Below are 144,179 nucleotides of genomic sequence, written 5' to 3'. Positions count from 1 at the left end.
GAAGCCCTGGGAAATATGTTTTACCCATGGCTGAGTCAAAAGCATAATAAATCACGAGATTTTTCCTTTTCAACACACTCCATTAGGTGTGGGAAATAATCCATGTTTTAATGCATCGTAATTCGGACATGGGGTGATCCTAAAATGGATTAGTAAACGTCAATAATTAGGGGTGTATTTGTATTGAACCGTTTCGGTACGGGAGTTTGTAAGCCAAAGTCTTCACAAGCTGCTCTGCTTTCTGCCTCTGTCTCAGCAGCAAGCATTGTACCACCCACACAACCATCTGATTGGTTACATACAAAGCAGGGTTTCACACACATTCATTTTATTTGTGCCGGCCCGCCAAGAAAGAATTACGGCCGCCACAAATAAAAATAAAAACTTTTTTTTTTTTTTTTGGCTCTTGACTCGCTCGACCGCTCATAAAAGCAATGGGACTCTGTCTGTGAATGGAGCTTGTAGTTACATATTATATAAATATGTAAATAATTTATAATTATTAGGGATGCACCGATTAATCGGTAACCGAATATATTCGCCCGAATATGGCCAAAAAAAGCCACATTCGGCCTTGGGTGGAATGAGTTCAAAGCAAGGCCGAATAGTGGCGTGTGACGCAATTTTTTGACGCGGTGACACAATCAACCAACGTGCAGTGTTAAATTTAAATTGTTTTGTACATAGTTAGTTTCCTTCTTTTTATTCTGAAGCTGAAGTACTGTTATTGACAGATCTGTTCTGGCCTGGGATATGTTGTGTACCTGTATAAGTGTATGAGGTTACAAGCACACACTTATTGAGATTTAGTGGGGCCTCTGTTTACATTATTAGCCTGTTGTGTAGGCTACCTGTATAAGTGTAAGAGGTTACAAGCACACACTTTATTGAGATTTAGTGGGGCCTCTGTTTACATTATTAGCCTGTTGTGTAGGCTACCTGTATAAGTGTAGGAGGTTACAAGCACACACTTAATTGAGATTTACTTGAGCCTTCTGTTTACATTATTAGCCTGTTGTGTAGGCTACCTGTATAAGTGTATGAGGTTACAAGCAAACACTTAATTGAGATTTACTTGAGCCTTCTGTTTACATTATTAGCATATCTACTGTGGCTAAGCAGACTTTTGCCAAAAGGACAATAATTCATTTGTTGTGGGTTTATCCACTTTAATGCACTTTATTTTTTTTTTGGAATGCATGTTTTATTTGAAGGCCTAATATAAATGAAAAACTGTGCTTTTTTTTAAAAGCAAAGGCTACTGGAATATTAAAAAATGTCAATATGCAATAAAAATGTACTTTATTTGAAAAACATGTCTAAAAATGTATTCTAGGCTATTTATGCAATATAAAAAAGTTGTGAAAAACTGCATTTATTATTCGGTATTTGGTATTCGGCCTTCGACCAAGCGCTCAAATTTTATTCGGTTTCGGCTTCGGCCACAAATTTTCATTTCGGTGCATCCCTAATAAACATGTACATAAAATGTTGTAATTATATTCCAACTCCGCGTTCTTCTTGGTCATCGCCGCCGCCACCCCTCCCCCCCTTCCATTTTCTGATAATTGCTCCCACAGTTGATTTTTAACACCAAGCTGCTTGCCTATTGTAGATTCACTTTTCCCAGTCTGGTGCAAGTCTACAATTATTTTCCTGGTGTCCTTTGACAGCTCTTTGGTCTTGGTCATAGTGGAGTTTGGAGTCTGACTGTTTGAGGCTGTGGACAGGTGTTTTTTTTATACGGATAACAAGCTCAAACAGGTTCCATTAATACAGGTAACAAGTGGAGGACAGAAGAGCTTCTTAAAGAAGAAGTTACAGGTCTGCGAGAGCCAGAGATCTCCCTTGTTTGAATTACAAATAAATTCTTTAAAATTTCTACAATGTGAATTCCTGGATTTTTTTTCCACATTCTTTCTCTCACAGTTGAAGTGTACCTATGATGAAAATTACAGACCTCTGTCATCATTTTAAGTGGGAGAACTTGCACAATCCGTGGCTGACTAAATACTTATTTTGCCCCACTGTATATATTTTGCCAGTCAGCAAAAACTGCATTTCGCAGTAGACAAAAAATCACTGATGTACAGAATATTATAAGACAAAAGTTATTTTGATAGTAAAATAAATATCGATCTAGCCACTGTGGTACGGACTACTTGGTATCATTACTGTTGATATTTGTTTCAATTTGTCCACCTTTGTTTACATTCAAGAGGTCTAGCTTGCGGTTAGCACATCCTGCTATAATGTGTAGTGTAGCATATTTAGCTATTTCTTGTCCTCCGGGGATGATACTTGCAAAAAAGGTAGTGGACTAACCTTAGGCCATTAATGCATTATCACTAGGGCTGCGAATCTTTGGGTGTCCCACGATTCGATTCAATATCGATTCCTGGGGTCGCGATTCGATTACATATCGATTTTTTCGATTCAACGCGATTCTCGATTCAAAAACGATAATTTTCCGATTCAAAAGGATTCTGTATTCATTCAATACCTAGGATTTCAGCAGGATCTACCCCAGTCTGCTGACATGCTAGCAGAGTAGTAGATTTTTAAAAAGAAGGTTTTATAATTGTAAAAGATAATGTTTTATCAACTGATTACAATAATGTAGGGGTGTAACGGTAGGTGTATTTGTATTGAACCGTTTCGGTACGGGGGTTTCGGTTCGGTTTGCAGGTGAACAGAACGACACGGACATATAAGTAGCGCACCGCACGTTCTGTAAACAATGCACACCGAGGCACCATGAATTGATTTACGTGGATCCCGACTTAAACAAGTTGAAAAACTTATTGGGGTGTTACCATTTAGTGGTCAATTGTACGGAATATGTACTGAACTGTGCAATCTACTAATAAAAGTGTCAATCAATCAAAAAAACAACAACACACGGCATGCTAGCAACGACTGGGCTATGATAGACTGAGCACACCTCCTCTTTTTACGGGATATGTCCAGGTGGAGTTTCTTAAATGCCTCAAATGTCCGGCATTTTAAGTTATGGTTGTGTGTATTTTCAATGTACGTTCAGGGTTAAGAAGGGGCAGAGACAGAGAGAGCGAGAGAGTTATGATCAACGCGCATTCGTCGCCAGGCTTTGCTTTTATCCTTTGATTATTCAGATTTAATTTTTTATTATCTATAGCACAAAAGTGTGCCCGGAGGACATTTGCGGCACACAGCTAATGTTTTAAAGGCCCACGGCACATTCTAAAAATGCTATTAAAATAAACAAAAACAAAGTGAAATAAAAAATCTTAAAGGCGAAATGTAATTTAGAAAAACTTGCAACGTTTACTAATAAAACAAACCTGTTTTTTTTTTTTTTCAAACTGTCATTGTTTAAAACATAATATTGGATCAAAATCAATGTTATTATGAATTATTGACCTATCCAAGTTTCCGATTACTTCACATCAAATATTCCACTAAGAAAATTATTTTTGGTGGAAGATTTAGCAAATTTGTTAAATAAGTAATATAAAAAATGTATATGGCCTGTACCGAAAATGAAACGAAACGTGACCTTTAAACCGAGGTACGTACCGAACCGAAATTTTTGTGTACCGTTACACCCCTACAAAAATGTAAATTTGTTTTCAACTATTAAACGAACCAAAAATATGACTTAATTTAGCTTGGTGAAAACATTGGACACAGTGTGTTGTCAAGCTTATGAGATGCGATGCAAGTGTAAGCCACTGTGAGTCCTGGTTCAATTCCCACCTAGTACCAACCTCGTCACGTCCGTTGTGTCCTGAGCAAGACACTTCACCCTTGCTCCTGATGGGTCCAGGTTGGCGCCTTGCATGGCAGCTCCCTCCATCAGTGTGTGAATGTGTGTGTGAATGGGTGAATGTGGAAGTAGTGTCAAAGCGCTTTGAGTACCTTGAAGGTAGAAAAGCGCTATACAAGTACAACCCATTTATTTATTTATTTTTATTTATTTTATTTTATTTTGATAAATGTCTAATGATAATGTCAATTAGGGATTTTTAATGACTGTTATGCTGAAATTATAACTAATATTGATAATATTCATTTTTGTTTCACTACTTTTGGTTTGTTCTGTGTAGTGTTTGTGTCTTCTCTCAATTGCTCACAGTTCTGAGTGTTGCTGGGTCAGGTGCGGTTTTGGAATTGGATTGCATTGTTATGGTATTGCTGTGTATTAGTTTGTTGGATTGATTAAAAAAAAATTAAAAAATTACAAATTTAAATAGATTTAAAAAAAAATGAGAATCCATTCTGAATCGCACAACATGAGAATCGCGATTCGTATTCGAATCGATTTTTTCCCACAGTTCATCAATATATTGCCCAACCCTACTAAACTGCATACTCAAAGGGGTCATATTGTGATTTTTGTTCTACACTTAAAACACTTCCATGTGGTCCACGTTACATGCAATGGTGGTTCTTTGTTGAAAAATGTGCATAGAATTTTTTTTTCAGCCCTACTTCCAAGTCATTTATTGCTCCCTTTCAAGACTGTTGATTTTGAGCGGTTTTACACGCAGATGAAGCTCACCTCACCACACCCTCTCATTCTGAGTGAGCATTCACCACTGACTTGTCACATTTTGTTGCTTTCTTGCCTTCATTGTGACTATGGATAATTGTTTGAGAGACTTTCACATCCTGGATGAAGTAGCCAGATCAACAGGCTCACCCTGGTTTTATTGACGGCACCAAGGAAGTAGAACCAGACCTTGCGGGCTGACGTACAGGTCTGAAACTGGCTAAGGTTGAAGTTCTACCCAGTCGGTGACTTTCTAATGCTAGACCCTGGGTGTGTAGATGTATATGGACAAGTATATCACCTAAATAACTGCGCTCCACAGCTGCTTTGAGTTGTAAACAACAGAGACTCAAGCCTATAAACTAAACAATGAGCTACATTGCAAACATAATATATAACTTACTCGTCCATTGCCAACACAGTAGGCCAGGGGTCGGGAACCTTTTTGGCTGAGAGAGCCAAGAACCCAAGTATTTTAAAAATGTATTTCCGTAAGAGCCATATAATGTTTTTTTTCAACACTGAACACAACTAAACGTGTGCATTTTTAAGTAAGACCAACATTTCTAGAGTATAATAGGTCTCTTATTCTTTGTAGTAACATTGGTATTCTGAAGCTAACTGTGGAGGGCGGCGTGGCCTGCGGGCCTGCAGCGAAGCGGGGTGTTGCCAGGACCGGCCTCGAAATCAGCGACAGATGCGTAAATGGCCCACCTGGGCCTTGTTATCTAATCACCTGTCGCACTGTTTAGAAGCAGCAGCCAGCAGGGGAGAGAGACGGGGGATGGGGCTGGAGCCAGAGTGCGAGCGAGAACGGAAGAGAAAAAGAAAATTGCTGGAAAGCAACTGAGAGACTTATTGAAAAAATAAAAATATTGTAACCTAAAACCGGCTCTCAAGTTGGTCTGAAGAACCCCCAGGAGGGCAAGCCCTAAACTAACCAATAATAAATAAATCACTTCTTACCCTTATTGCAACTTCTTGAACAAAGTGCGGTAGAAAAAAGGATGGATGGAGTCATGTTTTATATTTTGAACGTTATTTTTAACACTTTGATTACAAGTGGAATTATTCATTACTTATTGTGTTAAGCAGTGTCAGCTCAGATTTATCCGAGAGCCAGAGGCAGTCATCAAAAGAGCCGCATCTGGCTCTCGAGCCATAGGTTCCCTACCCCTGCAGTAGGCACTGATCCAAGTAAAAAGTTATGTTTAGGAAAATACTTATTTATTATGCAGCAGGACAGTGATGTGATTGTCTTACAGTGGAAGGCTAAGCTAGCTACACAACAATTTGAGCTAAATATCATTCACACATGTCTGTTATTTCTTACTATTTCATTGTCTCCTCCCTTACCATAAACAAGTAGGCACCAAGCCCGACATTTAGTGGCCTAGGGGTTAGAGTGGCCGCCCTGAGATCGGTAGGTTGTGAGTTCAAACCCCGGCCGAGTCATACCAAAGACTATAAAAAAATGTGAACCATTGCCTCCCTGCTTGGCACTCAGCATCAAGGGTTGGAATTGGGGGTTAAATCCCCATAAATGATTCCCGGGCGCGGCACCCCTCACCTCCAAGGGGGAGATCAAGGGTATGGGTCATATGCAGACAACAAATTTCACTACACCTATCATGTTGTACTGCATTTTAATCTTTTGTTTTGTGATTGTGTGATCTTTTTTGCCTGGACCCCAGGAAGAATAGTCTCCACTGCAGTGTAGACTAATGGGGATTCTTAAAGGGGAACATTATCACAATTTCAAAAGGGTTAAAAACAATAAAAATCAGTTCCCAGTGGCATGTTGTATTTTTTGAAGTTTTTTTCAAAATTTTACCGGTCTCCGAATATCCCTAAAAAAAGCTTTAAAGTGCTTGATTTTCGCTATTTGCGATGCCACTATCCATTTCCCTGTGACGTCACACAGTGCTGCCAATGTAAACAAACAATGGCAGATACCACAGCAAGATATAGCGACATTAGCTCGGATTCAGACTCTGATTTCAGCGACTTAAGCGATTCAACAGATTACGCATGTATTGAAACAGATGGTTGGAGTATGAAAGTATTGAAGAAGAAACTGAAGATATTGAGCGAATAGCTATTGACGCTATTCATTGCCATAGCATGGCCGAATAGCTGCGTTAGCATCGCCGGTAAAATGTGCGGACCAAACGATCAGGACTTTCGCATCTTTTGACACTGGAGCAACTTAAATCTGTCGATTGGTAAGTGTTTGTTTCGCATTAAATGTGGGTGGAAAGAAACGTAATATAGTTGCAAATGCATCTGCAGGTTATCCATACATCTCTGTGCCATGTCTGCTTTAGCACCGCTGGTAAATAGCATGTTAGCATCGATTAGCGTAGCACGTTAGCATCGATTAGCTGGCAGTCAACATCAACAAAACTCACCTTTGTTATTTCTGTCACTATCATTACAAATGCATCTGCAGGTTATCCATACATCTCTGTGCCATGTCTGCTTTAGCACCGCCGGTAAATAGCATGTTAATGTCGATTAGCGTAGCATGTTAGCATCGATTAGCTGACAGTCACGCCGCGACCAAATATGTCTGATTAGCACATAAGTCAACATCAACAAAACTCTCCTTTGTGATTTCGTTGACTTTATCATTGCAAATGCATCTGCAGGTTATCCATACATCTCTGTGCCATGTCTGCTTTAGCACCGCCGGTAAATAACATGTTAGCGTCGATTAGCATAGCATGTTAGCATCGATTAGCTGACAGTCAGGCCGCGACCAAATATGTCTGATTAGCACATAAGTCAACAACATCAACAAAATTCACCTTTTTGATTTCGTTAACTTTATCGTTGCAAATGCATCTGCAGGTTATCCATACATCTCTGTGCCATGTCTGTCTTAGCATCGCCGGTCAAATGTGGAGACACTCTGTTACATTCAATTAGGGTCTGGCGGCAGACACTTTCGCATCTTCGGGCCAGTGGTGCAACTTGAATCCCTCCCTGTCAGTGTTGTTACAACACACCGACGAGGCATGATGTCTCCAAGGTTCCAAAAAATAGTCAAAAAAACGGAAAATAACAGAGCTGAGACCCAATTTTTACAATGGGTTGAAAATGAAAATGGCGGCTGTATTACCTCGGCGACGTCACATTCTGACGTCATCGCCTCCAGAGCGATAAACAGAAAGGCGTTTAATTTGCCAAAATTCACCCATTTAGAGTTCGGAAATCGGTTAAAAAAATGTATGGTCTTTTTTCTGCACCATCAAGGTATATATTGACGCTTACATAGGTCTGCTGATAATGTTCCCCTTTAATAAACTTAACCAAACCTATTGTGTGTGTGACAATCATTGATACTTTAACTAACTTTAACTTGTTCAAAGTTAAAGGCACATTGCCGCGAATCATAACAGTTACAAGTAAGACGCTTTTTACTAGGGATGCACCGATTAATCGGTAACCGAATATATTCGGCCGAATATGGCAAAAAAAGCCACATTCGGCCTTCGGTGGAATGAGTTAAAAACAAGGCCAAATAGTGGCGTGTGACGCAATTTTTTGACGCGGTGACGCAATCAACCAACGTGCAGTGACGAGGTGACGTTGTAACCAGGCGCCTTCGGAAAAATGTCGGCAGTGTGGAGATATTTTTAAGTGTTGGAAAGTGACAAAAGTATTGCAGTTTGCAACGAATGTTCAGCCAAACTGTCTCGAGGAGGTGCCTCGTGGCCGACGTCTTCGGGAGGACGAATAAGTTTGCGACTGACAGTGCCAAAGCAAACGGGATTTCAAAGAAGGTAATGGAGTTTATGGCTTTGGATGATCAACCTTTTAGTGTTGTGGAGGACATTGGCTTTCGGAGACTCATGGAGCACATTGAGCCCCGTTACACGATACCGAGCAGAAAGTATTTCTCTGATGTGTGCTGTTTACATTGTGTGTGTGCTGTTTACATTATTAGCCTGGTGTGTAGGCTACCTGTATAAGTGTATGAGGTTACAAGCACACACTTAATTGAGATTTACTTGAGTCTTCTGTTTACATTATTAGCCTGTTGTGTAGGCTACCTGTATAAGTGAATGACGATACAAGCACACACTTAATTGAGATTTACTTGAGTCTTCTGTTTACATTATTACAGTGAATCCAAATCTGGTCCTTACGGCTGCAGTTGGACACCGCCGTCATACACCAGTTGGGATGTAACCGTAAACAGTATAAATGATAAACCGCAATAAAATTCCTGACGGTTAATAATACCATCTAGTTTTTTAAATATCGAAAACTGTCATTTATTAATGAATTTAAGGCAACACTGCTGACTTCCTGAAAACAAAGTCAGGCGCATGCGCAGTAGCGTTGTCCGGCTTGATAATCACGGCGAACTAACGACACGGACTTTGCTCTGGAGATTTCCCCTCGGAGTAAACAGAGCCAAGCGCTTGCTTTAATGACAGTTTCCCTCGCTTCCCGCCGTGGGTTTAAGAACGCACTGCTGTGTTTAGATGGAGACAGGTGTGGACCATATTGTTCCCACAATAAAAGTATACAACCAAGGCGAAAACTATTTGACGTTGCTTTTATTTTCTCAATACAGAATTAATCAGCTGCTGTGACTGAGAGTTAATGATGTGAGGAAACATGCAGATGTGTCGTGAACGTTGTCGCAACTTGTTTACAAAGTCTTCAGTTTGTTACTTTCGTCCTTTATTTAACTGCAAACTGTACCAGTGTTCAAATAACATCAATACTAGCTAAAATGTTTTGTCATCTCATCGAATTGAACGCAGACTGTGATGATTATGTATTTGATGTGAGAGGTGCCACTCTGGTTTATTTCCTGTTGGCCAAACTGTTGTACTGCAACACCCGTAAGAGTTGGAGAAGATTGTTTATTAGACTTCATTTTCATTTAGCAAATATGCTTTGAGTTTTATTTTGATGTCGAAAAGTAAACACCAGGTTTTATTACATTACTTGGGCTTTTTTCATGTCACAAATGTATTACTTCAAAAACCATTAATATGACATAGCACATTGTTAATGTGTTATTGTGTATAGTTCATTCCTAGGGGTGTAACGGTACACAAAAATTTCGGTTCGGTATGTACCTCGGTTTAGAGGTCATGGTTCGGTTCATTTTCGGTACAGTAAGAAAACAACAAAATATTCATTTTTTGGGTTATTTATTTTCCAAATTTGTAAACAATGGCTTTATCCTTTTAACATTGGGAACACTATAATAATTCTGCTAATCCACATTAAACTGCCTCAAGTTGTTGCTTTGATTAAATAAAATTACACAACTTTTCTTCTACATATAAAAAGTGCAAAATTAAACAGCTTCAAGTCAACTCATCATGCTTAATTTATTACAGCATTTGTTGACTTTTATTATGTAAATGTTTTATTTTTGTCGACATGTGATAGCAGGGACCCTGCCATTCAAAACTAGGCTGCTACATTACTAATGATTAATGCAACTATAGCTGAAAAAAATAGCACAACAGCAATAGGAGAGACTATTCATCACTGAAACAAGTGAAATAACAGACAGAGAGGGCTTTGCTGCCCCTAACACACGCACACACACACTTAGCAAAATGAGCTAACGTTACGCTAAAAGCTAATTAGCCTTCACTTCAAGCCAGAACTGCGAGCGAGCTGAGCTGCAGTTTAAGTTTCTAGAACGCCAACGGGATCATAGTGATGTTAGCAGCTGTGACTGGGAGGTGTTTTTTTATAATTTGGGGAGAGTACGCCGTCCGCTGCTAAACGCCTATCTGCTCGACGCTGAAGCATTGACTCCATGCGCTCTGAATACGCACCGCTGATTGGCTTTGTATGTAACCAATCAGATGGTTGTGTGGATGGGACAATGCTGGGTGCTCAGACAGAGGCAGAAAGCAGTGCAACTTGTTAAGACTTTAGCTTACAAATTCGTTCGATACACCTCCGAACAGTAGCGAAACGGTTCAATACAAATACACGTACCATTACACCCCTAATTCCTATACGACATATTTCTGCTCAAACTCTTAATGGATCTGTCCGGATACAGCATCTACATGTACTGTACATATAAATGTACATAACTTTAATAACTTATAATATCTATCAAAATGCAAAAATAGAGATAAAGGCATCATGTAAGGACAAAAAGCTTACAAGTTGATATTATTAAAGAATACAAAACTAATACTTTTCTTTCGATATATGGATAATGTTTATATGGTCTTTTTTTAGACATGATGGTATAAAGTTCACACCCCAAAACTGCTTTACCTAACAATCAGTAATTATGATATGATGTCATGATTTGATAACAATAATCTTAATTATCACTTTGGCCATAATTGGCGGCCCTAGATCTCGTACATCAGGGGTGTCCAAACTTTTTCCACTGAGGGCCGCAGACTGAAAAATCAAAGTATGCGGGGGCCATTTTGATATGTTTCTTTTTTAAAAGCAATACAATAGTTGTTGTTTTTTTACCTTAAAGGGGAACATTATCAGCAGACCTATGTAAGCGTCAATATATACCTTGATCGTGCAGAAAAAAGACCATCTATTTTTTTAACCGATTTCCGAACTCTAAATGGGTGAATTTTGGCGAATTAAACGCCTTTCTGTTTATCGCGCTGGAAGCGATGACGTCAGAATGTGACGTCGCCGAGGTAACACACCCACCATTTTAATTTTCAACACATTACAAACACCGGGTCTCAGCTCTGTTATTTTCCGTTTTTTTGACTATTTTTTGGAACCTTGGAGACATCATGCCTCGTCGGTGTGTTGTCGGAGGGTGTAACAACACTAACAGGGAGGGATTCAAGTTGCACCCCTGGCCCGAAGATGCCAAAGTGTCTGCCGCCAGACCCCCATTGAATGTACCAGAGTGTCTCCACATTTGACCGGCGATGCTAAGACAGACATGGCACAGAGATGTATGGATAACCTGCAGATGCATTTGCAACGATAGTCAACGAAATCACAAAGGTGAGTTTTGTTGATGTTGACTGCCAGCTAATCGATGCTAACATGCTACGCTAATCGATACTAACATGCTATTTACTGGCGGTGCTAAAGCAGACATGGCACAGAGATGTATGGATAACCTGCAGATGCATTTGCAACGATAGTCAACGAAATCACAAAGGTGAGTTTTGTTGATGTTGACTGCCAGCTAATCGATGCTAACATGCTACGCTAATCGATGCTAACATGCTATTTACCGGCGGTGCTAAAGCAGACATGGCACAGAGATGTATGGATAACCTGCAGATGCATTTGCAACTATATTACGTTTCCTTCCACCCACATTTAATGCGAGACAAACACTTACCAATCGACAGATTTAAGTTGCTCCAGCGTCAAAAGATGCGAAAGTCCTGATCGTTTGGTCCGCACATTTTACCGGCGATGCTAACGCAGCTATTTGGTCATGCTATGGCTATGAATAGCGTCAATAGCTATTCGCTCAATAGCTTCAGTTTCTTCTTCAATATTTTCATACTCCAACAATCTGTTTCAATACATGCGTAATCTGTTGAATCGCTTAAGTCGCTGAAATCCGAGTTTGAATCCGAACTAATGTCGCTATATCTTGCTGTGGTATTCCCATTGTTTGTGTTTACATTGGCAGCACTGTGTGACGTCACAGGGAAATGGACAGTGTCTTCGCAGAGAGCGAAAATAAGGCACTTTACAGCTTTATTTAGGGATATTCCGAGACCGGTAAAATTTTTAGAAAAAATTCAAAAAATCCAACAAGCCACTGGGAACTGATTTTTATTGTTTTTAACCCTTTTGAAATTGTGATAATGTTCCCCTTTCATGGCTTTCCTCAAGTTTGGTCCCCCCGGTCTCTGGAAGGGTCTCAATCATAAAAATGTTACAAATAAGTCATAAATTATTATTTTCTTCATTTAACACTTGAATGTCGAGATCAACTTCAGGTCTGTCTGTCGTTATAAACATTTTTTAAATTTAGTTTTTTATGTTTATGGCCTTTATGTCAAAACCTTTATTCATATGGCAAACACACAAACTATGCAACATTTACCCCCAAAACATTTCAAAGTGGAATATTTGACGTGAAGTACTTGGAACCCTAAATAGGTCAATAATTCATAACAATAAAAAAACAATAAGTGTTGAAAATAAGCCAAATGTATATTTATATTTTTTTTACGTTTAACGCTTAAGTCTGTAGATCTCTTGATTATAAGATTTTATCGTTTTGTTCATACTTTTTTCTTTGTTTGATGCCGTTTTGTGAAAGAAAACTTTGTTTCGCACAAAATATGCAATTTTATCCTCCCAAAATATTTGAAAGTGAAATAGTTCCAGTGAAGTAATTGGAGCCTTCAGCAGGTCAGCAACAGTCTGCATGGCAGCTTTGTGTTATTAGTGTCAACACTGCAACTTTTTCTTGTTACATGTCAATGTTTACTATTTTATTACACTCTTCTATGTTTTGAAGTGAAGTGAATTATATTTATATAGCGCTTTTCTCAAGTGACTCAAAGCGCTTTACATAGTGACACCCAATATCTAAGTTACATTTAAACCAGTGTGGGTGGCACTGGGAGCAGGTGGGTAAAGTGTCTTGCCCAAGGACACAACGGCAGTGACTAGGATGGCACAAGCGGGAATCGAACCTGCAACCCTCAAGTTGCTGACACAGCCACTCTACCAACCGAGCTATACCGCCCCTGTTTTAAATTTTTATTGTAGTATTTTTTTAGAATGGGCCGGGGGCCATTAACTAATTAGCTGGGGGCCACAAATGGCCCTCGGGCTGCACTTTGAACACGCCTGTCATATATGAACACTATTTTTATCTATATGGACAAAAAGTGCAGTTACAACTTATGGCCATCAGGTGCCATCTTTCAACATTCGTACATTCGTTGTTATTTTGGAATCTATTATGTCCATGAAGTGACATCTTGCACAATTTTCACATTCATTTTAGTGATTTCTGTTGTTATTTTTTCTGCCATATTACTTTGTTTATAATGCTTTTGCTGCACATTAAATTTCTACTGAAACGGTGTTTGTATTTACATTAATGTTTCTCCTACAAAGGAAGTCATTTTGAATGTTATATGTTGGGGTTTTATTTTTAATGAAACTTGGTTGAAAGATTTTAGTGTAACTCTTTTTAGAAAATGTTGAGCACATTAAAAATACGGCGATAATAATGATGATGATAATCTTACTCACAATAACCGTGTTGAAAAATGTTCATACGTGACGTCACTATTCAACATACACTTCAGTAAGTAAATGTAGGCATAAAATAACATTAAAAGCCTACTGAAATGAGATGTTCTTATTTAAACGGGGATAGCAGGTCCATTCTATGTGTCATACTTGATCATTTTGCCATATTGCCATATTTTTGCTGAAAGGATTTAGTAGAGAACATCGACAATAAAGTTTGCAACTTCTGGTCGCTAATAAAAAAGCCTTGCCTGTACCGGAAGTAGCAGACGATGTGCGCGTGACGTCACGGGTTGTGGAGCTCCTCACATCTGAACGTTGTTTACAATCATGGCCACCAGCAGCGAGAGCGATTCGGACCGAGAAAGCGACAATTTCCCCATTAATTTGAGGGAGGATGAAAGATTTGTGGATGAGGAAAGTGAGAGTGAAGGACTATGAAAAAAAAAAAGGACGAGGGCAGTGGGATGTTATTAGACGCATTTACTAGGATAATGGCTTCACGGTGGCAGAGGGGTTAGTGCGTCTGCCTCACAATACGAAGGTCCTGCAGTCCTGGGTTCAAATCCAGGCTCGGGATCTTTCTGTGTGGAGTTTGCATGTTCTCCCCGTGAATGCGTGGGTTCCCTCCGGGTACTCCGGCTTCCTCCCACTTCCAAAGACATGCACCTGGGGATAGGTTGATTGGCAACACTAAATTGGCCCTAGTGTGTGAATGTGAGTGTGAATGTTGTCTGTCTATCTGTGTTGGCCCTGCGATGGGGTGGCGACTTGTCCAGGGTGTACCCCGCCTTTCGCCCGATTGTAGCTAAGATAGGCGCCAGCGCCCCCCGCGACCCCAAAAGGGAATAAGCGGTAGAAATGGATGGAATTCTGGAAAATCCCTTATCTGCTTATTGTGTTACTAGTGTTGTAGTGAGATTATATGGTACCTGAAAGTCGGAGGGGTGTGGCCACGGGTGTGGTGACCGCCAGTATCTCCGGTGGTTGGAGATACTGGCGGTCACCTCTATTTTTACATTTTGATAGATATTCTAATTAATTTAAGTTATGTACATCCTCCCACCTCCAAAGACATGCACCTGGGGATAGGTTGATTGGCAACACTAAATTGGCCCTAGTGTGTGAATGTGAGTGTGAATGTTGTCTGTCTATCTGTGTTGGCCCTGTGATGAGGTGGCGACTTGTCCAGGGTGTAACCCGCCTTCCGCCCGATTGTAGCTGAGATAGGCGCCAGCGCCCCCTGCGACCCCAAAAGGGAATAAGCGGTAGAAAAATGGATGGATGGATGGATACATTTATATGTACAGTACATGTAGACGCTGTATCGGGACAGATCCATTAAGAGTTTGAGCAGAAATATGTCGTATAGGAGGACGCAAGCTCCGCTCATGTCTACGGTAAGAGCCGACTTATTACCACCATTTTCTCAGCGAAACCTGCCGGTTGACATGTGGTCAGGAACCATGTTCGCTTGACCGCTCTGTTCCATAGTAAAGCTTCACCTTCGGGAATGTAAACACTGAAACACCGGCTGTGTTTGTGTTGCTAAAGGCGGCCGCAATACACCACTTCCCACCTACATCTTTCTTCTTTGACGTCTCCATTATTAATAGAACAAATTGTAAAAGATTCAGCAACACAGATGTCCAGAATACTGGGTAATTATAAGATTAAAGCAGACTACTTATAGCTGGGATCGGTGCTGGATCAAAATGTCTGCTACAATCCGTAACGTCACGTGCACGCGTCATCATACCGCGACGTTTTAAATTTAAAATTGCAATTTAGTAAATTAAATTGCAATTTAGTTTACTAACGCAGTCTGATAGTTTATATATCAATGATGAAATATTAACATTGCAACACATGCCAATACGGCCTTTTTAGTTTACTAAATTGCAATTTTAAATTTCCCGTGAAGTGTCCTGTTGAAAACGCCGCGGTATGATGACGCTTATGTTGACGCGTGCTTGTGACGTTATTGGTTGTAGCGGACATTTTAGCCCAGCACCACTCACGGCTAAAAGTCGTCCGAATTAATCGCATAATTCCACAGTATTCTGGACATCTGTGTTGCTGAATCTTTTGCAATTTGTTCAATTAATAATGGAGACGTCAAAGAAGAATGCTGTTGGTGGAAAGCGGTGTATTGCAGCTGCCTTTAGCAAAACAAACACAGCCGGTGTTTCTTTTGTTTGTTTTGTCTTTAATATGGAACAGAGCGGTCAAGCGAACATGTTTCTCTACCACAGGTTTCGGTGACAAAATTATGGTAATAAGTCGACTCTTACCGTAAACATGAGCGGAGCTTGCGTCGCTCTTCCTGCAGCTGTCAAAGGAGCAGCTGCGACTTTCTTGGCTTCTCCATGGCTTCCCTCAGAGACACTGGCGGTCACCACATCCCTCCGACTTTCAGGTATGACTATATAATCTCACTAAAACACTAGTAACACAATAAGCAGATAAGGGATTTTCCAGAATTATCTTAGTAAATGTGTCTAATAACACCTGAATCGCTCCCACTGCCCTCATCTTTTTTTTCTTCTAGTCCTTCACTCTCACTTTCCTCATCCACGAATCTTTCATCCTCGCTCAAATTAATGGGGAAATCGTCGCTTTCTCGGTCCGAATCGCTCTCGCTGCTGGTGGCCATGATTGTAAACAATGTTCAGATGTGAGGAGCTCCACAACCCGTGACGTCACGTGCACATCGTCTGCTACTTCCGGTACAGGCAAGGCTTTTTTATTAGCGACCAAAAGTGGCAAACTTTATCGTGGATGTTCTCTACTAAATCTTTTCAGCAAAAATATGGCAAAATGATCAAGTATGACACATAGAATGGACCTGCTATCCCCGTTTAAATAAGAACATCTCATTTCAGTAGGCCTGATAGTTTATACATCAATGATGAAATATTAACATTGCAACACATGCCAATACGGCCTTTTTAGTTTACTAAATTGCAATTTTAAATTTCGCGCGAAGTATCCTGTTGAAAATGTCGGTATGATGACGCGTGACGCCTCGGATTGTAGCGGACATTTTTTTCCAGCCCGATCCAAGCTATAAGTAGTCTATTTTAATCGCGTAATTACACAGTATTCTGGACATCTGTGTTGCTGAATCTTTTGCAATTTGTTCAATTAATAATGGAGACGTCAAAGAAGAAAGATGTAGGTGGGAAGCGGTGTATTGCAGCTGCCTTTAGGAACACAAACACAGCCGGTGTTTCCTTGTTTACATTCCCGACGGTGAAGCTTTACTATGGAACAGAGTGCCAAGCGTACATGGTCCCTGAGCACATGTCAACCGACAGGTTTCGGTGAGAAAATGGAGGTAATAAGTCGGCTCTTACCGTAGACATGAGCGCAGCTTGCGTCCTCCTGCAGCTGCGGACTCTCTTACCTCCTCCCACCGGAGACACTGGCGGTCGCCACACCCCTCCGACTTTCAGGTACCATATAATCTCACTAAAACACCAGTAACACAATAAGCAGATAAGGGATTTTCCAGAATTATCCTCGTAAATGTGTCTAATAACATCTGAATCGCTCCCATTGCCCATCCATCCATTTTCTACCGCTTATTCCCTTTCGGGGTCGCGGGGGGCGCTGGCGCCTATCTCAGCTACAATCGGGCGGAAAGCGGGGAACACCCTGGACAAGTCGCCACCTCATCGCAGGGCCAACACAGATAGACAGACAACATTCACACTCACATTCACACACTAGGGCCAATTTAGTGTTGCCAATCAACCTATCCCCAGGTGCATGTCTTTTGAGGTGGGAGGATGTACATAACTTAAATAAATTAGAATACCTATCAAAATGTAAAAATAGAGGTGACCGCCAGTATCTCCAACCACCGGAGATACTGGCGGTCACCACACCCGTGGCCACACCCCTCCGACTTTCAGGTACCATATAATCTCACTACAACACTAGTAACACAATAAGCAGATAAGGGATTTTCCAGAATTATCCTAGTAAATGTGTCTAATAGCATCTGAATCGCTCCCACTGCCCTCGTCTTTTTTTTTTTCCCTAGTCCTTCACTCTCACTTTCCTCATCCACGCATTCACGGGGAGAACATGCAAACTCCACACAGAAAGATCCCGAGCCTGGATTTGAACCCAGGACTGCAGGACCTTTGTATTGTGAGGCAGACGCACTAACCCCTCTGCCACCGTGAAGCCCGCTCCCATTGCCCTCGCCTTTATTTTTTCTCGTCCTTCACCCTCACTTTCCTCATCCACGAATCTTTCATCCTCGCTCAAATTAATGGGGAAATCGTCGCTTTCTCGGTCCGAATCGCTCTCGCTGCTGGTGGCCATGATTGTAAAGAATGTTCAGATGTGAGGAGCTCCACAGCCCGTGACGTCACGCGCACATCGTCTGCTACTTCCGGTACTGGCAAGGCTTTTTTATTAGCGACCAGAAGTTGCGAACTTTATCCTCGAATTTCTCTACTAAATCCTTTCAGCAAAAATATGGCAATATCGCGAAATGATCGAGTATGACACATAGAATGGACCTGCTATCCCCGTTTAAATAAGAAAATCGCATTTCAGTAGGCCTGATAGTTTATATATCAATGATGAAATCTTAACATTGCAACACATGCCAATACGGCCTTTTTAGTTTACTAAATTGCAATTTTAAATTTCGCGTGAAGTATCCTGTTGAAAAGGTCGGTATGATGACGCGTGCGCGTGACGCCTCGGATTGTAGCGGACATTTTTTTCCAGCCCGATCCAAGCTATAAGTAGTCTATTTTAATCGCGTAATTACACAGTATTCTGGACATCTGTGTTGCTGAATCTTTTGCAGTTTGTTCAATTAATAATGGAGACGTCAAAGAAGAAAGATGTAGGTGAGAAGCGGTGTATTGCAGCTGCCTTTAGCAACACAAACACAGCCGGTGTTTCCTTGTTTACATTCCCGACGGTGAAGCTTTACTATGGAACAGAGTGTCAAGCGTACATGGCTCCCGACCACATGTCAACCGGCAGGTTTCGGTGAGAAAATGGGGGTAATAAGTCGGCTCTTACCGTAGACATGAGCGCAGCTTGCGTCCTCCTGCAGCTGCGGACTCTCTTACCTCCTCCCACCGGAGACACTGGCGGTCGCCACACCCCTCCGACTTTCAGGTACCATATAATCTCACAAAAACACCAGTAACACAATAAGCAGATAAGGGATTTTCCAGAATTATCCTTGTAAATGTGTCTAATAACATCTGAATCGCTCCCATTGCCCATCCATCCATTTTCTACCGCTTATTCCCTTTCGGGGTCGCGGGGGGCGCTGGCGCCTATCTCAGCTACAATCGGGCAGAAGGCGGGGTACACCCTGGACAAGTCGCCACCTCATCGCAGGGCCAACACAGATAGACAGACAACATTCACACTCACATTCACACACTAGGGCCAATTTAGTGTTGCCAATCAACCTATCCCCAGGTGCATGTCTTTGGAGGTGGGAGGATGTACATAACTTAAATAAATTAGAATACCTATCAAAATGTAAAAATAGAGGTGACCGCCAGTATCTCCAACCACCGGAGATACTGGCGGTCACCACACCCGTGGCCACACCCCTCCGACTTTCAGGTACCATATAATCTCACTACAACACTAGTAACACAATAAGCAGATAAGGGATTTTCCAGAATTATCCTAGTAAATGTGTCTAATAGCATCTGAATCGCTCCCACTGCCCTCGTCTTTTTTTTTTTCCCTAGTCCTTCACTCTCACTTTCCTCATCCACGCATTCACGGGGAGAACATGCAAACTCCACACAGAAAGATCCCGAGCCTGGATTTGAACCCAGGACTGCAGGACCTTTGTATTGTGAGGCAGACGCACTAACCCCTCTGCCACCGTGAAGCCCGCTCCCATTGCCCTCGCCTTTATTTTTTCTCGTCCTTCACTCTCACTTTCCTCATCCACGAATCTTTCATCCTCGCTCAAATTAACGGGGAAATCGTCGCTTTCTCGGTCCGAATCGCTCTCGCTGCTGGTGGCCATGATTGTAAACAATGTTCAGATGCGAGGAGCGCCACAACCCGTGACATCACGCGCACAACGTCTGCTACTTCCGGTACAGGCAAGGCTTTTTTATTAGCGACCAAAAGTTGCGAACTTTATCCTCGATGTTCTCTACTAAATCCTTTCAGCAAAAATATGGCAATATCGCGAAATGATCAAGTATGACACATAGAAGGGACCTGCTATCCCCGTTTAAATAAGAACATCTCATTTCAGTAGGCCTTTAAAGCAGACGACTTATAGCTGGGATCGGTGCTGGATCAAAATGTCCGCTACAATCTGTGACGTCACGCGCACGCGTCATCATACCGCGACATTTTCAACAGGATACTTCACGTGAAATTTAAAATTGCAATTTAGTAAATTGACCCGGCCGTATTGACATGTGTTGCAATGTTAAGAGCTCATCATTGATATATAAACTATCAGACTGCGTGGTCGGTAGTAGTGGCTTTCAGTAGGCCTTTAATACCACCATTTTGACACCGAAACCTGCCGGTTGACATGAAGTAGGGAACCATGTTCGCTTGACCGCTCTGTTCCATATTAAAGCTTCACCTTCGGGAATGTAAACAAGGAAACACCGGCTGTGTTTGTGTTGCTAAAGGCGGCCGCAATACACCGCTTCCCACCTACATCTTTCTTCTTTGACGTCTCCATTATTAATTGAAAAAAATTGCAAAAGATTTAGCAACACAGATGTCCAGAATACTGTGTAATTATGCGATTAAAGCAGACGACTTATAGCTGGGATCGGTGCTGGATCAAAATGTCCGCTACAATCCGTGACGTCACGCGCACGCGTCATCATACCACGACTTTTTCAACAGGATACTTTGCGCAAAATTTTAAATTGAAATTTAGTAAACTAAACCGGCGTATTGAATTATAGTGAATCATATTTATATAGCGCTTTTCTCTAGTGACTCAAAGCGCTTACATAGTGACACCCAATATCTAAGTTACATTTAAACCAGTGTGGGTGGCACTGGGAGCAGGTGGGTAAAGTGCCTTGCCCGAGGACACAACGGCAGTGACTAGGGTGGCGGAAGCGGGAATCGAACCTGCAACCCTCAAGTTGCTGGCACGGCCGCTCTACCAACCGAGCTATGCCGCCCCATATTGGCATGTGTTGCAATGTTAAGATTTCATCTTTAATATATAAACTATCAGACTGCTTGGTGGGTAGTAGTGGGTATCAGTAGGCCTTTAATACCACCATTTTCTCACCGAAACCTGCCCATTAACATGTGGTCGGGAACCATGTTGGCTTGACTGCTCTGTTCCATAGTAGAGCCTTTAAACGGGACTTTAAAGAACATTTCCACACAGTTAAACGTGTCCCAAAAGGAGTTAAAAGAATCGTCGCTTTCTCGGTCCGAATCGCTCTTGCTGCTGGTGGCCATGATTGTAAACAATGTTTAGATGTGAGGAGCTCCACAGCCCGTGACGTCACGCGCACATCGTCTGCTACTTCCGGTACTGGCAAGGCTTTTTTTAATTAGCGACCAGAAGTTGCGAACTTTATCCTCGATGTTCTCTACTAAATACATTCAGCAAAATTATGGCAATATCGCGAAATGATCGAGTACGACACATAGAATGAACCTGCTATCCCCGTTTAAATAAGAAAGTGTCATGTCAGTAGGCCTTTAAGTTTAGCTTCAGTCAACTTGCTGCTAGCTTGATGCTAGGCTAGGCTAACCGACATGATTGCTTAAGTTTGAACTTCAGACAAACAGTATTGAAGCTTTGAATGTTTGACGAAGGCCGTGACTTGTGTACGCTGTGAGCGACACGAAGGCGGTGGGGAAGGAGAGAAAACAAGAGATAAACGCCACATCACGGAAAAGTCAACTCACCCATTTCTGCCTTCAGCCCGTCCCGCCCTTAATCGACGATCTTTGATCCGCCAGCAGCTACCAGCAGCTAAATATCCGGGAGAGAAGGTCAAGAGAGCCGCGCAGCCATTCGTCCTTCTTGTCTCCTGGCGGCGCTGGAAGAGTATTGTGCAGGAAGTTGGCCAGGAGTCTCCACCTTTCTTGGACGTGGACCTGCCTCCATCGGGCTGCCCCGCCACCTAACAACTACACAACAAACACCGGCAAACTTCGCGAGGTTTCGCGCTGGGCGCGACAAAGTCTCGCGAGAGGAGCGTCGGCCATGAGTCTCCACCCATAGGCGTCTTTTTTTTTACTTTTTTTTTTTTTTAAAGGTTTATTTATAAATTTCAACAATTACAAACAGTAAGACAAACAACAATATACAACATTATAAAACATTATGAAAACAGTACAAAACAGCACCAGGGGGTTGTAAGTTCAAAATAATAAAAAAATCAATCAATCAATCAATCAATGTTTACTTATATAGCCCTAAATCACTAGTGTCTCAAAGGGCTGCACAAACCACCACGATATCCTCGGTAGGCCCACATAAGGGCAAGGAAAACTCACACCCAGTGGGACATTGGTGACAATAATGACCCAGTGGGACGTCAGTGACAATGATGACTATGAGAACCTTAGAGAGGAGGAAAGCAATGGATGTCGAGCGGGTCTAACATGATACTGTGAAAGTTCAATCCACAATGGATACAACACAGTCGCGAGAGTCCAGTCCAAAGAGGATCCAAGACACAGCAGCGAGAGTCCCGTTCACAGCGGAGCCAGCAGGAAACCATCCCAAGCGTAGGCGGACCAGCAGCGCAGAGATGTCCCCAGCCGATACACAGGCGAGCAGTACATGGCCGCCGGATCGGACCGGACCCCCTCCACACGGGAGAGTGGGACATAGAAGAAAAAGAAAAGAAACGGCAGATCAACTGGTCTAAAAAGGGAGTCTATTTAAAGGCTAGAGTATACAAATGAGTTTTAAGGTGAGACTTAAATGCTTCTACTGAGGTGGCATCGCGAACTGTTACCGGGAGGGCATTCCAGAGTACTGGAGCCCGAACGGAAAATGCTCTATAGCCCGCAGACTTTTTTTGGGCTTTGGGGATCACTAATAAGCCGGAGAAAAAAAAGAATACAAACATATATATATAAATAATAACAAAATGCAAAGCCGTAGGCTCATTCAGATTCATCAAACAACTTAAATTTGGAACACAGCATCATCGTTTTCACAGCTTTTTTGTTGTTAGAGGTGGAGAGCGTTTTAATGTAAAGTTCCAGATCTTTTTTAAAGGCACAAAAGATAGGACGGGTATTAAGAAACTTACATTTATGAATATAAAACTTAGCCAATAAAATAATGAGGTTGCAAAGGTAGAATTCCTTTTCAAATTTTTGTTCATACAGTGTAAAACCAAAAACCCATAGGCGTCTTCTCATTTTGCGCAGCAACGACCGCTACTGCGTACTGGCGCCGACGAGACGCGGGGCCGCCATCTTGGAGTGGTGATCCGCTCCACTCAGTGCAACACATTCGGCAGGAGCAATGAAGTGTCAGCGCCATACTTGCGGTTTAGGCGGGGGGCGTGGTTAAGAGATGAGGAGCATAATTCACCAACTCGAGTATTTAATATCTGTGATGATGTGGCGACTTGTCCAGGGTGTAATCCGCCTTCCTCCAGATTGTAGCTGAGTTAGGCACCAACGCCCCCGGCGACCCTAAAGTGGAATAAGCGGTAGGAATGGATGGATGGATGTTGTATTTCATATACCGTATTTCCTTCAATTGCCGCCGGGCATATAGTATGCGCCCGCCTTGAATTACTGCCGGGTCAAACTCGCTTCGCAAAATAATTAGCGCATGCTTAGTATTACCGCCGGGTCAGACTCGTGACGTCACGAGTGACACTTCCCCTGTCATCATTTTCAAAATGGAGGAGGCTGATTTCAATACCGGTAATTTGAAATCGCATAAAGGGGAAGAAGATTAAGAGCTATTCAGTAGGATTTAAGGTCCATGCTTACATCACACTCAAATTTTTACTGCATGCCTTTAGTAAGTGCCGGAGTGAGAAGAGGTTCCAAAATAATTAGCGCATGCTTACTTTTACCGCATGCCTTTGGTAAGCGCAGGAGTGAGAAGAGGTTTTAAATTAATTAGCGCCCCGGCGGCAATTCAAGGAAATACGGTATATTTCCTATATATATAAATATATATATATATATGAAATACTTGACTTTCAGTGAATTCTAGCTATATGTATTTGTTTTATTATATGTATAAATAAGAGAAATAGTTGAATTTCCGACAGCGCCTATCAAATAGATAGTAATAAAAACACAGTTGTTCTACTAACTGTACTGTGCTTGCTGGTTACTAAAAAAAATCCAACAACACTTACCTTTCCCTATTTGAGTAACCTTTGTTCTGCTATTTGCGTATTGGCTAGCGAGCTCCGAATCCGGGAACATATCCTTCACGGATTTGTTGTAGACACCCGCAAATGAGAACGGGAATAAGCGGTAGGAAATGGATGGATGGATGGATGATATTGTCATGACTGCCACAAGTGGTGGACATTGGTATTACAGCTGAGTACTGCGAAACAGATGTTTGACCTTGTAACCAACATTTACATCAGGGGTCACCAACCTTTTTGAAAGCAAGAGCTACTTCTTGGGTACTGATTAATGTGAAGGGCTACCAGTTTGATACACACTTAAATAAATTGCCAGAAATAGACACTTTGCTCAATTTACCTTTAATAAATAAATCTATATATATATAAATAAAATGGGTATTTCTGTTTGTCATTCCGTCGTACATTTTTTTTTCCTTTTACGGAAGGTTTTTTGGAGAGAATAAATGATGAAAAAAACACTTAATTGAACGGTTTAAAAGAGGAGAAAACCCGAAAAAAAAGAAAATTAAATTCTGAAACATAGTTGCAGGGTTGTTTGTGTTCAAAAACAACATCACTGGTAAATGTGACTTAGAGCATGTTTATGTCCATGGTCAATCTTCATTATGGCCCCCCTAGATGTCAAGAGTCTATGAATAAGGAATTTTACCCACTGAGAGATTGCATTTCTTTCAATAGTTGGTTGTTTGGGGCCACAATCACTGGAGGGGCCACCGGACATTGACTGGGCTTATGGAATGATTTTTTTTTTCTCTCATTTAAATCTATCAGTTTTGAAATATGAGGCCAGAAAAGTTCAGGTAAAATAAATGTTTCCATCAAGGTTGAATAATACAAACCCCGTTTCCATATGAGTTGGGAAATTGTGTTAGATGTAAATATAAACAGAATACAATGATTTGCAAATCCTTTTCAACCCATATTCAGTTGAATATGCTACAAAGACAACATATTTGATGTTCAAACTGATAAATTGTATTTTTTATTTTTTGCAAATAATAATTAACTTAGAATCTCATGGCTGCAACACGTGCCAAAGTAGTTGGGAAAGGGCATGTTCACCACTGTGTTACATTACCTTTTCTTTTAACAACACTCAATAAACGTTTGGGAACTGAGGAAACTAATTGTTGAAGCTTTGAAAGTGGAATTCTTTCCCATTCTTGTTTTATGTAGAGCTTCAGTCCTTCAACAGTTCGGGGTCTCCGCTGTCCTATTTTACGCTTCATAATGCGCCACACATTTTTGATAGGAGACAGGTCTGGCCTGCAGGCGGGCCAGGAAAGTATCCGCACTCTTTTACTATAAAGCCACGCTGTTGTAATACGTAGCTTGGCATTGTCTTGCTGAAATAAGCAGGGGCGTCCATGATAACGTTGCTTGGATGACAACATATGTTGCTCCAAAACCTGTATGTACCTTTCAGCATTAATGGTGCCTTCACAGATGTGTAAGTTACCCATGCCTTGGGCACTAATACACCCCCATACCATCACACATGCTGGCTTTTGAACTGTGCGCCTATAACAATCCAGATGGTTATTTACCTCTTTGTTCCGGGCGACACCACGTCCTCTGTTTCCAAATATAATTTGAAATGTGGACTCGTCAGACCACAGAACACTTTTCCACTTTGCATCAGTCCATCTTAGATGATCTCGGGCCCAGCCAAGCTGGCAGTGTTCCTGGGTGATGTTCATACCATTAATTGATTAACGTGGACCCCGACTTAAACAAGTTGAAAAACTTATAGGGGTGTTAACATTTAGCGGTCAATTGTACGGAATATGTACTGTACTGTGCAATCTACTAATAAAAGTATCAATCAATCAATCAATCAATAAATGGCTTTCGCTTTGCATCGTAGAGTTTTAACTTGCACTTACAGATGTAGCGACCAACTGTAGTTACTGACAGTGGTTTTATGAAGTGTTCCTGAGCCCATGTGGTGATATCCTTTACACACTTATGTCAGGTTTTGATGCAGAACCCCCTGCGGGAAAAAGGGTCCGTAATATCATCGCTTACGTGCAGTGATTTCTCCAAACTCTATGAACCTTTTGATGATATTACAGACCGTAGATGGTAAAATCCCTAAATTCCTTGCAATAGCTCGTTGAGAAATGTTGTTCTAAAACTGTTCAACAATTTGTTTACAAAGTGGTGACCCTCACCCCATCCTTGTTTGTGAATTTCTTAGCATTTCATGGAAGCTGCTTTTATACCCAATCATGGCACCCACCTGTTCCCAATGAGCCTGCACACCTGTGGGATGTTCCAAATAAGTGTTTGATGAGCATTCCTCAACTTTATCAGTATTTATTGCCACCTTTCCCAACTTCTTTGTCACGTGTTGCTGGCATAAAATTCTAAAGTTAATGATTATTTGCAAAAAAAAAAAAAAAAAATGTATATGAGTTTGAACATCAAATATGTTGTCTTTGTAGCATATTCAACTGAATATGGGTTGAAAAGGATTTGCAAATCATTGTATTCTGTTTATATTTACATCTAACACAATTTCCCAACTCATATGGAAACGGGGTTTGTAAGTTTGTTGGAGTGACATGAGGAATGTGTGGCACAAGGTGCACATGTGAACATGCACCACGGTTCATTCATAAAACACATTCATGCACAGCAGCAACAGGAAGAGGTGACACACTTTTTGGTGTGAAAATATAGATAGTTGTGGTGCGTTCAAGCAACCTTGAATAACATTTGAAACCGAGGTGTCCGTTTTTTTTTTTAAGACACGGGAAGCTGAACCGCAATAGAAATACAATAACAACAGAAAATCCACGCATTCATCCTTTTTTCTACCGCTTGTCCCTAATACAAAGGACAAGTAAGTGAATGTGCATAGCGGGACACTTTCCAGCGGGTAAAGGACGACACTGCTATCTTGTGGCTAGAAGGTGGAATTGCATGTACTCTATAACAGGGGTCACCAACCTTTTTGAAAGCAAGAGCTACTTCTTGGGTACTGATTAATGCCAAGGGCTACCAGTTTGATACACACTTCAATAAATTGCCAGAAATAGCCAATTTGCTCAATTTACCTTTAATAAATAAATCTATATGTATAAAAAAAAATGGGTATTTCTGTCTGTCATTCCGTCGTACATTTTTTTCCTTTACGGAAGGTTTTTTGTAGAGAATGAATGATGAAAAAAACACTTAATTGAACGGTTTAAAAGAGGAGAAAACGTGAAAAAAATGAAAATTAAATTTTGAAACATAGTTTATCTTCAATTTCGACTCTTTGAAATTCAAAATTCAACCGAAAAAATTAAGAGAAAAACTAGATGATTCGAATATTTTTTAATTTTTTTTGAATTTTTCATGATTAAGATTAATTTTAAAATTTTGATGACATGTTTCAAAAAGGTTAAAATCCAATCTGCACTTTGTTAGAATGTATAACAAATTGGACCAAGCTATATTTTTAACAAAGACAAGTCATTATTTCTTCTAGATTTTCCAGAACAAACATTTTAAAAGAAATTCAAAAGACTTTGAAATAAGATTTAAATTTGATTCTACAGATTTTCTAGATTTTCCAAAATATTTTTGGGGAATTTTAGTCATAATAAGTTTGAAGAAATATTTCACAAATATTATTTGTCGAAAAAACAGAAGCTATATTTATTATTCTTTACAATAAAAAAATAAATACTTGAACATTGATTTAAATTATCAGGAAAGAAGACGAAGGAATTTAAAAGGTAAAAAGGTATATGTGTTTAAAAATCCTAAAATCCTTTTTAAAGTTGTATTTTTTCTCTAAAATTGTCTTTCTGAAAGTTATAAGAAGCAAAGTAAAAAAATAAATGAATTTATTTAAACAAGTGAGGACCAAGTCTTTAAAGGATTTTCTTGGATTTTCAAATTCTATTTGAGTTTTGTCTCTCTTAGAATTAAAAATGTCCAGCAAAGCGAGACCAGCTTGCTAGTAAATAAATACAAATTAAAAAATAGAGGCAGCTCACTGGTAAGTGCTGCTATTTGAGCTATTTTTAGAACAGGCCAGCGGGCGACTCATCTGGTCCTTACGGGCGACCTGGTGCCCGCGGGCCCCGCGTTGGTGACCCCTGCTCTATAACATTGATTGATTGATTGATACATTTATTAGTAGATTGCAAAGTACAGTACATATTCCATACAATTGACCACTAAATAGTAACACCCGAATACGTTTTTCAACTTGTTTAAGTCGGGGTCCACGTTAATCAATTCATGGTAAAACCATAAAGATCAACATTCATATACAGTAGCCTAGTAGGCCTATGTATTCATCAAAAACAAGGCAGAGGTTTAATTTAACAGTACATTTAATGTTACATGACACAGTTTGAAAAGTAGCATTAAATGAAGTGATTCTTTGTCTTACCAGTAGATGGAGCTCACAGTTTATAATCACTGTACTAAAACATCAAAGGTTGATCACAACCAATGCAGTTTTGGTGACTTTTTATAATCCAAGTCTGCAAATATGCATACTGCAAATTTTAGTATCAGTTCAATAACACAAATTCATGACCTGACCAACTACACTAGAGGAACACTTCAAAGGCCAGACCACTATTTCTTCTCTTATGAATCATTTTGCCAACGTTTGTGTTGTAAAATATCGGTTGGAAAATGACCAAAATTCAACGTCAAATCAACGTCAGTGTCAGGTTTGTTTGTGTTTTAGTTTTTCCTCTGTGTGTGTTTAGTATTTCCTGTCTTTAGTTCCTGTCAGCACTCTTGTTTTGGTTCAGCCTCCTGTTTGTCTCCCTGTGTACTGTTTTCCCTCATTGTGGCTGATTAGAACCTGACCACACCTGGTGTCAATCAGCCCGGTAATATTTCACCTGCTTTGTTCCTCCAGTCAGTGCTGGGTTATTGCATTGCATGTCGCTTCTGTATTGTCGCTCCTGACGTGTCGTTGCAGCGTAACGGTAAGCTATATTTGGTCACTTTGCGTAGCTTATTGTTTTTTGTTCCCTGCTTCCAGTTTTTGCTTGTTCATAGCCTAGTTTGTTATCCGCCCACGTGCGTGCTTTAGCAGCTTCACAGCCACGTCCATTGTAAGGCACATAGAAAGAATTGCTAATATAATAAACAGGAGTCACTGTAAAAGATTTACCGATGTACTTGTAAAACGACCATACTGTTGAAGTTTATATTGTAGCCAAACTGTATCAAAAACCGGCATTAATCTCTAAAGGATATCATCACATGGGCTCAGGAATACTTCAGAAAACCACTGTCACTAAATACAGTTGTTCGCTACATCTGTAAGTGCAAGTTAAAGCTCTACTATGCACACCAAAAGCCATTTATCAACAACATCCAGAAACGCCGCCGGCTTTTTCTGGGCCCGAGATCATCTAAGATGGACTAATGCAAAGTGGAAAAGTGTTCTGTGGTCTGACGAGTCCACATTTGAAATTACATTTGGAAACTGTGGACGTGGTGTCCTCCAGAACAAAGAGGAAAATAACCATCCGGATTGTTATAGGCGCAAAGTTGAAAAGCCAGCATGTGTGATGGTATGGGGGTGTATTAGTGCCCAAGGCATGGGTAACTTACACATCTGTGAAGGCACCATTAATGCTGAAAGGTCCATACAGGTTTTGGGGCAACATATGTTGTCATCCAGGCAATGTTATCATGGACGCCCCTGCTTATTTCAGCAAGTCAAGTGTTTCAACAGCGTGGCTTCGTATAAAAAGAGTGCGGGTACTTTCCTGGCCCGCCTGCAGTCCAGATCTGTCTCCCATCAAAAATGTGTGGCGCATTATGAAGCGTAAAATACGACAGCGGAGACCCCGGACTGTTGAAGGACTGAAGCTCTACATAAAACAAGAATGGGAAAGAATTCCACTTTCAAAGCTTCAACAATTAGTTTCCTCAGTTCCCAAACGTTTATTGAGTGTTGTTAAATCAATCGTCCTGTCCCCTTAGCAGAAAAACAGCCCCAAAGCATGATGTTTCCACCCCCATGCTTCACAGTAGGTATGGTGTTCTTGGGATGCAACTCAGTATTCTTCTTCCTCCAAACACCACCAGTTGAGTTTATACCAAAAAGTTCATCTGACCACATGACATCCTCCCAATCCTCTGCTGTATCATCCATGTATCCACTTTGGTATCAACTCATGCTCCTGGATGTTTAGCACAGGTGTTATTGACCTGACAGGTGTGTGATCAGACCATGTAAAGTGTCATGTAGCTGTCATTCTTTACTGAGGGTGGCTTTGACCTACTTCACTACCAGTTTTTATCTCAACAGGGTTGGCTTCATCTCTGACCCCCCCCCCCTCCCCCCCTCCCACCACCCCCCACATGCGTCCACTCACTGGCTTCCCTTCCACTCGTATGCCAGATGGTGCTGGAATCCCTTATCAGATGCTGCTATTTGCTGTCACGCCTGAAGGTTTTAAGCATTTGAGCTTGTGTGTATGCTGACTGCTGCCACACATGCGGCACGAGTCATGACTAGAAGTGTGTGTATGCTGACTGCTGCCCAACATGCTGCACGAGTCATGACTAGATATGTGTGTATGCTGACTGTTGCCCCACATGCGGCACGAGTCATGACTAGATATGTGTGTATGCTGACTGTTGCCCCACATGCGGCACGAGTCATGACTAGAAGTGTGTGTATGCTGACTGCTGCCCAACATGCTGCACGAGTCATGACTAGATATGTGTGTATGCTGACTGTTGCCCCACATGCGGCACGAGTCATGACTAGATATGTGTGTATGCTGACTGTTGCCCCACATGCGGCACGAGTCATGACTAGAAGTGTGTGTATGCTGACTGCTGCCCAACATGCTGCACGAGTCATGACTAGAAGTGTGTGTATGCTGACTGCTGCCCCACATGCTGCACGAGTCATGACTAGATATGTGTGTATGCTGACTGTTGACCCACATGCTGCACGAGTCATGACTAGATATGTGTGTATGCTGACTGCTGCCCCACATGCTGCACGAGTCATGACTAGATATGTGTGTATGCTGAGTGCTGCACGAGTCATGACTAGATATGTGTGTATGCTGACTGCTGCACGAGTCATGACTAGATATGTGTGTATGCTGACTGCTGCACGAGTCATGACTAGATATGTGTGTATGCTGACTGCTGCACGAGTCATGACTAAATATGTGTTTATGCTGACTGCTGCCCCACATGCTGCACGAGTCATCACTAGATATGTGTGTATGCCGACTGCTGCACGAGTCATGACGAGATATGTGTGTATGCTGACTGCTGCACGAGTCATGACTAGATATGTGTGTATGCTGACTGCTGCCCCACATGCTGCACGAGTCATCACTAGATATGTGTGTATGCCGACTGCTGTACGAGTCATGACGAGATATGTGTGTATGCTGACTGCTGCACGAGTCATGACTAGATATGTGTGTATGCTGACTGCTGCCCCACATGCTGCACGAGTCATCACTAGATATGTGTGTATGCCGACTGCTGCACGAGTCATGACTAGATATGTGTGTATGCTGACTGCTGCACGAGTCATGACTAGATATGTGTGTATGCTGACTGCTGCACGAGTCATGACTAGATATGTGTGTATGCTGACTGCTGCACGAGTCATGACTAGATATGTGTGTATGCTGACTGCTGCACGAGTCATGACTAAATATGTGTTTATGCTGACTGCTGCCCCACATGCTGCACGAGTCATCACTAGATATGTGTGTATGCCGACTGCTGCACGAGTCATGACGAGATATGTGTGTATGCTGACTGCTGCACGAGTCATGACTAGATATGTGTGTATGCTGACTGCTGCCCCACATGCTGCACGAGTCATGACTAGATATGTGTTTACTGACTGCTGCCCCACATGCTGCACGAGTCATGACTAGATATGTGTGTATGGTGACTGCTGCCCCACATGCTGCACGAGTCATCACTAGATATGTGTGTATGCTGACTCCTGCACGAGTCATGACTAGATATGTGTGTGTGGGGTTGTGTGCCCCCGAGTTAGTGCCAGGCCCCTGGATAGGTTTGTGTGAGATTAGGGGCCCCCAAATTAGTGCTAGGCCCCCTGGATAGATTTGTGTGAGATTGGGGCCTCCCGAATTAGTGCCAGGCCCCTGGATAGGTTTGTGTGGGATTAGGGGCCCCCCAAATTAGTGCTAAACCCCTGGATACATTTGTGTGGGATTAGGGTCCCCCAAGTTAGTGCCAGACCCCTGGATAGGTTTGTGTGGGATTAAGGGCCCCCAAAATTAGTGCTAGGCCCCTGAATAGATTTGTGTGGGATTGTGGGGCCCCTGAGTTAGTGCCAGGCCCCTGGATAGGTTTGTGTGGGATTAGGGCCCCCCAAATTAATGCTAGGCCCCTGGATAGGTTCATGTGGGATTAGGGCCCCCCCAAATTAGTGCCAGGCACCTGGATAGATTTGTGTGAGATTAAGGGCCCCCGAGTTAGTGCCAGGCCCCTGCATAGGTTTGTGTGGGATTAGGGGCCCACAAGTTAGTGCCAGGCCCCTGGATAGGTTTTTGTGGGATTAGGACCCCCCAAATTAATGCTAAACCCCTGGATGGGTTTGTGTGGGATTAGGGTCCCCCAAATTAGTGCCAGGCCTCTGGATAGGTTTGAGTGGGATTACGGACCCCCAAATTAATGGTGGGGTCCTGCATAGATTTGTGTGAGATTGGGGGCCCCCGAGTTAGTGCTAGGCCCCTGGATTGGTTTGTGTGGGATTAGGGCCCCCCAAATTAATGCTAAACCCCTGGATGGGTTTGTGTGGGATTAGGGTTCCCCAAATTAGTGCCAGGCCTCTAGATAGGTTTGAGTGGGATTACGGCCCCCCAAATTAATGGTGGGCTCCTGGATAGATTTGTGTGAGATTGGGGGCCCCCGAGTTAGTGCTAGGCCCCTGGATAGGTTTGTGTGGGATTGTGGGCCCCCGAGTTAGTGCCAGGCACCTGGATAGATTTGTGTGAGATTAAGGGCCCCCGAGTTAGTGCCAGGCCCCTGCATAGGTTTGTGTGGGATTAGGGGCCCACGAGTTTGTGATAGGCTCTTGGATAGATTTGTGTGATATTGTGGGCCCCCGAGTTAGTGCCAGGCCCCTGGATAGGTTTTTGTAGGATTGTGTGCCCCCAAGTTAGTGCCAGGCACCTCGAAAGGTTTGTGTGGGATTGGGGGCCCTCGAGTTAGTGCCAGGGCCCTGGATAGATTTGTGTGAGGTTGGGGCCCCTAAATTAGTGCCAGATCCCTGGATAGGTTTGTGTGGGATCAGGGCCCCCCAAATTAATGCTAGGCCCCTGGATAGATTTGTGTGAGGTTGGGGCCCCTAAATTAGTGCCAGGCCCCTGGATAGGTTTATGTGGGATCAGGGCCCCCCAAATTAGTGCTAGGTCCCTGGATGGATTTGTGTAAGATTAGGGGCCCCTGAGTTAGTGCCAGGCCCCTGGATAGATTTGTGTGAGATTGTGGGCCCCCAAATTAGTGCCAGGCCCCTGGATAGGTTTGTGTGGGATTAGGGGCCCCCCAAATTAGTGCCAGACCCCTGGATAGGTTTGTGTGGGATTAGGGGCCCCCCAAATTAGTGCCAGACCCCTGGATAGGTTTGTGTGGGATTAGGGGCCCCCCAAATTAGTGCTAAACCCCTGGATAAATTTGTTTGGAATTAGGGGCCCCCAAGTTAGTGCTAGATCCCTGGATAGGTTTGTGTGGGATCAGGCCCCCCCCCCCCCCCCCCCCCCCCCCCAAATTAATGCTAAACCCCTGGGTAGATTTGTGTGAGGTTGGGGCCCCTAAATTAGTGCCAGGCCCCTGGATATGAGGATGAACTATCACGGAGGTATTCACACCGCACGTGCGTTGCTCCAAACTGTGCAGCGATTGGCTGCTGCTCCACCTCCGCCCCGCCCTTCCTGTGACGTCATCGTCGTCCCCGCCTATCTCCGGGTCTCCGCAGCGTCCACCGCACTGCTCACTCCCAGCGTGCCCGGGGACGAGGCGCTAGTCCCGGCGTGCCCGCGATGGCAACTCCCGTCAGACATCCGCACTGCCTTAAGGTGCTCCATCCGGGCTCCCCCACCTCAGACCTCCAGTAGAACCCGGACAGGACGAGGATGAGGCGGATGCACAGAAGACGTGGCGGCGGTGGTCCTGTCAACTTGGACCAGGACTTTTCTCCTCACTCATTCATCTTCACGCCATCTTCATCCGCCATGTTTGTTCCGTCCCTGGTGAGTGCTGGCTTTTATTATTATTTCTTTGTCTTTTCAAGGATTCCTGCAGCACATCGGAAGGAGCAGCGCCACCTTTTGTTGACACCCACGCCCTGCACACTGCGTCCCACTCTCAACTCTTTATGCACACCGCGGCTTCCTATTCATATTTTATTTTTATTTTATTTCTACAACATCCACTTGTTCATATTTGCTGAGCATGATGTTGCCAAGTCAGTCTGATCACTAGATGGACAACACTTACATCAGGGGTGTCCAAAGTGCGGCCCCGGGGGCCATTTGCGGCCCGCAGCTAATTGTTTACAGAAGTGTTTTTCAACCACTGTGCCGCGGCACGTGAGATATTGTCTGGTGTGCGGTGGGAAATTATGCAACTTCACCTAATTTATGCCAAATATTATTTTTTTTGCAATTCAATAATTATAATCCGCCAATAATGTGCCCTTGCTTAGTGTCTGTGCCGTGCAAAACTCGGCAGGGGGACCACGTAATCCTCCATGTCAGGAGGGGGCAGCATTGCTTTGTAAAAGTCGGAATGTGTCGGGTGAGACAAGGAAGTTTGTGGTGAACGTGGACCCCGACTTAAAGGGGAACATTATCAGCAGACCTATGTAAGCGTCAATATATACCTTGATGTTGCAGAAAAAAGACCATATGTTTTTTTAACCGATTTCCGAACTCTAAAAGGGTGAATTTGGCGATCTAAACCTTTCAATTGTTCGCTGTCGGAGCGAATATCTTTCACCCGTGACGTCACAATGGGAAGCAATCCACCATTTTCTCAAACACATTTCACACACGAGTCAAATCAGCTCTGTTATTTTCCGTTTTTTCGACTGTTTTCCGTACCTCGGAGACATCATGCCTCTTCGGTGTGTTGTCGGAGGGTGTAACAACACGATCAGGGATGGATTCAAGATGATTTACATACTATTTAGGCTAGCTGTATGTACATTTGTAGCTATATTTGCATCCACCCACATTTAATGCCAAACAAACACATACCAATCGACAGATTTAAGTTGCACCAGTTGTCAAAAGATGCGAAAGTCCCTCGTTTGGTCTGCACATTTTACCGGCGATGCTACGACAGACATGGCACAGAGATGTGTGGATATCCTGCGACACTCAAAGCAGATGCATTTCCAACGATAAAGTCAACGAAATCACAAAGGGTGAGTTTTGTTGATGTTATTGACTTATGTGCTAATCAGACATATTTAGTCGTGGCATGACTGCCAGCTAATTGATGCTAACATGCTATTTAGGCTAGCTGTATGTACATTTGTAGCTATATTTGCATCCAGCCTTTCCATCCACCCACATTTAATGCCAAACAAACACATACCAATCGACGGATTTAAGTTGCACCAGTTGTCAAAAGATGCGAAAGTCCCTCGTTTGGTCTGCACATTTTACCGGCGATGCTACGACAGACATGGCACAGAGATGTGTGGATATCCTGCGACACTCAAAGCAGATGCATTTCCAACGATAAAGTCAACGAAATCACAAAGGGTGAGTTTTGTTGATGTTATTGACTTATGTGCTAATCAGACATATTTAGTCGTGGCATGACTGCCAGCTAATCGATGCTAATGTGCTATTTAGGCTAGCTGTATGTACATTTGTAGCTATATTTGCGTCCAGCCTTTCCCTCCACCCACATTTAATGCCAAACAAACACATACCAATCGACGGATTTAAGTTGCACCAGTTGTCAAAAGATGCGAAAGTCCCTCGTTTGGTCTGCACATTTTACCGGCGATGCTACGACAGACATGGCACAGAGATGTGTGTATATCCTGCGACACTCAAAGCAGATGCATTTCCAACGATAAAGTCAACGAAATCACAAAGGGTGAGTTTTGTTGATGTTATTGACTTATGTGCTAATCAGACATATTTGGTCGCGGCATGACTGCCAGCTAATCGATGCTAATGTGCTATTTAGGCTAGCTGTACGTACATTTGTAGCTATATTTGCGTCCAGCCTTTCCCTCCACCCACATTTAATGCCAAACAAACACATACCAATCGACATATTTAAGTTGCACCAGTTGTCAAAAGATGCGAAAGTCCCTCGTTTGGTCTGCACATTTTACCGGCGATGCTACGACAGACATGGCACAGAGATGTGTGGATATCCTGCGACACTCAAAGCAGATGCATTTCCAACGATAAAGTCAACGAAATCACAAAGGTGAGTTTTGTTGATGTTATTGACTTATGTGCTAATCAGACATATTTAGTCGTGGCATGACTGCCAGCTAATCGATGCTAACATGCTATTTAGGCTAGCTGTATGTACATTTGTAGCTATATTTGCATCCAGCCTTTCCATCCACCCACATTTAATGCCAAACAAACACTTACCAATCGACGGATTTAAGTTGCACCAGTTGTCAAAAGATGCGAAAGTCCCTCGTCTGGTCCGCGCATTTTACCGGCTTGGTTGAAAAACATTGGTTTGCTGGACCGCCACACATTCTGTTAAAATTGCAAAATTGATAGTATTGCAAAAATTGAAAAAAAAAAAAACATTTTAAAAAGGTGGAATGAGGTGAAATCTAATGAGGAAAAAATGGCAATGTTGACACAAAGCTGGCAGTTTTTTTTTTTCCTTTTGTCTTTATTTTCTTTTTTTCCATTGCTCCAAAAAAAAAAGGGACCAAAAAAATGTATGGTATAATGAATTATTACTTTAAAAATGATCACTTTGAAATGTTTTATGTGGAAAAAATATTGCATATGTTGTAGGGGTGTGGGGAAAAATCGATTCGAATACATTGTGCGATTCAGAATCGATTATCATTTTTTTAAAAATCTATTTTTTTTTGGTGATTTTTTTTTGTTATCAATCCAACAAACCACTACACAGCAATACCATAACAATGCAATCCAATTCCAAAACCGAACCTGACCCAGCAACACTCAGAACTGCAATAAAGACACAAACACCACACAGAACAAACCAAAAGTAGTGAAACAAAAATGAATATTATCAACAACAGTATCAATATTAGTTATCATTTCAGCATAGCAGTGATTAAAAATCCCTCATTGACATTATCATTAGACATTTATAAAAATAATAAAAAAGAACAAGTGGCTTACACTTGCATGGCATCTCATAAGCTGGACAACACACTGTGTCCAATGTTTTCACAAAGATAAGATGAATCATATTTTTAGTTAGTTTAATAGTTAAAACAAATTACGTTATTGCAATCAGTTGATAAAACATTGTCCTTTACAATTATAAAAGCTTTTTTACAAAAATCTACTACTCTGCTAGCATGTCAGCAGACTGGGGTAGATCCTGCTGAAATCTATGTATTGAATGAATACAGAATCCTTTTGAATCGGAAAAATATCGTTTTTGAATCGCGTTGAATCGAAAAAAAATCAATATATTATCGAATCGCGACCCCAAGAATCGATATTGAATCGAATCGTGGGACACTCAAAGATTCGCAGCCCTGATATGTTGTGGGGTTGCCATATAAAAACATTAAAGTTTTGACAAAAGAGCATAAAACAAACAAAATAATAGTTAAAACTTAAAATCGACGGATATATCGGAAGTTGATCTTGAAATTTAAGTGTTAAAAGTAAAAAAATAATAATAAAAATGCATCGCTTTATGAGTGGGGAACCTTTCTGATCTCAAATATATTTAGTAGGATTTTATTTAACTTTTCACTGTGATTACTCAAAAATATTAAATAATTAAAATCAATGGTGTCCTGCTTTATTGATCTTTGAGGACTTTAATTGCTAAATAAAGGAACTCTCCTGAAGGAATAAATAAAGTACTATCTATCTATCTATCTATCTATCTATCTATCTATCTATCTATCTATCTATCTATCTATCTATCTATCTATCTATCTATCTATCTATCTATCCATCTATCCATCTATCCATCCATCCATCCATCCATCCATCCATCCATCCATCCATCCATCCATCCATCCATCCATCCATCCATCCATCCATCCATCCATCCATCCATCCATCCATCCATCCATCCATCCATCCATCCATCCATCCATCCATCCATCCATCCATCCATCCATCCATCCATCCATCCATCCATCTATCTATCTATCTATCTATCTATCTATCTATCTATCTATCTATCTATCTATCTATCTATCTATCTATCTATCTATCTATCTATCTATCTATCTATCTATCTATCTATCTATCTATCTATCTATCTATCTATCTATCTATCTATCTATCTATCTATCTATCTATCTATCTATCTATCTATCTATCTATCTATCTATCTATCCATCCATCCATCTATCTATCTATCTATCTATCTAAATACTATATATTTCAGTTTTACTATAAAAACAAAGTTTTCTTTGACAGAAAAGGCATAAAACCTTATTTGGTTTTCTTTATGTCATGGGTCACCAACCTTTTTGAAACCAAGAGCTACTTCTTGGGTACTGATTAAATTGAAGGGCTACCAGTTTGATACACACTTAAATAAATTGCCAGAAATAGCCAATTTGCTCAATTTACCCTTAACTCTTATGTTATCATTAATAATTAATGATATTTACTTTGTGGAAACACTGTGACGTCTTGCCGGCATCGTGGCGGTGTGTTTGCGTTCTCCCGTGGCTGCAGCGAAGATAGGTAGGAACAATGATTTATTTCTACATACTAGGAACCAAAAACACTTGCTCGAAGGCACTAACAACAAAACAAACAGAACTGGCGTAGGAGCTAAAAGGAACAAAGTGCTAGCATGTGAACTAGGGATAAATAAAGAAAATAGCATGGAAGCTAATCGAGTATACGAAAGGTAGTTAGCACAATGCGGGAAGAGCAATGTCAACTGTATTGTGAAGCAAACAAGAGTCCAAGTCTGAATGTCAAACAAAGGCGGGCATATATAGGGACATAAATCAGGAGGCAGGTGTGCGTGATCACACGGAAGGCAGGTGACACAAGTGCGTTGCTAGGACAACAGATATAAACCAGGAAGTGCCACAAAGAACTGAGGAAGACAAATACTAGACAGAATGTGATAACAAACAGAACCAAAACCAGAATTTGTCATGATCCAAGATGTGGATCATGACAAACACTGATCATCTTAATGGTTTCTCTCAATAAATATATATTTTTGATGACATGTTTTAAATAGGTTAAAATCCAATCTGGACTTTGTTAGAATATATAACAAATTGGACCAAGTAATATTTCTAACAAAAACAAATCATTATTTCTTCTGGATTATCCAGAACAGAAATTTTAAAAGAAATTCAAAAGACTTTGAAATAAGATTTAAATTTGATTCTACAGATTTTCTAGAATTTTTTTGAATTTTAATCGTAAGTTTGAAGACATATTTCACAAATATTCTTCGTCGAAAAAACAGAAGCTAAAATGACGAATTTAATTAAAAATGTATTTATTATTCTTTACAATAAAAAATAAATAAATTTACTTGAACATTGATTTAAATGGTCAGGAAAGAGGAGGAAAGGAATTTAAAAGGTAAAAAGGTATATGTGTTTAAAAATCCTAAAATCATTTTTAAGTGTCACGTGTGGGTCGCATTTTAATGTGGGATCGTTCCTCCAACGCAAACATAGACGCTCCGGACAACAACGTAAAGGTAAGAATGATTTAATAACAAAAACACCGGTACAAAAACAGACAAAAAGAAAACGCGTGGCGAAAGCACAGAAGCTAATGCTAACACTAGCACAGGATCAGGTAACAAGAAAGCACGGAAGCTAATGCTAACGCTAGCACAGGATCAGGTAACAAGAAAGCACAGAAGCTAATGCTAACACTAGCACAGGATCAGGTAACAAGAAAGCACAGAAGCTAATGCTAACACGAGCACAGGATCAGGTAACAAGAAAGCACAGAAGCTAATGCTAACACTAGCACAGGATCAGGTAACAAGAAAGCACAGAAGCTAATGCCAACACTAGCACAGGATCAGGTAACAAGAAAGCACAGAAGCTAATGCTAACGCTAGCACAGGATCAGGTAACAAGAAAGCACGGAAGCTAATGCTAACACTAGCACAGGATCAGGTAACAAGAAAGCACAGAAGCTAATGCTAACACTAGCACAGGATCAGGTAACAAGAAAGCACAGAAGCTAATGCTAACACTAGCACAGGATCAGGTAACAAGAAAGCACAGAAGCTAATGCTAACGCTAGCACAGGATCAGGTAACAAGAACTGAAGTGAATTATATTTATATAGCGCTTTTCTCTAGTGACTCAAAGCGCTTTACATAGCTAAACCCAATATCTAAGTTACATTTAAAGCAGTGTGGGTGGCACTGGGAGCAGGTGGGTAAAGTGTCTTGCCCAAGGACACAACGGCAGTGTAGTCACGGAAGCGGGAATCGAACTTGCAACCCTCAAGTTGCCGGCACGGCCACTCTACCAACCGAGCTACGCCGCCCCACAAGGGGCGGCGTAGCTCGGTATAACAAGGGACCGAGACCGACTGACGGGAAAAGGCAGGCTTAAATAAGGAAGCGATCAACAAAAACAGGTGTGCCTTTGGAACCCGCAGCAGGTGAAATTAACCCGTTACCATGGTGACCAAACTGACTCACAAGGTACACAAACAACAAAGGGAGTCCAAACTAACAGAAAATAACTCAACTAAACATGATCCAGACTACGGATCATGACCACAAGGTTGTATTTTTTCTCAAAAATTCTCAAAAAAGAAATGAATTTATTTAAACAAGTGAAGACCAAGTCTTTAAAAAATTTTCTCGGATTTTTTAATTCTATTTGAATTTTGTCTCTCTTAGAATTAAAAATGTCCGGCAAAGCGAGACCAGCTTGCTAGTAAATACATAAAATTAAAAAAAATAGAGGCAGCTCACTGGTAAGTGCTGCTATTTGAGCTATTTTTAGCACAGGCCAGCGGGCGACTCATCTGGTCCTTACGGGCCCCGTGTTGGTGACCCCTGGTCTCGCCCACATTGAAAGAGTGTGACGTCTGGTGCTGTTTGCTGGTAGCTGCATCATTTCTGCTGCACTGGCAACCACACCCTCACATCCTTCCTGTTTGCTAACCACACCCTCACATCCTTCCTGTTTGCTAACCACACCCTCACATCCTTCCTGTTTGCTAACCACACCCTCACATCCTTCCTGTTTGCTAACCACACCCTCACATCCTTCCTGTTTGCTAACCACACCCTCACATCCTTCCTGTTTGCTAACCACACCCTCACATCCTTCCTGTTTGCTAACCACACCCTCACATCCTTCCTGTTTGCTAACCACACCCTCACATCCTTCCTGTTTGCTAACCACACCCTCACATCCTTCCTGTTTGCCAACCACACCCTCACATCCTTCCTGTTTGCTAACCACACCCTCACATCCTTCCTGTTTGCTAACCACACCCTCACATCCTTCCTGTTTGCTAACCACACCCTCACATCCTTCCTGTTTGCTAACCACACCCTCACATCCTTCCTGTTTGCTAACCACACCCTCACATCCTTCCTGTTTGCTAACCACACCCTCACATCCTTCCTGTTTGCTAACCACACCCTCACATCCTTCCTGTTTGCTAACCACACCCTCACATCCTTCCTGTTTGCTAACCACACCCTCACATCCTTCCTGTTTGCTAACCACACCCTCACATCCTTCCTGTTTGCTAACCACACCCTCACATCCTTCCTGTTTGCTAACCACACCCTCACATCCTTCCTGTTTGCTAACCACACCCTCACATCCTTCCTGTTTGCTAACCACACCCTCACATCCTTCCTGTTTGCCAACCACACCCTCACATCCTTCCTGTTTGCTAACCACACCCTCACATCCTTCCTGTTTGCTAACCACACCCTCACATCCTTCCTGTTTGCTAACCACACCCTCACATCCTTCCTGTTTGCTAACCACACCCTCACATCCTTCCTGTTTGCCAACCACACCCTCACATCCTTCCTGTTTGCCAACCACACCCTCACATCCTTCCTGTTTGCTAACCACACCCTCACATCCTTCCTGTTTGCTAACCACACCCTCACATCCTTCCTGTTTGCTAACCACACCCTCACATCCTTCCTGTTTGCTAACCACACCCTCACATCCTTCCTGTTTGCTAACCACACCCTCACATCCTTCCTGTTTGCTAACCACACCCTCACATCCTTCCTGTTTGCTAACCACACCCTCACATCCTTCCTGTTTGCTAACCACAACATCACGTCGCCTCTTGCTCGGCGGCTGACTCTGTGACTGCTCTTGTTGTCGTTGAAGGGCAGAGAGATGCTACATGTGACAATAAAAGAGGCAGTAGACCAGACTTGACTGCAGAGACAATGACTGTGTGCAGTATTTGCACTTCCTTCTTCCCTGCTTCACATACTACAACAAACCCCGTTTCCATATGAGTTGAGAATTAGTGTTTGATGTAAATATAAACAGAATACAATGATTTGCAAATCCTTTTCAACCCATATTCAGTTGAATATGCTACAAAGACAACATATTTGATGTTCAAACTCATAAACTTTATTTTTTTTTTTGCAAATAATTAGAATTTCATAGCTGCAACACGTGCCAAAGTAGTTGGGAAAGGGCATGTTCACCACTGTGTTACATCACCTTTTATTTTAACAACACTCAATAAACGTTTGGGAACTGAGGAAACCAATTGTTGAAGCTTTGAAAGTGGAATTCTTTCCCATTCTTGTTTTATGTAGAGCTTCAGTCCTTCAAGTGAAGTGAATTATATTTATATAGCGCTTTTTCTCTAGTGACTCAAAGCGCTTTACATAGTGAAACTCATTATCTAAGTTACATTTAAAGCAGTGTGGGTGGCACTGGGAGCAGGTGGGTAAAGTGTCTTGCCCAAGGACACAACGGCAGGGACTAGGATGGCGGAAGCGGGAATCGAACCTGCAACCCTCAAGTTGCTGGCACGGCCACTCACGACCCAGGATGGACCGCTCGCCTGTATCGGTTGGGGACATCTCGACGCTGCTGATCCGCTTGAGATGGTTTCCTGTGGACGGGACTCTCGCGGCTGTGTTGGAGCCACTATGGATTGAACTTTCACAGTATCATGTTAGACCCGCTCGACATCCATTGCTTTCGGTCCCCTAGAGGCGGCGGGGGTTGCCCACATCTGAGGTCCTCTCCAAGGTTTCTCATAGTCAGCATTGTCACTGGCGTCCCACTGGATGTGAATTCTCTCTGCCCACTGGGTGTGAGTTTTCCTTGCCCTTTTGTGGGTTCTTCCGAGGATGTTGTAGTCGTAATGATTTGTGCAGTCCTTTGAGACATTTGTGATTTGGGGCTATATAAATAAACATTGATTGACTCTACCAACCGAGCTAAACCGCCCTAACAGTCCGGGGTCTCCGCTGTCGTATTTTAGGCTTCATAATGCGCCACACATTTTCCATGGGAGACAGGTCTGGACTGCAGGCGGGCCAGGAAAGTACCCGCACTCTTTTACTTTGAAACCACGCTGTTGTAACACGTGGCTTGGCATTGTTTTGCTGAAATAAGCAGGGGCGTCCATGAAAAAGATGGCAGCATATGTTGTTCCAAAACCTGTTTGTACCTTTCAGCATTAATGGTGCCTTCACAGATGTGTAAGTTACCCATGCCTTGGGCACTAATACACCCCCATACCATCACACATGCTGGCTTTTACACTTTGCGTCAATAACAGTCTGGTTGGTTCTTTTCCTCTTTGTTCCGGAGGACACCACGTCCACAGTTTCCAAATATAATTAGAATTGTGGACTCGTCAGACCACAGAACACTTTTCCACTTTGCATCAGTCCATCTTAGATGAGCTCGGGCCCAGAAAAAGCCGGCGACGTTTCTGGATGTTGTTGATAAATGGCTTTTGCTTTGCATAGTAGAGTTTTAACTTGCATTTACAGATATAGCGACCAACTGTATTTAGTGACAGTGGTTTTCCGAAGTATTCCTGAGCCCATGTGGTGATATCCTTTAGAGATTAATGCAGTGCCGTCTGAGGGATGGAAGGTCACGGTCATTCAATGTTAGTTTCCGGCCATGCCGCTTACGTGGAGTGATTTCTCCAGATTCTCTGAACCTTTTGATGATATTATGGAGCGTAGATGTTGAAATCCCTAAATTTCTTGCAATTGCACTTTGAGAAAGGTTGTTCTTAAACTGTTTGACTATTTGCTCACGCAGTTGTGGACAAAGGGGTGTACCTCGCCCCATCCTTTCTTGTGAAAGACTGAGCATTTTTTGGGAAGCTGTGCACACCTGTGGGATGTTCCATATAAGTGTTTGATGAGCATTCCTCAACTTTATCAGTATTTATTGCCTCCTTTCCCAACTTCTTTGTCATGGGGTTTGTGTATATATGTATATATATATATACATATATATATATATATACCTCACTAAAGTTATGACACATTGATTAAGAATGACCTAGTTTAGCTATTGTAGTCTAGTGTGTTTTGGAGTATTGTAATATGTTTTGGTGTTCTTTGTTTCCTTCCATTATCGCAGGGCTTTCATCCTAGGGACGTATGGTGGTGTGTTTTCATCTTGTTTATTGATGTACTATAACATAGGAGTTGTTATAGTGCTAGCGGGATGTATAATGTAGCCTGGAAGAGTCAGGGTTGCATGGGATTCTGGGTATTTGGTATGTTGTGTTTATGTTGTGTTACAGTGCGGATGTTTTCCAGCAATGTGTTTGTCATTCTTGCTTGGTGTGGGTTCACAGTGTGGCGCATATTAGTCAGAGTGTTTAAGTTGTTTGTATCACAACCCTCAGTGTGACCTGCATGGCTGTTGAACAAGTATGCCTGGAAATCGCTTAAGGAAGGTAATAGCGGTTTTACACAATACGTGACTGGTTGGCACGAACATATTGTTATGTAACAGCGGGCACAACTACATGTATTGGAAGATTTTTAAGGGTATTGCCATCATGGCCCGGCCTCAATGCTGCTGACCGAGTGAAAATCGCAAAATGCAAACCTCAGATAATTTTAGGGAAAGGCACTGAGGTCAGAAATATCCCGGTAAATTCGGGAAGGTGGGCAAGTTTTCAGCTGAGCCACACCAGAGTGATCAAAGAGCCGCGGGTTGCTGACCCCTGGTTTACATGTATAACTTTCTCCGACTTTCTAAGACGTGATTTAGGCCACTTCTTTTTCCGTCTCATTTTGTCCACCAAACTTACAACGTTGGGCATGAATGCACGAAGGTGAGTTTTGTTGATGTTATTGACTTATGCGGAGTGTGCTAATCAGACATATTTGGTAACTGCATGACTGTAAGCTAATCGATGCTAACATGCTATTTAGGCTAGCTACATGTACACATTGCATCACCATGCCTTAGGGGTGTAACGGTACACAAAAATTTCGGTTAGGTATGTACCTCGGTTTAGAGGTCACGGTTCGGTTAATTTTCGGTACAGTAAGAAAACAACAAAATATTAATTTTTTGGGTTATTTATTTACCAAATTTGTAAACAATGGCTTTATCCTTTTAACATTGGGAACACTATAATAATTCTGCCCACGTTAATCCACATTAAACTGCCTCAAGTTGTTGTTTTGATTGCAAGCTAATCGATGCTAACATGCTATTTAGGCTAGCTACATGTACACATTGCATCACTATGCCTTAGGGGTGTAACGGTACACAAAAATTTCGGTTCGGTACGTGCCTCGGTTTAGAGGTCACGGTTCGGTTAATTTTCGGTACAGTAAGAAAACAACAAAATATAAATTTTGGGATTATTTATTTACCAAATTTGTAAACAATGGCTTTTTCCTTTTAACATTGGGAACACTATAATAATTCTGCCCACGTTAATCCACATTAAACTGCCTCAAGTTGTTGTTTTGATTAAATAAAATGACAAAACATTTCTTCTACATATAAAAAGTGCAACATCTACTCATCATGCTTAATCTATTACATCATTTGGGAAGCCTGTAGTTGACTTTTATTATGTAAATGTTATATTTTTGTCAACATGTGATAGATAGCAGGGACCCTGCCATTCAAAACTAGGCTGCTACATTACTAATGATTAATAGAACTATAGCTGGAAAAAATAGTACAACAGCAATAGGAGACTATTCATCCCTGAACACCATGGAGTTCAATGAAATAACAGACAGACAGGGCTTTGCTGCCCCTAACACACACACAGCAAAATGAGCTAACTGCACGCTAAAAGCTAATTAGCCTTCACCTCAAGCCAGAACTGCGAGCGAGCTGAGCTGCAGTTTAAGTTTCTAGAAGGTCAACGGGCTCATAGTGATGCTAGTAGTAGTTCAAACAATCAATCAATGTTTACTTATATAGCCCTAAATCACTAGTGTCTCAAAGGGCTGCACAAACCACAACACAAACCACTACGACATCCTCGGTAGGCCCACATAAGGGCAAGGAAAACTGACTGGGAGGTGTTTTTTATAATTTGGGGACAGTACGCTGTCCGCTGCTCACATGCTAAACGCATATCTGCTTGACGCTGAAGCATTGACTCCATGCGCTATGAATACGCACTGCTGATTGGATTTGTATGTAACCAATCAGATGGTTGTGTGGGTGGAACAATGCTTGGTGCTCGGACAGAGGCAAAAAGCAGAGCAGCTTGTTAAGACTTTAGTTTACAAACTCGTTTGATACACCTCTGAACCGGACCGAAACGGTTCAATAAAAATACACGTACCGTTACACCCCTGATATGTAGTGTTCATCGTGTGAGGCAATGCAAATTAAACAATGAAAAACACAAATAACGGTTTGAATTGGTCCAGGTTTAAGGGGACTGTTATTACAGACGGACAGGTGTCGCGGTGTGACTGCAGCCGGGCCATAAGAAAACCCTCGTCTCCTTGGCAACGTCTCTGTCGCTTTCACTCACTTGCCGCTTTTCCACTAATGCAGGGGTAGGCAGCCCAGAACGTTGAAAAAGCCATTTTGGAGCCAAATAACATGTTTTTAAGCGCCATTCATATAAAACTTGCGGGCCGCACTAACATTAAACTTTCATATTAAGCTGGGGGCCGCAAAATTACATCTTGTGTCTGAGACCCCTGATCTATATCCAATGTACACATTTCCTTTACTAAAGAGAAGTGTTCCAACTCTCTCAGCAGTCCGCATCAATTGAAGGAATGATGGAAGTAACACAATTCTAAATGAAAGCTGGTTTCTAATCCTGTTGAATGGTTAGCGCCGCCTTAGTTTTGAGCACAAATACTGAGGTGACAACACGGCATGCTAACTGGACCATGAATCGTTTCTCTGTTGTTATCAAACAAAAGCATGTTTGTGTTCTTCCCACTCCCTTTCCATGTGAGTGATAGTTCCCTCTCCCCCAGTCCATGGGCAGCAGTGTGAGCCTCAGTGACAACCTCGTGTCCTCATTGTGCTATTTGCTAGCATGCACACTTGCAGACAAACTCATTCATACTTATAGGCTTGCAACAAATAATCCATTAAAGTTTCCATATGAGTTGGGAAATTGTGTTCGATGTAAATATAAACAGAATACAATGATTTGCAAATCCTTTTCAACCCATATTCAATCAATCAATGTTTATTTATATAGCCCTCAATCACAAATGTCTCAAAGGACTGCACAAATCATTACGACTACAACATCCTCGGAAGAACCCACAAAAGGGCAAGGAAAACTCACACCCAGTGGGCAGGGAGAATTCACATCCAGTGGGACGCCAGTGACAATGCTGACTATGAGAAACCTTGGAGAGGACCTCAGAAGTGGGCAACCCCCCCCCCTCTAGGGGACCGAAAGCAATGGATGTCAAGCGGGTCTAACATGATACTGTGAAAGTTCAATCCATAGTGGCTCCAACACAGCCGCGAGAGTTCAGTTCAAAGCGGATCCGAGACAGCAGCGAGAGTCCCGTCCACAGGAAACCATCTCAAGCGGAGTCTTATCAGCAGCGTAGAGATGTCCCCAACCGATACAGGCGAGCGGTCCATCCTGGGTCTCGACTCTGGACAGCCAGTACTTCATCCATGGTCATCGGATAGGACCCCCTCCACAAGGGAGGGGGGGACATGGGAGAAAAAGAAAAGAAGTGGCAGATCAACTGGTCTAAAAAGGAGGTCTATTTAAAGGCTAGAGTATACAGATGAGTTTTAAGGTGAGACTTAAATGCTTCTACTGAGGTAGCATCTCGAACTGTTACCGGGAGGGCATTCCAGAGTACTGGAGCCCGAAATGAAAACGCTCTATAGCCCGCAGACTTTTTTTGGGCTTTAGGAATCACTAATAAGCCGGAGTCTTTTGAATGCAGATTTCTTGCCGGGACATATGGTAAAATACAATCGGCAAGATAGGATGGAGCTAGACCGTGTAGTATTTTATACATAAGTAGTAAAACCTTAAAGTCACATCTTAAGTGCACAGGAAGCCAGTGCAGGTGAGCCAGTATAGGTATATATGTATGTATATATGTATATAAAGGTATATACAGTATAGGTATATATGTATGTATATATGTATATAAAGGTATATACAGTATAGGTATATATGTATGTATATATGTATATAAAGGTATATACAGTATAGGTATATATGTATGTATGTATGTATATAAAGTTATATACAGTACAGGTATATATGTATGTATATATGTATATAAAGGTATATACAGTACAGGCGTAATGTGATCAAACTTTCTTGTTCTTGTCAAAAGTCTAGCAGCCGCATTTTGTACCAACTGTAATCTTTTAATGCTAGACATGGAGAGACCCGAAAATAATACGTTACAGTAATCGAGGCGAGACGTAACAAACGCATGGATAATGATCTCGGCGTCTTTAGTGGACAAAATGGAGCGAATTTTAGCGATATTACGGAGATGAAAGAAGGCCGTTTTAGTAACGCTTTTAATGTGTGCCTCAAAGGAGAGAGTTGGGTCGAAGATAATACCCAGATTTTTTACCAAGTCACCTTGTTTTATTATTTGGTTGTCAAATGTTAAAGTTGTATTATTAAATAGAGTTCGGTGTCTAGCAGGACCGATAATCAGCATTTCCGTTTTTTTGGCGTTAAGTTGCAAAAAATTAGCGGACATCCATTGTTTAATTTCATTAAGACACGCTTCCAACTGACTACAGTCCGGCGTGTTGGTCAGCTTTAGGGGCATGTAGAGTTGGGTGAGTATGCTACAAAGACTCTGTATGAGTTTTTGGTATGACTCGGACGGGTCCGAGTCATACCAAAAGACTATAAAAAAATGGGATCCATTACCTCCCTGCTTGGCACTCAGCATCAAGGGTTGGAATTGGGGGTTAAATCACCATAAATGATTCCCCCACTGCTCCCCTCACCTCCCAGGAGGTGATTAAGGGGATGGGTCAAATGCAGAGAATAATTTCACCACACCTAGTGTGTGTGAGACAATCATTGGTACTTTAAAGGGGAACATTATCACAATTTCAAAAGGGTTAAAATAAAAAATAATCATTTCCCAGTGGCTTGTTGTATTTTTTGAAATTTTTTTCAAAATTTTACCGGTCCCGGAATATCCCTGAATAAAGCTTTAAAGTGCCTTATTTTCGCTATCTTCGAAACCACTATCCATTTCCCTGTGACGTCACACAGGGCTGCCAATACAAACAAACATGGCGGTTACCACAGCAAGATATAGCGACATTAGCTCGGATTCAGACTCGGATTTCAGCGGCTTAAGCGATTCAACAGATTACGCATGCATTGAAACGGATGGTCGGAGTATGGAGGCAGATAGCGAAAGCGAAATTGAAGAAGAAATTGAAGCGAATAGCTATTCGGCTATAGCGTGGGTGTACCTAATGAAGTGGCCCATAGCATGGCTGCCTTATTAGCATCGCCGGTAAAATGTGCGGACCAAACGATCAGGACTTTTGCATCTTGTGACACTGGAGCAACTTAAATCCGTCGATTGGTAAGTGTTTGTTTCGCATTAAATATGGGTATCTAGTTTCAAATGTACATACAGCTAGCGTAAATGGCATGTTAGCATGGATTAGCGTAGCATGTTAGCATCCATTAGCTGGCAGTCATGCCGTGACCAAAGATGTCTGATTAGCACATAAGTCAACAACATCAACAAAACTCACCTTTGTGATTTCGTTGAGTTTATTGTTGCAAATGCATCTGCAGGTTATCCATACATCTCTGTGCCATGTCTGTAAAATGTGGAAACACTTTGGTACATTCAATGGGGGTCTGGCGGCAGATTTCTTGCCGGTGGTGCAACTTGAATCCCTCCCTGTTAGTGTTGTTACACCCTCCGACAACACACCGACGAGGCATGATGTCTCCAAGGTTCCAAAAAATAGTCGAAAAAACGGAAAATAACAGAGCTGAGACCCGGTGTTTGTAATGTGAAAATGAAAATGGCGGCTGTGTTACCTCGGTGACGTCATCGCTAAAAGACCGATAAACAGAAAGGCGTTTAATTCGCCAAAATTCACCCATTTAGAGTTCGGAAATCGGTTAAAAAAATACTTTGTCTTTTTTCTGCACCATCAAGGTATATATTGACGCTTACATAGGTCTGCTGATAATGTTCCCCTTTAACTTTAACCTGACAGAGAAAAATTGCAATTCGGTTTTGTCTCTGAATCTTACAGCCCGAGTTTTATGTGGGAACTCCGTCCGCCTCTGGACCATAGCGAATGTTGCTCAAAAATCTGATGACAAATACACCTCTGATTAAAACCAACTCATTTAGAAATGTTCTCTTCTTCAGGTCCTGTGGACATTGGTGCTTGAGATCTCCTCCCAGGTTTCCACGACATCTAACCGGGCTGACCCGCCCCTCCTGTCCCCTCGCTACTATCAGTACATAGACCCAGACTCGGGCACCCGGCTGGTCTGCGACAAGTGCCCGGCAGGCACTCACGTGTCCGCCCACTGTTCCTCCACGTCCGTGAGGGAGTGCGCCCCCTGCCCTGCGGGTACCTTCACGGGCGGTGAAAACGGTGTGGTCCAATGCCATCGCTGCCAGACTCCATGTCCTGCAGGCCTCGTTGAGGAAGTACCCTGCACTGCCACCCGGGACCGTATGTGCATATGCCCGCCTGGCAGATTCTTATCGGGGGAAGGTGGCACAGAGTGTACCCCCCACTCCATGTGCCCGCCAGGGACAAGGGTGAGAAAGCGGGGTAGTGGCACAGAAGATGTTCTCTGCAAGCCGTGCACCAAAGGAACTTTCTCCCGTGTGGAGTCCAGAGCCCTCAAGTGCCAAGCCCACTCGGACTGCCAAGCCCAGGGGCTGATGCTGCTCACAGTGGGAACCAGAGAGACCGATAACGTCTGCGGACCGCCCACCGCAGCCAACTCATCTTCCCTTCCACTTGGACAGCACTTAGCAACATCGCTGAAAGATCACAAAGGTAAGCGATACTTTGTTTGTGCTGACCTAGGTTCCTAGTAGGGCTGCGAATCTTTGGGTGTCCCACGATTTGATTCAATATCGATTCTTGGGGTCACGATTCGATAATATATCGATTTTTTTCGATTCGATTCCTGATTCAAAAACTATATTTTTCCGATTCAAAAGGATTCTGTATTCATTCAATACTGTCACGCCTATGGTTCATGTTTTGTTTTGGTCATGCTATGTTTAGTTTTTTGGACATTTAGTTTTGTTTTGCCTTACCATGCCAACTGATTTAGTTTTCTGTCATGTCTGATCATGAGTTTTGTACGGCCATACTAACCTGAGCATCCCCAATCTTATCTGTTCTCAAAGCTAAGCAGTGTCTGGCCTGGTTAGTACTTGGATGGGAGACTGCCTAGGAATACCAGGTGCTTTTGACCCTTTGGACTCTTAAGTTCCTTTTTTTTTTCCCACTCCCTGTTTTGTTACCATGACAACCAATCAGTTCACCCGTCCTGTCTCACACCTGTTTTCACTTATGTTCATTATTTAAGCCACCGTTACCAGTTAGTCAGTCTGGCAACATCACCTCATTCACGCACCTTGATTATCTGCTTCATGCCTTGCAATGCTGTCCATTTTGTCCACGTAAGTTTTTTGTTATTCATGCCACCGCGCAAGTGTTTTCGTTTCATGTTTGTAGTTTATAGCCTTTGTGCTAGTCTTTTGTTTCATAGCCCGGTTTTTTTGTACCGCCATTGTGCGCGCTTTTTGTTGGTTCCTGTTTTTAGTTTTAGAGTTAAAATAAAGATGTACCTTCCTTCACGCCGTTTCCACTCCACTCGCTTTGCACCTCGGGAAAACAACCCAAGACCAAGTCCAAGCCTGACAAATACATAGATTTCAGCAGGATCTACCCCAGTCTGCTGACATGCTAGCAGAGTAGTAGATTTAAAAAAAAAAAAAAAAGCTTTTATAATTGTAAAGGACAATGTTTTATCAACTGATTGCAATAATATAAATTTGTTTTAACTATTAAACGAACCAAAAATATGACCTATTTTATCTTTGTGAAAACATTGGACACAGTGTGTTGTCCAGCTTATGAGATGCCATGCAAGTGTAAGCCACTTGTTCTTTTTTATTATTTTTTATAAATGTCTAATGATAATGTCAATGAGGGATTTTTAATCACTGCTATGCTGAAATTATAACTAATATTGATACTGTTGTTGATAATTTCACTACTTTTGGTTTGTTCTGTGTGGTGTCTCCTCTCATTTGCTCTGTTTATTGCAGTTCTGAGTGTTGCTGGGTCAGGTTCGGTTTTGGAATTGGATTGCATTGTTGTGGTATTGCTGTGCGGTTTGTTGGATTGATAAAAAGAAAATCGATTTTTTAAAAATGAGAATCGATTATAAATCGCACAATGTATTCGAATCGATTTTTTCCCACACCCCTATCCATCCATCTTCTTCCGCTTATCCGAGGTTGGGTCGCGGGGGCGACAGCCTAAGCAGGGAAACCCAGACTTCCCTCTCCCCAGCCACTTCGTCTAGCTCTTCCCGGGGGATCCCGAGGCGTTCCCAGGCCAGCCGGGAGACATAGTCTTCCCAACGTGTCCTGGGTCTCCTACCGATTGGACGTGCCCTAAACACCTCCCTAGGGAGGCGTTCGGGTGGCATCCTGACCAGATGCCCGAACCACCTCATCTGGCTCCTCTCCATGTGAAGGAGTAGCGGCTTTACTTTGAGTTCCTCCCGGATGGCAGAGCTTCTCACCCTATCTCTAAGGGAGAGACCCGCCACACGGCGGAGGAAACTCATTTGGGCCGCTTGTACCCGTGATCTTATCCTTTCGGTCATGACCCAAAGCTCATGACCATAGGTGAGGATGGGAACGTAGATCGACCGGTAAATCGAGAGCTTTGCCTTCCGGCTCAGCTCCTTCTTCACCACAACGGATCGATACAACGTCCGCATTACTGAAGACGCCGCACCGATCCGCCTGTCGATCTCACCATCCACTCTTCCCTCACTCGTGAACAAGACTCCTAGGTACTTGAACTCCTCCACTTGGGGCAGGGTCTCCTCCCCAACCCGGAGATGGCATTCCACCCATTTCCGGGCGAGAACCATTGGAGGTGCTGATTCTCATTCCGGTCGCTTCACACCCGGCTGCAAACCGACCCACACCCCTAGTTCCTAGTCATTCCATTCATGAAAGCCCTCCAAGCAAAAAGTAAGCCCATTCTCAGGCCTGGTAACAAACTTGTGGTGTTTCCTCGCTCCAGGAATGCTCCTCTTTGCGGTCAGGGGGAGGTCATCTTCTCCAAGTCCTGTTCCTCACTTGCTATTCTATTGTGAGGGAACATGAGGACTTGTTGTCTCAGTCCGTCGTCACCTCTCTTCTTAGTCAGCGGGGCATTTCTGGGAATCCACCATCCATAGCCGGGATCTGCTCCACCCCCGCGGGCACTCATGCCTGTAATGCTGTCGCCACTGTTTGTTTTGGCGCAGGATCCACGGCTCGGTTACGTCATCAGTCCGTGGGAAAGAGGAAAGAACGTATCCAGCCGCGATAAAAGTCAAACTCTGTTTTGTATTTAATGCAATTCCAAGGGTGTATTGGCATTTTTAAAGGCTTACTGAAAGCCACTACTATCGACCACGCAGTCTGATAGTTTATATATCAATGATGAAATATTAACATTGCAACACATGCCAATACGGCCTTTTTAGTTTACTAAATTGCAATTTTAAGTGTCCTGTTGAAAACGTCGCGGAATGATGACGTATATGGTTGGAGCGGACATTTTATCCCAGCACCACTCACGGCTAAAAGTCGTCCGATTTTAATCGCATTACACAGTATTCTGGACATCTGTGTTGCTGAATCTTTTGCAATTTGTTCAATTAATAATGGAGACGTCAAAGAAGAATGCTGTTGGTGGAAAGAGGTGGATCGCAGCTGCCTTTAGCAACACAAACACAGCCAGTGTTTCTTTGTTTGTTGTGAAGCTTTAAAGGGGAACATTATCACAATTTCAAAAGAGTTAAAAACAATAAAAATCAGTTCCCAGTGGCTTTTTGTATTTTTTGAAGTGTTTTTCAAAATTTTACCGGTCCAGGAATATCCCTACATAAAGCTTTAAAGTGCCTTTTTTTCGCTCTCTCGAAGACACTGTTCATTTCCTTGTGACATCACACAGTGCTGCCAATGTAAACAAACAATGGGAATAGCACAGCAAGATATAGCGACATTAGCTCGGATTCAGACTCGGATTTCAGCGGCTTAAAGGGGAACATTATCACAATTTCGAAAGGGTTAAAAACAATAAAAATCAGTTCCCAGTGGCTTTTTGTATTTTTTGAAATTTTTTTCAAAATTTTACCGGTCCCGGAATATCCCTAAATAAAGCTTTAAAGTGCCTTATTTTCGCTATCTTCGAAACCACTATCCATTTCCCTGTGACGTCATACAGTGCTGCCAATGTAAACAAACAATGGCGAATAGCACAGCAATATATAGCGACATTAGCTGGGATTCAGACTCGAATTTCAGCGGCTTAAGCGATTCAGCAGATTACGCATGTATTGAAACGGACGGTTGGAGTATGAAAGTATTGAAGAAGAAACAGAAGCTATTGAGCGAATAGCTATTGACGCTATTCATAGCCATAGCATGGCCGAATAGCTGCGTTAGCATCGCCAGTAAAATGTGCGGACCAAACAGTCAGGAATTTCGCATCTTGTGACACTGGAGTAACTTAAATCCGTCGATTGGTAAGTGTTTTTTTCGCATTAAATGTGGGTGGAAGGAAACGTAATATAGTTGCAAATGCATCTGCAGGTTATCCATACATCTCTGTGCCATGTCTGCTTTAGCACCGCCGGTAAATGGCATGTTAGCGTCGATTAGCGTAGCATGTTAGCATCGATTAGCTGGCAGTCATGCCGCGACCAAATATGTCTGATTAGCACATAAGTCAACAACATCAACAAAACTCACCTTTTTGATTTCGTTAACTTTATCGTTGCAAATGCATCTGCAGGTTATCCATACATCTCTGTGCCATATCTGCTTTAGCACCGCCGGTAAATAGCATGTTAGCGTCGATTAGCGTAGCATGTTAGCATCAATTAGCTGGCAGTAACGCCGCGACCAAATATGTCTGATTAGCACAACATCAACAAAACTCACCTTTGTGATTTCGTTGACTTTATCGTTGCAAATGCATCTGCAGGTTATCCATACATCTCTGTGCCATGTCTGTCATCGCCGGTAAAATGTGGAGACACTCTGGTACATTCAATGGGGGTCTGGCGGCAGACACTTTGGCATCTTGGGGCCAGTGGTGCAACTTGAATCCCTCCCTGTTAGTGTTGTTACACCCTCCGACAACACACCGACGAGGCATGATGTCTCCAAGGTTCCAAAAAATAGTAAAAAAAAACGGAAAATAACAGAGCTGAGACCCGGTGTTTGCATTGTGTTGAAAATGAAAATGGTGGGTGTGTTACCTCGGTGACGTCAAAAAGAGCCATAAACAGAAAGGCGTTTAATTCGCCAAAATCCACCCATTTAGAGTTCGGAAATCGGTTAAAAAATATATGGTCTTTTTCTGCACCATCAAGGTATATATTGACGCTTACATAGGTCTGCTGATAATGTTCCCCTTTAACATGGAACAGAGCGGTCAAGCAAACATGTTTCTCTACCACATGTCAACCGGCAGGTCCATCCACCCATCACTTACCCTTCATCAATATCCTTTGCTCTTATCCTAGGCTCCAACAGCCGGTCAGCAGCCATTCAACAAATGAAAAACAAAGATGGGAAACCAGAGAGAACACATCCAAGTCCAGACATCCGCACCATTCCCCCAACTCTGCATCCCTCTCCGACTTTGCCTTGCACAGCTGGCACACAACTGGTGGCTGCCACACACCGGTGGGACCAAACAAACGCTGACTCTTTGCTTGGTCCTCGGAAGAAGACGGTGGAAGTCTTAGAGGGTTCAGAAGTCAGGTCCGGCAAGGGGGTCAGTAAGATGGCTGTGCGGTTCAACAGAGACGGCGGAGGCTGGGTTTCCAACTACAACAGGTCCACTCGGAGAGGATCCCCCCGGCCCAGCAGCCAGGACAACTTTGACATCAACGAGCACCTGCCCTGGATGATCGTGCTGCTGCTTCTGCTGGTGCTGGTTCTGATCGTGGCGTGCAGTGTCTCTCAGAGCTCCCGTGTGCTGAAGAAAGGCCCCGTGCAGGACCCCAGCAGTATCATAGAGAAGGGACTTGGCAAGAAAGCGCCAGCGCACCCTGTGCAGGTCAAAGAGAAGTGGATGTACTACTCCAATGGACAAGGTTAGTCTGCTTCTATCTTTGCATCTTCCCATTGTGTCCGGTTTTATGAATCAGCCGGTATTTCAGGGGAGTGAGGACACAACTCTTATTTTCAACAATCCGTGTAACGGTACACAAAAATTTCGGTTCGGTACGTGCCTCGGTTTAGACCACCAGAGTGATCAAAGAGCCGCGGGTTGCTGACCCCTGGTTTACATTTATAACTTTCTCCGACTTTCTAAGACGTGATTTAGGCCACTTCTCTTTCCGTCTCATTTTGTCCACCAAACTTATAACGTTGCGCATGAATGCACGAAGGTGAGTTTTTGTTGATGTTATTGACTTATGCGGAGTGTGCTAATCAGACATATTTGGTCACTGCGTGATTGCAAGCTAATCGATGCTAACATGCTATTTAGGCTAGCTACATGTACACATTGCATCACTATGCCTTAGGGGTGTAACGGTACACAAAAATTTCGGTTAGGTATGTAGCTCGGTTTAGAGGTCACGGTTCGGTTCATTTTCGGTACAGTAAGAAAACAACAAAATATTAATTTTTGGGGTTATTTATTTACCAAATTTGTAAACAATGGCTTTATCCTTTTAACATTGGGAACACTATAATAATTCTGCCCACGTTAATCAACATTAAACTGCCTCAAGTTGTTGTTTTGATTGCAAGCTAATCGATGCTAACATGCTATTTAGGCTAGCTACATGTACACATTGCATCATTATGCCTTAGGGGTGTAACGGTACACAAAAATTTTGGTTCGGTACGTGCCTCGGTTTAGAGGTCACGGTTCGGTTCATTTTCGGTACAGTAAGAAAACAACAAAATATTAATTTTTGGGGTTATTTATTTACCAAATTTGTAAACAATGGCTTTATCCTTTTAACATTGGGAACACTATAATAATTCTGCCCACGTTAATCAACATTAAACTGCCTCAAGTTGTTGTTTTGATTGCAAGCTAATCGATGCTAACATGCTATTTAGGCTAGCTACATGTACACATTGCATCATTATGCCTTAGGGGTGTAACGGTACACAAAAATTTCGGTTCGGTACGTGCCTCGGTTTAGAGGTCACGGTTCGGTTCATTTTCGGTACAGTAAGAAAACAACAAAATATTAATTTTTGGGGTTATTTATTTACCAAATTTGTAAACAATGGCTTTATCCTTTTAACATTGGGAACACTATAATAATTCTGCCCACGTTAATCAACATTAAACTGCCTCAAGTTGTTGTTTTGATTGCAAGCTAATCGATGCTAACATGCTATTTAGGCTAGCTACATGTACACACTGCATCACCATGCCTTAGGGGTGTAACGGTACACAAAAATTTCGGTTCGGTACGTACCTCGGTTTAGAGGTCACGGTTCGGTTCATTTTCGGTACAGTAAGAAAACAACAAAATATTAATTTTTGGGTTATTTATTTACCAAATTTGTAAACAATGGCTTTATCCTTTTAACATTGGGAACACTATAATAATTCTGCCCACGTTAATCAACATTAAACTGCCTCAAGTTGTTGTTTTGATTGCAAGCTAATCGATGCTAACATGCTATTTAGGCTAGCTACATGTACACACTGCATCACCATGCCTTAGGGGTGTAACGGTACACAAAAATTTCGGTTCGGTACGTACCTCGGTTTAGAGGTCACGGTTCGGTTCATTTTCGGTACAGTAAGAAAACAACAAAATATTAATTTTTGGGTTATTTATTTACCAAATTTGTAAACAATGGCTTTATCCTTTTAACATTGGGAACACTATAATAATTCTGCCCACGTTAATCCACATTAAACTGCCTCAAGTTGTTGTTTTGATTAAATAAAATTACAAAACCTTTTTTCTACATATAAAAAGTGCAACATCCACTCATCATGCTTAATTTATTACAGCATTTGGGAAGCTTGTAGTTGACTTTTATTATGTAAATGTTATATTTTTGTCAAGATGTGATAGATAGCAGGGACCCTGCCATTCAAAACTAGGCTGCTACATTACGAATGATTAATAGAACTATAGCTGGAAAATATAGTACAACAGCAATAGGAGACTATTCATCCCTGAACACCATGGAGTTCAATGAAATAACAGACAGACAGGGCTTTGCTGCCCCTAACACACACACAGCAAAATGAGCTAACGTTACGCTAAAAGCTAATTAGCCTTCACCTCAAGCCAGAACTGCGAGCGAGCTGAGCTGCAGTTTAAGTTTCTAGAAGGTCAACAGGCTCATAGTGATGCTAGTAGTAGTTCAAAAAATCAATCAATGTTTACTTATATAGCCCTAAATCACTAGTGTCTCAAAGGGCTGCACAAACCACAACACAAACCACTACGACATCCTTTGCAAACCAGACTTCAAATCAAGGATGGCAAGTCACGCAGTTGGCAAGAGTTTACAAACATTTATTTCAATCCCAAAAAGTGTCAAGAGGGGAACAAAAACAGGAAGACAAAGCAGCCACAATCTCAGTAGATGTTTGATGCATTTAGAGCGAAACTCTTGCTCAAGACAGAGAATCTCTTCTAGCAGTGACAGACGGCAGACTGACAGAAAAATGGCATTTTCTCACTTAAAGGGGAACATTATCAGCAGACCTATGTAAGCGTCAATATATACCTTGATGGTGCAGAAAAAAGACCATCTATTTTTTTAACCGATTTCCGAACTCTAAATGGGTGAATTTTGGCGAATTAAATGCCTTTCTGTTTATCACTCTTTTGGCGATGACGTCAGAACGTGACGTCGCCGAGGTAACACACCCACCATTTTCATTTTCAACACATTACAAACACAGGGTCTCAGCTCTGTTAGTTTCCGTTTTTTTCGACCATTTTTTGGAACCTTGGAGACATCATGCCTCGTCGGTGTGTTGTCGGAGGGTGTAACAACACTAACAGGGAGGGATTCAAGTTGCACCACTGGCCCCAAGATGCCAAAGTGTCTGCCGCCAGACCCCCATTGAATGTACCAGAGTGTCTCCACATTTGACCGGCGATGCTAAGACAGACATGGCACAGAGATGTATGGATAACCTGCAGATGCATTTGCAACGATTAAGTCAACGAAATCACAAAGGAGAGTTTTGTTGATGTTGACTTATGTGCTAATCAGACATATTTGGTCGCGGCGTGACTGCCAGCTAATCGATGCCAACATGCTATGCTAATCAATGCTAACATGCTATTTACCGGCGGTGCTAAAGCAGACATGGCACAGAGATGTATGGATAACCTGCAGATGCATTTGCAACGATTAAGTCAACGAAATCACAAAGGAGAGTTTTGTTGATGTTGACTTATGTGCTAATCAGACATATTTGGTCGCGGCGTGACTGCCAGCTAATCGATGCCAACATGCTACGCTAATCAATGCTAACATGCTATTTACCGGCGGTGCTAAAGCAGACATGGCACAGAGATGTATGGATAACCTGCAGATGCATTTGCAACTATATTACGTTTCCTTCCACCCACATTTAATGCGAAACAAACACTTACCAATCGACGGATTTAAGTTGCTCCAGTGTCAAAAGATGCGAAAGTCCTGATCGTTTGGTCCGCACATTTTACCGCCGATGCTAACGCAGCTATTCGGCCATGCTATGGCTATGGATAGCCTCAAAAGCTATTCGCTCAATAGCTTCAGTTTCTTCTTCAATACTTTCATACTCCAACCATCTGTTTCAATACATGCGTAATCTGTTGAATCGCTTAAGCCGCTGAAATCCGAGTCTGAATCCGAGCTAATGTCGCTATATCTTGCTGTGCTATTCCCATTGTTTGTTTACATTGGCAGCACTGTGTGACGTCACAGGGAAATGGATAGTGGCATCGCAAATAGCGAAAATCAAGCACTTTAAAGCTTTTTTTCGGAATATTCCGGGACCGGTAAAATTTTGAAAAAAAATTCAAAAAATACAACAAGCCACTGGGAACTGATTTTTATTGTTTTTAACCCTTTCGAAATTGTGAAAATGTTCCCCTTTAAAGGGGAACATTATCAGCAGACCTATGTAAGCGTCAATATATACCTTGATGGTGCAGAAAAAGACCATATGTTTTTTTAACCGATTTCCGAACTCTAAATGGGTGAATTTTGGCGAATTAAACGCCTTTCTGTTTATCGCTCTTTTTGCAACAGCATAGGATTTTAACAAGCATGCGCGTTTACGAGCAGCCTACCCCACAACAGGAGGATAGCAAAAAAAAAAGAAGTAACTTATTCAATCAATCAATCAATCAATGTTTACTTATATAGCCCTAAATCACTAGTGTCTCAAAGGGCTGCACAAAGCACCACGACATCCTCGGTAGGAAAACTCACACCCAGTGGGACATTGGTGACAATAATGACCCAGTGGGACGTCGGTGACAATGATGACTATGAGAACCTTGGAGAGGAGGAAAGCAATGGATGTCGAGCGGGTCTAACATGATACTGTGAAAGTTCAATCCACGATGGATACAACACAGTCGCGAGAGTCCAGTCCAAAGAGGATCCAAGACACAGCAGCGAGAGTCCCGTTCACAGCGGAGCCAGCAGGAAACCATCCCAAGCGTAGGCGGACCAGCAGCGCAGAGATGTCCCCAGCCGATACACAGGCAAGCAGTACATGGCCACCGGATCGGACCGGACCCCCTCCACACGGGAGAGTGGGACATAGAAGAAAAAGAAAAGAAACGGCAGATCAACTGGTCTAAAAAGGGAGTCTATTTAAAGGCTAGAGTATACAAATGAGTTTTAAGGTGAGACTTAAATGCTTCTACTGAGGTGGCATCGCGAACTGTTACCGGGAGGGCATTCCAGAGTACTGGAGCCCGAACGGAAAACGCTCTATAGCCCGCAGACTTTTTTTGGGCTTTGGGAATCACTAATAAGCCGGAGTCTTTTGAAGGCAGATTTCTTGCCGGGACATATGGTACAATACAATCGGCAAGATAGGATGGAGCTAGACCGTGTAGTATTTTATACGTAAGTAGTAAAACCTTAAAGTCACATCTTAAGTGCACAGGAAGCCAATGCAGGTGAGCCAGTATAGGTATATATGTATGTATATATGTATATAAAGGTATATACAGTATAGGTATATATGTATGTATATATGTATATAAAGGTATATACAGTATAGGTATATATGTATGTATATATGTATATAAAGGTATATACAGTATAGGTATATATGTATGTATATATGTATATAAAGGTATATACAGTATAGGTATATATGTATGTATATATGTATATAAAGGTATATACAGTACAGGCGTAATGTGATCAAACTTTCTTGTTCTTGTCAAAAGTCTAGCAGCCGCATTTTGTACCAACTGTAATCTTTTAATGCTAGACATGGGGAGACCCGAAAATAATACGTTACAGTAGTCGAGGCGAGACGTAACAAACGCATGGATAATGATCTCAGCGTCTTTAGTGGACAGAATGGAGCGAATTTTAGCGATATTACGGAGATGAAAGAAGGCCGTTTTAGTAACGCTTTTAATGTGTGCCTCAAAGGAGAGAGTTGGGTCGAAGATAACACCCAGATTCTTTACCGTGTCGCCTTGTTTAATTGTTTGGTTGTCAAATGTTAGAGTTGTATTATTAAATAGAGTTCGGTGTCTAACAGGACCGATAATCAGCATTTCCGTTTTTTTGGCGTTGAGTTGCAAAAAGTTAGCGGACATCCATTGTTTAATTTCATTAAGACACGCCTCCAGCTGACTACAATCCGGCATGTTGGTCAGCTTTAGGGGCATGTAGAGTTGGGTGTCATCAGCATAACAGTGAAAGCTAATACCGTATTGACTACAACTGAATAAAAATGACGGACTCGCTCAAAGCTCTTGGGGTAAACCTTTACCATATATGGAGATATCTGCTGACGTAATTAAGGCAAATTTCAAATATTTGGAGCAAGATTGTTTTACAAATGTCTCCGCAGTGAATCCATGCTTGGGTTTCAAATGTTCAGGACTTAGGAGAATCCCAAATACTGTACATAAAAACAGGTACCAACAGGTAAGAAAAGTTTTTGTATAATAGAATGGCTAGAATGTCACCAATGTCGGTATAGCTCGGTTGGTAGAGTGGCCGTGCCAGCAACTTGGGGGTTGCAGGTTCGATTCCCACTTCCGCCATCGATTCCCGCTTCCGCCATCCTAGTCACTGCCGTTGTGTCCTTGGGCAAGACACTTTACCCACCTGCTCCCAGTGCCACCCACACTGGTTTAAATGTAACTTAGATATTGGGTTTCACTATGTAAAGCGCTTTGAGTCACTAGAGAAAAGCGCTATATAAATATAATTCACTTCACTAATAATTCACAAATGAAGACTCGGGTTACAGTGCCTGTAGACCAGGGGTCACCAACGCGGTGCCCGCGGGCACCAGGTGGCCCGTAAGGACCAGATGAGTTGACCACTGGCCTGTTCTAAAAATAGCTCAAATAGCAGCACTTACCAGTGAGCTGCCTCTATTTTTTAAATTGTATTTATTTACTAGCAAGCTGGTCTTGCTTTGCTCAACATTTTTAATTCTAAGAGAGACAAAACTCAAATAGAATTTGACTTGGTCTTCACTTGTTTAAATAAATTCATTATTTTTTTTACTGTGCTTCACAAAACTTTCAGAAAGACAATTTTAGATAAGAAATACAACCTTAAAAATGATTTTAGGATTTTTAAACACATATACCTTTTTACCTTTTTAAATTCCTTCCTCTTCTTTCCTGACAATTTAAATCAATGTTGCAGTTTTTTTTATTGTAAAGAATGATAAATACATTTTAATTTAATTCTTCATTTTAGCTTCTGTTTTTTCGACGAAGAATATTTGTGAAATATTTCTTCAAACTTATTATGATTAAAATTCCCCAAAAATATTCTGGCAAATCTAGAAAATCTGTAGAATCAAATTTAAATCTAATTTCAAAGTATTTTTAAATTATTTTAAATTTTTTGGTCTGGAAAATCTAGAAGAAATAATGATTTGTCTTTGTTAGAAATATAGCTTGGTCCAATTTGTTATATATTCTAACAAAGTGCAGACAGGATTTTAACCTATTTAAAACATGTCGTCAAAATTCTAAAATTAATCTTAATCAGGAAAAATTACTAATGATGTTCCATAAATTATTTTTTTAATATTTTCAAAAAGATTCGAATAAGCTAGTTTTTCTCTTCATTTTTTTTGGTTGAATTTTGAATTTTAAAGAGTCAAAATTGAAGATAAACTATGTTTCAAAATAAAATTTTCATTTTTTCCGTGTTTTCTCCTCTTTTAAACCGTTCAATTAAGTGTTTTTTTCATCATTTATTCTCTACAAAAGTAAAAGGAAAAAAAAATGTACGACAGAATGAGAGACAGAAATACCCATTTTTTTTATATATATAGATTTATTTATTAAAGGTAAATTAAGCAAATTGGCTATTTCTGGCAATTTATTTAAGTGTGTATCAAACTGGGAGCCCTTGGCATTAATCAGTACCCAAGAAGTAGCTCTTGCTTTCAAAAAGGTTGCTGACCCCTGATGTAGACCCTCTCTGTCTAGGTTTGTAGATCAATACTTCCCTGAGGGTTCTAGCAAGAAGGGCAGCTGTCACAGTGGGGCGGCATAGCTCGGTTGGTAGAGTGGCCGTGCCAGCAACTTGAGGGTTGCAGGTTCGATTCCCGCTTCCGCCATCCTAGTCACTGCCGTTGTGTCCTTGGGCGAGACACTTTACCCACATGCTCCCAGTGCCACCCACACTTCTTTAAATGTAACTCAGATATTGGGTTTCACTATGTAAAGCGCTTTGAGTCACTATAGTAAAGCGCTATATAAATATAATTCACTTCACTTAGCAAAAGGAGCTAACGTTACGCTAAAAGCTAATTAGCCTTCACTTCAAGCCAGAACTGCGAGCGAGCTGAGCTGCAGTTTAAGTTTCTAGAACGTCAACGGGATCATAGTGATGTTAGCAGTTGTGACTGGGAGGTGTTTTATTTATAATTTGGGGAGAGTACGCTGTCCGCTGCTAAACGCCTATCTGCTCGACGCTGAAGCATTGCGCTCTGAATACGCACCGCTGATTGGCTTTGTATGTAACCAATCAGATGGTTGTGTGGATGGGACAATGCTGGGTGCTCAGACAGAGGCAGAAAGCAGAGCAGCTTGTTAAGACTTTAGCTTACAAACTCGTTCGATACACCTCCGAACCGGACCGAAACATTTCAATACAAATACACGTACCGTTACACTCCTAATTCCTATACGACATATTTCTGCTCAAACTCTTAATGGATCTGTCCATTAAGGTAGAGTGGCCGTGCCAGCAACTTGAGGGTTGCGGGTTCGATTCCCGCTTCCGCCATCCTAGTCACTGCCGTTGTGTCCTTGGGCAAGACACTTTACCCACCTGCTCCCAGTGCCACCCACACTGCTTTAAATGTAACTTAGATATTGGGTTTCACTATGTAAAGCGCTTTGAGTCACTAGAGAAAAGCGCTATATAAATATAATTCACTTCACTTAGCAAAATGAGCTAACGTTACGCTAAAAGCTAATTAGCCTTCACTTCAAGCCAGAACTGCGAGCGAGCTGAGCTGCAGTTTAAGTTTCTAGAACGTCAACGGGATCATAGTGATGTTAGCAGCTGTGACTGGGAGGTGTTTTATTTATCATTTGGGGAGAGTACGCTGTCCGCTGCTAAACGCTTATCTGCTCGACGCTGAAGCATTGCGCTCTGAATACGCACCGCTGATTGGCTCTGTATGTAACCAATCAGATAGTTGTGTGGATGGGACAATGCTGGGTGCTCAGACAGAGGCAGAAAGCAGAGCAGCTTGTTAAGACTTTAGCTTACAAACTCGTTCGATACACCTCCGAACCGGACCGAAACAGTTCAATACAAATACACGTACCGTTACACCCCTAATTCCTATACGACATATTTCTGCTCAAACTCTTAATGGATCTGTCCATTAAGGTAGAGTGGCCGTGCCAGCAACTTGAGGGTTGCGGGTTCGATTCCCGCTTCCGCCATCCTAGTCACTGCCGTTGTGTCCTTGGGCAAGACACTTTACCCACCTGCTCCCAGTGCCACCCACACTGCTTTAAATGTAACTTAGATATCGGGTGTCACTATGTAAAGCGCTTTGAGTCACTAGAGAAAAGCGCTATATAAATATAATTCACTTCACTTCACACAAGAAGGACTCCATCCATCCATTCGTTTTATACCGCTTATTCCCTTTTGGGGTGGCGGGGGGCGCTGGCGCCTATCTCAGCTACAATCGGGCGGAAGGCGGGGTACACCCTGGACAAGTCGCCAGCACAGATTGATAAGAATGACTCGTCACACAAAATTCTCAAGTTTCACAGACAATTTCTCCATTGCCTTCTCTCTTCAAACATTCTGGTTTTTAGTTGTTTTTTCCCAGTGCCTCGTGTCTTTTATCCTTCCTTACATTTGCAGCGATACCATTTTTGTTGACACAAAGGCCAGAAGAGTTGAGTTCGACAAAGAACTTTCTAGCAGGTTGTGTGTCCGCTGTGACTGAGAGCAGGGAACTGGAATATTCTGCTTTCAGCTGCATCAGACTTTTTGCTTTGCTGAACCACATTCACAAGTCAAACTGAGCCTTTACACAAGTCACAGGAACTTAAATACTAGTGCATGATGTTTATACTCTATATATATTATAGAACATAACATGATGTTTATACTCTATATATATTATAGAACATAACATGATGTTTATACTGTATGTACATTACAGAACATAACATGGTTTATACTGTATGTACATTACAGAACTTAACATGGTGTTTATACTGTATGTACATTACAGAACATAACATGGTTTATACTGTATGTACATTACAGAACATAACATGATGTTTATACTGTATGTACATTACAGAACATAACATGATGTTTATACTGTATGTACATTACAGAACATAACATGGTTTATACTGTATGTACATTACAGAACATAACATGATGTTTATACTGTATGTACATTACAGAACATAACATGATGTTTATACTGTATGTACATTACAGAACATAACATGATGTTTATACTGTATGTACATTACAGAACATAACATGGTGTTTATACTGTATGTACATTACAGAACATAACATGGTGTTTATACTGTATGTACATTACAGAACATAACATGATGTTTATACTGTATGTACATTACAGAACATAACATGATGTTTATACTGTATGTACATTACAGAACATAACATGGTGTTTATACTGTATGTACATTACAGAACATAACATGATGTTTATACTGTATGTACATTACAGAACATAACATGATGTTTATACTGTATGTACATTACAGAACATAACATGGTGTTTATACTGTATGTACATTACAGAACATAACATGATGTTTATACTCTATATATATTATAGAACATAACATGATGTTTATACTGTATGTACATTACAGAACATAACATGATGTTTATACTGTATGTACATTACAGAACATAACATGATGTTTATACTGTATGTACATTACAGAACATAACATGATGTTTATACTGTATGTACATTACAGAACATAACATGATGTTTATACTCTATATATATTACAGAACATAACATGGTGTTTATACTGTATGTACATTACAGAACATAACATGGTGTTTATACTGTATGTACATTACAGAACATAACATGATGTTTATACTGTATGTACATTACAGAACATAACATGGTGTTTATACTGTATGTACATTACAGAACATAACATGGTGTTTATACTGTATGTACATTACAGAACATAACATGATGTTTATACTGTATGTACATTACAGAACATAACATGGTGTTTATACTGTATATATATTACAGAACATAAAGGGAACTGCACTTTTTTGGGGAATTTTGCTTAATCCGTCACAATCATGAGAGACAAGAAGACGAAAGGTTTTGGGTTTTTTTTTGCATTCTAACTTGTGAAAATAGTCTCGTTCTTGGTGGATAGCAAAGCAGCTAATGGGAGCAATTAATTCTACCTCTAAATAATTTAAAAAATGCATTCAAATACTGTCAATATTCTTAATTTACGTTAATTTATCTGTGTTGGCCCCGCGATGAGGTGGCGACTTGTCCAGGGTGTACCCCGCCTTCTGCCCGATTGTAGCTGAGATAGGCGCCAGCGCCCCCCGCGACCCCAAAAGGGAATAAGCGGTAGAAAATGGATGGGATGGATTAATTTATGTATTCATGTATATATATATATATATGTACAGCAGGTCGCCCGTAAGGACCAGATGAGTGGCCTGTTCTAAAAATAGCTCAAATAGCAGCACTTACCAGTGAGCCGCCTCTAATTTTTAAATTGTATTTATTTACTAGCAAGCTGGTCTGGCTTTGCTCGACATTTTTAATTCTAAGAGAGACAAAACTCAAATCGAATTTTAAAATCCAAGAAAATATTTTAAAGACTTGGTGTTCACTTGTTTAAATACATTCATTTATTTTTTTACTTTGCTTCTTATAACTTTCAGAACGACAAGTTGAGAGAAAAAATACAACCTTAAAAATGATTTTAGGATTTTTAAACACTTATACCTTTTTACCTTTTAAATTCCTTCCTCTTCTTTCCTGACAATTTAAATCAATATTCAAGTATTTTTTTTTTATTGTAAAGAATAATAAATACATTTTAATTTAAATCTATATTTTAACTTCTGTTTTTTCGACGAAGAATATTTGTGATAATATTTCTTCAAACTTCTTATGATTGAAATTCAAAAAAAATATTCTGGCAAATCTAGAAAATCTGTAGAATCAAATTTAAATCTTATTTCAAAGTCTTTTGAATTTATTTTAAAATTTTTGTTCTGGAAAATCTAGAAGAAATAATGATTTGTCTTTGTTAGAAATATAGCTTGGTCCAATTTGTTATATATTCTAACAAAGTGCAGATAGGATTTTAACCTATTTAAAACATGTCATCAAAATTCTAAAAATAATCTTAATCAGGAAAAATGACTAATGATGTTCCATAAATTCTTTTTTAAATTTTTAAAAAAAAGATTCGAATTAGCTAGTTCGTCTCTTCATTTTTTTGGGTTGAATTTTGAATTTTAAAGAGTCGAAATTGAAGGTAAACTATGTTTCAAAATTGAATTTTCATTTTTTTATTGTTTTCTCCTCTTTTAAGCCGTTCAATTTAGTGTTTTTTCATCTTTTATTCCCTACAAAAAACCTTCTGTAAAAGGAAAAAAAATGTACGACGGAATGACAGACAGAAATACCCATATATATATATATATATATATATATATATATATATACTTAAGTCAAATTATTGACTTGCTGTAAGTAAGCGTTTGCAAAAAGCGTTTGAAAAAAAGAGTTAAAAGTGGGGCCACATGTTGACATATTCTCAACTCATCATGCTTAATTTATTACAGCATTTGGGAAGCCTATAGTAGATTTTTATTATGTAAATGTTATATTTTTATCAATGTGGTAGCAGGGACCCTGCCATTCAAAACTGGGCTACTACATTACTAATGATTCATGTAACTATTGCTGAAAAAAACTGTACAATAGCAACAGGAGAGACTATTCATCCCTGAACACCATGGAGTTCATGTAGGCTTTATGATGCACTTACATTATTATATCAACTATCAGAGACAGAAACTCTTCATTTAACATGATGTCATTTTTTGCTGCTTCAACACAGAAAAATGTAAAGTGAAATAACTTAGTTGTTAACTGTAGGTCAATAATGCTTGTCTTTCTCTCAGACAGACAGGGCTTTGCTATCCATAACACACACACACCACACAGCGAGCTAACGTTACGCTGAAAGCTAATTAGCCTTCACCTCAAGGACTGCGAGCGCGCTGAGCTGCTGCTTATGTTTCTAGAACGTCAAAGGGCTCATATTGATGTTACTAGTAGTTGACTAGGGGGTGTTTATTATCATTTGGGGAGAGTCCGCTGCATTATGCTCACCTGCTAACCACCTTTCTGCTCACAACACCGTCTCTCCTCTCTGCCTGCCCGAGCACTGTTTTATGCGTTCGGAATACGCACTGCTGATTGGCTGTTACATGTGCTCTGAATACGCAATGCTGATTGGCTGTTACCGCTCTGCGTGTAACCAATAAGATGGTTGTGTGGGTGGGACAATGCTGGGTGCTGCAGAGACGTACTGACAGAGGTAAGCAGTGCAGCTTGTTAAGACTTTAGTTTAGGCGGTGGCTCTTTGTTGTTAAGGCGGCCGCCTTGACAACAAAACGCTGCGGGAAACCCTGCGCAGCTGCTGAAACCGATGTCAAAGAGTGACTTGTACGACGCATACATATAGCGATTATCCAGGCTGGAAAACTTAGCGACTTTATTTTCATTTATCGTCCCATTAATTGACTTTCAGAATATCGTCCGAGACCCGGTTGTCAAGGTTATTCCTTTGCGCAACAGCAATTGTTTTTTTAATTGTTGCATCCTGACATACTTTTGTCCTTGAATATTTCGGGGCAGTGAGCGTGACAAACCATTATTTATAGTCCCGTGTTGGTGTAAGCTTTGACCCAGTTGTACTCAACTCTGGCTTGGGATCTTCTTTTTAAACAAGAGAGTGAACATGTTGAGCTGAGCTGCTTTGAAAGTAGGTCAAATGATGATTTGCGGGGCAGCTGCTGGATACAGTAGGAAGGGGATTCTCATGGCCCCATTTCTCGCCGTTTACCCGACACACGAAACATGACAAATTTGTGGCAGTAGAGTACTGAATATCTTAAAATGTGCTCTGTGGTATCTTTGACCACATTTTCAGCAGACTGCACTGCAAAATGATTAATCCTCTCTTCTCAAAGGGGCGAATATGAATCCCTTCCCTAGGATATAAAAACGTGTCTTTACGAAAAACAATTATGGTTGTTCTTCGACTAAGGATTTTCATAGTCAAACATGATTCACTAGATTGAAATCAGTGGAAGAGAAAAATAAACAGTACATTTTTGATTTATTTAAACACTATAATTCAAAACAGGAAAACAAAGGGCGCGCACAATGGCGGATAACAAACTAGACTATACTCAAACCAAACAGCACAATGGCATTGCTATAAACAAACGAACAAAAGATACTAGCTGTGGCACAAAACAAACCAAAAACTTACGTGGTATAGACCGAATAGCAAACAGCGTGGCAAGGCATGAAGGTAGATGAGGGACAGGTAGTTGCGTGGTCATGAGGGTAGGTCGGTAGGTAAAGTTGCCAGGACGAGGCATACTTTCCAACTTTGTGACCTCCGATTTCGGGAGGTCAGGGGTGACGGGGGGGGGGGTTGCAAAGGCGTGGTTTGGGGGCGTGGTTTGGGCAAGGGCGTGGTTAAGAGGGGAATACTATATTTACAGCCAATTCACCAACTCGAGTATTTCATATATGATATATATATATTTGTATGAAATACTTGACTTTCATTGAATTCTAGCTATATATATTTATTTTATTATATATAATAAAATAAATAGTTGAATTTCAGACGGCACCTATCAAATACACAGTAATAAAAACACAGTTGTTCTATTAACTGTACTGTGCTTGATGGTTACTAAAAAAACACAACAACAACACTTACCTTTCACTATTTGAGTAACGTCACTTCCGAGTTTCCAGAAGATGGCGCCAGTATGTGCTTTGGCCTGGCATCTCTCGCTGTCAGCTCTGTTCGTTTTTGTGTTGTTTGCGTCTATTTTCGTCTCTTTCGTCCCCCCCCCCCCCCCCCCCCCCCCCTTTTGGGCTGTGTGTCGGGGCCCCACCTGGATTAGCTGCGCCCTTGGACATGCTGGCCCCTGCCAGGTTCGGTCTTGTGAACGCAAGATCTTTGACAAACAAAACGTTTATCCTGAAGGATTTCTTCACTTCCTGCGGACTTCCTCTGTGTGACGGAAACATGGCTGAGAACCGGTGAGTCCGCCTCTCTTAATGAACTTTTGCCTCTGGAGTGTTCGTACTTTAATTCTCCGCGGTCGTCTGGTCGAAAAGGAGGAGGATTAGCAGTCGTTTTTAAAAATGACTCTAAATGCCTACAATCCTCCTTTTCAAGCTTCAAACTGTGCATGTTTGAGCTGGAGGGGGCGTGGCTTCCAGATCGGGCTGAATTTCGGAAGAAAATTTCTTCCGGGAGGTTTTCGGGAGAGGCGCTGAATTTCGGGAGTCTTCCGTAAAATCCGTGAGGGTTGGCAAGTATGGGACGAGGACAGAAACAGAATGGTTTAAATAATGACTGATGATGATGATTACTAACAGGTGTGAGGCTGAGGACAGGGACAGGTGGAAACTAATGGGTTGGCATGGAGACGAAAACAAACCAGGAAGTGCAAAAACAGAACTGAATGTCCCAAAAACAAAACATAACATGACAAAACATCAATCAATCAATCAATGTTTATTTATATAGCCCCAAATCACAAATGTCTCAAAGGACTGCACAAATCATTACGACTACAACATCCTCGGAAGAACCCACAAAAGGGCAAGGAAAACTCACACCCAGTGGGCAGGGAGAATTCACATCCAGTGGGACGCCAGTGACAATGCTGACTATGAGAAACCTTGGAGAGGACCTCAGATGTGGGCAACCCCCCCACCCCCCCCTCTAGGGGACCAAAAGCAATGTATGTCGAGCGGGTCTAAACATAACAAAAACACAACATAATCCACAGGCCTAGTAGGAGGTAGTTTTTTGGGGGAGTACTTTCTCACTTTTACCGAGTTTAACAAGGTTAATGAAAATGAAGCCAAGCGTTTGGAAAACATGAGTTCTGGAAAAACTTGGTCATGTCATAATGCGTGAAAACAACCCTCACCAGTAATTCATGCTTTGTGGGCCCTTAAAGCCGTGTAACTCGTAACAAACATTTCCAGGGTGTAATGCAGAAAATTCACGAAAAACAACACGGTACTTGCCTCGTTAAATATCTGACACTGTTTGTAATGCCAAGTTCCACAGGGAGGCCCGGCAGGGAGCCGCCGTGTGGGCTGCAGTACCAAGGTGGGCCTGTGTTGAAAGGGCACCTTTTGGGGGACTTTCGCCTAAAGTTCACAGTCGTTATGAGGGAAGGAAAACACACCTTTGTTTTTTCCCCCCTCAGATTCCAAAGAAGATGAAAACAAATGTGGCTAAAGTCAGAGTTGTAGCCTTCAAAGTCCTCTAAAACAACTTCAAAACCCTCCATAAACGTTTTAGACACTTTCATAACAATATGTAATATGTACAATATACACACTGCAAGTATTTATACCAGGGGTCACCAACGCACCAGGTCGCCCGTAAGGACCAGATGAGTCGCCCGCTGGCCTGTTCTAAAAATAGCTCAAATAGCAGCACTTACCAGTGAGCCGCCTCTATTTTTTATTTATTTATTTACTAGCAAACACAAATAGAATTTGAAAATCCAAGAAATTATTTTAAAGACTTGGTCTTCACTTGTTTAAATAAATACATTTATTTGTTTTACTTTGCTTAACTTCAACTTTCAGAAAGACAATTTGAGAGGAAAAATACAACCTTAAAAAGTGATTTTAGGATTTTTAAACACATATACCTTTTTACATTTTAAATTCCTGCCTCTTCTTTCCTGACATTTTTTTTTTATTGTAAAGAATAATAAATACATTTGAATTCAATTCTTCATTTTAGCTTCTGTTTTTTCGACGAAGAATATTTGTGAAATCTTTCTTCAAACTTATTATGATTAAAATTCCCCAAAAATTATTCTGGCAAATCTAGAAAATCTTTAGAATCAAATTTGAATCTTATTTCAAAGTCTTTTGAATTTCTTTTAAAAATTTTGTTCTAGAAAATCTAGAATAAATAATGATTTGTCTTTGTTAAAAAAATAGCTTGGTCCAATTTGTTATATATTCTAACAAAATTCAGATTGGATTTCAACCTAATTAAAACATGTCATCAAAAATTTTTTTTTTTATTGTAAAGAATAATAAATACATTTTGATTTAATTCTTCATTTTAGCTTCTGTTTTTTCGACGAAGAATATTTGTGAAATATTTCTTCAAACTTATGATTAAAATTCCCAAAAATTATTCTGGCAAATCTAGAAAATCTTTAGAATCAAATTTAAATTTTATTTCAAAGTCTTTTGAATTTCTTTTATAATTTTTTTTCTAGAAAATGTAGAAGAAATAATGATTTGTCTTTGTTAGAAAAATAGCTTGGTCCAATTTGTTATATTTTCTAACAAAATTCAGATTGGATTTCAACCTAATTAAAACATGTCATCAAAAATTTATTTTTTTTATTGTAAAGAATAATAAATGCATTTTAATTTAATTCTTCATTTTAGCTTCTGTTTTTTCGACGAGAAATATTTGTGAAATCTTTCTTCAAACTTATTATGATTAAAATTCCCCAAAAATTATTCTGGCAAATCTAGAAAATCTTTAGAATCAAATTTAAATCTTATTTCAAAGTCTTTTGAATTTCTTTTAAAATTTTTGTTCTGGAAAATCTAGAATAAATAATGATTTGTCTTTGTTAAAAAAATTGCTTGGTCCAATTTTTTATAATTTCTAACAAAATTCAGATTGAATTTCAACCTAATTAAAACATTTCTTAAAAATTCTAAAATGAATCTTAATCAGGAAAAATTACTAAATATGATACATAAATTTTTTTTTTAAATTTTTTCCAAAAAGATTCAAATCAGCTAGTTTTTGTCTTCTTTTTTTCGGTTGAATTTAGAATTTTAAAGAGTCAAAATTGAAAATAAACTATGTTTCAAAATGTAATTTTAGTGTTTTTTTTCATAATTTATTCTTTACAAAAAACCTTCGGTAAAAGGAAAAAAAACGTACGACGGAATGACAGACAGAAATACCTTTTTATATATATATATATATATATATATATATATATATATATATATATATAGGTCAGACCTGTATGACCTTTCACCCGAGATGTCACAACGGGAAGCAATCCGCCATTTTCTCAAACACAATACACACACCAAGGCAAATCAGCTCTGTTATTTTCCGTTTTTTCGACTGTTTTCTGTACCTTGGAGACAACACGAACAGGGACGGATTCAAGTTGACTTACGTGGAGTGTGCTAATCAGGTCACAGCATGCTAATCAATGCTAACATGCTATTTAGGCTAGTTGTATGTACATATTGCATCATTATGCCTCATTTGTAGTTCTATTTGCATCCAGCCTTTCCCTCCACCCACATTTAATGCCAAACAAACACATACCAATTGACGGATTCAAGTTGCACCGGTGGTCGAAAGATGCAATCGTTGGTTAGAAGGCGATCGCCGACTTCGTCCTCGTTGCCGCTGTCTATCGTGACATGGCTCAATAGCTTCAGTTTCTTCTTCAATTTCGTTTTCGCAATCTGCCTCCACACTCCACCCATCCGTTTCAATACATGCGTAATCTGTTGAATTGCTTAAAGGGGAACATTATCAGCAGAACTATGTAAGCGTCAATATATACCTTGATGGTGCAGAAAAAAGACCATATATTTTTTTAGCCGATTTCCCAACTCTAAATGGGTGAATTTTGGCGAATTAAACGCCTTTCTGTTGATCGCGCTGGAAGCGATGACGTCAGAATGTGACGTCGCCGAGGTAACACACCCGCCATTTTCATTTTCAACACATTACAAACACCGGGTCTCAGCTCTGTTATTTTCCGTTTTTTTGACTATTTTTTGGAACCTTGGAGACATCATGCCTCGTCGGTGTGTTGTCGGAGGGTGTAACAACACTAACAGGGAGGGATTCAAGTTGCACCACTGGCCCGAAGATGCCAAAGTGTCTGCCGCCAGACCCCCATTGAATGTACCAGAGTTTCTCCACATTTGACCGGCGATGCTAAGGCAGACATGGCACAGAGATGTATGGATAACCTGCAGATGCATTTGCAACGATAAAGTCAACGAAATCACAAAGGTGAGTTTTGTTGATGTTGACTGCCAGCTAATCGATGCTAACATGCTACGCTAATCGATGCTAACATGCTATTTACCGGCGGTGCTAAAGGAGACATGGCACAGAGATGTATGGATAACCTGCAGATGCATTTGCAACGATAGTCAACGAAATCACAAAGGTGAGTTTTGTTGATGTTGACTGCCAGCTAATCAATGCTAACATGCTACGCTAATCGATGCTAACATGCTATTTACCGGCGGTGCTAAAGCAGACATGGCACAGAGATGTATGGATAACCTGCAGATGCATTTGCAACTATATTACGTTTCCTTCCACCCACATTTAATGCAAAACAAACACTTACCAATCGACAGATTTAAGTTGCTCCAGTGTCACAAGATGCAAAAGTCCTGATCGTTTGGTCTGCACATTTTACCGGCGATGCTAACGCAGCTATTCGGCCATGCTATGGCTATGAATAGCGTCAATAGTTATTCGCTCAATAGCTTCAGTTTCTTCCTCAATATTTTCATACTCCAACCATCTGTTTAAATACATGCGTAATCTGTTGAATCGCTTAAGTCGCTGAAATCCGAGTTTGAATCTGAGCTAATGTCGCTATATCTTGCTGTGGTATTCCCATTATTTGTTTACATTGGCAGCACTGTATGACGTCACAGGGAAATGGCCAGTGTCTTCGCAGAGAGCGAAAATAAGGCACTTTAAAGCTTTATTTACGAATATTCCAAGACCGGTAAAATTTTGAAAAAAAATTCAAAAAATACAACAAGCCACTGGGAACTGATTTTTATTGTTTTTAACCCTTTTGAAATTGTGATAATGTTCCCCTTTAAGCCGCTGAAATCCGAGTCTGAATCCGAGCTAATGTCGCTATACCATTCTGTTCTATCCGCCGTGTTTGTTTGTATTGGCGTCAAGCAGTGACGTCACAGGAAAATGGACGGGTGGATATAGCGATGGCGAAAATCAGGCACTTTGAACCCGTTTTTCGGGATATGGTGTGATGGGTAAAATTTGGAAAAAAAACTTTGAAAAATAAAATAAGCCACTGGCGACTGATTTTTATTGGTTTTAACCCTTCTGAAATTGTGATAATGTTCCCCTTTAACAGATCGATAAAAATCAGTAGCGAGCTGAATGTAGATAAACGGAGCGGAGTAAAAGTAGCGTTTCTTCACTATAAATATACTCAAGTAAAAGTATGTTGCATTAAAACTACTCTTAGAAGTACAATTTATCCCAAAAGTTACTCAAGTCGATGTAACGGAGTAAATGTCGCGCGTTACTACCCACCTCTGGCTGACTAGGCCCTCACAATCATGTTGCAAAGACATAAGCACATGTGCTGACTGGACCCTCACAAGACTTCCAGTAAATAGGCCATCATTTCTCTGCTGTCACTCTGCGTCATCGCCAGCCCGGCGGCAGGCTTTTCAGCCCCAAGGATGGCACGCCAGCTTTGTTCCTCTGCACTACGTCATGTTGGTCATTGTTGGGGGTTAGTTATCAATCAATCAATCAATCAATGTTTATTTATATAGCCCCAAATCACAAATGTCTCAAAGGACTGCACAAATCATTACGACTACAACATCCTCGGAAGAACCCACAAAAGGGCAAGGAAAACTCACACCCAGTGGGCAGGGAGAATTCCCATTCAATGGGACGCCAGTGACAATGCTGACTATGAGAAACCTTGGAGAGGACCTCAGATGTGGGCAACCCCCCCCCCTCTAGGGGACCGAAAGCAATGGATGTCGAGCGGGTCTAACATGATACTGTGAAAGTTCAATCCATAGTGGCTCCAACACAGCAGTGAGAGTCCCGTCCACAGGAAACCATCTCAAGCGGATCAGCAGCGTAGAGATGTCCCCAACCGATACAGGTGAGCGGTCCATCCTGGGTCCCGACGAGCGGTCCATCCTGGGTCTCGACTCTGGACAGTCAGTACTTCATCCATGGTCATCGGACCGAACCCCCTCCACAGGGGAGGGGGGGACATAGGAGAAAGAAAAGAAGCGGCAGATCAACTGGTCTAAAAAAGAGGTCTATTTAAAGGCTAGAGTATACAGATGAGTTTTAAGATGAGACTTAAATGCTTCTACTGAGGTAGCATCTCGAACTGTTACCGGGAGGGCATTCCAGAGTACTGGAGCCCGAACGGAAAACGCTCTATAGCCCGCAGACTTTTTTTGAGCTCTAGGAATCACTAATAAGCCGGAGTCTTTTGAACGGGTCTCCCCTCATTTGGATTCAATGTGGAAATGATTGTGTGAAGCATGTCAGTGTACATAAAGTATGTGTGACATCGATGTTTTATAAATCCTTTTCATCTCTCACAATAATCCTGGATTTGTGCCTTTGCCATTTTTTCCTCTGTGGACACCAAGCAGGGATTGATTGATTGATTGATTGAAACTTTTATTAGTAGATTGCACAGTACAGTACATAATCCGTACAATTGACCACTAAATGGTAACACCCCAATAAGTTTTTCAACTTGTTTAAGTCGGGGTCCACGTTAATCGATTCATGGTATGGGCATCAAGCTGAATTGCATCAAAGTGGATAAATACTTTGGATAGGAGCTTCCAGAAAGGTGAAACAATGTGAAGAGAAGCCAACTTAAAGGGGAACATTATCACAATTTCAAAAGGGTTAAAAACAATAAAAAATTAGTTTCCAGTGGCTTGTTGTGTTTTTTTATGTTTTTTTCAAAATTTTTCCGGTCTCGGAATATCCCTAAATAAAGCTTTAAAGTGCCTTATTATCGGCTCTCTGCGAAGACACTATCCATTTCCCTGTGACGTCACACAGTGCTGCCAATGTAAACAAACAATGGGAATAGCACAGCAAGATATAGCGACATTAGCTTGGATTCAGACTCGGATTTCAGCGGCTTAAGTGATTCAACAGATTACGCATGTATTGAAACAGATGGTTGGAGTATGAAAGTATTGAAGAAGAAACTGAAGCTATTGAGCGAATAGCTATTGACGCTATTCATAGCCATAGCATGGCCGAATAGCTGCGTTAGCATCGCCGGTAAAATGTGCGGACCAAACGATCAGGACTTTGGCATCTTGTGCCACTGGAGCAACTTAAATCCGTCGATTGGTAAGTGTTTGTTTCGCATTAAATGTGGGTGGAAGGAAACGTAATATAGTTGCAAATGCATCTGCAGGTTATCCATACATCTCTGTGCCATGTCTGCTTTAGTACCGCCGGTAATTAGCATGTTAGCATCGATTAGCGTAGCATGTTAGCATCGATTAGCTGGCAGTCAACATCAACAAAACTCAGCTTTGTGATTTTGTTGACTATCGTTGCAAATGCATCTGCAGGTTATCCATACATCTCTGTGCCATGTCTGCTTTAGCACCGCCGGTAAATAGCATGATAGCATCGATTAGTGTAGCATGTTAGCATCGATTGGCTAGCAGTCACGCCGCAACCAAATATATCTAATTAACACATAAATCAACATCAACAAAACTCACCTTTGTGATTTCGTTGACTTTATCATTGCAAATGCATCTGCAGGTTATCCATACATCTCTGTGCCATGTCTGTCTTAGCATCGCCGGTCAAATGTGGAGACACTCTGGTACATTCAATGGGGGTCTGGCGGCAGACACTTTCGCATTTTCGGGCCAGTGGTGCAACTTGAATCCCTCCCTGTTAGTGTTGTTACACCCTCCGACAACACACAAACGAGGCATGATGTCTCCAAGGTTCCAAAAAATAGTCGAAAAAACGGAAAATAACAGAGCTGAGACCCAATGTTTACAATGTGTTGAAAATGAAAGAGGCGGCTGTGTTACCTCGGCGACGTCACATTCTGACGTCATCGCCTCCAGCGCGATAAACAGAAAGGCGTTTAATTCGCCAAAATTCACCCATTTAGAGTTTGGAAATCGGTTAAAAAAATATATGGTCTTTTTTCTGCACCATCAAGGTTCACCCCCTGGGATGTGACGTTTGACCCATCCCCTTGTTCACCCCCTGGGAGGTGACGTTTGACCCATCCCCTTGTTCACCCTTAGGAGGTGACGTTTGACCCATCCCCTTGTTTATCCCCTGGGAGGTGACGTTTGACCCATCCCCTTGTTTATCCCCTGGGAGGTGACGTTTGACCCATCCCCTTGTTTATCCCCTGGGAGGTGACGTTTGACCCATCCCCTTGTTCACCCCCTGGGAGGTGACGTTTGACTCATCCCCTTGTTCACCCCCGGGAGGTGACGTTTGACCCATCCCCTTGTTCACCCCCTAGGAGGTGACGTTTGACCCATCCCCTTGTTCACCCCCTGGGAGGTGACGTTTAACTCATCCCCTTGTTCACCCCCTGGGAGGTGACGTTTGACCCATCCCCTTGTTTATCCCCTGGGAGGTGACGTTTGACCCATCCCCTTGTTCACCCCCTGGGAGGTGACGTTTAACTCATCCCCTTGTTCACCCCCTGGGAGGTGACGTTTGACCCATCCCCTTCTTCACCCCCTGGGAGGTGACGTTTGACCCATCCCCTTGTTCACCCCTGGGAGGTGACGTTTGACCCATCCCCTTGTTCACCCCCTGGGAGGTGACGTTTGACCCATCCCCTTGTTCACTCCCTGGGAGGTGACGTTTGACCCATCCCCTTGTTCACCCCCTGGGAGGTGACGTTTGACCCATCCCCTTGTTCACCCCTGGGAGGTGACGTTTGACCCATCCCCTTGTTCACCCCCTGGGAGGTGACGTTTGACCCATCCCCTTGTTCACCCCTGGGAGGTGACGTTTGACCCATCCCCTTGTTCACCCCCTGGGAGGTGACGTTTGACCCATCCCCTTGTTCACCCCCTGGGAGGTGTCGTTTGACTAGTGGTTGTTCCCAAGGCTGGACATGTTGCCGTGGTGACAGTCTGGACTTAGTGAGGTGAAGGTGAAGACACATTCAGCATAAGCTGCTATGGACACTATTTATTTTGGCTGGCGTGCTCTATTTTAATGACTTCTCTTACGCCGGCCGGATTTAAAAGCTCATGTGACTTCATGAATGGACAAAAGTCGCCCTGCGTTTCCTTTGAAAGTCAGTGCTTGGCACTTTCAATTCTGCTTTCCTAAAGAAAATAAGGGAAGGAGATCTTCTTTTCGCCCATCTTGCTTTTATTTGGACTAAAATGTGCTGGCTGAAAGGGGTCATATTAGGATTTTTGACTTCATTGTGATCTACGTCGATTGTATCGGCAAATGTTTTTTATCTTCAAGTCACTTACAGTATACAGTGGGGCAAAAAAGTATTTAGTCAGCCACCGATTGTGTGGTTCTGGGATTTTTGCTCACCGTTCTCATGATCATTTTGACCCCACGGGATGAGATCTTGCGTGGAGCCCCAGATTGAGGGAGATTATCAGTGGTCTTGTATGTCTTTCATTTTCTGATAATTGCTCCCACAGTTGATTTTGTCACACCAAGCTGCTTGCCGATTGTAGTTTCACTCTTCCCAGTCTGGTGCAGGTCTACAATTCTTTTCCTGGTGTCCTTCGACAGCTCTTTGGTCTTGGCCATAGTGGAGTTTGGAGTCTGACTGTTTGAGGCTGTGGACAGGTGTCTTTTATACAGATAACGAGTTCAAACAGGTTCCATTAATACAGGTAACGAGTGGAGGACAGAAGAGCTTCTTAAAGAAGAAGTTACAGGTCTGTGAGAGCCAGAGATCTTCCTGGTTTGAAGTGACCAAATACTTATTTTCCACCATAATTTACAAATAAATTATTTAAAATTCCTACAATGTGAATTCCTGGATTTTTTTTGCCACCTTCTGTCTCTCACAGTTGAAGTGTACCTATGATGAAAATTACAGACCAAGTCGGAGAACTTGCACAATCGGTGGCTGACTAAACACTTTTTTGCCCCACTGTATATATGTAAATATACATATATATGTATATATATATATATATGTCTTAATTGGATTATCCAGAGAATTGTGCTCGATACCGTGGTAGAGCACACTATGTATGTGTGGGAAAAATCACATTTCATGAGGGGTTCCCTCAATCGTCAGGAGAAAATCTCCTGACGATTGAGGGAACCCCTCATGAAACAGTTCTGTAGAGATGAAGTAGTCTTGTGATTTTTCCCACACCTACATATATGTATATATGTAGGTGTGGGATATATATATACCTACATATATATATATATATATATATATATATATATATGTAGGTGTGGGAAAAATCACAAGACTACTTCATCTCTACAGAACTGTTTCATGAGGGGTTCCCTCAATCATCAGGAGATTTTAATGGAAGCATTCACATACAATGGTTTATATAGGGCACAGAGTGGGTGGGTACAAGCAGGCGTAGGGGCGTGGTGATTGGCTCATGTGTTACCTAGGAGGTGTTTCCGTCTGTGGCGGCATGTTGAAATGATTTCACTGCTCTTGTTGAGGGATGGCAGGTCTGGGTGATATATAATAAACGGTTTCTCTTTTAAGCATAGGTTGCATCTTTTATTACCACTGTTGTAAGGTGTGCTGGATGCAAGAATTGGCCATGTTATTAAATATTCAACATTATTGTCTTTGAGGTTCCAAATGTGTTTGCTGAGTTCTGTAGAATTCCGCAAAGTCTGGTTTCTAAAGGAGGCGTTGTGATTATTCCATCTTGTTTTGAACGCTATATATATATATATATATACATATATATATATATATATATATATATAGTGCTTTTACATTGAATATCTACATCTTTAAAGCAGAGTGTCTGGCCAACAACACAACGGCAGTGACTAGGATGGGTCGAAGCTGGAATCCAACCAGGCACCCTCAAGTTTCTGGCTGGCTGCTCTACCATCTGAGCCACGCCTCCTCTAAATCAGTGGTCCCCAACCTTTTTGTATCCGCGGACCGGTCAACGCCTAATAATTTGTCCCGCGGCCCGGGTGGGAGGTGAGGGGGGGCGTCCTTATTTTTATTTTTTTTCTTTGTCATGAAAAAGCGACGTTTTTGTCATGAAAAGGGGAGGTCTTTGTAGTTGGTGCACTAATTGTAAGTGTATATTGTGTTTTTTATGTTGATTTAATTTAAGAAAACTAAAAAGAAAAAAAATGTTTTTTTTTTAAATAAAAATTAATAAAAAATTATTCTGCGGCCCGGTACCAATCGGCAACTATCAAATACACAGTAATAAAAATACAGTTGTTTTACTAACTGTACTGTGCTTGCTGGTTTCTAAAAAAACAACAACACTTACCTTTCACTATTTGAGTAACCTTTGTTCTGCCGTGGCTTCAGAACAGACTCCCTAATGCATATGTTTCTTGACTGCACTTAAATGTAGTATATATGTAGAATATATTTATATTATTCATATATTATACGTTGTATATATCATATATTATATGTATTATATTATTTATTATTATCATTGTTTATTGTGAGCGAACTGTGGTGCTGAATATCCACCAGGGATCAATAAAGTACATTCTATTCAATTCTATGTACAGTAGAGGGCAGTATTGTCCTGTTTAGGAGGGTCACAACATTGCTGAGTCGGTTCTCATAGAGCTTTAGGGGGCGTGGCCTCCACCTCCGCGTGAATTTCGGGAGATTTTCGGGAGAAGATTTGTCCTGGGCAGTTTTCGGGTGAGGCGCTGAATTCCGGGAGTTTCCCGGAAAATCCGGGAGGGTTGGCAAGTACGGCTTTGGGTCATGACTGAAAGGATAAGATCACGGGTACAAGCGGCCGAAATGAGTTTCCTCCACCGGGTGGCGGGTCCCTCTCTTAGAGATAGGGTGAGAAACTCTGCCATCCGGGAGGAACTCAAAGTTGGAGAGGAGAGGAGCCAGATGAGGGGGTTCGAGCATCTGGTCAGGATGCCACCCGAACGCCTCCCTAGGGAGGTTTTTAGGGCACGTCCAACCGGTAGGAGGCCACGGGGAAGACCCAGGACACGTTGGGAAGACTATGTCTCCCGGCTGGCCTGGGAACGCCTCGAGATCCCCCGGGAAGAGCTAGATGAAGTGGCTGGGGAGAGGGAAGTCTGGGCTTCCCTGCTTAGGCTGCGACCTTGGATAAGCGGAATAAGTTGGATGGATCCAGGCTATGGAGTTTGGGGTTCCATAGCCTGGAGAACGTTGAAGAGCCCTGGGTTATGTCAAATGAAAACAGAAGAGAAACAATGTAAATATTCTACTCTATCACCCATTTGCTTATGTCTCCGGCCAAAGCCACAAGTAAATGTGAAAGCAGTTTCAGTTTGGACTATTTTGACAAGCACTTATGTGGACTTCAATCAGCCAGTTCTGGACAGAACGGAATAAAGCAGTTTGCCTGGAACGAAGCCACCGATCTAAGCTCATTTTGTCCTGTTTCCAGTAGACTGTCAGGCATGTTGTTAGTTCTAAAGATATTGAATTGTATCTTTTCTCCCTAGGGGTGGACATCCTGAAACTGGTCGCCGCTCAGGTTGGTCCTCAGTGGATCGACATCTACCAGTTGCTGGCCAACGCCACCGAGCGTGAAGTGGCTGCCTTCTCCAACGGCTACTCGGCGGATCACGAGCGGGCGTATGCCGCCCTGCAGCACTGGACCATTCGCGACCGTGATGCCAATCTGGCCAAGCTGATCAACGCCTTGCATCGCCATCGCCGAATTGACGTGGTCGAGAAGATCCGGCTGGTCATGGAGGACAACCCACAGGTAGGATATAAATGTAGATCGTCAACGGGGAAATAGTCACCCTAAGTCAGGGATTTTCAATGAAATTGTTTAGGGGGGCCACGTTTCCAGAAAGCTAAGGACTGTGCTGCCGGAATTTGTCTGTTTCTACTTGTTTTATTTTGTGTAAAACCAGCGTCCTCGAGAGTAGACATTTCATTTATTTTGTTTTCTGCTAGTTTTAAGGACCATCGGATTATCTTTATGACAGCACTCTAGTGTTTTTAAGAATCTGCTGTTTTTCAAACCGAACACGTGGGCCATCAGTTGAATAGCCTAAAAAAATGAAAAAGTGAGGGCCTAAAATGGATCCTTGAGGAACACCACTTGTGTAACTAAATAAGAAGCACAAATGACTGAAGTTAGGAAGCTTTAGCAACACCTTAGTTACTTAAATCACATTACGGGAAAAAAGGCTGTCTGCCAAAAAGGAAAGGACTTAAAGGGTTGCCTTGGGGAATGCCTCGGGTAAGTACAAACCCCGTTTCCATATGAGTTGGGAAATTGTGTTAGATGTAAATATAAACAGAATACAATGATTTGCAAATCCTTTTCAACCCATATTCAGTTGAATATGCTACAAAGACAACATATTTGATGTTCAAACTGATAAATGCTCATCAAACACTTATATGGAACATCCCACAGGTGTGCAGGCTAATTGGGAACAGGTGGGTGCCATGATTCGGTATAAAAGCAGCTTCCATGAAATGCTAAGTAATTCACAAACAAGGATGGGGTGAGGGTCACCACTTTGTAAGCAAATTATCGAACGTTTTCATAATAACATTTCTCAACGAGCTATTGCAAGGAATTTAGGGATTTTACCATCTACGGTCCGTAAAATCATCAAAAAGTTCAAAGAATCTGGCGAGATCACTGCACGTAAGCAATGATATTACGGACTTTTGATCCCTCCGGTGGTGCTGCATCAAAAACCGACATCAGTGTGTCAAGGATATCATCACATGGGCTCAGGAACACTTCATAAAACCACTGTCAGTAACTACAGTTGGTCGCTACATCTGTAAATGCAAGCTAAAACTCTACTATGCAAAGCAAAACCCATTTATCAACAACACCCAGAAACACCGCCGGTTTGGTTGAGCCTGAGCTCACCTAAGATGGAGTGGAAAGGTGTTCTGTGGTCTGACGAGTCCACATTTCAAATTATATTTGGAAACAGAGGACGTGGTGTCCTCCAGAACAAAGAGGAAAATAACCATTCGGATTCTTATAGGCGCAAAGTTCGAAAGCCAGCATGTGTGATGGTATGGGGGTGTATTAGTGCCCAAGGCATGGGTAACTTACACATCTGTGAAGGCACCATTAATGCTGAAAGGTCCATACAGGTTTTGGAACAACATATGTTGTCATCCAAGCAATGTTATCATGGACGCCCCTGCTTATTTCAGCAAGACAATGCCAAGCCACAACAGAGTGCGGGTACTTTCCTGGCCCGCCTGCAGTCCAGACCTGTCTCCCATGGAAAATATGAAGCGTAAAATACGACAGCGGAGACCCCGGACTGTTGAAGGACTGAAGCTCTACATAAAACAAGAATGGGAAAGAATTCCACTTTCAAAGCTTCAACAATTAGTTTCCTCAGTTCCCAAACGTTTATTGAGTGTTGTTAAAAGAAAAGGTGATGTAACACAGTGGTGAACATGCCCTTTCCCAACTACTTTGGCACGTGTTGCGGCCATGAAATTCTAAGTTAATTATTATTTGCAAAAACAATATGTTGTCTTTGTAGCATATTCAACTGAATATGGGTTGAAAAGGATTTGCAAATCATTGTATTCTGTTTATATTTACATCTAACACAATTTTCCAACTCATATGGAAACGGGGTTTGTATGTAAGTGTTTATGTATGTAAAACACTGTGTCTTGATGCCCAAGACAAATTTCTCCTCGGATAACAAAGCTAATTATTATTATTATTATTATTACTAATATCCATGCTAACTGTCAGCATCCTCTAGGATACAAATAAACTAAGTATATAATGTTTTAGTTATCCTCTCTTATGAAGTCAGTATCTGGAGGTCACTTATGTGTCACCTTTACTTTTTTGCATCTGCTCTCCAAAGATGTGCTGGTGGAGAAGTTGATGTTTTGTTGCAGTTGTGTTGTCCCAGTCAGCAAAGCACACAAGTAGAGAAATGCTTAGGTTAGAATTTGATCTCCTCTCTGCTAAGTGCTGCTCCCTCTCGGCCCTGGCTGGGAAAAACAAGACACGACTTCATAACAAGACACTCCTCTCATGAGCTCATCTCCAAACCAGTCCTTGCTGGTTTCAACTGCATGGTGATGATCAGCAGCAGGGGAGGAGACAGGATTACAGACGCCTTTAAGAGAGAACTAAGCCAAGATGTTAGTCAATATTCACAACAACTGTGGATGTTAGCTGCCTCAACTCCACAAACACACAAATATGTTCTTACTGACGCCCAATAAAAAAAAATACCCTATTTTCCCGACCAGGGGTCACCAAGGCGGTGCCCGTAAGGACCAGATGAGTCGCCCGCTGGCCTGTTCTAAAAATAGCTCAAATAGCAGCACTTACCAGTGAGCCGCCTCGATTTTTTCAATTGTATTTATTTACTAGCAAGCTGGTCTCGCTTTGCTGGACATTTTTAATTCTAAGAGAGACAAAACTCAAATAGAATTTGAAAATCCAACAAAATATTTTAAAGACTCGGTCTTTACTTGTTTAAATAAATTCGTTTATTTTTTACTTTGCTTCTTATAATTTTCAGAAAGACAATTTTAGGGAAAAAATACAACCTTAAAAATGATTTTAGGATTTTTAAACACATATACCTTTTTACCTTTTAAATTCCTTCCTCTTCTTTCCTGACAATTTAAATCAATGTTCAAGTAAAAAATTGTGTTCTTATTGTAAAGAATAATAAATACATTTTAATTTAATTCTTCATTTTAGCTTCTGTTTTTTCAACGAAGAATATTTGTGAAATATTTCTTCAAACTTATTAGGATTAAAATTCCCCAAAAATTATTCTGGCAAATCTAGAAAATCTGTAGAATCAAATTTAAATCTTATTTCAAAGTCTTTTGAATTTCTTTTAACATTTTTGTTCTGGAAAATCTAGAAGAAAAAATGATTTGTCTTTGTTAAAAATATAGCCTGGTCCAATTTGTTATAATACTTGTGATAATATTTCTTATTCTGGTAAATCTAGAAAATCTTTACAATCAGATTTAAATGTTATTTTAAAGTAGTTTGAATCTCTTTTAAAATGTTTGTTCTGGAAAATCCTGCGATGAGGTGGCGACTTGTCCAGGGTGTACCCCGCCTTCCGCCCGATTGTAGCTGAGATAGGCGCCAGCGACCCCAAAAGGGAATAAGCGGTAGAAAATGGATGGATGGATGGATGTTCTGGAAAATCTAGAAGAAATAATGATTTGTCTTTGTTAGAAATATAGCTTGGTCCAATTTGTTATATATTCTAACAAAATATTGGATTTTAACCTATTTAAAACATGTCATCAAAATTCTAAAGTTAATTTTAATCAGGAAAAATGACTAATGATGTTCCATTTATAATTTTTTTAATTTTTTTTAAAAGATTTGAATTAGCTAGTTTTTCTCTTCTTTTTTTTGGTCGAATTTTGAATTTTAAAGAGTCGAAATTGAAGCTAAACTATGTTTCAAAATTTTATTTAAATTTTTTTCCTGTTTTCTCCTCTTTTAAACCGTTCAATTAAGTGTTTTTTCATCATTTATTCTCTACAAAAAACCTTCCGTAAAAGGACAAAAAAATGTACGACGGAATGACAGACAGAAATACCCATTTTTATTATATACATAGATTTAATTATTAAAAGTAAATTGAGCAAATTGGCTATTTCTGGCAATTTATTTAAGTGTGTATCAAACTGGTAGCCCTTGGCATTAATTAGTACCCAAGAAGTAGCTCTTGCTTTCAAAAAGGTTGCTGACCCCTGCTTTAAAGCATAGGAAGAAAGTAGAAGCTTGTAGTCCAAAATTTATGGTATTTTGGTCAATTAAAAAAAGTAAAAAAAAAAAAAATAATAAAATTTCTGCAAGTAATAAAACATTTTGCAAGTATAAAAAACGGCTTCAATTAAGTAAAAAAAAAAAAACGATTTTCTTCAGGTTAAAACTTTTAGTAGTAAAATTCCACCCTTGTGTCAGTAATATTCCATCTTATATCTTCAAAGTCTGGCAAGTTAAGCCGGACAAAAAAAAAAGAGGGAAATGTGCTTGATAGCACACGTCCATAAAAACCGGATCCCCTAAATCAGTGCTTCTTAAAGGGGAACATTATCACCATTTCAAAAGGGTTAAAAACAATAAAAATCAGTTCCCAGTGGCTTGTTGTATTTTTGGAAGTTTTTTTCAAAATTTTACCGGTCCCGGAATATCCCTAAATAAAGCTTTAAAGTGCCTTATTTTCGCTATCTTCGAAACCACTATCCATTTCCCTGTGACGTCACACAGTGCTGCCAATGTAAACAAACAATGGGAATAGCACAGCAAGATATAGCGACATTAGCTCGGATTCAGACCCGGATTTCAGCGGCTTAAGCGATTCAACAGATTACGCATGTATTGAAACAGATGGTTGGAGTATGGAGGCAGATAGCGAAAACGAAATTGAAGAAGAAATTGAAACGAATAGCTATTGACGCTATTCGGCCATAGCGTGGGTGTACCTAATGAAGTGGCCCATAGCATGGCTGCCTTATTAGCATCGCCGGTAAAATGTGCGGACCAAACGATCAGGACTTTTGCATCTTGTGACACTGGAGCAACTTAAATCCGTTGATTTGTAAGTGTTTGTTTCGCATTAAATGTGGGTATCTAGTTTCAAATGTACATACAGCTAGCGTAAATAGCATGTTAGCATCGATTAGTGTAGCATGTTAGCATCCATTAGCTGGCAGTCATGCCGTGACCAAATATGTCTGATTAGCACATAAGTCAACAACATCAACAAAACTCACCTTTGTGATTTAGTTGACTTAATCGTTGCAAATGCATCTGCAGGTTATCCATACATCTCTGTGCCATGTCTGTAAAATGTGGAAACACTTTGGTACATTCAATGGGGGTCTGGCGGCAGATTTCTTGCCAGTGGTGCAACTTGAATCCCTCCCTGTTAGTGTTGTTACACCCTCCGACAACACACCGACGAGGCATGATGTCTCCAAGGTTCCAGAAAATGGTCAAAAAAACGGAAAATAAGAGAGCTGAGACCCGGTGTTTGTAATGTGAAAATTAAAATGGCGGCTGTGTTACCTCGGCGACGTCACATTCTGACGTCATCGCTTCCAGCGCGATAAACAGAAAGGCCTTTAATTTGCCAAAATTCACCCATTTAGAGTTCGGAAATCGGTTAAAAAAATAGATGGTCTTTTTTCTGCACCATCAAGGTATATATTGACGCTTACATAGGTCTGCTGATAATGTTCCCCTTTAACCTTGTTGGAGGTACCGAGCCCCAGCAGTTTCATTTGCGCATTCACCGAACCCTTCTTTAGTGAAAAATACAATTTAAATGTTTTTTTCAAATTCAAGACAGAGTTACCGTATTTTTCGGACTATAAGTATAACCAAACGCCGCCGGTTTGGTTGAGCCTGAGCTCACCTAAGATGGACTGATGCAAAGTGGAAAGGTGTTCTGTGGTCTGACGAGTCCACATTTCAAATTATATTTGGAAACAGAGGACGTGGTGTCCTCCAGAACAAAGAGGAAAATAACCATTTGAATTGTTGTAGGTGCAAAGTGTAAAAGCCAGCATGTGTGATGGTATGGGGGTGTATTAGTGCCCAAGGCATGGGTAACTTACACATCTGTGAAGGCACCATTAATGCTGAATGGTACATACAGGCTTTGGAGCAACATATGTTGTCATCCAAGCAACGTTATCATGGACGCCCCTGCTTATTTTAGTAAGCCACGTGTTACAACAGCGTGGCTTCGTATAAAAAGAGTGCGGGTACTTTCCTGGCCCGCCTGCAGTCCAGACATGTCTCCCATGGAAAATGTGTGGCGCATTATGAAGCGTAAAATACGACAGCGGAGACCCCGGACTGTTGAAGGACTGAAGCTCTACATAAAACAAGAATGGGAAAGAATTCCACTTTCAAAGCTTCAACAATTATTTTCCTCAGTTCCCAAACGTTTATTGAGTGTTGTTAAAAGAAAAGGTGATGTAACACAGTGGTGAACATGCCCTTTCCCAACTACTTTGGCACGTGTTGCAGCCATGAAATTCTAAGTTAATTATTATTTCCCCAAAAAAATAAAGTTTATGAGTTTGAACATTAAATATGTTGTCTTTGTAGCATATTCAACTGAATATGGGTTGAAAAGGATTTGCAAATCATTGTATTCTGTTTATATTTACATCTAACACAATTTCCCAACTCATTTGGAAACGGGGTTTGTACTTTCCTGTATTCAAATACAGTGTTACTGTTCAAACATTGATGGCAGCTAATCAAGTATTTATTTTTTAACTAAATAAAACAAGTAGCCTCTGCACATGTGCATAGCACAGATCCAACGAATCGATGACTACATTAATCGCCAACTATTTTTATAACCGATTTTAATCGATTAGTTGTTGCAGCCCTAATTCTGAGTAACAAAGACTTAATTTAGAGTTAGTTGGTTAGGGTTAGAGAGTTAGGGTTGTAATAAGGCCACACCGAATAAGGCATTAATACGTACTTAGTTAAGAGCCAATATGTTACTAATTTACATGTTAATACCTACTTACCTACCTACTCAGTGGCCTAGTGGTTAGAGTGTCCGCCCTGAGATGGGTAAGTTGGGAGTTCAAACCCCGGCCAAGTCATACCAAAGACTATAAAAAAAAATGGGACCCATTGCCTCCCTAGCACTCAGCATCAAGGGTTGGAATTGGGGGTTAAATCACCAGAAATGATTCCCGGGCGCGGCACTGCTGCTGCACACTGCTCCCCTCACTTCCCAGGGGGTGATCAAGGGTGACGGGTCAAATGCAGAGGACAAATTTCACCACACCTTGTGAAGTGAAGTGAATTATATTTATATAGCGCTTTTCTCTAGTGACTCAAAGCGCTTTTACATAGTGAAACCCAATATCTAAGTTACATTTTAAACCAGTGTGGGTGGCACTGGGAGCAGGTGGGTAAAGTGTCTTGCCCAAGGACACAACGGCAGTGACTAGGATGGCAGAAGCGGGAATCGAACCTGCAACCCTCAAGTTGCTGGCACCGCCCCACACACTGTGTGTGTGTGACAATCATTGGTACTTTACTTTACTTTACTTTAATAAGCAACTAATTAATGGTGAATATGTTCCCCATACTAAAGTGTTACCATGTTTTTTTTTACCGGTGCACAAAATGAAGCGTGCATGAACATCACCTTCTTCAAAGAAAAAAACCATCACAGTCCATAAACTCACAACAAATTACTTCTGCTGTTGCCGTATCCGTAATACGTCGATAGGGAGAAGTTTTTATGTACACGATGAGTCCGGTGTGTCTTGACCTCCGCCGAACCCCTGAACCCGACTCACAGAACCCCTAAGGTTCCATCGAGCCCAGGTTAAGAAGCACTGCCCTAAATCCTGGCTTTTGTCTCCACAGTTTGACCTCAAGCAGCTGATGACTTCAGCCAATGGAAGCCAAAGCCTCAGTCCGATCCACAAACAGCCTTTACGGTCACCCGGTAGCGGTGCCACAGGTGTGCTGGAGCAGTCGCCCGGCAGCGGTGCCGGAGGTGCACTGGAGCAGTCGCCCGGCAGCGGTGCCACAGGTGTGCTGGATCACTCGCCCGTGGACCGGACCAAAAGTTTCTTCCACGACGAGTCGGAGCCGCTACTCCGCTGCGACTCCACCTCCAGCAAGGACTCGGCCCTCAGCAGGAACGGCTCCTTCATCACCAAAGGTGACTCCATGAGGGCTTGATTAGTCTTTTGAATTGTGCAGCTTTCTTCTATCGGGACCATGCATCACATGAAATATTAGCCACAATTGCTACTTTGCATCTGTTGCCCTAAGGTTTTACTCCCTCCACCACATAAGTTAGGTTTTACTCCCTCCACCACATAAGTTAGGTTTTACTCCCTCCACCACATAAGTTAGGTTTTACTCCCTCCACCACATAAGTTAGGTTTTACTCCCTCCACCACATAAGTCAGGTTTTACTCCCTCCACCACATAAGTCAGGTTTTACTCCCTCCACCACATAAGTCAGGTTTTACTCCCTCCACCACATAAGTCAGGTTTTACTCCCTCCACCACATAAGTCAGGTTTTACTCCCTCCACCACATAAGTTAGGTTTTACTCCCTCCACCACATAAGTCAGGTTTTACTCCCTCCACCACATAAGTTAGGTTTTACTCCCTCCACCACATAAGTCAGGTTTTACTCCCTCCACCACATAAGTCAGGTTTTACTCCCTCCACCACATAAGTCAGGTTTTACTCCCTCCACCACATAAGTTAGGTTTTACTCCCTCCACCACATAAGTCAGGTTTTACTCCCTCCACCACATAAGTTAGGTTTTACTCCCTCCACCACATAAGTCAGGTTTTACTCCCTCCACCACATAAGTCAGGTTTTACTCCCTCCACCACATAAGTCAGGTTTTACTCCCTCCACCACATAAGTTAGGTTTTACTCCCTCCACCACATAAGTTAGGTTTTACTCCCTCCACCACATAAGTTAGGTTTTACTCCCTCCACCACATAAGTCAGGTTTTACTCCCTCCACCACATAAGTCAGGTTTTACTCCCTCCACCACATAAGTCAGGTTTTACTCCCTCCACCACATAAGTCAGGTTTTACTCCCTCCACCACATAAGTCAGGTTTTACTCCCTCCACCACATAAGTCAGGTTTTACTCCCTCCACCACATAAGTCAGGTTTTACTCCCTCCACCACATAAGTTAGGTTTTACTCCCTCCACCACATAAGTCAGGTTTTACTCCCTCCACCACATAAGTCAGGTTTTACTCCCTCCACCACATAAGTCAGGTTTTACTCCCTCCACCACATAAGTTAGGTTTTACTCCCTCCACCACATAAGTCAGGTTTTACTCCCTCCACCACATAAGTCAGGTTTTACTCCCCCCAACACATAAGTCAGGTTTTACTCCCTCCACCACATAAGTTAGGTTTTGGCCAGAGTTTGTTTGCATTATAAGAGTGATTTAGATAATGGAGTTTAACACCCTGATGTCTACATTTGCAAGTCCCACCTAAAGGTCTTCTCCCCCCCCCCCCCCCACAGAGAAGAAAGACACTGTGCTTCGGCAAGTTCGCCTTGACCCTTGCGACCTTCAGCCCATCTTTGACGACATGCTGCACATTCTCAACCCTGACGAGCTGCACATCATCGAGCGCCTCCCCGCCGCCGAGGACAGGCTGGACCAGCTTTTTGAGATCGCCGGCGTTAAGAGTCAGGAGGCCAGTCAGACCCTGTTGGACTCGGTCTACAGCCACTTCCCTGACCTTTTGTAGAGGCGTGCCCAAAGTCAGAGGCTTGGAAATATTATCTACTTCCTGCAATGATCTTTCACGCCGTTTTTACTCTCCGCTTCTTTGCCTTCTCCTTATCATTCTTCCTTCAGCCAGCATGAGCCAGGGTCCAATCCAAATGTTCAAAAATGGCCTTGTCTTCACCAAATGTACGGACTACACGCCCATTGTTGGTGGGGAGCAGGGGTGTCCAAACCTCTTGACTTGGGGGCCATGTTGGGCTAAACAAATTGGGCCGAGGGCCGAAAGCATATAAAGTAACAATGAATAAATGAATTTATTCATATATATATATATATATATATATATATATATATATATATATATATATATATGTAGGTGTGGGAAAAAATCACAAGACTACTTCATCTCTACAGAACTGTTTCATGAGGGGTTCCTTCAATCATCAGGAGATTTTAATGGAAGCATTCACATACCATGGTTTATATAGAGCACAGAGTGGGTGGGTACAGGCAGGCGTAGGGTGTGGTGATCTGCTCATGTGTTACCTAGGGGGGTGTTTCCGTCTGTGGCGGCATGTTGAAATGATTTCACTGCGCTTGTTGAGGGATGACAGGTCTGGATGATATATAATAAACAGTTTCTCTTTCAAGCATAGGTTGCATCTTTTATTACCACTGTTGTGAGGTGTGCTGGATGCAAGAATTTTGCCATGTTATTGAATATTCAACATTATCGTCTTTGAGGTTCCAAATGTGTTTGCTGAGTTCTGTAGAATTCCGCAAAGTCTGGTTTCTAAAGGAGGCGTTGTGGTTATTCCATCTTGTTTTGAACGCTCCTTCGGTTAATCCTACGTACGTGTCGGATGTGTTAATGTCCTTGCGTGTTACCTTTGCTCACTCTGATCGACAAACACTTCCCCAGAGGCAACACCCTAAGAAAAATATTCAACAAGAACAACATTAAGTTGAGCTACAGCTGTATGAATAACATACAACAAATCATTTCAAACCACAACAAAGCAATTGCAAAAGGACTGCCCACCCCCAGACTAAACGACACTGAAACCAATTAGGAATGTAACTGTCGCAAGAAACCTGATTGCCCGAACAACGGAGGGTGCTTACAAACATCAGTCGTTTACCAAGCAAAGGTAACACGCAAGGACATTAACACATCCGACACGTACGTAGGATTAACCAAAGGAGCGTTCAAAACAAGATGGAATAATCACAATGCCTCCTTTAGAAACCAGACTTTGCGGAATTCTACAGAACTCAGCAAACACATTTGGAACCTCAAAGACAATAATGTTGAATATTCAATAACATGGCAAATTCTTGCATCCAGCACACCTTACAACAGTGGTAATAAAAGATGCAACCTATGCTTAAAAGAGAAACTGTTTATTATATATAATCCAGACCTGTCATCCCTCAACAAGCGCAGTGAAATCATTTCAACATGCCGCCACAGACGGAAACACCTCCTAGGTAACACATGAGCCAATCACCACACCTACGCCTGCCTGTACCCACCCACTCTGTGCTCTATATAAACCATTGTATGTGAATGCTTCCATTAAAATCTCCTGATGATTGAGGGAACCCCTCATGAAACAGTTCTGTAGAGATGAAGTAGTCTTGTGATTTTTCCCCCACACACACACATATATATATATATATGTATGTATACCAGAGGTGGGTAGAGTAGCCAAAAACTGTACTCAAGTAAGAGTACAGTTACTTTAGAGATTTATTACTCAAGTAAAAGTAAGGAGTAGTCACCCAAATATTTACTTGAGTAAAAGTAAAAAGTATGTTGTGAAAAAACTACTCAAGTACTGAGTAACTGATGAGTAACCTGTTTGTTTAATGATTAAGGCAACAAATAATGCACAAAAACATAAAAATAGCAGTGAGCAAATTCAGAGCCAGGAATATCTCTTAAGCAACTAAAACAATAATATATATTAAATAATAATATATTAAAATAAAAGAAGGCAAATTGAGCCACAATAACTTAACAGCACCATAGGCTCAGTAGGCATTTATTGATTGATTGATTGATTGATTAAAACTTGTATTAGTAGATTGCACAGTACAGTACATATTCCCTACAATTGACCACTAAATGGTAACACCCCAATAAGTTTTTCAACGGCAATCAATTATTTAATAAATGACCAAGTCGAGGTGATCTACCTCATATATACACACACCCATATCATATATATTAATATGTACAGGGTGTACACCGCCTTCTGCCCGATTATAGCTGAGATAGGTGCCAGCGCCCCCCGCGACCTCAAAAAGGAATAAGCGGTAGGAAATGGATGGATGGATATATATATATTTATATATATACACAGTATATGATTTATATTTATTTATTTTGCCGTTTTTGTTGACATGTTAAAGGTGTTTTAATGAATATACATGCATGTTTAACATATAGATTCCTATCTTTCATGAGGACAGGAATATAAGTTGGTGTATTACCTGATTCTGATGACTTGCATTGATTGGAATCAGACGTCCACGTTTTCAAATGGAGGAGAAAAAAAGTTCCTCTTTTCTGTCTAATACCACATGAAAGTTGTTGGTTTTTGGCATCTTATTTGTCCAGCTTCCATATTTGTTTTTATACACTTTACAAGGAATACATTGGCGGCAAACTCCGTAGTTTGCTAGCTTATTTGCGCTGGCTTTCGGAGACTCTTATTTTGTTAGCGCAGGCGCGATGGAGCGGCGCTTTTATTGTGAAGACAGGAAGTGTGCGATCAGCCTTTAGGCTTTTGACGGGAAGTACGGTTGAAATAAAAAGTGTCTTTTTTCCTTTACACTTTTGATTGATTGATTGAAACTTTTATTAGTAGCTTCCCTACAATTGACACATTTTTTAAGTCGGATTCGTCGTGTGACGGTCATGTGACCGCCTGGCTCTGTTCGATTGGTCCAACGTCACCAGTGACTGCATGTGATTGGTGAAACGCAGGCGAGCGTAGATTCTACTTTGAAAAACCAAAACAAACATTAATAGATCGATAAAAAAAAAGTAGCGAGTAACGAGCTGAATGTAGATAAATGGAGCGGAGTAAAAGTAGCGTTTCTTCTCTATAAATATACTCAAGTAAAAGTAAAAGTATGTTGCATAAAAACTACTCTTAGAAGTACAATTTATCCAAAAGTTACTCAAGTAGATGTAACGGAGTAAATGTAGCGCGTTACTACCCACCTCTGATGTATACATACACATATATATATAAATATATATATATATATATATATATACACATATATTTTTTTTATTAAAATGATGGCTAAACAAATAATCTAATTGTTATTAAGAGTATGTGAAAGTTTGACTCCTAACTTGTTTACTTCCATAACAGCCTTTTTAAAAATGTTATCAAGCAGCTAAAATGCGCCAAACATGGGTAAATGTAGAGAGAGGGTTCGCATTTTCCCATAATGCATTGTCATGAACTGGGTGTAGTTTTGATTTTTTTATGGTGCTTTTTTTATAATATCTAGAAAGTTCACTGAGTTGGTTGTGTTATTTGTGACCATGTGTGTTCATCTTTTGTGTTGGTTGCAATTTTTTTGGGGGGGTCATGACTAGGGAAGGTTGTTTGGAATAGGTCATAAAAGTATATGATGCTGTTTTCACTTCCGAGCACAATTCATGGTCGTTGTCCTGATTTCACACACGCTGTACACGAGATAGTGGAACATTTGTCAGACATTTAAAATTAATTTGAAATGACCCTTCTCATGACGTCTCACTTGGCCCGCGGGCCCTAGTTTGGACACCCCTGCTGTAGCGGCTGGTAACTACAATGAAAGCCGTTTATGTCGACAGCTTGTCTAACGAATGTTCCAAAAATAAAAAGCATGACACATTTACAAAAGCTTTATTGCCATTGCAGTCAAGACACACAACAAAAGAAGTGCAGTGTTTCACATTTGTGTTGGACCGCCACAAATACAGTGGGGCAAGAAAGTAGTCAGCCAGCATTGTGCAAGTTCTCCCACTTAAAATGATGACAGAGGTCTGTAATTTTTATCATAGGTACACTTCAACTGTGAGAGACCGAATATGGAAAAAAAAATCCAGGAATTCACATTGTAGGATTTTTTAAGAATGTATTTGTGGAAAATAAGTATTTGGTCAACCATTCAGAGCTCTCACTGATGAAAGGAGGTTTTGGCTCAAAATCTCATGATTCATTCTTTCCTTAACACGGATCAATCGTCCTGTCCCCTTAGCTGGAAAAACAGTCCCAAAGCATGATGTTTCCACCTCCATGCTTCACAGTAGGTATGGTGTTCTTGGGATGCAACTCGAAAGTTCTATTTTGGTTTCATCTGACCGCATGACATTCTCCCAATCCTCTGCTGTATCATCCGTGTGCTCTCTGGCAAACTTCAGACGGGCCTGGACATGCACTGGCTTAAGCGGGGGGGACACGTCCGGCACTGCAGGATTTGATTCCCTGTCGGCGTAGTGTGTTACTGATGGTAACCTTTGTTACTTTGGTCAAAGCTCTCTGCAGGTCATTCACCAGGTCCCCCCGTGTGGTTCTGGGATTTTTGCTCACCGTTCTCATGATCTTTTTGAACCCACGGGATGAGATCTTGCGTGGAGCCCCAGATCGAGGGAGATTATCAGTGGATAATTGCTCCCACAGTTGATTTTTTCACACCAAGCTGCTTGCCTATTGTAGATTCACTTTTCCCAGTCTGGTGCAAGTCTACAATTATTTTCCTGGTGTCCTTCGACAGCTCTTTGGTCTTGGCCATAGTGGAGTTTGGAGTCTGACTGTTTGAGGCTGTGGACAGGTGTCTTTTATACAGATAAGTTCAAACAGGTGCCATTAATACAGGTAACGAGTGGAGGACAGAAGAGCTTCTTAAAGAAGAAGTTACAGGTCTGTGAGAGCCAGAGATCTTCCTTGTTTGAAGTGACCAAATACTTATTTTTCCACCATAATTTACAAATAAATTCTTTAAAATTCCTACAATGGGAATTCCTGGATTTTTTGTTCACATTCTGTCTCTCACAGTTGAAGTGTACCTATGATGAACATTACAGACCTCTGTCATCATTTTAAGTGGGAGAACTTGCACAATCGCTGGCTGACTAAATACTTTTTGGCCCCGCTCGCTCATAAACTAAGTATAACGGGACTGACTGCCGGTGTACAGTAGGGGAAGGGATTCATTTTACAATGCAGTCTGCTGAAAATGTTGGAAAGTGCCACTCCACACAGCAACTGGGGCGGTGGTCAAAGTTGGAATTTCCACAAAACACTATTCAGGATGTTCAACACACTCCTGCCGTCTGGTAGCTAAAGTGGATGGTGCTACCACCTACATTTGTCACGTTTCATGTGTCAGGTAAACCCCGTTACTACTGTAGCTTGTCATTTTAACTCCGTAGAGTAGGCGGCGGCCTTTATTCTCAGCTAGAGAATAAACAGGATGGATCCATGTTGCCATCCATACACCGATTTACAAGTATCATAACAAGTATTTTGAGATACAAGCCATTTTTTTCTTATGCTTGAAAGGCCTACTGAAATGAGATGTTCTTATTTAAACGGGGATAGCAGGTCCGTTCTATGTGTCATACTTGATCATTTCCCGATATTTTTGCTGAAAGGATTTAGTAGAGAACATCGACGATAAAGTTCGCAACTTTTGGTGGCTAATAAAAAAGCCTTGCCTGTACCGGAAGTAGCAGACAATGTGCGCGTGACGTCACGGGTTGTGGAGCTCCTCACATCTGAACATTGTTTACAATCATGGCCACCAGCAGCGAGAGCGATTCGGACCGAGAAAGCGACCATTTCCCCATTAATTTGAGCAAGGATGAAAGATTTGTGGATGAGGAAAGTGAGAGTGAAGGACTAGAAAATTAAAAAAAAAAAAAAGCAATTCAGATGTTTTCAGACAAATTTACTAGGATAATTCTGGAAAATCCCTTATCTGCTTATTGTGTTACTAGTGTTTTAGTGAGATTATATAGTCGTTTCCAGTGAGGGTTGGACTCCACCAAGGCTGTCCTTTGTCACCGATTCTGTTCATAACTTTTATGGACAGAATTTCTAGGCGCAGTCAAGGCGTTCCGGTTTGGTGGCAGCGGGATTAAGTCTCTGCTTTTTGCAGATGATGTGGTCCTGATGGCTTCATCTGACCGGGATCTTCAGCTCTCACTGGATCGGTTTGCAGCCGAGTGTGAAGCGACCGGAATGAGAATCCGCACCTCCAAGTCCGAGTCCATGGTTCTCGCCCGGAAAAGGTTGGAATGCCATCTCCGGGTTGGGGAGGAGACCCTGCCCCAAGCGGAGGAGTTCAATTACCTAGGAGTCTTGTTCACGAGTGGGGGAAGAGTGGATCGTGAGATCGACAGGCGGATCGGTGCGGCGTCTTCAGTAATGCGGACGTTGTACCGATCCGTTGTGGTGAAGAAGGAGCTGAGCCGGAAGGCAAAGCTCTGAATTTACCGGTCGATCTACGTTCCCATCCTCACCTATGGTCATGAACTTTGGGTCATGACCGAAAGGATAAGATCACGGGTACAAGCGACCCAAATGAGTTTGGGTCTCTCCCTTAGAGATAGGGTGAGAAGCTCTGCCATCCGGGAGGAACTCAAAGTAAAGCCGCTGCTCCTCCACATGGAGAGGAGCCAGATGAGGTGGTTCGGGCATCTGGTCAGGATGCCACCCGAACGCCTCCCTAGGGAGGTGTTTAGGGCACGTCCAACTGGTAGGAGGCCACGGGGAAGACCCAGGACACGTTGGGAAGACTATGTCTCCCGGCTGGCCTGGGAACGCCTCGGGATCCCCCGGGAAGAGCTGGACGAAGTGGCTGGGGAAAGGGAAGTCTGGGTTTCCCTGCTTAGGCTGTTGCCCCCGCGACCCGACCTCGGATAAGCGGAAGAAGATAGATGGATGGATGGAATATATAGTTGTACCTGTACAACCTGAAGGTCGGCCCCGCCCCTTTCTTCAGCACCAGTCGACGGGTGGTGGCGATGCCCATCACTGCCCTTAGCAAGGGACCCTCTTCGAAACACGATCTTTCGAAATGATCGCTGCATAATACACTGTACTTTGTGTGTGTGGTCCAATCCAACCGTGTTCGCTTGACCTCTCTGTTCCATAGTAAAGTTTGACCGTCATCTTTCGGGAATGTAAACAATGAAACACCGGCTGTGTTTGTGTTGCTAAAGGCGGCCGCAATACACCGCTTCCCACCTACAGCTTTCTTCTTTGACGTCTCCGTTATTCATTGAACAAATTGCAAAATATTCACCAACACAGATGTCTAGGATACTGAGGAATTATGAGATGAAAACAGACGACTTATAGCTGGGATCGGTGCTGGAACAAAATGTCCTCTACAATGCGTGATGTCATCATACCGCGACGTTTTAGCATGATACTTCCGCGCGAAATTTAAAATTGCAATTTATTAAACTAAAAAGGCCGTATTGGCTTGTGTTGCAATGTTAATATTTCATCATTGATATATAAACTGTCAGACTGTGTGGTCGCTAGTAGTCGCTTTCAGTAGGCCTTTAAGTGTCGAGAATCATTGGAGTTACGAGACTCTCCATTAGATGGTGAAAGACTGATTCGACATGAGAGCGTTTTGAGTTACACGCTCGGTCGTGGAAGCAATTGAGCTTGTTGAGGTTTTTCCTTTTGGAAAAAAGCAACTAGCAACAAATGTTGCTACTCCTTGGGGCTTTTATTGGGCGTCATGGCGACGACATAAAGGCGCTTAATGAGCAGCAGGTGCGACTTTTTCTCTGAAATAATTCCCTTTATTTGATGTTTGTTAGGGTTTGGAGTTTTTGGGACACAACACCATTCCATTCTCCATTCAAAACAAGGCATAGCTCGGTTGGTAGAGCGGCCGTGCCAGCAACTTGAGGGTTGCAGGTTCGATTCCCGCTTGTGCCATCCTAGTCACTGCCGTTGTGTCCTTGGGCAAGACCTGCTTCCAGTGCCACCCACACTGGTTTAAATGTAAATTAGACATTGGGAGTCACTATGTAAAGCGCTTTGAGTCACTTGAGAAAAGCGCTATATAAATATACTTCACTTCACTTTACTTTAATAACACTGGGTGCCAGTACTAGGATTCATTTGCGTGCCTCCATAAAATACAAACACTGTTTCCATATGAGTTGGGAAATTGTGTTAGATGTAAATATAAACAGAATACAATGATTTGCAAATCCTTTTCAAGCCATATTCAGTTGAATATGCTACAAAGACAACATATTTGATGTTCAACCTCATAAACTTTGTTTTTTTTGCAAATAATAATTAACTTAGAATTTCACGGCTGCAACACATGCCAAAGTAGTTGGGAAAGGGCATGTTCACCACTGTGTTACATCACCTTTTCTTTTAACAACACTCAATAAACGTTTGGGAACTGAGGAAACTAATTGTTGAAGCTTTGAAAGTGGAATTATCTCCCATTCTTGTTTTATGTAGAGCTTCAGTCCTTCAACAGTCCGGGGTCTCCGCTGTCCTATTCTACGCTTCATATTTTCCATGGGAGACAGGTCTCCCGTCCATAGGCAAAACCCAGTAACTCCATTTTGGTCAAAACTGAGCTGATAATAATTTTGGAGTTCCTAGGTGATATCCTTTACATTAGTGTGTGCGATATTGTCATTTGTTCCGTAAGTAAGCTGTTACGTGCATGGCAGGACCTAGCAACTACCACGTAACCGCGTGGATACAACAGAAAAACCTAGTATCTCAAAGGAACCAATCAGACTTCTTTGTCAGTCGCCTTATTGTCTTTAATGAGACATTTGCAGGAATGGGGTCTGACGGTCAAGCTGATTATGTGATATTATGGCACGAGGTGATATTTGGAAGATTGGCCCAGGACGTTGCAAGCACCTTCATTAAATCAATCAATCAATGTTTACTTATATAGCCCTAAATCACTAGTGTCTCAAAGGGCTGCACAAACCACTACGACATCCTCGGTAGGCCCACATAAGGGCAAGGAAAACTCACACCCAGTGGGACGTCGGTGACAATGATGACTATGAGAACCTTGGAGAGGAGGAAAGCAATGGATGTCGAGCGGGTCTAACATGATACTGTGAAAGTTCAATCCATAATGGATCCAACACAGTCGCGAGAGTCCAGTCCAAAGCGGATCCAACACAGCAGCGAGAGTCCCGTTCACAGCGGAGCCAGCAGGAAACCATCCCAAGCGGAGGCGGATCAGCAGCGCAGAGATGTCCCCAGCCGATACACGGGCGAGCAGTACATGGCCACCGGATCGGACCGGACCCCCTCCACAAGGGAGAGTGGGACATAGGAGAAAAAGAAAAGAAACGGCAGATCAACTGGTCTAAAAAGGGGAGTCTACTTAAATGTATTGTACTTGATTCTTCCCCTCGCATACTCTTTTGGGCAGATAACTGTGGAGGTCAAAATAAAAACTGGACGCTGTACACGGCTCTTGCAGAATGGGGCCCACCCGAGATTGTGATCAAATATCTGGAGAAAGGGCACACGTTCATGAGAGCAGATTCAATCGGCAAGAAAATGAAAGCTCAACAAAACATCTAGAACAGGGGTAGGGAACCTATGGCTCTCTAGCCAGATGTGGCTCTTTTGATGACTGCATCTGGCTCTCTGATAAATCTGAGCTGACGTTGCTTAACACGATAAATAATGAATAATTCCACTTGTAATCACAGTGTTAAAAATAATGTTCAAATTATAAATTATAGTCAAGCCTTTTTAATCCGTCCATCCGTTTTTCTACCGCACCTGTTCAAGAAGTTGCGTCAATGGTAAGAAGTTATTTATTTATTATTGGTTAGTGTGAGGCTTGCCCCTCCTGGGGGTTCTTCAGACCCCCGAGCACCGACATGAGAGCCTGTTTCAGGGTTACACTATTGTTTTATTTTTCAATAAATCTCTCAGTTGTTTTCCAGCAATTGTATTTCCAGCCCCAACCCAGTCTCTCCTCCTGGCTGCTGCTTATAACAGAGCGACAGGTGATTAGATAACAAGGCCCAGGTGGAACGTCTACGCACCTGTCGCTGCAGGCCCGCAGGCCACGCCCCCTCCACAGTTAGCTTCAGAATAACAACGTTATTACAAAGAATAAGAGACCTATTATACTCTAGAAATGTTGGTTTTACTTAAAAATGCACACGTTTAGTTGTGTTAAGTGTTAAAAAAATATATTACATGGCTCTTACGGAAATATATTTCAAAACATTTGGCTTTTTGGCTCTCTCAGCCAAAAAGGTTCCCGACCCCTGACCTATACGTTTGATGACTTTGTAAGACAGCATCAAGATTGGTTTTCCTTTGTTTTTTCAAAATCAGCTGGAAGTGAGTTACCAGGTTTTGCCTTTGGACGGGAGAGGTCTGGACTGCAGGCCGGCCAGGAAAGTACCCGCACTCTTTTACTACGAAGCCACGCTGTTGTAACACGTGGCTTGGGTTAGGGTTAAGGTTAGGTAACCCTAAGACAATTTCCCAACTCATATGGAAAAGGGTTAGCACTAACCCCTTTAGAAACGGGGTTTGTACATACTTTTTTCACTGTGGAGCGACAATCTGCTGCATTCCAGCAAGTCAAAAGCACTTAAATCAGGTTGAACTGCACTTTTGTTTGTTTTAAGACGCTCGTGTAAACAAACATTCAGTAGTTATGCTATTCTTTTTTCCAGGTGTGCAACGTATGTGCCTGAACACCATTTACTCATTCTTTCCACTCTTGGCTAGCTCGCTGCTCTGGAACTAAAGCCCTAATTATTGTTTTTTTTTAATGCAAATAATCCAATCCAACATACAGGAGGGGAAGGGATTCACATGGCTGGGCGGATCTCGCGTGAGAGGAAGAGGATGCGTAGCAACTCACACTGTGGCCAAAGTTGGACTTTGCCACACAACACATGTCAAGATATTGAAAACACTACTGCCATCACACCTCTCAATTTGTCACGTTGTGTGTGTCAGGTAAACAAAGGGGGCCATATAAATCCCCTTCCTAGATCATGATATCAACACATGTTTACAATGGAGTTCATGGTGCACACATGGTTCCATTAACAAATTGTGAGCGCTGCACAGAACTCTAACTACAAAGATGATGGTCATGTTGACTTAAGTCTTTTCATCTTACCATTTCGGTGGTAGCTCGGTTGGTAGAGTGGCCGTACCAGCAACTTGAGGGTTCCAGGTTCAACCCCCGCTTCCGCCATCCTAGTCACTGCCTTTGTGTCCTTGGCAAAAGACACTTTACCCACCTGCTCCCAGTGCCACCCACACTGGTTTAAATGTAACTTAGATATTGGGTTTCACTATGTAAAAGCGCTTTGAGTCACTAGAGAAAAGCGCTATATAAATATAATACACATGTGTCATATGTCTCACTGTCTATTTTGAGCTGTGTGCATTTTCTATCATTACAGTTGTCCCCTCGTCACACAGCACTTCAAATATTGTATTACGGATTTTTTTTTTTTTTATATATATATGTACAAAAATGACGTGCAATCAAGTAAAACATGCAAACAATGTTACTGGAACATTCTGACAATAAAATTGCTCTCGTGACCAGACATCGGGCTCTTTTTTAAATAATGCCAGCCAATAATAATTCATCTGAAATTAAAAGTGCGATTGTTCAAATCTATCTTGGGAAATCATTTGACAGCATTATTTACAATGAATGATTCCTAATGTCAGTCCGGAACCAATTAAAGGCCTACTGAAATGAGATTTTCATATTTAAACGGGGATAGCAGGTCCATTCTATGTGTCATACTTGATCATTTCGCCATATTGCCATATTTTTGCAGAAAGGATTTAGTAGAGAACATCGAGGATAAAGTTCGCAACTTTTGGTCGCCAATAAAAAAGCCTTGCCTGTACCGGAAGTAGCAGACGATGTGCGCGTGACGTCACGGGTTGTGGAGCTCCTCACATCTTTTACAATCATGGCCAAGAGCGATTCGGACCGAGAAAGCGACAATTTCCCCATTAAATTGAGGAGGATGAAAGATTCGCGGATGAGGAAAGTGAGAGGGAAGTACTAGAAAAATAAAAGAAAAAAAAGACGAGGGCAGTGGGAGCGATTCAGATGTTATTAGACACATTTACTTGGATAATCCTGGAAAATCCCTAATCTTCTTATTGTGTTAGTGTTGTTTTGGTGAGATTATATGGTACCTGAAAGTCGGAGGGGTGTGGTGACCACCAGTGTCTCCGTGCAGGAGGTAATAGCCCACGGCAGCTGCAGGAGGACGCAGGCTCCGCTCGTAAGTCATAGCTAGAGTAAAAGCCGACTTATTACCACAATTTTCTCACCGAAACCTGCCGGTTGACATGCCATGTTCGCTTGCCCGCTCTGTTCCATAGTAAAGCTTCACCTTCAGGAATTTTAAACAAGGAAACACCGGCTGTGTTTGTGTGGCTAAAAGCTAAAAGCTTCCCATCTACATCTTTCTTCTTTGATGTCTCCATTATTAATTGAACAAATTGCAAAAGATTCACCAACACAGATGTCCAGAATACTGTGGAATTATGCGACTAAAGCAGACTACACTGTACAAAAACCAACCTATTTTTACGGTTAATTTACTCTCAATTTCTACTGAAATTTTTCAATTTCTTTAAATAGATTATAAAACTGTAGAATTGAAGACATTATCTGTAAATAAACAAACCGTCTTTTATTTTAAGTAATATGCCAGTAATGACAAACTGTATATTTCAATTTTTTTTACTGAAAAATACCAAATTAATCAAACATCATTTTCTGTTTTCTCAAATTCCTTCCAAATTCATGTAAAATTACAGTAATTAACTATCCATTAAATATGTAACTTGTGCCGTCCTGTTTCAAGACCTCCACCTTCGTCCCTGTCCCCAAGAAAGCTAGGATCACAGGACCTAATGACTTGGCCGGTGGCGCTGCAGTCTGTTGTCATGAAGTCCTTTGAGCGCTTGGTCCTGCCCCACCTCAAGGATATCACCGCCCCCCTCCTGGACCTACTAGGGTTCACCTACAGAGCCAACAGGTATGTGGCTGATGCAGTGAACCTGGCTCTCCACTTCATCCTGGAGCATCTGGACTCCCTAGGAACCTTTGCCAGGATCCTATTTGTGGACTTCAGCTCTGCCTTCAACACCATCCTCCCTGGACTGTTACGAGACATGCTCTACCAGCTCAGCGTGCCTGACCCCCTCTGCAGTTGGATCAATGACTTCCTGACGGACAGAGGACAGGACGTGCGACTGGGGAAGATTGTCTCGGACGGTCCAACCACGAACACTGGTACTCCTCAGGGCTGTGTACTTTCCCCCTGGCTCTTCTCCCTGTACACAAACTGCTGCACCTCCAGTCACCAGTCGGTAAACCTGCTCAAGTTTGCGGACGACGCTACCCTCATCGGGCTCATGGCGACGAGTCTGCCTACAGGAGAGACGTGGACCGGCTGGCGTCCTGGTGCAGCCTCAACAACCTGGAGCTGAACGCCCAGAAAACAGTGGAGATGATCATGGACTTCAGGAAAGTCACAGCCCCACCGTCCCCCCTCACCCCGATTGACTCTCCCAACCCCGTCTCTATTGTGGACTCCATCCGTTGCCTGGGCACCACCTGCACCATCACCCAGGACCTCAAGTGGGAGCCGACCATCAGCTCCCTCATCAAGAAAGCCCAGCAGAGGATGTACTTCCTGCGGCAGCTGAAAATACTGAAAGTGCCGACTGAGATGCTGGTGCAGTTCTACTCAGCAATCATCGAGTCTATCCTCGCCTCGTCCATCACCGTGTGGTTCCCCTGAACCACAGTCCGGGACAAGCATCAACTGCAGCGCATGGTACGTGCTGCTGAGAAGGGGATTGGCTGCAAATTCCCACCCCTCCAGGACCTGTTCTCCTCCAGGACCAGGTGTGTGGGTCGGACCACAGCTGACTCTTCTCACCCTGGACACAAAATATTCTCCCATCTCCCCTCAGGCACGAGACTACGGTCCATCCAGACCCACACCTCCCGCCACTTGAAGAGTTTTTCCCCCTCGGTCATCAGACACGTGAACAATAACAAGATCTGATCATGTTATTCTATTCTGTGTCATGTCTTTTATGTTGCACGAGTGCGCCAGGTAAAATTCCTAGTTGGTGAACCCATTCTCAAAAAATGGCGGTATAAACTTTTCTGATTTTGATTTTGATTCTGATACTCTTCACAGTGACAGTCGATGGCTTCTTGGGGACACCAACTTTCTCCAGTTCTTCGATGTGCTTTTCCTCTCGACTGATGCTGTGTTCCTCCTCTTCTTCTTTAATGTGTGGGTCTTGAAGCTTTACCTGTTCCTCTTTGATGTGTGGGTCTTGAGGCTCCACCTCTTCCTCTTTGATGTGTGGGGGCCGTGGCTCCTCCTGCTTCATCCTGGAGGTCCACTCCCGCTGCTCAGGGAGAAGACGTTCTTCACAGACATCTGCAGAGCACAAAAGGACAAACACATGCTTTAGAAAAGTTGCACCAGAAAATGTTCTGATAAACAAAAACAAAATAAACTGCAGTTAAACCTGACATACTAACAAGAGAGCTGATCGCACACCTGAAAGACAAAAAAATGGAAATGCAATTGACAAAATCCTGGTCAAATCGTGGGAGAAACAAAAAGGAGGTCCATTCCAAAAGAGAAAGAACTGAACCACTCACAATAAGCCAAAAGCAAAATAGGAAACCTTAAAGTCCCAGCGTAATGTTAAAGCAAGTTCAATCAATCAACCAATAAATCAATGTTAATTTATATAGCCCTAACTCAAAAGTGTCTCAAAGGGCTACACAAGCCACATAAGGGCAAAGAAAAACTCACAACCCAGTGGGATGTCGATGTGAATGACTATGAGAAACCTTGGAGAGGACCGCAGATGAATGTTAACCTTCATTTGACACGGCCTCTAGGTCACATTGTTGCAACCCAGCAATTTCATTGTTGTTGATTAATGAAGCATTTTTATAATGCTTGTGTAAAAAAGCAAGTATATCTCCACCTTGAGAGAGAATGGTGGACCCTGGATGAACATGAGTTACAAACATTGGATTCGATGATATCTGGATGTTCTGCTTACTTGGACTGTGATGAAGCTGTGAGCACTCAGGTGGTTTCTCCTCATGGTCTTCAGACTTCACCGAGACAACAGTCAGTGGAAACTTGGTGAGATCAGCCTCCTCCTGCCCGAGAAGACACTCTTCCTCCTGAGTGATCCAGAGCTCCTCCTCTTCCTCTTTAATGTGGGGGGGCTGCTGGACGTCTGTGGGGTAAATAAATAAATAATATTAAGCGAAAATAAAAGCAGTTTTTGACTTAAACTGTTAACACAATGTGATTATTTGTGTTTTCATTAGGGTTGCAAAATTCTGGGAATATTCAAAGTTGGAAACTTTCCATGGGAATTAATGGGAATAAACATTGAATGCAACATGTTAGATCTTGCAGCATGATTATTAGCTAAAACAACCTGATTTAATGCAAATTCAGTAGAATTTCAACCCTGCACTGTGCATTCCTCCATCACGCGCACAGATAATTGCCAGCATGCAACACAGTACAGCTGGACTATTGAGGCCACACTAGTATTTCAGCCCAAGGACTTCATCCAGTCAGGTAAGTTTTGATGATATTACTGTGGTAAATATATTTGATCAATGGTATCTGTGCTGCTGACCCGTCTCCGCTCGGGATGGTCTCCTGCTGGCCCCACTATGGACTGGACTCTATTATGTTAGATCCACTATGGACTGGACTCTATTATGTTAGATCCACTACGGACTGGACTCTATTATGTTAGATCCACTACGGACTGGACTCTATTATGTTAGATCCACTATGGACTGGACTCTATTATGTTAGACCCACTATGGGCTGGACTCTATTATGTTAGATCCACTATGGACTGGGCTCTATTATGTTAGATCCACTATGGACTGGACTCTATTATGTTAGATCCACTATGGACTGGACTCTATTATGTTAGACCCACTATGGACTGGACTCTATTATGTTAGATCCACTATGGACTGGACTCTATTATGTTAGATCCACTATGGACTGGACTCTATTATGTTAGATCCACTATGGACTGGGCTCTCACTATTATGTTAGATCCACTATGGACTGGACTCGATTATGTTACATCCACTATGGACTGGACTCTCACTATTATGTTAGATCCACTATGGACTGGACTCTATTATGTTAGATCCACTATGGACTGGATTCTCACTATTATGTTAGATCCACAATGGACTGGACTCTCACTATTATGTTAGATCCACTATGGACTGGATTCTCACTATTATGTTAGATCCACTATGGACTGGACTATCACTATTATGTTAGATCCACTATGGACAGGACTCTCACTATTACGCTAGATCCATTATGGACTGGACTCTCACTATTATGTTAGATCCACTATGGACTGGACTCTCACAATATTATGTTAGATCCACAATGGACTGGACTCTCACACTTATATGTTAGATCTACAATAGACTGGACTCTCACACTATTATGTAAGATCCACTATGGACTGGACTCTCACACTTGTATGTTAGATCCACTATGGACTGACTGGATTCTCACTATTATGTTAGATCCACTATGGACTGGACTCTCACACTTATATGTTAGATCCACTATGGACTGGACTCACACTATTATGTTAGATCCACTATGGACTGGACTCTCAAACTATTTTGTTAGATCCACTATGGACTGGACTCTCACTATTATGTTAGATCCACTATGGACTGGACTCTCACTATTATGTTAGATCCACTATGGACTGGACTCTCAAACTATTTTGTTAGATCCACTATGGACTGGACTCTCACTATTATGTTAGATCCACAATGGACTGGACTCTCACTATTATGTTAGATCCACTATGGACTGGACTCTCACTATTACGTTAGATCCACTATGGGCTGGACTCTCACACTATTATGTTAGATCCACTATGGACTGGACTCTCACTATTATGCTAGATCCACTATGGACTGAACTCTCACTATTATGTTAGATCCACCAAGGACTGGACTCTCACTATTATGTTAGATCCACTATGGACTGGACTCTCACTATTATGTTAGATCCACTATGGACTGGATTCTCACTATTATGTTAGATCCACAATGGACTGGACTCTCACTATTATGTTAGATCCACTATGGACCGGACTCTATTATGTTAGATCCACAATGGACTGGACTCTCACTATTATGTTAGATCCACAATGGACTGGACTCTCACTATTATGTTAGATCCACTATGGACTGGATTCTCACTATTATGTTAGATCCACTATGGACTGGATTCTCACTATTATGTTAGATCCACTATGGACTGGATTCTCACTATTATGTTAGATCCACTATGGACTGGATTCTCACTATTATGTTAGATCCACTATGGACTGGATTCTCACTATTATGTTAGATGCACAATGGACTGGACTCTCACTATTATGTTAGATCCACTATGGACTGGACTCTCACTATTATGTTAGATCCACTATGGACTGGACTCTCACTATTATGTTAGATCCACTATGGACTGGACTCTCACACTATTATGTTAGATCCACTATGGACTGGACTCTCACTATTATGTTAGATCCACTATGGACTGGACTCTCACACTATTATGTTAGATCCACTATGGACTGGACTCTCACTATTATGTTAGATCCACTATGGACTGGACTCTCACACTATTATGTTAGTTCCACTATGGACTGGACTCTCACACTTATATGTTAGATCCACTATGGACTGTACTCTCACTATTATGTTAGATCCACTATGGACTGGACTCTCACACTATTATGTTAGATCCACTATGGACTGGACTCTCACTATTATGTTAGATCCACTATGGACTGGACTCTCACACTATTATGTTAGATCCACTATGGACTGGACTCTCACACTATTATGTTAGATCCACTATGGACTGGACTCTCTCACTATTATGTTAGATTCACTATGGACTGGACTCTCACTATTATGTTAGATCCACTATGGACTGGACTCTCACTATTATGTTAGATCCACTATGGACTGGACTCTCACTATTATGTTAGATCCACAATACACAGAGACAACGGTCAATGGAAACTTGGTAGGATCAGCCTCCTCCTGCCCAAGAAGACACTCTCTCTCCCCTTCTTCTTGAATGTAGGAGGACTGCAGATGCTCCTCTTCTTCCATACCTTGGGGATTTTGTGTATCCTCCTTTTCCTCTTTAATATCAAGGGGATGTGGATCATCCTCTTCTTTTACACGGGGTGGCTGTGGATAGCCGCGCTCCACAGTGAAGCCGCCCCCATGCAGAGGAGGGAGACATCTTTCTTGATGTCCAATCAGCTGATGGATGCCTATAGGACAGAAAACAGAACAAACATTTTAATTTGAGCAAGGATGAAAGATTTGTGGATGAGGAAAGTGAGAGTGAGGACTAGAGGGCAGTGGTAGCAATTCAGATAGGGAAAATGCTGTGAGAGGCGCCGGGGCTGCTGTGGGCGTGGCAGGACCACTCGCCCAGGCCCAACCGCAGCAAGGGATAGAGCCATACTGCTTTGAACCCGACGCTGAGGGTCAGGAGGACGCTGTTGATATTGATGCTGGAGTAGCAGACGACATAGATCGCCTTCAGAATACAGAATGGTAAAATGTTATTTATTTATAGACTAGTTTTAGCTTGTGGCCTAGTCTTGCACTGTTACTGTTAGTGTTACAACTTACACCCCAGGCCCAGGACTATCTATAGACTAAGTATCCATCATTGACACAATGTCAAACCTAATTAATGACCCATTATTTCTATGGACCACAGCTCCATATACCGACAATACTAAAACTATGCATGTAGATTAATAAGATCCACAACAAGACAAAGATAATATTAATTATTGCACAAGTATGCAGATTGCAGGTGTCAATAATATGAATTGATTTACAAATATGATGAATATTTCTATTTCCAGGCAGCTGTGCAATGTGTGCTGTGATGTGCAGAATCATGTTCAGGGACGGCGTGGCGCAGTGGAAGAGTGGCCGTGCGCAACTCGAGGGTCCCTGGTTCAATCCCCACCTACTACCAACCTCGTCACGTCCGTTGTGTCCTGAGCAAGACACTTCACCCTTGCTCCTGATGGGTGCTGGTTAGCGCCTTGCATGGCAGCTCCCTCCATCATTGTGTGAATGTGTGTGTGTGAATGTGGAAGTAGTGTCAAAGCGCTTTAAGTACCTTGAAGGTAGAAAAGCGCTATACAAGTACAACCCATTTATCATTATTTATCTATCACCAAAATAGACATACCCTTTGATCTATGATGTATTTTCCCCGTTCGGGTGCTCCTGCTACTAGTCATTGGCGTTGGTGCTGTCCCAATCGGTACCCAGTCCCTCTGGCATCCTTGTTTACTTCCCTGGAAATGGAGAAACAGCTACATGTAATATGGATACCTCATTTACATAAATGATGAATACTTTCTCTATTGGGCTTGAACTGTAATCCATTTGAACATTGATTTGGAAAACAAATCCAACCTGATCTTGATCGCCCTCCTCATCAGGCAAATCTAGTGCCATTGCCATTGGTTCATCCACCACTGATGCCGTAGTCGTACTGGCCATGATCTGATCTATTGTCTGTAAATGTACAATACTTGATATTATTGTCTATTGTAATCTATTGACAGTAATGTCAGTAAATGTACGATACTTTATACTGCAGAAGAACTTAACTAGAACTTGAAGCAATAATTATCCATCCATCCATCTTCTTCCGCTTATCCGAGGTCGAGTCACGGGGGAAGCAGCCTAAGCAGGGAAACCCAGACTTCCCTCTCCCCAGCTACTTCGTTTAGCTCTTCCCGGGGGATCCCGAGGCGTTCCCAAGCCAGCCGGAAGACATAGTCTTCCCAACGTGTCCTGGGTCATCCCCGAGCCTCCTACCGGTTGGACGTGCCCTAAACACCTCCCTAGGGAGGCGTTCGGATGGCATCCTGACCAGATGCCCGAACCACCTCATCTGGCTCCTCTCCATGTGGAGGAGCAGCGGCTTTACTTTGAGTTCCTCCCGGATGGCAGAGCTTCTCACCCTATCTCTAAGGGAGAGACCCGCCTCCCGGCAGAGGAAACTCGTTTGGGCCGCTTGTACCCGTGATCTTGTCCTTTCTGTCATGACCCAAAGCTCATGACCATAGGTGAGGATGGGAACGTAGATCGACCGGTACATTGAGAGCTTTGCCTTCCGGCTCAGCTCCTTCTTCACCACAACGGATCGGTACAACGTCCACATTACTGAAGACGCCGCACCGATCCGCCTGTCGATCTCACGATCCACTCTTCCCTCACTTGTGAATAAGACTCCTAGGTACTTGAACTCCTCCACTTGGGGCAGGGTCTCCTTCCCAACTCGGAGGTGGCACTCCACCCTTTTCCTAGCGAGAACCATGGACTCGGACTTGGAGGTGCTGATATTCGATCCAGTAAGAGCTGAAGATCCCGGCCAGATGAAGCCATCAGGACCACATCATCTGCAAAAAGCAGAGACCTAATCCTGCGGTCACCAAACCACAACCCCTCAACGCCTTGACTGCGCCTAGAAATTCTGTCCATAAAAGTTATGAACAGAATCGGTGACAAAGGGCAGCCTTGGCGGAGTCCAACCCTCACTGGAAACGTGTCTGACTTACTGCCAGCAATGCGACCCAAGTTCTGACACTGATCGTACAAAGTGCGAACCGCCACAATCAGATAGTCCGATACCCCATACTCTCTGAGCACTCCAACAGGACTTCCCGAGGGACCCGGTCGAATGTTTTCTCCAAGTCCACAAAGCACATGTAGACTGGTTGGGCAAACTCCCATGCACCCTCAAGGGCCCTGCCGAGAGTATAGAGCTGGTCCACAGTTCCACGACCAGGACGAAAACCACACTGCCCCTCCTGAATCTGAGGTTCGACTATCCGGCGTAGCCTCCTCTCCAGTACACCTGAATAAACCTTACCGGGAAGGCTGAGGAGTGTAATCCCACGATAGTTGGAACACTACCTACGGACTCTTAAAGAGAGGAACCACCACCCCGGTCCGCCAATCCATAGGTACCGCCCCCGATGTCCACGCGATGCTGCAGAGTCTTGTCAACCAAGACAGCCCCACACCATCCAGAGCCTTAAGGAACTCCGGCGGATCTCATCCACCCCCGGGGCCTTGTCACCGAGGAGCTTTTTAACTACGTCAGCAACCTCAGCACCAGAAATAGGAGAGTCCACCACAGATTCCCCAGGCACTGCTTCCTCATAGGAAGACGTGTTGGTGGGATTGAGGAGGTCTTCAAAGTATTCCTTCCACCGATCCACAACATCCACAGTCGAGGTCAGCAGAACACCATCCGCACCATACACGGTGTTGACAGTGCACTGCTTCCCCTTCCTGAGGCGGCGGATAGTGGTCCAGAATTGCTTCGAAGCCGTCCGGAAGTCATTTTCAATGGCTTCCCCGAACTCCTTCCATGTCCGAGTTTTTGCGACCACTGAAGCTGCACACCGCTTGGCCCGTCGGTACCCGTCCACTGCCTCTGGAGTCCTATGAGCCAAAAGAACCCGATAGGACTCCTTCAGCTTGACAACATCCCTCACTGCTGGTGTCCACCAACGGGTTCTGGGTTTACCGCCCCGACAGGCACCAACTACCTTGCGGCCACAGCTCCAATCAGCCGCCTCGACTATAGAGGTGGGGAACATGGTCCACTCGGACTCAATGTCCCGCACCTCCCTGGTGACATGTTCAATGTTCTTCCGGAAGTGGGAATTGAAACTCTCTCTGACAGGAGACTCTACAAGACGTTCCCAGCAGACCCTCACAATGCGCTTGGGCCTGCCAGGTCTGTCCGCCATCCTCCCCCACCATCGCAGCCAACTCACCACCAGGTGGTGATCGATAGAAAGCTCCGCCCCTCTCTTCACCAGAGTGTCCAAAACATGCAATAATTATATGGAGACTATTTTATTGTTAATTTATTTCATTGTTTATGGAGTACTCTATGACTATGTCTGTGAGTATGACTATGGAAACTGGAAATCAAGATCCTTACCACCTTCCTTCTCCTTTTGTTAAATGCAGACCTCATGTGCACGGTCTGTCCACTTGTGGAGGGGGTGGGGTGGTCTGAATTTGTCAAAGCACTGGCACTGGGAGCACTGACAGTGACACTGCCACTGATGCCTGGCCGTGGTATGTTGAAAATAGTTGGCCCCGCACCTTTCTTCAGCACCAGTGGACGGGTGGTGGCGATGCCCATCTTTGCCCTAAGCAAGGGACCCTCTTCGAAACACGATCTTTCGAAATGATTGCTGCATAATACACTGTACTTTGTGTGTGTGGTCCAATCCAACCGTGTTCGCTTGACCTCTCTGTTCCATAGTAAAGCTTGACTGTCATCTTTCGGGAATGTAAACAATGAAACACCGGCTGTGTTTGTGTTGCTGCAGCCGGCCGCAATACACCGCTTCCCACCTACAGCTTTCTTCTTTGCTGTCTCCATTGTTCATTGAACAAATTGCTGAAGATTCACCAACGCAGAAGATTCGCCAACACAGATGTCCAGAATACTGTGGAATTCTGCAATGAAAACAGACGACTTAATAGCTGGCCACCATGCTGTCCCAAAATGTCCTCTACAATCCGTGACGTCACACGCAGGCGTCATCATACCGAAACGATTTCAGCAGGATATTTCGGCGTGAAATTTAAAATTGCACTTTAGTGAGCTAAAGTGTGTTGCAATGTTAATATTTCATCATTGATGTATAAACTATCAGACTGCGTGGTCGATAGTAGTGGGTTACAGTAGGCCTTTAAATATTGCTCAGTTTGCTACACTGATTTGCTTCAACACTGAATATGGAACAAGCAACGTTTAAATAACTCAATAGTGCAAAATCAACATTACTCTGAGGTAAATATCAACATTAACTTTTTCCACAGGCTAATAATACATTTGAAAATAAAATAATAATGAATGAGTCAAACATTCAAGCCTTGAAGTAGCAAGAGAGTGCATGAATAAAACGTTAATTATTGCTGAGTTTGCTACACTGACAACCATTCTCTCGAATTTCTCCAGATTTCCACCCGGACAGCAATATCGGGGGGCGTCACATCCGCTTTCCCTCCATTCAAACAGCGTGCCGACCCATTCACATAATGTAAGCGGCTCATATGCACACATAAGTGAGTGCAAGGCATACTTGGTCAACAGCCATACAGGTCACACTGAGGGTGGCCGTACAAACAACTTTAACACTGTTACAAATATGCGCCACACTGTGAACCCACACCAAACAAGAACGATAAACACATTTTGGCAGAACATCTGCACCGTAACAGAACAAATACCCAGAATACCTTGCAGCACTAACTCTTCCGGGACACTACAATATACACCCCCCGATACCACCAAACCCCGCCGCCCCAACCCATTGTCATTTTATTTTCAAATTTATTAGCCTGTGGAAAAAGTTAATGTTGGTATTTACCTCAGAAGGCTGTAAATAGAAATTATAAAAATTTCATTTAATATACCAATGATGTTTTTTCGTTTGTTTTTTGAAAGTGGATTTTGCACTATTTAATGAAAGGACTAGTTGGTACAATCCCTGGGGATTCTGCATGGCAAGGGCGTCCTCCTCCCTGAGCCAGACTCGCACCTGACCGCATACCTAAATGAGGCGAGGTGACACTGCTGGGAGGCTTTTCCACCATTAGGACACATCTTCAGTTGTGTGCCCCAGCGTCACGGGATGTTTCGGCCCGGCTTACCACAAGACACCCTCTGCCGGGGAAGGGCCCACCCTAGGGTGATCAAATCCCTGGGTGTGTGCGTCCCATTAGGTGTTAGCCTTTTGCAGCCCAGCTGGTGTCACTCCTCCTCAACCACAACTATTGGCTCGTCCTCTCTGCTGTGTTGGCCAGACCTTTAGGGGGTTAGGGGGGTCAGTGGCGGCGATGACCAAGAAGAACGTGGTGTTGGAATAAAATTACAACACTTTATATACATATTTATATAATAATTACATATTAATATATGTAACTAAAAGCTCCATTCACAGACAGAGTCCCATTGCTTTTATGAGCGGTCGAGCGAGTCAAAAGCCGAAAAAAATATATATTTTTTTATTTTTATTTTATTTGTAATTCTTTCGTGCGGGCCGCCACAAATAAATTAATGTGTGGGAAACCCTGTCTTATAAATAATTGACATGTTTGGGGGGGGGGGGGGGGGGGGGGGGGGGGGGGTGTTATGATGTGTGTGATCATTAAATATGTATTCTGATATAAGTTCTTCACAGAAAATGAGCCAAAGTCATTGAGTCTCAGTTTGAAAAATTCATTAATTGTATCATTTTTCTTTTAATAAAAAATAAAAACAGCTCCCACAGACCCGGACACTAAACAAGGGTGTGGCGTTAATTGATTGATTTGGTATTGCCTCAAGGGCCAAATGAAATTACACGGCGGGCCAAATTTGGCCAGCAGGCCAGAGTTTGACACCCATGATGTACAATATATGTAACATGTATTAATTAAAATGTTTGTTTTGTTTTGTGTCCTGTAGACATCCATCTGCTGATTGGACATCAAGTACAGGGGTGTCAAACTAAATACAGAGTGGGCCAAAATTCTAAACTGAACAAAGCCACGGGCCAAAGTTGAACAAATTCACCTTTTAATAGGGACCCAAACAAGTTTTGCATTGAATATTGAACAAGCAAGGCTTATATAACTTTATAGTGACATGCAAAATCGAGTTTTGTTGGTAGCGGGGGTGTATATTGTAGCGTCCCGGAAGAGTAAATGCTGCAAAGGGTTCTGGGTATTTGTTCTGTTGTGTTTATGTTGTGTTACGGTGCGGATGATCCCCCGAAATGTGTTTGTCATTCTTGTTTGGTGTGGGTTCACAGTGTGGTGTAACAGTGTTAAAGTTGTTTATACGGCCACCCTCAGTGTGACCTGTAGGGCTGTTGACCAAGTATGCCTTGCATTCACTTGTGTGTGTGTGTGTAGAAGCCGCATATATTACGTGACTAGGTTGTATGGAGGAAAAGTGGACGTGACGACAGGTTGTAGAGGATGCTAAAAGCAGTACCTTTTAGGCACGCCCTCAATATTGTTGTCCGGGGGTGGAAATTTGGGAGAATGGTTGCCACGGGAGATTTTTTTTGGGGGGGGGCACTGAAATTCGGAATTCTCCTGTAAAAATCGGGAGGGTTGGCAAGTATGACAATTAGCGTTGAATGCGGTGATACAGCGGCACCGCCACTGTATAATACCGGCGGGCCAGCTCTAATGTTAATTTATTATTGCCTCAAGGGCCAAATGAAATTACATGGCGGGCCAAATTTGACACCCATGATCAAGAAGGATGTCTCCCTCCTCTGCAGGGGGCCGGCTTCACTGTGGTGATGACTGTTTTATGTTGATAGTATATATTTGTACCATGAATTGATGAACGTGGACCCCAACTTTAACAAGTTTGAAAACGTATTCTGGTGTTACCATTTAGTGGTCAATTGTAGGGAATATGTACTGTACTGTGCAATCTACTAATAAACGTTTCAAGCAATCAAAACTCTTTCAACATTTTGGGTTGCCGACCCAGTTTGCATGTTCTCCTCGTGACTGCGTGGGTTCCCTCCGGCTTCCTCCCACTTCCAAAAACATGCACCTGGGGATAAATTCATTGGCAACACTAAAATGGTCCCCAGTGTGTGTGTGAATGTGAGTGTGAATGTTGTCTGTCTGTGTTGGCCCTGTGATGAGGTGGCCACATGTCCAGGGCGTACGGCGCCTTCCGCCCGATTGTAGCTGGGATAGGCGCCAACGCCCCTCGCGACCCCAAAAGGAATAAGCGGTAGAAAATGGATGGATGAGTTGCCGACCCCTGCTTTAAATAAACAATGATTTGTCTCCTTTTCTGAAATTGTCCGGTTTTCATGAACAATATAAAAACAAGGCAGTGCATCATCCTCACAAGACAATAAACAATTCATCCTTCTGAAGACATAAATATTCAAGAATTGTGTAAATAAATAAACATAAAGTGAGCAAAGAGGTGAGAGTAAGAAGTAAACAAACCTGTACTGAGTAAGACACGTTGATGTTTCTTGAGAACAGCGTCCAGTAGTTGATGTTGTTTGGTTGAAGAAAGTTCCTCCTCGTACTCTGCCATCATTCCTTCGCACATGTTCACACAATCACGACACTTTACACTCACATTCAATCTTTATAATAACTCCAAAAAGGGACAAGCGGTAGTAAATGGATGGATGGAATAACCCACGACTCTCTTTGTTAGCAGCTAGCAAGCTAGGCTAACTGGCGCTAAGCTAGCACGAGAAGACTAACGTATCCAAACACAAACTATCATGAACGATGTTTACTCCATTAAACGACATAAGTGTACACACTCCAACAGATTAAGAAGGACTTTGAAGAATAAAATAACGTCTTCTTTATCAAACGCCATTTTCTTACTTAGCCTCGTCCTGTTTTGTTCGCGCACTTGTTGTCAGATCTCGCGAGAACGCCAAAACTCGCCCTCCAGCACTGAGCGATGGCGGCTGTTCTTAAAGCGACAGTACGACATATTTGGGAGAGGGACATCGCTCCACATATTTATTTTTATTACAGTGTTTTGTTGTTGTTTTTGGTCGGAAAAACAGTTTTTAATTCACCTGGTTACCGACACACATTTAATTATATGATAACGCTGGTGTTATGGCTGACTCGCCGTCACTTTTATCCGTCCCAGAGCGCCTCCCACAGCTGAAATACATGAACTCCGCCACATGGTGGCGCCATTGTGCGAACAGTTGCGTTTGCAAAATAAACTTTAATTGTAAAAAAAAAACAACATGAAAATATCTACTTGTCGTTAAGTTAGATATTTGGTTGACTTGATTCATAGGCCCCGCCCACCTTGTCTGGATACCGCCCCCATTTCCTGCATGAAGAAGACGTTGATGCTTTGGACCAAGGGGCACCAACCTTTTTGAAACCAAGAGCTACTTCTTGGGTACTGATTAATGCAAAGGGCTACCAGTTTGATACACACTTAAATAAATTGCCAGAAATAGCCAATTTGATTAATTTTCCTTTAATAAAAAAAAAAAAAAAAAAAAAAAATATATATATATATATATATATATATATATATATATCCATCCATCCATTTCTACCGCTTATTCCCTTTTGGGGTCGCGGGGGCGCTGGTGCCTATCTCAGCTACTATATATATATATATATATATATATATATATATATATATATATATATATATATATATATATATATATATATATATATATTTGAATGGGTATTTATGTGTGTCATTCCGTCGAACGGAAGGTTTTTTGTAGAACAAAAATGATGAAAAAAACACTTGATTGAACGGTTTAAAAGAGGAGAAAACAGGAAAAAAATTAAAATTTAATTTTGAAAGATAGTCCATCTTAAATTTCGACTCTTTGAAATTCAAAATTCAACCGAAAAAAATGAAGAGAAAAACTAGCTAATTCGAATCCTTATGAAAAAAAAAAATAATAATTTATTGAACATCGTTAGTAAATTTTCTTGATTAAGATTAATTTTAGAATTTTGATGACATGTTTTAAATAGGTTAAAATCCAATCTGCACTTTGTTAGAATATATAACAAATTGGTATATTTCAAACAAAGACAAATCATTATTTCTTCTAGATTTTCCAGAACAAACATTTTAAAAGAAATTCAAAAGACTTTGAAATAAGATTTAAATTTGATTCTACAGATTTTCTAGATTTGCCAGAATATTTTTTTTTAATTTTAATCATAAGTTTGAAGAAATATTTCACAAATATTCTTCGTCGAAAAACAGAAGCTAAAATGAAGAATCAATCAATCAATCAATGTTTATTTATATAGCCCCAAATCACAAATGTCTCAAAGGACTGCACAAATCATTACGACTACAACATCCTCGGAAGAACCCACAAAAGGGCAAGGAAAACTCACACCCAGTGGGCAGGGAGAATTCACATTCAGTGGGACGCCAGTGACAATGCTGACTATGAGAAACCTTGGAGAGGACCTCAGATGTGGGCAACCCCCCCCCCCCCCCCTCTACTATACTAATACTAAAATGTATGTATTATTCTTTACAATTAAAAATATATATACTTGAACATTGATTTAAATTGTCAGGAAAGAAGAGGAAGGAATTTAAAAGGTAAAAAGGTATATGTGTTTAAAAATCCTAAAATCATTTTTAAGGTTGTATTTTTTCCTCTAAAATTATCTTTCTGAAAGTTATAAGAAGCAAAGTAAAAAAAAAAATAAATGTATTCAAACAAGTGAAGACCAAGTCTTTAAATAATTTTCTTGGATTTTCAAATTCTATTTGAGTTTTGTCTCTCTTAGAATTAAAAATGTCGAGCAAAGCCAGACCAGCTTGCTAATAAATAAATACAATTTAAAAATTGAAGCAGGTCACTGGTAAGTGCTGCTATTTGAGCTATTTTTAGAACAGGCCAGTGGGCGACTCTTCTGGTCCTTACGGGCGACCTGGTGCCCGCGTTGGTGACCCCTGCTTTGGACTATCCCGCACGTCCTCCAAACCGGAATCCATTTGACCACACGTGTGACGTCATCGTGTCTCGTTCCATTCACCAACACCACGTTGCACTACAGCGGGGGTCATTGATTGATTGAATTGACTGATTGAAGATTTTATTAGTAGATTGCACAGTACAGTACATATTCCATACAATTGACCACTAAATGGTAACACACAACTTGCTTAACGACAAGTAGATCTTTTCACTTTTTTTTTTTGTCTTTTTGTTGTTGTTTTTTTTTACAATTACAGCTTATTTTGCAAAAACAACTGTTCAAACAATGGCGCCACCATGTGGCAGAGTTTATGTATTTCAGCTGTGGGAGGCGCTCTGGGACGGATAAAAGTGACGACGAGTCAGCCATAACACCAGCGTTATTATATAATTAAATGTGTGTCGGTAACCAGGTGAATTAAAAACTGTTTTTTCGACCAAAAACAACAACAAAACACTGTAATAAAAATAAAAATGTGTAGCGATGTCCCCCTCCCAGATATGTCGTACTGTCGCTTTAAGAACAGCGCCATCGCGCAGTGCTGGAGGGCGAGTTTTGGCGTTCTCGCGAGATTTGACCACAAGCGCGAATAAAACAGGACGAGGGTAGGTAAGAAAACGGCGTTTGATGAAGAAGACGTTATTGTAGTCTTTAAAGTCCTGCGTTCTTAATCTGTTGGAGTGTGTACACTTATGTCGTTTAATGGAGTAAACATCGTTCATGATAGTTTGTGTTTGGATACGTTAGTCTTCTCGTGCTAGCTTAGCGCTAGTTAGCTTAGCTTGCTAGCTGCTAATAAAGAGTCTCGCGGGTTATTCCATCCATCCATTTCTACCGCTTGTCCCTTTTTGGGGTTATTATAAAGATCGAATGTGAGTGTAAAGTGTCGTGATTGTGTGAACATGTGCGAAGGAATGATGGCAGAGTACGAGGAGGAACTTTCTTCAACCAAACAACATCAACTACTGGACATCAACTACCCCGACTTAAAGAAGTTGAAAACTTATTGGTGTGTTACCATTTAGTGGTCAATTGTAGGGAATATGTACTGTACTGTGCAATCTACTAATAAAATCTTCAATCAGTCAATCAATCAAAAAAACGCTGTCCTCAAGAAATATAAACGTGTCTTGCTCAGTACAAGTTTGTTTACTTCTTACTCTCACCTGTTTGCTCACTTTATGTTTATTTATTAACACAATTCTTGAATATTTATGTCTTTAGAAGGATGAATTGTTTATTGTCTTGTGAGGATGATGCACTGCCTTGTTTTTATATTGTTCATGCAAACAGGACAATTTCAGGAGACAAATCATTGTTTATTTAAAGCAGGGGTCGGCATCCCAAAATGTTGAAAGAGTTTTGATTGATTGATTGATTGAAACTTTTATTAGTAGATTGCACAGTACAGTACATTTTTCGTACAATTGACCACTAAATGGTAACACACCAATACGTTTTGCAACTTGTTAAAGGCCTACTGAAAGCCACTACTACCAACCACGCAGTCTGATAGTTTATATATCAATGATGAAATATTAACATTGCAACACATGCTAATACGGCCTTTTTAGTTTACTATCCATCCATCATCTTCCGCTTATCCGAGGTCGGGTCGCGGGGCCAACAGCCTAAGCAGGGAAACCCAGACTTCCCTCTCCCCAGCCACTTCGTCTAGCTCTTCCCGGGGGATCCCGAGGCGTTCCCAGGCCAGCCGGGAGACATAGTCTTCCCAACGTGTCCTGGGTCTTCCCCGTGGCCTCCTACCGGTTGGACGTGCCCTAAACACCTCCCTAGGGAGGCGTTCGGGTGGCATCCTGACCAGATGCCCGAACCACCTCATCTGGCTCCTCTCCATGTGGAGGAGCAGCGGCTTTACTTTGAGTTCCTCCCGGATGGCAGAGCTTCTCACCCTATCTTTAAGGGAGAGACCTGCCACACGGCGGAGGAAACTCATTTCGGCCGCTTGTACCCGTGATCTTATCCTTTCGGTCATGACCCAAAGCTCATGACCATAGGTGAGGATGGGAACGTAGATCGACCGGTAAATTCTCCGTCTTCACCACAACGGATCGGTACAACGTCCGCTTTACTGAAGACGCCGCACCGATCCGCCTGTCGATCTCACGATCCACTCTTCCCTCACTCGTGAACAAGACTCTTAGGTACTTGAACTCCTCCACTTGGGGCAGGGTCTCCTCCCCAACCCGGAGATGGCATTCCACCCTTTTCCGGGCGAGAACCATGGACTCGGACTTGGAGGTGCTGATTCTCATTCCGGTCGCTTCACACTTGGCTGCGAACCGATCCAGTGAGAGCTGAAGATCCCGGTCAGATGAAGCCATCAGGACCACATCATCTGCAAAAAGCAGAGACCTAATCCTGCGGTCACCAAACCGGAACCCCTCAACGCCTTGACTGCGCCTAGAAATTCTGTCCATAAAAGTTATGAACAGAATCGGTGACAAAGGACAGCCTTGGCTTTTAGTTTACTAAATTGCAATTTTAAATTTCCCGGGACTTTTTTCTTGAAAACGTCGCGTAATGATGACGTGTACGTGTGACGTCACGGCGCTGTTATGAAATGAGCGCTGCGTACACACACAGCTAAAAGTCAACTGCTTTAACGGCATAATTACACAGTATTTTGGACATCTGTGTTGCTGAATCTTTTGCAATTTGTTCAATTAATATTGGAGAAGTCAAAGTAGAAAGACGGAGTTGGGAAGCTTTAGCCTTTAGCCACACAAACACACGGTGATTCCTTGTTTAAAATTCACGGCCGTGAAACTTTACTATGGATCACAGCGGACATGGATCCTGACTGAATTTCAACCAGCAGGTTTCGGTGAGAAAATTGTGGTTAAAAAGTTCTTACCGGATATCAGCTGAGCTTGTGCCGTCCATACAGTTGCCGTCGACTTCCCCGAGACACTGCGCTTCAACACCCGGCCGTGGACGTACATTTCCGACTATCAGGTACTGTTGAACTCCCTAGAACACTAGCAACACAATAGAAAGATAAGGGATTTCCCAGAATTATCCTAGTAAATGTCTCTAAAAACATATGAATCTGTCTCAATGCAACGCGATTGCAATCGCATTTTTTTTTTTAACTTATTTTATTAACTATCAATATCCTCAAACACAAATCCTTCATCCTCGCTCAAATTAATGGCGAAATTGTCTTTTTCTCGGTCTGAATAGCTGTTTTTGTTGGAGGCTCCCATTAAAATCAATGTGAATATATGAGGAGCCATCAACATGGGACGTCATCGTCTGCGACTTCCGGAACAGGCAGGGCTTTTCTCCAGTTCCGAACTTTATCGTGGATGTTCTCTACTAAATCCTTTCAGCAAAAATATGGCAAGATCGCGAAATGAGGGTGGCCGTATAAACAACTTTAACACTGTTACAAATATGCGCCACACTGTGAACCCACACCAAACGAGATTGACAAATATATTTCGGGAGAGCATCCGCACCGTAACACAACATAAACACTACAGAACAAATACCCAGAACCCCTTGCAGCATTAACACTTCCGGGACGGTACAATATACACCTCCCGCTACCACCAAACTCCGCCCCCCCAACCCATTGTTATTTTATTTTTAAATTTATTAGCCTGTGGAAAAAGTTAAAGTTGATATTTACCTCCTGCGATGAGGTGGCGACATGTCCAGGGTGTACGCTGCCTTCCGCCCGATTGTAGCTGATATAGGCACCAGCGCCCCCCGTGACCCTAAAGGTAATAAGGGGTAGAAAATGGATGGATATTTACCTCAGAAGGCTGCAAATAGAAAAGAGGTATTACAATTTCTATTTAAATTGTTTTTAATATACCATTGATGTTTTTTGTTTTTTGAAAGTTGCTTTTGCACTGTTAAGTTATATAAGTGTTGCTTGTTCCATATTCAGTGTTAAAGCAAATTAGTTTTGCAACTTAGCAATAATTAACAATGTATTCATGCACTCTCTTGCTACTTCAAGGGTTGAATGTTTGATTCATTCATTAATGTTATTTTATTTTCAAATGTATTATTAGCCTGTGGAAAAAGATAATGTTGATATTTACCTCAGAGTAATGTTGATTTTGCACTATTAAGTTATTTAAACGTTGCTTGTTCCATATTCAGTGTTGAAGCAAATCAGTGTAGCAAACTGAGCAATAGAGGACATTTTGGGACAGCATGGTGGTCAGCTATTAAGTCGTCTGTTTTCATTGCAGAATTCCACAGTATTCTGGACGTCTGTGTTGGTGAATCTTCTGCAATTTGTTCAATGAACAATGGAGACAGCAAAGAAGAAAGCTGTAGGTGGGAAGCGGTGTATTGCGGCTGGCTGCAGCAATACAAACACAGCCGGTGTTTCATTGTTTTCATTCCCGAAAGATTACAGTCAAGCTTTACTATGGAACAGAGAGGTCAAGCGAACACGGTTGGATTGGACCACACACACAAAGTACAGTGTATTATGCAGCGATCATTTCGAAAGATCGTGTTTCGAAGAGGGTCCCTTGCTCAGGGCAGAAATGGGCATCGCCACCCTCCGTCCACTGGTGCTGAAGAAAGGTGCGGGGCCAACTATTTTCAACATACCACGGCCAGGCATCAGTGGCAGTGTCACTGTCAGTGCTCCCAGTGCCAGTACTTCGACAAGTTCAGACCACCACACCCCCTCCACAAGTGGACAGACCGTGCACATGAGGTCTGCATTTAACAAAAGGAGAAGGAAGGTGGTAAGGATCTTGATTTCCAGTTTCCATAGTCATACTCACAGACATAGTCATAGACTACTCCATGAACAATGAAATAAATTAACAATAAAATAGTCTCCATATAATTATTGCATGTTTTGGACACTCGGGTGAAGAGAAGAGCGGAGAGTTCTACCGATCACCACCTGGTGGTGAGTTGGCTGCGATGGTGGGGGAGGATGCCGGACAGACCCGGCAGGCCCAAGCGCATTGTGAGGGTCTGCTGGGAACGTCTTGTAGAGTCTCCTGTCAGAGAGAGTTTCAATTCCCACCTCCGGAAGAACATTGAACATGTCACGAGGGAGGTGCGGGACATTGAGTCCGAGTGGACCACGTTCCCCACCTCTAATGTCGAGGCAGCTGTTTGGCGCTGTGGCTGCAAGGTAGTTGGTGCCTGTCGGGGCGGTAGTCCCAGAACCCGTTGGTGGACACCAGCAGCGAGGGATGCCGCCAAGTGAAGAAGGAGTCCTATCGGGTTCTTTTTGCTCGTAGGACTCCGGAGGCAGTGGACGGGTACCAACGGGCCAAGCGGTGTGCAGCTTCAGTAGTCGCGGAGGCAAAAACTCGGACATGGAAGGACTTTGGGGAAGCCATGGAAAACGACTTCCGGACGGCTTCGAAGCGATTCTGGGCCACCATCCGCCGCCTCAGGAAGGGGAAGCAGTGCACTGTCAACACCGTGTATGGTGCGGATGGTGTTATGCTGACCTCGACTGTGGATGTTGTGGATCGGTGGAAGGAATACTTTGAAGACCTCCTCAATCCCACAAACCCGTCTTCCTATGAGGAAGCAGTGCTCGGAGAATCTGTGGTGGACTCTCCTATTTCTAGGGCTGAGGTTGCTGAGGTAGTTAAAAAGCTCCTCGGTGACAAGGCCCCGGGGGTGGATGAGATCCGCCCGGAGTTCCTTAAGGCTCTCGATGCTGTGGGGCTGTCTTGGTTGACAAGACTCTGCAGCATCGCGTGGACATTGGGGGCGGTACCTCTGAATTGGCAGACCGGGATGGTGGTCCCTCTCTTTAAGAAGGGGGACCGGAGGGTGTGTTCCAACTATCGTGGGAACACACTCCTCAGCCTTTCCGGTAAGGTTTATTCAGGTGTACTGGAGAGGAGGTTACACCGGATATTCGAACCTCAGATTCAGTAGGGGCAGTGTGGTTTTCGTCCTGGTCGTGGAACTTTGGACCAGCTCTATACTCTCGGCAGGGTCCTTGAGGGTTCATGGGAGTTTGCCCAACCAGTCTACTTGTGCTTTGTGGACTTGGAGAAGGCATTCGACCGTGTCCCTCGGGAAGTCCTGTGGGGAGTGCTCAGAGAGTATGGGGTATCGGACTGTCTGACTGGGGCGGTTCGCTCCTTGTACGATCAGTGTCAGAGCTTGGTATGCATTGCTGGCAGTAAGTCGGACACATTTCCAGTGAGGGTTGGACTCCGCCAGGGCTGCCCTTTGTCACCCATTCTGTTCATAACTTTTATGGACGGAATTTCTAGGCGCAGTCAAGGTGTTGAGGGGTTCCAGTTTAGTGGCCGCGGGATCAGGTCTCTGCTTTTTGCAGATGATGTGGTCCTGATTGCTTCATCCCGCCAGGATCTTCTGCTCTCACTGGATCGGTTCGCAGCAGAGTGTGAAGCGACCGGAATGAGTATCAGCACCTCAAAGTCTGAGTCCATGGTTCTTGCCCGGAAAAAGGTGGAGTGCCACCTCCGGGTTTGGGAGGAGACCCTGCCCCAAGTGGAGGAGTTCAAGTACTTAGGAGTCTTTTTCACGAGTGAGGGAAGAGTGGATCGTGAGATCGACAGGCGGATCGGTGCGGCGTCTTCAGTAATGCGGACGTTGTACCGATCCGTTGTGGTGAAGAAGGAGCTGAGCCGGAAGGCAAAGCTCTCAATTTACCGGTCGATCTACGTTCCCATCCTCACCTATGGTCATGAGCTTTGGGTCATGACCGAAAGGACAAGATCACGGGTACAAGCGACCAAAATGAGTTTCCTCCGCCGGGTGGCTGGTCTCTCCCTTAGAGATAGGGTGAGAAGCTCTGCCATCCGGAGGAACTCAAAGTAAAGCCGCTGCTCCTTCACATCGAGAGGAGCCAGATGAGGTGGTTCGGGCATCTGGTCAGGATGCCACCCGAACGCCTCCCTAGGGAGGTGTTTAGGGCACGTCCAACCGGTAGGAGGCCACGGGGAAGACCCAGGACACGTTGGGAAGACTATGTCTCCCGGCTGGCCTGGGAACGCATCGGGATCCCCCGGGAAGAGCTAGACAAAGTGGCTGGGGAAAGGGAAGTCTGGGCTTCCCTGCTTAGGCTGCTGCCCCCGCGACCAGACATCGGATAAGTGGCAGAAGATGGATGGATGGATGGATAATTATTGCTTCAAGTTCTAGTCAAGATTTTTTTGCAGTATAAAGTATCGTACATTTACTGACATTACTGTCAATAGATTACAATAGACAATAATATCAAGTATTGTACATTTACAGACAATAGATCAGATCATGGCCAGTACGACTACGGCATCAGTGGTGGATGAACCAATGGCAATGGCACTAGATTTGCCTGATGAGGAGGGCGATCAAGATCAGGTCTGATTTGTTTTCCAAATCAATGTTCAAATGGATTACAGTTCAAGCCCAATAGAGAAAGTATTCATCATTTATTACATGTAGCTGTTTTTCCATTTCCAGGGAAGTAAGCAAGGATGCCAGAGGGACTGGGTACCGATTGGGACAGCACCAACGCCAATGACTAGTAGCAGGAGCACCCGAACGGGGAAAATACTTCATATATCAAAGGGTATGTCTATTTCAGTGATAAATAAATAATGATAAATGGGTTGTACTTGTATAGCGCTTTTCTACCTTCAAGGTACTTAAAGCGCTTTGACACTACTTCCACATTCACACACTGATGGGTGGAGCTGCCATGCAAGGCGCTTACCAGCACCCATCAGGAGCAAGGGTGTAGTGTCTGCACCACGCCGTCCCTGAACATGATTCTGCACATCACAGTACACATTGCACAGCTGCCTGTGCAGAGTAGAGTAGACAGATCAATTAGGTGATTCATAGACAATAATTAGTTTGGATCCTAATCTAACTTTAACAGATTATATAAAACAACTTGTGTTTTATTTTATTGTTAGGACAGCAGGTGACCTCAGAGATACTTGAGAGGGTTAGAGCTCTGCCAGCTGGCGTTAGTTAAGTCCCATCATCAAGTGTAGCGGCTCCATCTGACAGCCCCGAGATGCAACTCCAGGTGCGTCTGGAACGCAAGCCAAGCTACGACCACTTCCTGCGTTGTTTGATGAAGGACCAGCATCAAGTCCCGCTGCGCCTTCTGTTAGTGGTTTTTTATGGCGTCACATTAGTGCCAAAAATCCAAGCGTATAAAAACAGTTATCACGCGCTGATTCTCCACTTCGTCCGCAAAAGGGTGTCGCGCGTGCCGTCTTCGTTTTGGCACTTTGTGGGCGGTTATTCTTACACGGCCCCTCCTTTCTGATTGGTCATGCGAAAATCGCTCAGGGCCAATCAGGAGTACAGCAGGGCGGGTCATCGTCAATATGTAGCAAGATAATACAACTCTTGTCGACAAACATATTCTAAAAAGTCCAAATTTAGTGGAGTTGTGGAAAAAGCCAATTGAATTTTATCTAAAAGGCTTTGAAGAAGGTAACGTCTCATCTGTTGAGAAAACATCACATAGATAAGTGAAGTGAATTATATTTATATAGCGCTTTTCTCTAGTGACTCAAAGCGCTTTACATAGTGACACCCAATATCTAAGTTACATTTAAACCGGTGTGGGTGGCACTGGGAACAGGTGGGTAAAGTGTCTTGCCCAAGGACACAACGGCAGTGACTAGGATGGCGGAAGCAGGAATCGAACCTGCAACCCTCAAGCTACCAACCGAGCTATGCCAGTGTCAAGATCAATATCTCCCTTTTCATACACATAGAACCAGTCCACAGATGTCAGTCAATGATGGAAACTATATTTTCAAATATTCTTTCCTCACTTATCTGTTTTATAAAATATTTTTATTTATCTAATATTTGTATATATGCCACAATGTGGGACTATTCATTTTCTTTCCTCTATCTACTTTAAGTTTACACCAGAGTCCACCCGAACCCACTTATCTATCAGTACTTCATATCAGGACCACATGATTAGCATATGGGCCTAATTATTGATGTTATGATTGCAATTACTATTTTAGTAGGATAATGAATGACAGGTTATCACTACAATTAATTAATATGGTTTTAATGTTACTATAAAAAGTATTTACTCTTCTGCAAACAACTCAAACTATGGAAAATTACATATCAGCCCAGATCAGTATAGATGGTAGAGTTAAAAAAAGGAATTAAAAAAACAACATAAAAAGCTAGCGCCATACATTAGCCAAATTAAGTCTGAGAGATAATAGTGTAAGACAGGGGTCGGGAACCTTTTTGGCTGAGAGAGCCATGAAATCCAAATATTGTAAAATGTATTTCCGGAAGAGCCATATAATATTTATTTTAAGACTGAATACAATATGTGCATTTTTAAGTAAGACTAACATCATTTTTAGAGGATAATAAGTATTTTATTCCTTTTAATAACATTATTCTGAAGCTAAACAATAATAATTTAAATACTTCTTACCATTAATGCGCCCCTCCTGTACCCCAAAGGACAGCTGGGGTTGGTTGAGCCACTCATAACCTTGAACCGGTGCGGTAGAAAACGGATGGATGGTTTAAAATGCGAATGGTTTATTATTTGAACGTTATTTTTTCGTGAAATGATCAAGTATGACACATAGACTGGACCTCATTTCAGTAGGCCTTTTAATTGTTTAATTAAAATGTTATTTAATATACCATTGATGTTTTTTCGTTTGTTTTTTGAAAGTTGATTTTGCACTATTAAGTTAAACAAGCGTTGCTTGTTCCATATTCAGTGTTAAAGCAAATCAGTGTAGCAAACTGAGCAATAATTAACGTATTATTCATGCACTTTCTCTTGCTGCTTCAAGGCTTGAATGTTTGATTCATTCATTATTATTTTATTTTCAAATTCATTATTAGCCTGTGGAAAAAGTTCATTTTGATATTTACCTCAGAAGGCTGCAAATAGAAAAGAGGCAGTCGATTTTTATTTACATTTTATTTGATATGCCATTGATATTTTTTAATTATTATTATTATTTGAAAGTGGATATTGCATGTCACTATAAAGTTATATAAGCCTTGCTTGTTCAATATTCAATGCAAAACTTGTTTGGGTCCCTATTAAAAGGTGAATTTTTTCAACTTTGGCCCGCAGCTTTGTTCAGTTTTAAATTTTGGCCCATGTGTGGGTGGGTGGTTGTGGTACACAGAACATCAATTTCCACACTTCTATTAGCCCTGGGTCCAGTGGACCCGGACATCTTATATATAATAGAAATGTGTAGGGCGGGGTTATGGTGTGTGTGGTCATTAAATATGTATTCTTATATGTTCTTCACAGAAAATGGCCAAAGTCAGCGAGTTTCAGTTTGAAAAATTCATTAATTGTATCATTTTTCTTTTAATAAAACATGAAAACGGCTCCTTCAGACCCGAACACCACACAAGGGTGTGGTGTCTAACACTAGTGTAGGGCTGGTCGTTATGGATCAAAACTCATATCCCGATATAGCTTGCTCAATAAACTAACCCGCAAATGGAAATATCCATCGACAATATCAAATCCATTGATTTGATTTTGCCTCAAGGGCCGAATGAAATTACACGGCGGGCCAATTTTGCCCCGTGGGCCAGATTTTGAGACCTATGATATGTAACATGTATGAGTTAAAATGTTTGTTTTGTTTTGTGTCCTGTAGACATCCATCAGCTGATTGGACATCAAGTAGGATGTCTCCCTCTGCAGGGGGGCCGCTTCACTGTGGAGGGTGGCTATCCACAGCCACCCTGTGTAAAAGAAGAAGAGGATCCACAGCCCCTTGATATTAAAGAGGAAAATGAGGATACACAGCATCCCCGAGGTATGGAAGAAGAGGAGCATCTGCAGTCCTTCAACATTCAAGAAGAAGGGGAGAGAGAGTGTCTTCTTGGGCAGGAGGAGGCTGATCCCACCAAGTTTCCATTGACCGTTGTCTATGTAAAGACCGAAGACCATGAAGAGAAACCCCCCGAGTCCTCACAGCTTCATCACAGTCCAAGTAAGCAGAACATCCAGATATCATCGAATCCAATGTTTGTAACTCATGTTCATCCAGGGTCCACCATTCTCTCTCAAGGTGGAGATATACTTGCTTTTTTACACAAGCATTATAAAAATGCTTCATTAATCAACAACAATGAAATTGCTGGGTTGCAACAATGTGACCTAGAGGCCGTGTCAAATGAAGGTTAACATTCATCTGCGGTCCTCGCCAAGGTTTCTCATAGTCATTCACATTGACATCCCACTGGGTTGTGAGTTTTTCCTTCCCCTTATGTGGGCTCTGAACCGAAAATGTTGTTCTGCTTGTGCAGCCCTTTGAGACACTTGTGATTTAGGGCTATATAAATAAACATTGATTGATTGATTGAACTTGCTTTAACATTATGCTGGGACTTTAAGGTTTCCTTTTTTGCTTTTGGTTTCTTGTGAGTGGTTCAGTTTCTTCTCTTTTGGAATGGACCTCCTTTCTGTTTCTCCTACTTTTGATTTCTCACAGGATTTGGTCAATTGCATTTACATTTTTTTGTCCTTCAGGTGTGCGATCAGCTCTCTTGTTAGTATGTCAGGTTTAACTGCAGTTTATTTTGTGTTTGTTTATCAGAACATTTTCTGGTGCAACTTTTCTAAAGCATGCGTTTTTCCTTTTGTGCTCTGCAGATGTCTGTGAAGAACGTCTTCTCCCTGAGCAGCAGGAGTGGACCTCCAGGATGAAGCCGGAGGAGCCACAGCCCCCACACATCAAAGAGATGGAGCTTCAAGACCCACACATTAAAGCAGAAGAGGAGGAACACAGCATCAGTCGAGAGGAAAAGCACATTGAAGAACTGGAGAAAGTTATTATCCCCAAGAAGCCATTGAATGGTGTCACTGTGAAGCGTAAAGACAAGTTCAAAGGTGATATCAAGACACGTCACACACACTTTCAATGCTCTCACTGTGGCAAAACTTTTACTCGCCAGCATAGTATGAAAAGTCACATGAGAACGCACACTGGAGAAAAAGATGTTCTCTGCTCAATCTGCGGTAAATGTTTTTACGCACAGAGTGATTTGAAAAAACACATGAGAACACACACCGGAGAAACCCCTTTCATCTGTTTGATCTGTGGTAAAAGTTTTACACAAAATGGGAATCTGAAAACACACATGAAAACACACACTGGGGAAAAAGACTTTACCTGTTCAATCTGTGGTAAAGGTTTCATACAAAAAGGTCATCTGAAAACACACATGAAAACACACACTGGGGAAAAAGGTTTTCCCTGTTCAATCTGTGGTAAAGATTTTACAGAAAAAGGTTATTTGATAAGACACATGAGAAGGCACACTGGAGAAAACCCGTTTCCCTGTTACCACTGCACAAAAAGCTTTTCGGAACGGTCAACACTCGTACAGCACATGAGAGAACACAACGGAGAAAATACATTCATGTGCGTTTACTGTGACAAAACGTTTCAACGCGCTTCTGATCTGAAAAATCACTCAAGAATACACACAGGCGAAAAACGCCTTTTCTGTTCAATATGTCATACGTGTTTTCTGAATAATAAAGACTTTCAAAGACACATGAGAACACACACTACAGAAAGACCTTTCGAGTGCTCTGTTTGCGGCAAAAGATTCTGTGTGAAGGCAAGTTTGAAAATACACACAAAAATACACACTGGTGAAAAACCTCATACCTGTTCAAGGTGCAACAAAAGATTCTTTACTCGGTCAAACCTTAGAGTACACATGAGAACACACACTGGAGTTAAACCATTCATGTGCTCAATTTGCAACAACAGATACCTGCAAAAGATACACTTGGTAATACACAAAAGGACGCACACTGGTGAAAAACCCTTTATCTGTTCAGTGTGTGGTAGAAGTTTCGCACAACTTTCCTATTTGAAAAAACACATGAGAATACACTCTGGGGAAAAACCATATCCCTGTGCAAGGTGCAACAAAGGTTTTACTAAACAACAATCACTTGTAAAACACCTGAGAACACACACAGGAGAGAAAGTACCGGAGTAAGAAACAATTTGAAATAACGCTGACGTTCTAACAACATCACCACTTGTAACGTGTGTGACACAATCATGTCATAATGCTTCCACCATTTTTAGATTACGTTTTCTTTAGGTATTTTACTTCCAGTCAAGTACATGTATTATTATAAGCTCTCCCTACTCCTTTTTTGGACATATTGTCATGTGAAATTGTGAATATGTGATGTATACACTGTAGATGCAGTATATGCACGTTCAAAATAAACTAATACCGATACCAAACAGCTGCAGTATTCAGAGGATTCATTTCAAATCTAGAAATGATTTTGATTGATTGAATCTTTTTATTGGCAGATCGTGAGGGAAGAGATGGATGAAATGGGGTAAAAAGAGTAAAGATGTGAAAATAATAGATGGTAAAAGACTTGAGACTTTTCAAATCATAATGCAAAAGGACAAGAAGTCCAAATATGAATTAGTGAAAATCGAAATAGACCTTATGTAATTTGCGTTAAAAAAAAAAAAACTAGGTTTAATGTTCATCTTGATCTTGTGATATATGAAAGGTATGAAAGGAAATTAATTCTATAACATTTTGTACCATATTGATATGTGTCATAAGTCAAGTATGAGAAGCAGCAGTCTGGAGCAGATATTAAAAAGTCAAAGATTGTTCAGTTTTGTGCAGCTGACATTTTAAACTGGAGGACTTTGACCAGACTGGAAAGTCGACTCATTTGAAGAAAGAAATGAAACCATATTCCCCCCATATTGCTTGTTCCATATTCAGTGTTAAAGCAAAGTGAGCAATAATTAACATTTTATTCATGCACTTTCTCTTGCTACTTCAAGGCTTGAATGTTTGATTCATGCATTATTTTGTTTTCAGATGTATTATTAGCCCGTGGAATAAGTTCATTTTGATATTTACCTCAGAAGGCTGCAAATAGAAAAGAGGCATTCAATTTTTAATTACATTTTATTTGATATGCCGTTGGTATGTTTTAATTACTATTATTATTATTTGAAAGTGGATTTTGCATGTCACTATAAAGTTATATAAGCCTTGCTTGTTCAAAATTCAATGCAAAACTTGTTTGGATCCTTATTAAAAGGTGAATTTTTTCAACTTTGGCCCGCAACTTTGTCCAGTTTTACATTTTGGCCCACTCTGTATTTGAGTTTGACACCCCTGCTTTACAGCACGAGTGTCGGGAAAAATTCCCCAAGTAATCTTAATATTTCACTAAAACCACAGTGTCCACGAAATAATAATACATTTTACTACAGCGGAACACCAATTTATATCAATTAATCAGTTTATTTATATAGCCCTCAATCACAAATGTCTCAAAGGGCTGCACACGCCACAACATCCGCGGTACAGAGCCCACATAAGGGCAAGGAAAAACTCACAACCCAGTGGGACGTCGATGTGAATGACAATGAGAAACCTTGGAGAGGACTGCAGATGTGGGTGACCCCCGCCCCCCCTCTAGGAGAGACTGAAAGCATTGGACGTCGACTGTGTCTATCATAATATTGTGAGAGTCCAGTCCATAGTGGATCTAACATAATAGTGAGAGTCCAGTCCATAGTGGATCTAACATAATATTGTGAAAGTCCAGTCCGTAATGGATCTAACATAATAGGGAGAGTACAGTCCATAGTGGATCTAACATAATAGTGTGAGAGTCCAGTCCGTAATGGATCTAACATAATAGGGAGAGTACAGTCCATAGTGGATCTAACATAATACTGAGAGTCCAGTCCATAGTGGATCTAACATAATAGTGAGAGTCCAGTCCATAGTGGATCTAATGTAATAGTGTGAGAGTCCAGTCCATAGTGGATCTAACATAATAGTGAGAGTCCAGTCCATAGTGAATCTAACATAATAGTGAGAGTCCAGTCCATAGTGGATCTAACATAATAGTGAGAGTCCAGTCCATAGTGGGTCTAACATAATAGTGAGAGTCCAGTCCATAGTGGATCTAACATAATAGGGAGAGTCCAGTCCATAGTGGATCTAATGTAATAGTGTGAGAGTCCAGTCCATAGTGGATCTAACATAATAGTGAGAGTCCAGTCCATAGTGGATCTAACATAATAGTGAGAGTCCAGCAGCGCAGAGATGTCCCCAACCGATGCACAGGCGAGCGGTCCACTCCGGGTTCCGACTCTGGACAGTCGGCACTTCATCCATGGCCACCGGACCACAAGGGAGAGGGTGGCAGAAAAGAAAAGAAACGGCAGATCAACTGGTCTAAAAAAGGGAGTCTATTTAAAGGCTAGAGTATACAAATGAGTTTTAAGATGGGACTTAAATGCTTCTTCTGAGGTAGCATCTCGAACTGTTACCGGGAGGGCATTCCAGAGTACTGGAGCCCCAATAGAAAACGCTATATAGGCTGCAGACTTTTTTTGGGCTCCAGGAATTACTAATAAGCCGGAGTTCTTTAAAGGCAGATTTCTTGCCGGGACATATGGTACAATACAATCAGCAAGATAGGATGGAGCTAGACCGTGTAGTATTTTATACCTGAGTAGTAAAACCTTAAAGTCACATCTTAAGTGCACAGGAAGCCAGTGCAGGTGAGCCAGTGTGTGTGTGTGTGTGTGTGTGTGTGTATATATATATATATATATATATATATATATATATACATACATACATACCGGTAGCTGTGATGTACATTAATTACAAGACAGTAATTATGGTAGAGGTATCAGTACAAGTACAACTAAGTGTATTTATTAAACAGTTATTAAGCAGTGGCACAAACAGTCATGTCATTTCCAAAACAAAGTGCAAGATTGTCAGAGACATTTTAAAACAAGCTATTAGTGCACTTTTGTGCATGATGTCACTAAGATGACATATCAAAACAACACTAAATTAAAGTGCACTTTTGGTACAGAACGCCACTACAATAGTTAAAAACATATAAAGTGCACTTTTGTGCATGATGTCACACAACATATTCCAATAAGTGTCAAAAGACTTGCTACTTTCCCCAAAACCCAAAGATGAAAAAGTTACTCAGGAGCGCTCCATATCTTCCATTGTGCACGCGTGTGTCTGTCAGTACAACAGCCAATCAAATTTCTTCCACGTTATTTTCGTCCCACAGAATCCATCCAATCAAATTGCAGGAAAACCAACGAAGAAGAGCTCTCAACCAAGGCGCCAGTGAGGCAAAATGATAGCAAAAGTAATTTCGTTCTGGTATTAAAACTACGACTTGTTCAACAAAAAACAAATTCCAGTATGCAAATCATGCGGTTCGAAGATTACTACGGAGATGCGACAACTTCCAACTTTTTTCGACATTTGAAGTTGCACAAAGAAGGGTAAGTTTTGAATGTAAGCTAACGTTTATTGGCTAAGTAACGCAACTTTTATTTGATGTTTAGTTAAATCAGTGAGGCTGTAAACTTACTTATAACCATAGACATCTTATAACTAGACGCAGCATGGAGCGCGACTGCGTACTGGCGCTGACGAGACGCGGGGCCGCCATCTTGGAGTGGTGATCGGCTCCACTCAGTGCAATTCATTTGGCAGGAGCAATGAACTGTCAGCGCATTTAATGCATCTTACCTCACTGAATACCACTCATTTTCACCCCCTTTTTTTAGCTATGATAAAGGACACGTGTTTTATTATTCATAGTGTGCTTAACAGTAATATAATATTCTTATATGCTATGAGGGAGCAGACGTCCCAGATCAAAATTGGGAATATAATCCCAGAGAAGGGGGGGAAAAAACGGTCAGCTATTTTTAAATTGAAGAAACAATATGTGTAGGAGCTATTTAAGGCATCCTTATTTTTGTGTTGGCATTACTTTTGTCACTAGGTGGCGAGCTTTTTGCTTGAGCAGTGCAGGGAGGAAGGCATATATATAGATGCACAGGTGAGCCAAACGAGGAAGGACTCAGGTGTGGGAGCACAAACCGTTGACAACAACAACAGGCAGGAAAGACAGGAGAACATATGGCACCATGTCACTACAATAATCCATGGTATGTTTCATTCACCCTGCAAGTTTATTAATAAATATGCATTAACTGGATTTCTGACTGCACCTCACTTCAATGCAATGTTTGCTGCTGCGTAGGAGCACTCCCTCAAACCTGTTGAGTAGTGACAATAAATTTGAACATTTGAAGGTGAAGATTGCCACTACAGATATGGTTAGGTCATATATACATGTGTAAATCCTACATAAACAATACATTAGATATGAATGGATTAACATGGACCCTGACTTAAGTTCACAAACTTATTGGGGTGTTACCATTTAGTGGTCAATTGTACGGAATATGTACTGTATTGTGCAATCTACTAATAAAAGTTTCAATCAATCAATCAATCAATCAATGCAACGTGGTGTTGGTGAAAGGAACGAGACACGATGATTCAGGTTTGGAGGACGTGCAGGAAGTCCAAAGCATCAACGTCTTCATCATGCAGGAAATGGGGGCGGTATCCAGGCAAGGTGGGCGGGACCTCTGAATCCATCCATCCCTTTTCTACCGCTTATTCCCTTTTGGGGTGGCGGGGGGGGGGCTGGCGCCTATCTCAGCTACAATCGGGCGGAAGGTGGTGTACACCCTGGACAAGTCACCACCTCATCACAGGGCCAACCAGGGGCGGTTCTAGGCATGCTTATATGAGGGGGCAGTCAGAAATGTGAAGGGGGCATCATGTGTACACATCATGCTCCAGCACTTTTTTTTTCTGTGTTTCTAGTAACGATGCTTTCTTCATTGAAATGGGTCTTTAGCTATGTGTCCGACCCCAACCTGGAGTAGTGGATTGCACTTTGTCAGGCCTCTACCTTCAGACCTGTCCAACTTGGGTGTCCCACCTGAAGACTAAGCTCCTGCTGGTATAGTTCTTATGGTCACTGAGGACCGCAAACCCCCTGACCACAATAAGGTGGCAATCCCTCAGGGGGGGGGGGACTGAAAAATAAAAATAAATGAATAAAATAAAATAAAACATCCTTCATCCAGATTTTATCACCCAACAACATAACATTTATCCTAACTGGATGGCCTAACTCTCAAATAAATTCTGACCCAAAGTAGGACTTCACACACTACAGTCAATATTTACAAAACTGAAAGGTAGTCTGATGAATAATGATTAAAAAAGAATCTCAAACTAATTTATAAAACAGAACGTGGGCACAAAATTCATTCACTCCAATGTATGTGTGTTGCCCACTTGCTTGTAAATTGATGAAAACGGCTGTGTTTTTGTTTTTAGGTGTCTTGGTCATATCAAATGAAACTTATAATTTGTTTATTGCAAAATGTAGATTGAAACATTAAAGGTTGACTATGTAGAATTACAAGAAAAACAACAGAAAAAGAATTCCAGCAGTCGATTGCCAGACCGTTGCTAAGTAAAACGGGCCGTTGCTAGGGACTCCGCTCTGAACAGAGGACAGCAGAGGACTGCTAAGCAGGATATATACCTTATGTTTCATTTTTACCCTCATTAACAGTATCATAAATGACTTGTAGCTTGTTACAGGGACAGTGGAGGCTCTCTGCCTTCCAAACCACTGCTGCTCAGAGCCTCCGCTGTCACTGCTCTCGTCAAGTTGTAAAAAAAAAAAAAAAAAAAAAAGGAACTCCGTAGCACCGAAAGTCTGCGACGACAAACGTGTTTATGACAGATAAGACTACACAAATACACCCATCCTAACAAGTATATGATAAATGTAGACAACTTTTCCTTTTCTTTTACTTTCATACTGCAACAGTGATTGGATGTTTACTGAGGGCTGAGGGGTGTGTGCGGGTGTGTGTCTGCTGCGCAGCCTGTGGAATGTTGAATACACGCACAGCGGAGGGAGGGATGAGAGGGAAGCCGACACTACTATATCGTGTGTGTCCCTTTTTCGGCGGATTTTTCCGCTAGTGCAGATAATTTTGTCAACTTGTAATGTAGTAATTTTGTGAGTTTATTAAAATTTACTTTGTCAAATTGTGTGTGAATGTGAGTGTGAATGTTTTCTGTCTATCTGTGTTGGCCCTGCGATGAGGTGGCGACTTGTCCAGGGTGTACCCCGCCTTCCGCCCGATTGTAGCTGAGATAGGCGCCAGCGCCCCCCGCGACCCCGAAAGGGAATAAGCGGTAGAAAATGGATAGATGGAAATTTTGATTTGAGGGGGCAAGACATTTATTTAAGGGGGCTACGCCCCCTCTTGCCCCTGCGTAGAGCCGGCCATGGGGCCAACACAGATAGACAGACGCACTAACCCCTCTGCCACCGCGAAGCCTCTGAATCAAGTCAACCAAATATCTAACTCAGGGGTCGGGAACCTTTTTGGCTGAGAGAGCCAAAAAGCCAAATATTTTTAAATGTATTTCTGTAAGAGCCATATAATATTTTTTTTAACCCTGAACACAACTAAACGCGTGCATTTTTAAGTAAGACCAACATTTCTAGAGTATAATAGGTCTCTTATTCTTTGTTATAAAAAAAATTGTTATTCTGAAGCTAACTGTGGAGGGAGCGTGGCCCGCCGGCCTGCAGCAAACTGGGGTGTTGCCAGGACCGGCCTCGAAATCAGCAAGAGCTGCGTAGATGGCCCACCTGAGCCCTGTTATCTAATCACCTGTCGCTCTGTTATAAGCAGCAGCCAGGAGGAGAGACGGGGTTGGGGCTGGAGCCAGAGCGCGAGCGAGAACGAAAGAGAAAAATACAATTGCTGGAAAGCAACTGGGAGACTTATTGAAAAATAAAACAATATTGTAACCCTGAAACGGGCTCTCATGTCGGTGCTTGCTGGTCTGAAGAACCCCCAGGAGGACAAGCCCCACACTAACCAATAATAAATAAATAACTTCTTAACGCAACTTCTTGAACAGGTGCGGTAGTAAACGGATGGATGGACTAAAAATGCATGAAAATGTTTTATGTTTTGAACATTATTTTTTAACACTTATTACAAGTTGAAGTATTTATTACTTATCATGTTAAGCAATGTCAGCTGAGATTTATCCGAGAGTCAGATGCAGTCATCAAAAGAGCCACATCTGGCTCAAGAGCCATAGGTTCCCTACCCCTGGTCTAACTTAACGACAAGTAGATATTTCCACGTTTTTGTTTTTTTTTGTTTTTTTTTTTAAATTACAGCTTATTTTGCAAAAGTAACTGTTCAAACAATGGCGCCACCATGTGGCGGAGTTCATGTATTTCAGCTATGGGAGGCGCTCTGGGACGGATAAAAGTGACGGCGAGTCAGCCATAACACCAGCGTTATTATATAATTAAATGTGTGTCGGTAACCAGGTGAATTAAAAACTGTTTTTCCGACCAAAAATAAAAATGTGTAGCGATGTCCCCCTCCCAGATATGTCGTACTGTCGCTTTAAGAACAGCGCCATCGCGCAGTGCTGGAGGGCGAGTTTTGGCGTTCTCGCGAGATTTGACAACAAGCGCGCGAATAAAACAGGACGAAGGTAGGTTAAAAAAAATGGCGTTTGATAAAGACGACGTTATTGTAGTCTTTAAAGTCCTGCCTTCTTAATCTGTTGGAGTGTGTACACTTATGTCGTTTAATGGAGTAAACATCGTTCATGATAGTTTGTGTTTGGATACGTTAGTCTTCTCGTGCTAGCTTAGCGCTACTTAGCTTAGCTTGCTAGCTGCTAACAAAGAGACTCGTGGGTTACTCCATCCATCCATTTTTTCTACCGCTTGTCCCTTTTGGGGGTTATTATAAAGATTGAATGTGAGTGTAAAGTGTCGTGATTGTGTGAACATGTGCGAAGGAATGATGGCAGAGTACGAGGAGGAACTTTCTTCAACCAAACAACATCAACTACTGGACGCTGTTCTCAAGAAACATCAACTTGTCTTACTCAGTACAGGTTTGTTTACTTCTTACTCTCACCTGTTTGCTCACTTCATGTTTATTTATTTACACAATTCTTGAATAATTATGTATTTAGAAGGATGAATTGTTTATTGTCTTGTGAGGATGATGCACTGCCTTGTTTTTATATTGTTCATGAAAACAGGACAATTTCAGAATAGGAGACAAATCATTGTTTATTTAAAGCAGGGGTCGGCAACCCATCCATCCATTTTCTACCGCTTATTCCCTTTGGGGTCGCAAA

General features: G+C 42.0%; 4 protein-coding genes across 17 annotated transcripts in view; 2 read left to right on the top strand and 2 right to left on the bottom strand.

Moving 5' to 3' along the window:
* The window catches only part of cd2ap (CD2-associated protein), a 189,629-nt gene extending 167,714 nt beyond the window's left edge, over positions 1-21,915 (bottom strand). Inside the window, exon 1 of the mRNA XM_061894082.1 lies at positions 21,674-21,915. Within this exon, the coding sequence (XP_061750066.1) occupies positions 21,674-21,677 (4 nt within the window). The 5' untranslated portion in view covers positions 21,678-21,915. The remainder of the gene's footprint in view (positions 1-21,673) is intronic.
* Positions 21,916-34,096: 12,181 nt separating this feature from the next.
* On the top strand, positions 34,097-94,645 carry tnfrsf21 (tumor necrosis factor receptor superfamily, member 21). Its single transcript, XM_061894078.1, has 6 exons — positions 34,097-34,364; positions 51,139-51,784; positions 56,562-57,137; positions 84,534-84,799; positions 92,453-92,753; positions 94,103-94,645. The coding sequence occupies exons 1-6, from the start codon at positions 34,248-34,250 to the stop codon at positions 94,330-94,332; spliced, it is 2,136 nt and encodes a 711-aa protein (XP_061750062.1). The 5' UTR covers positions 34,097-34,247; the 3' UTR covers positions 94,333-94,645.
* Positions 94,646-107,089: 12,444 nt separating this feature from the next.
* Positions 107,090-144,179, bottom strand: part of LOC133549012 (involucrin-like) — a 124,578-nt gene continuing 87,488 nt past the window's right edge. The window contains exons 5-6 of the mRNA XM_061894063.1: positions 109,469-109,651; positions 107,090-108,828 (exon numbers count right to left, since the gene is read on the bottom strand). Of these exons, the coding sequence (XP_061750047.1) occupies positions 108,521-108,828; positions 109,469-109,651 (491 nt within the window). The 3' untranslated portion in view covers positions 107,090-108,520. The remainder of the gene's footprint in view (positions 108,829-109,468; positions 109,652-144,179) is intronic.
* Positions 123,600-144,179, top strand: part of LOC133549001 (zinc finger protein 892-like) — a 70,919-nt gene continuing 50,339 nt past the window's right edge. For 4 of the 14 annotated variants that reach the window (XM_061894028.1, XM_061894030.1, XM_061894025.1 and 1 more), the window contains exons 1-4: positions 123,678-123,934; positions 127,295-127,804; positions 130,305-130,406; positions 130,491-130,617. In XM_061894028.1, coding sequence (XP_061750012.1) covers positions 127,355-127,804; positions 130,305-130,406; positions 130,491-130,617 — 679 coding nt within the window. In that variant the 5' untranslated portion in view covers positions 123,678-123,934; positions 127,295-127,354. The other 10 variants (XM_061894012.1, XM_061894037.1, XM_061894017.1 and 7 more) reach the window with 9 other exon arrangements.

This window comes from Nerophis ophidion, linkage group LG03, assembly GCF_033978795.1.
Source record: "Nerophis ophidion isolate RoL-2023_Sa linkage group LG03, RoL_Noph_v1.0, whole genome shotgun sequence".
Lineage (NCBI taxonomy): Eukaryota > Metazoa > Chordata > Actinopteri > Syngnathiformes > Syngnathidae > Nerophis > Nerophis ophidion.
Note: the sequence above shows the minus strand (reverse complement) of the source record. Positions and strands in the feature narration are given on the sequence as shown.

Excerpts from the sequence above, each read along its gene's own strand:
- tnfrsf21 (XM_061894078.1), top strand. The coding sequence starts at position 34,248 with ATGAGGCGGATGCACAGAAGACGTGGCGGCGGTGGTCCTGTCAACTTG. Across the intron at positions 51,785-56,561 it reads ATCGCTGAAAGATCACAAAG|GCTCCAACAGCCGGTCAGCA; the intron begins GTAAGCGATACT and ends CTCTTATCCTAG. Across the intron at positions 57,138-84,533 it reads GTACTACTCCAATGGACAAG|GGGTGGACATCCTGAAACTG; the intron begins GTTAGTCTGCTT and ends TTTTCTCCCTAG.